Genomic DNA, 144,179 nt, shown 5'->3' with positions numbered 1-144,179 from the left:
GTTTAGCAGTCACGCTGCTAAACTCCCTACCACCTCCTTTCTGCGGCAGCTAGCATAGGTTCTCATAGAAATCTATCCAGTTGCCACCGGCGTGGAAGTGCCCAATTAAGTGCTTTTATGCCTTGGAAATACACCCCTGTGCACTAATGCATTGTAAGTCAATACATCAGAGGGGCAGCGTATGTCGGCCAGGCATGAAAACCCGGCCGACATATGCCCGTATGAATAAGCCCATATAGTGAGGGAACATTTTATGGTTCAAAATGTATTTATTCGTTTTATAGAAAGACCGTTAACATCAGCAACAAAAATGTCAATACTGTTGCAATAGGAAACATAGGAAACGGTTAGTATGGAATTAGGCAGCCTATTGTCCACGGTGTGACAGCTGGAGGACAGGGAGCAAGGTATCTCTTTGCCTACCCCTGCGGTGCCCGCGTCCCCTTCTGGCGCTGTTAAAGGGCTGCTGCCATGTGGTTAGTGTTGCAACATTGTAATAACACAGCTAGTAATTTGTATGTAGGGTAGATGAGGGAGGTGTGGGGGAGGAGACAGGAGGGGGAGGGGAGGGTTAGGCCATGGGGAGTTAACACGGGGAAGGAGAGGAATGGGGGCGGCCGCCAGTGAGAGGGAACATTTTAGATGAATTCAAGTCTCAAGGCCTAGCTGAATTACATCCCAGGGTACTGCAGAAAGCAGCGGAGGTAATTGCTTAACCACTCGCCATATTCTTTGAAAATTCATGGAGAACAAGAGAAGTCGCAGTAGATTTGGAGAAGGACAAACGTTGTCCCGATTTTCAAAAAAGGATGGAGCCAGAAAACTACAGGCCTGTGAGCCTGACTTCGATACCGTGAAAGATCTTTGAACAAATTATTAAACGGCATATATGCAAGTACTTTGATTAAACTGGAGTAATTAGCCAGACCTATCTCCTTGCCTAGACTAAACAGAATGGTTGGTAACTTCAGATGTGGTGAATGTAGAGCCTGCCCCTATATTGTGATATTTTCAAAAGCGCAGGCATCAGAAGAGAATAAGGAATCAGACACCATGTCATCTGCAAGTCAGTTGGCGTTGTCTATTTAGTAACTTGTCCCTGCCCAAAAAACTACATTGGCAAGTCAATCTGGCAATTTAGGAGGAGAATTAGGGAACATGTAGGGGACATCAGAAACAAACAGGAAAGACCACTAGCAAAAGTGAATGAATGCCACTTAGGGAGGTAGATTCTTAGGTTTGAAGCGAATGAATGTATCCTACCACACCGAGGGGGTAATTTGGATAATTTAATACAGAGGATGTTCAGGCTGTAAAGCATGCAACCTAAGGGGATAAGTAAGATGCAATCATATACTTGCTTCATCTCAAAAATTCTGTATAATATACTCCATGAAGCGATTAAAAAGTATAAGCCCTATATATTCGATGAAGTGATCGTTTGTTTGGTGCCAATAGACATATTGGGGAAAGAATAAGGGTAATGATAGTCCTGATACCAAATGTCATCAAAGCAAATTAACTATTAAATAAATTAATAAAAGGTTTTATACAAGTCTTAAATAAAATACAGATCCACATCAAATAGGAAATAAGAACTGAAGCACCGCTCATGCCTTAATCACAGTAATGGTATATTTAGACGGGATGATCTGCACGTCTAAATGACTGAATGAGCGATGATGTCACAGCTAGTTGTTAGCGCTTGTGCAGAGCGTTTACAGACAGGCAGATTAGCGCCGACTTGTCACTCAGCGCTTCACAAGCGGGGACCGTTTACACGCAGCAGTAGGTCAGCAATGCAGTGATGATTTTTATGCAGGTTGAAAGTCAGCGATAACGGGAAGTAAGCTTTTTTTTTCATTTAGACATAACGATTATCATGCATTTTCGTTTGACCGAATTTTGAGGAATAATCGTCCCGTGTAAATGGCCCTTAAGTGTCCATTGTACGGGGATTTGGTAGCATCTTGGTTAACACACAACAGTCTCATAAATCGCATTTAATGATGTGGTATCACAGGATTAGCTAAGTGCCAGACAAGCATCACAATATTGGAGCTTCACCCATTTACCTTGGCGCTCGGGCAGTATACCAAGGCTGACAAATCGCATATGCCGCTATGGGCTGCGTCCTAGATAGTGGCCATAATAGGCTTATTTAGACAGTCTAGTAGGCTTCCTGAACACGCAGTAAGAGGTTATCTTCAAGCGCCGATTGAATATAGTGTCAGAACAAGTTATCCTCAGAATGCAGCACTCTGATATATATGCGCCTATTTTTCAGAGTTAAAGCAGGATAACATTGCCGTGTTCTATACAGTTGATACCCCAGTGTTCATTGCTAATTGGTATGTGTATAACTGCCAAAACACTGCCAGACACCGGTCCTACCGTCCACATTATCTGTAAGGTACCGCTCCTGGAAAGGGAACACTCTGGAGGAGGATGAGGGTAGGATCCCTCCACAGACACACACTTGGATTCACCACTTAGATCACTGCACGACAGCCTCTTCTCTCCACTCAGCTCTCAATCTCAGATGAAAGTTCCTCGGATAAGGACATCAGTATATCTTTCCTCAGCCTCCATTTTCTTCACCACATGAGGGTTGAAGATATGCCCCTGCATGGGGGTAACTAAAGGCTCAGGGGTCCTGATTAGAGATGAGCGAGCACCAAAATGCTCGGGTGCTCGTTACTCAGGACGAAATTATCGCGATGCTCGAGGGTTCGTTTCGAGTAACGAACCCCATTGAAGTCAATGGGCGACCCGAGCATTTTTGTATATCACCGATGCTCGCTAAGGTTTTCATTTGTAAAAATCTGGGCAATTCAAGAAAGTGATGGGAACGACACAGCAACAGATAGGGCAGGCGAGGGGCTACATGTTGGGCTGCATCTCAAGTTCCCAGGTCCCACTATTAAGCCACAATAGCGGCAAGAGTGGGCCCCCCCCCCAACAACTTTTACTTCTGAAAAGCCCTCATTAGCAATGCATACCTTAGCTAAGCACCACACTACCTCCAACAAAGCACAATCACTGCCTGCATGACACTCCGCTGCCACTTCTCCTGGGTTACATGCTGCCCAACCCCCCCCCCCCCCCCCCCCCGCACGACGCAGTGTCCACAGCGCACACCAAAGTGTCCCTGCACAGCCTTCAGCTGCACTCATGCCACGCCACCCTCATGTCTATTTATAAGTGCGTCTGCCATGAGGAACCGCAGGCACACACTGCAGAGGGTTGGCACGGCTAGGCAGCGACCCTCTTTAAAAGGGGCGGGGCGATAGCCCACAATGCTGTACAGAAGCAATGAGAAATATAATCCTGTGCCACCGCCATCAGGAGCTGCACACGTGGGCATAGCAATGGGGAACCTATGTGCCACACACTATTCATTCTGTCAAGGTGTCTGCATGCCCCAGTCAGACCGCGGTTTTTTATAAATAGTCACAGGCAGGTACAACTCCGCAATGGGAATTCCGTGTGCACCCACAGCATGGGTGGCTCCCTGGAACCCACCGGCTGTACATTAATGTATCCCATTGCAGTGCCCATCACAGCTGAGGTAACGTCCGATTAAATGCAGGTGGGCTTCGGCCCACACTGCATTCCCCAACCTGACCGGGCTTTTTAATTCAAAGACACAGGCAGGTACAACTCCCTATTGTGAAGTCCCTGTGGACCGACAGCATGGGTGGGTGCCAGGAAGCCACCAGCGGCACATAAATATATCCCATAGCATTGCCCATCACAGCTGAGGTAATGTCATGTTAAATGCAGGTGGGCTTCGGCCCACACTGCATGCCCCAGTCAGACTGGGTTTCTTTAGAAGCTTACACATGTAGTTACAACTCCGTGTGGACCGACAGCATGGGTGGCTCCCTGGAACCCACCGGCGGTACATAAATATATCCCATTGCAGTGCCCAGCACAGCTGATGTAACGTCAGCTGTAATGCAGGTGGGCAAAAAATTAATTGGATTACACTGTAGGCGAGGGCCCCCAAAAATTGGTGAATTGGTTAATGTGGCTTAATTGGTAACTAGGCCTGGAGGCAGCCCAGTTAAAATAAAAATTGGTTCAGGTGCAAGTTTCAACGCTTTAATGAGCATTGAAACGTATAAAAATTGTTTACAAAAATTATATGACTGAGCCTTGTGGGTCTAAGAAAAATTGCCCGTTCGGCGTGATTACGTCAGGTTTCAGGAGGAGGAGGAGGAATATTATACACAGATTGATGAAGCTAAAAGGTCCACGTTTTTGATGGTGATAGAGAACAATGCTTCCATCCGCGGGTGCAGCCTACGTATTGCTTAGGTATCGCTGCTGTCCGCTGGTGAAGAAGAGAAGTCTGGGGAAATCCAGGCTTTGTTCATCTTGATGAGTGTAAGCCTGTCGGCACTGTCTGTTGACAGGCGGGTACTCTTATCCGTGATGATTCCCCCAGCCGCACTAAACACCCTCTCTGACAAGACGCTAGCCGCAGGACAAGCAAGCACCTCCAGGGCATACAGCGCGAGTTCAGGCCACATGTCCAGCTTCGACACCCAGTAGTTGTAGGGGGCAGAGGCGTCACGGAGGACGGTCGTGCGATCGGCTACGTACTCCCTCACCATCCTTTTACATTGCTCCCGCCAACTCAGCCTTGACTGGGGACCGGTGACACAGTGTTGCTGGGGAGCCATAAAGCTGGCAAAGGCCTTGGAGAATGTTCCCCTGCCTGCGCTGTACATGCTGCCTGATCTCTGCGCCTCCCCTGCTACCTGGCCCTCGGAACTGCGCCTTCTGCCACTAGCGCTGTCGGATGGGAAGTTTACCATCAGTTTGTCCACCAGCGCCCTGTGGTATAGCATCATTCTCGAACCCCTTTCCTCTTCGGGAATGAGAGTGGAAAGGTTCTCCTTATACCGTGGGTCGAGCAGTGTGTACACCCAGTAATCCGTAGTGGCCAGAATGCGTGTAACGCGAGGGTCACGAGAAAGGCATCCTAACATGAAGTCAGCCATGTGTGCCAGGGTACCTGTACGCAACACATGGCTGTCCTCACTAGGAAGATCACTTTCAGGATCTTCCTCCTCCTCCTCCGGCCATACACGCTGAAAGGATGACAGGCAAGCAGCATGGGTACCCTCAGCAGTGGGCCAAGCTGTCTCTTCCCCCTCCTCCTCAACGCGCTGAGATATAGACATGAGGGTGCTCTGACTATCCAGCGACATACTGTCTTCCCACGCCTCCGTTTCCGAGTGCAAAGCGTCTGCCTTTATGCTTTGCAGGGAACTTCTCAAGAGGCATAGCAGAGGAATGGTGACGCTAATGATTGCAGCATCCCCGCTCACCATCTGGGTAGACTCCTCAAAGTTTCCAAGGACCTGGCAGATGTCTGCCAACCAGGCCCACTCTTCTGTAAAGAATTGAGGAGGCTGACTCCCACTACGCTGCCCATGTTGGAGTTGGTATTCCACTATAGCTCTACGCTGCTCATAGAGCCTGGCCAACATGTGGAGCGTAGAGTTCCACCATGTGGGCACGTCGCACAGCAGTCGGTGCACTGGCAGATTAAACCGATGTTGCAGGGTCCGCAGGGTGGCAGCGTCCGTCTTGGAGTTGCGGAAATGTGCGCTGACCCGGCGCACCTTTCCGAGCAGGTATGACAAGTGTGGGTAGCTTTTCAGAAAGCGCTGAACCACCAAATTAAAGACATGGGCCAGGCATGGCACGTGCGTGAGACTGCCGAGCTGCAGAGCCGCCACCAGGTTACGGCCGTTGTCACACACGACCATGCCCGGTTGGAGGCACAGCGGCGCAAGCCAGCGGTCGGTCTGCTCTGTCAGACCCTGCAGCAGTTCGTGGGCCGTGTGCCTCTTCTCTCCTAAGCTGAGTAGTTTCAGCACGGCCTGCTGACGCTTGCCCACCGCTGTGCTGCCACGCCGCGCGACACCAACTGCTGGCGACGTACTGCTGCTGCTGACACATCTTGATTGCGAGACAGAGGTTGCGTTGGAGGAGGAGGAGGGTGGTTTAGTGGAGGAAGCATACACCACCGCAGATACCAGCACCAAGCTGGGGCCCGCAATTCTGGGGGTGGGTAGGATGTGAGCGGTCCCAGGCTCTGACTCTGTCCCAGCCTCCACTAAATTCACCCAATGTGCCGTCAGGGAGATATAGTGGCCCTGCCCGCCTGTTCTTGTCCACGTGTTCGTCGTTAAGTGGACCTTGGCAGTAACCACGTTGGTGAGGGCGCGTACAATGTTGCGGGAGACGTGGTCGTGCAGGGCTGGGACGGCACATCGGGAAAAGTAGTGGCAACTGGGAACCGAGTAGCGCGGGGCCGCCGCCATCATGCTTTTGAAAGCCTCCGTTTCCACAAGCCTATACGGCAGCATCTCCAGGCTGATCAATTTGGTAATGTGCACGTTTAACGCTTGAGCGTGCGGGTGCGTGGCGGCGTACTTGCGTTTGCGCTCAAACAGTGGCACTAGCGACGTCTGGACGCTGTGCTGAGACACATTGCTGGATGGGGCCGAGGACAGCGGAGGTGAGGGTGTGGGTGCAGGCCAGGAGACGGTAGTGCCTGTGTCCTCAGAGGGGGGTTGGATCTCAGTGGCAGGTTGGGGCACAGGGGGAGAGGCAGTGGTGCAAAACGGAGGCGGTGAACGGCCTTCGTCCCACCTTGTGGGGTGCTTGGCCATCATATGCCTGCGCATGCTGGTGGTGGTGGCTCCCCAGCTGATCTTGGCGCGACAAAGGTTGCACACCACTGTTCGTCGGTCGTCAGGTGTCTCTGTGAAAAACTGCCACACCGTAGAGCACCTTGACCTCTGCAGGGTGGCATGGCGCGAGGGGGCGCTTTGGGAAACAGTTGGTGGATTATTCGGTCTGGCCCTGCCTCTACCCCTGGCCACCGCACTGGCTCGGCCTGTGCCCACACCCTGACTTGGGCCTCCGCGTCCTCGCCCACGTCCACGTCCTATAGGCCTACCCCTACCCCTCAGCATGGTGTATTACCAGTAGTGCAGAAACAGAACGCTGTAATTAAATATGCCGCTTATTGGCCTGTGGTTGGAGGCTCACTTCGCTTACAGAACGCACAGCAGAGCCAGGAAATAATTTTGCGCAAGCCTGCTGTAAAACTTAGCTGGCTGCGTATGAATTAGGAGGACAACTACACCCAGCACAGACCCAGTACACTGAGGACAGTCACAGGCAGCCCAAATAGATTTTTTTCCCCAAATGTTTTTGGAAAGGCCCACTGCCTATATTCAATAAATATATGTCTTCTGTCCCTGCCTCACCGCTACTGGCCCTGGAGTATGTAAAATAACTGCAGACTGTTGCACTGTGGACTGGAATACAGCGGTGATGTAACAGCCAACACAGAGCCAGGAAATAATTTTGCGCAAGCCTGCTGTAACACTTAGCTGGCTGCGTATGAATTAGGAGGACAACTACACCCAGCACAGACCCAGTACACTGAGGACAGTCACAGGCAGCCCAAATAGATTTTTTTCCCAAATGTTTTTGGAAAGGCCCACTGCCTATATTCAATAAATATATGTCTTCTGTCCCTGCCTCACCACCACTACTGGCCCTGGAGTATGTATAATTACTGCAAGGCGCAATGCTCTGCACGGCCGATATACAAAAAAAAAAAAAAGGGCAACACTGCAAAAAGCAGCCTCCACACTACTGCACACGGTTAGATGTGGCCCTAAGAAGGACCGTTGGGGTTCTTGAAGCCTAAAATACTCCTAACACTTTCCCTATAGCAGCTCCGGCACCAACAGCACTTTCCCTCCTCTATGTCAGAATGCATCTGTGGCGAGCCGCGGGAGGGGCCGATTTATATACTGGGGTGCAACCTGATCTCGCCAGCCACTCACTGCAGGGGGGTGGTATAGGGCTTGAACATCGCAGGGGGAAGTTGTAATGCCTTCCCTGTCTTTCTATTGGCCAGAAAAGCGCGCTGTCTCAGAAATTAAAGTGAAAGTAACTCGAACATCGCGTGGTGCTCGTCACGAGTAACGAGCATCTCGAACGCGCTAATACTCGAACGAGTATCAAGCTCGGACGAGTACGTTCGCTCATCTCTAGTCCTGATGCAAAAGGTGAGCTGGGCCCCCCCTCTATCTGTATCTGTACCCGTACCCATACCTAAACCATGCTGCACAGAGGCATAACTTGAAGCTTCTGGGCCCCAATGCAAAACCTGTAACAAGGCCCCCAACTATAATGCTTTATTCATAGTACTGGACTCTCTACATGGAGAAGATCGGTCTTATGGGCCCCCTAAGACTCCTGGGCCTGGGTTCAACCGCATCCCCTGCACCCTCTATAGTTACACGCCTGCCCCCCATGTGGCTGACACTCCCACTCCTCTCACTACCATTGAAGATCCTGGACTCGACTCTCGAACCACACCCCAATCACTCATTTATAGGACAGACCTCACGCAACTGGACAGATATTGATACCAGACATATTCCAACTACTTTCAGACATTAACTTCTCATACTGCAGCTGTGCAATACACATGAGAGACTCGACAGCTTACACAGCTTACATTGAAGATATGACATTTATGGAGAAGCCAGAAATAGACTTCAGGCCACTACAACTGGTAGTAATTTATTGGATATTGTGATACTATAATTTCTTAAGCTCTGTTGAATGTTGTAATAGTGGAAACCCATTTGGTCAATCTATAAAGTAACAGAGGGGTAATTGCTAATATGTGCGTGGGCTCGCTAAGCAACTATGATAGTAGATCAGTAACCTTCATATATACTGAAATCAGACCATGCTGGGTTTTCATATACCACCAGCTGGTCACTACTAAGGTCGTTAGAGTTCGTGCAGAGCATTAACCCTTTCCAATCCAATTTGTATCCTGGTTTTCCTAGGGGGCTTACTATTTTTCTGCCGTTATACAACAGCGCTATATGCTGGCTAAAGCCAGTACTGCATGAGGTGACAATCGATAGGCTCCAACAGCAGAGAGGCTGGCAATAGAGAGTAAGAGAACCCCGACAGACGTCTTCCAACATCAGAGCTGTACAGCCTTAAATCATAAGGTCTTCAGCCGTCAGACAGTGGATTGGAAAGGATTAAGACACAGACTCTGCTACTGGATCGCTGGGTTCTCGCTCAGCGCTTCACCTTCTACGTGAAGTGCTAAGCATTTGCATGGAACAAGAAGCCAGAGATCCAGTGATAGTTTTTATGTTGACTGAAAATCAGCGATAACAACTTGCAAACAAATAATGAGATTCTTTTACATTTACACTGCACAATTATTGCTCAAATTAGTTCGTTTGAACCAATTTTGAACGATAATTATGTGTAAATGGGCCATAAGGGTGCTTTTGCATCTGCATTGGGAATTCCTGTTTTCTGCTCCGTTTGGCGAGCAGGAAAGGGTAATCCCTGCAGCTGAATGACTGTCTCTGGACAGAACTGAACAGCGCCAGACAAACCCCATTGATTATCATGGGGTCCGCCCAGGTGCCAGGCTTTGGGAGGGAAGAAAAAACACTGCATGCAGCACTTCTTCCAGTATTTTCAGACACATCTGACAGACCCACTGGCTGGAGGTTCTGACGCACATGTTAAACTGGCCTAATTGTAAGGTTATGATGCCACTGAACTTTTTTTTTTTTTTTCTAGCATGTTAATGAAGAAAGGTTATATAATTTTAATATTCTCAAGTGAAATAACGCAGTCTAGCATACATTGCAAGGATTCCCTCCTCACAACAGAATAGGACATATACGCAGTGTCCCGCACAGGGGCGAAATGTGCCCATATAAAAATATACCCTAATTCAGCGCAGATTAAAGAAGTTTGATTGAATAAAGCTGTGCGCTATAGCAACTAAAGCCCCCAATACCAGTAGGCCATTTACAATTAGATTGCTTTCATCTCTACTGAATTAAGATGCACAGCCTAAGAAATGGCTTAAACTCATACCACAGGGCAGACAGAAAATGTTGACTCTTAATATCTGTCCACAGAGGGAGAGTAAGCCGAAAGGTCTGACCGTATGCCTTGAACTGCAGCAGAGCTAAGCATACAGATCCTGATCTGGACATACAGATGATGAGCTGATCCCATCCAGCGAAGTGCTTCTACTGATAACATTTGCTGCGATCTCATTATCTGTATTGCCATTTTCAGTTTTAAGGCCCATTAAAATGCAATGATTATCGCTCAAAAGTCGTTAAAACGATAGCATATGAGCGATAGTTACGTGTAAATGTTCCCATCGTTTACTCTTTGGCTGAACGATGATTTTAAAAGGTGAGCTAAAGACCCATTCACACGCAAAGATAATCTTTCAAACGATTGAAGGATTGAAAGTTTTAGCTGCTCAGTACAAATCTAAATCTTTATTTGTATAGCGCCAATGTATTCCACACCGCTTTTAGAGCATGGGGGAATACAAACATAACATGTGGTATACACTTATTTGGAGAGAGACGGGGTGGTTCATGAGATGAGGCACGGGGGAGCACAGCATGAAAATGACATGCGGTATTTATACGAAAAGAGAACAGGGGGGTGATAAGGAGGTACAGGGGCAGAAGATGTATACGATAGGCAAAATGGAAGGTGTGGGGAGCCATAGGGAGTGGCAGAGGGCATGTTATGGGGGTGGGGAATTAGAGCAGGGGATTTGGTATGCCTCCCTGAAGAGGTGCATTTTTAGAGCGTGTCTGAAGTTGTGCATCATAGATTGTCCGAATATTTTGGGGTAGTGCGTTCCAGAGGCCCGATGCTGCTCTGGAGAGGTCCTGGAGGCAAGCATGTGAGGATTGAAATCAAGAGGCGTTTAATCTCAATGTTTGGAGGCTGGGAGGTGTACAGACAAGAGGCAATGTACGGTGGTACCACGCCATGGGGAACTTTGTGGGTGAGGCGTTTGAATTTAGTTCTGTAGTGGATGGGTAGCCAGTGCAGTGACTGGCATAATGCAGAGGCAACTGAGAAGCGGCTGAATAAGAAAATTAATCCATTTGGTATGGATTACAGAGGGGAGAGTCTGGTGCGGGGGAAGGCAAATGAGCAAGCAAAGTTATAGTAATAGAATCGGGAATGGATGAGGATGACGAGTGTCTTTAGCGTGTCCATGGTGAGAAATGGACGGATTTTAGCAATATTCCTGAGCGCCACGTGGCATGGTTTGGCCAGGGATTGGATGTGGGAGTCGAAGGAGAGGTCGGAGTCCACTGTGACTCCAAGACAGCAGGCATGCTGTTTGGGGGTTATGATGCCAGACACTGGAATGGAGATGTTGGGGGGAGGTCTTTTAGAACCCAGTGAACCAGCAGCGAAGTCTGTGTCTTAGCGCTTTGTACGAACGCTAACAACTTTAGCGGCGACCAGCTGTTTAGTCTACTTTCGTCCCGTGTAAAAGGGCCATTAGGTTACAATATCCTTTCTTTAATAAAATTCCTCCTAAATAGTATACCCCAGAAAATGTTTCCTTGTTTAGAAATAGGATAGTTACATCATATATGCCTGAGTTTCACTGGTGATATATGAAATACAAGCATGATGTGATTCAGTATATATGAAGGTTACTGATCTGCCATCACAGTTGTTTTGCGAGCCCATGGACAGGTTATCAATTACCCCTTTGATACTATATAGATTGACCCAATGGGTTTCCACTATTACTATAGTTTCTCCAGCTCTGTTGAATGGTGTATCACAATATGCAATAAATTACTACCAATGGCTTCTATTTTCCAAGCCAACACTGTTACACATATTAGATAACCAGAAAGACAAGGTGGTTAGGTTTAGAGAGGTTAAGTTTTAAGAAAAAAAAAGGAGTATTACAGTCAAGTGATGTTTTGGAGGAATGGTTCAGAGATGTCACGGGAAGAGGTGTATAGCTGGGTGTAATCAGCGTAGAGATAGTATTGGAGGCTGAATTTGCAGATGGTTTGTCCCCAACACACAGCAGGACTATAAGATCCCTGGGACATTCACATGTTCCACGTCCGATGTTGTGTACCTGATCCTGTGCAGTAAATGTCCTGTTGGGGGTCTTTATGTCAGCAAAACAGGGCAAAAACTGAAAGCGGGGATGAGATGTCATTGCCATACAATTAATCACAGAAAGACAGAATTACCTGTGGCCGAGCACTTTTCTAACCATAGACATGACATAGGAGCTATGAGAGTTTTGATATTGAAGGATGGTTTCAAGTCAGAAAGCCACAGAAGAATTTGGGAATATACATTTATAACACCTTTTGACTGGCTGAATACTGGGTTAAATTATTCCCCAGGATTTATGTGTGAATGGGAGGTATGAGACATCTATAGCACATATAAGACTGCTGGCCTGATGAAAACCCCCATCAACAGTAATTCAGGGACCATAAACTTATCTAGTAAAAATGTTTGTGTACCTCTTGTAGCATTCCTGGCCTGACACCCCCCCCCCCTCCCCAACAGTAATTTAGGGACCATAAAACTTTCACTCCGCTATCAGTGCCTAGGCAAAAAAAGTTTGTTTCTGTTGCAGAATTCTTTTTAAGTGCAAACCAATCATTCATATCTGTGCCTTGTTATAAGTATGTGTATCATAAGTGTGTATACATATTCATGCCTCTTCAGATCTTTGCAAGCTCGCTATAGAATTATGTATTTGTTAGCCATTGAAAAGGCATTATATCTACAAGATTACATGGTTTCTCTTGCTGGGAACAATCACATTACGTTCCAAACTATAATGCTTATGCTATGCTTGTTTTTCCAAAACCCAATACATGCAAGGATTTTTATTTTTTAACAGTTCTATTACAATGTGGATGTTAATATGAGTGCAAGTACTAATAATGGTGATAGATTGGATTTAGAAACACAAAATGTTCCAAACTCCGTTTTTAAAAAGATAAATGGCATTAATATCAATTCCAGCAAACCAAATTTGATATTTTCAGATCAAGTTACCTATGGATCTAGTAGCCCTTCTTTGATAGGACTTGAACAGCGCTCTTGTCCATGTTGTTTCTGCCTGTATTTTATTAGAGGATGCCAGTATTGCCTCCCACAGCTGCTAGTTTGAGGGAAACTGATGCTCACTTGCATATTTTCCTTTTACGGATACTCAATACATTTTCATTCAGGAGGTGATGGTGGGCAAACCAATTTTTCTCTTTATACCCAACTGTATCTAAAAAGGAGCCAAGGAGTCTATTTTTTTCTTTGACAAATTGCTGCAAAATGGGATGGTCTTGCATGAATTTTTTTTTTATTTCAGAAGGCACGATTCTTCTTTATATACCATGGCAGAAAACGCTTAGTTAGGAATCCACAGAGCGTATCTTGGACCTACCAATGTAAAAGGTAAAGTCTCCAGGTGACTGACGTTACATTGTGATGTTTTCTTGGCAGACATCTTTATACCTTCGGGTGTAAGGATGGAAGGCTGAGTCAACCTTGAGCTGGCTACCTGAACCATGCGGGAATTAAACCCGCAATCTTCAGGTCATGAGCAAGAGTTTAGGACTGCATTCTGCTGCCCTAACACTCTTCGCCACAGGAGGCTCTTCCTTATATTGGCTTTTCACTCTGCCACCTCCTTGCTGACTTCAGTCTTTTAGGAACAGGGTGACCATTCACAAACCATACAGAACTCCATCCATTAGGACCAGTGGAGCATGGCATTTACCAGTGAATTAAATAGTTTGAAAATTAGTCTTCACGTATTTTAAGCCCACTGCAAACGCTACTTTGTGAGCTTTGGTTAGTGGTGGCCAAAATGTGGATTTTGCAAAGCTTCCACCCTCTGGAGGATCCTGTATCGAGGGGTTTGTGGCACTCTGGAGACTTCAGCACCTTCCAATACCAGTTTACTGCTCATCAGTGACATCTTTTATAGCTGCCCTTTAAATCAGATTTGCCTGGCAGAAACTTTCCTTATTGAGCCTTTATCAGATAACATTCACCTGTACTGCGAATCACTCACATCTTTTCACTACTCAAAGATCTCTCCAGTTTCCAATAACTAGTGTGTTTTTTGCAAGACACCGGACTATTTCACGCTTTTCATCTTCAGAAAGGTCCTTCTCTAACACACCCACGAGAACGGACTTGGTTAAAGAGAATGTTCCACATTAAGCAAGATCATGTGGCAATCTACTTACAGTCTGGAATGGATACCAGGTAGCTAAAACCATTTTAAAACCCAAATGCTTATTTTACTGAAATCCTATTTACAGTAATTTGCATAATTTGGAACGTAGCATACATTGCTCATCTATACTTGATTTATTGCGATAAAATGCTGCTGCATGGTCTCCGCTCCGTCATTCTCTATAGCTCGGTCCTGATCTAACACATCCACAACTCCGAGTAACATAGGAAACAAAAACACAAATCCTGGATGTGATATTTAAGATTTTATTTCAATTGGACTGAACAGTCATGAAAACTACAGTTAAAAAGCAATACAAAATGTCACTCTGGAAGAGAGTTTATTCCTAACAGGATACTGTAAAGCAGATTGTTTGCATAGAGCCCACCTTTCCACAATGCAGGGTCTGCAATTATTGAGCAGGTGAAGCACCAGATATAGAAATAAACTTGTGTGATTGATAGTCAATGATAACCAGGAACCAAGAAATTTAAGACTGGGTTTTCCTACTGCATTCGTAACTGCGCCCAACTACGATAGCCAATAGCTACATGATCATGCCAGTATACCTGGCAAGATATTTGGACCACTGCAACCCAATCCACCTCCGGCAACCAAAGGCATGTGGTTACTGTGGAAAACCATTCGTTATGGAAATGTGGGCCAGAATTTACACTGATTAATACTGTAACAGGGTTATCAGTTCTATACCTGTGTGCACCAATTTGATAACTATACAAACTAAAGCAATCTTTTGAGTAATAATTGTTGCGTGTAAATGTGCCCCTCTGTGCCTTTTCTGCCGAACGATGATTTTCAGTTTGGTATGAAATCCATCGTTAGTCAGAACAGCTGATAAGACAGACCGTACGCTGTGTTCTGCCTGGGGAGCGCTGATTACTTTGTTCTACCACAGGTAAAGTTTATTTACAATGTTTAAATGGGATGTTTTGAAATATTAAAGAATTTGAGTCAATGGAAGGGTCCCCTGTTCTCTAGCTCTGTAAGACCCGAAATGTCCTTGCATTACTCAGGCAGCAAAGTGATCTCAGTAGGAACTGTGCAATGCTTCATTTAGCCTGCAATGCTGCTGCATGTAAACCGAACAGTTGTTTCCAGGACTATTCTAGTGCACACATAGGCGCTCTGTAACAAAGCCAAGAATCCACTGAAGTACAGTATTAATCAGCATAAAAGTGAATTTGGTTTCTTGAAAACTAAAGGAAGTGCAGTCATAAACATAATAGATCTTTCAGTCAGTCATTCACCTATCAAGGTGCTACTACACCTTTGGAGCAAATGTACATATTCAACACAATTATCTGCATCACTGCTCACAAACAGCAGCAACTGATATAATAAAGGAGGAGAGCAGCAGTTCAAACGTCCAATCTGTACCCTCCTGAAACCATCGGCACAATACAAACATTATAGCTATAAAAAGGTGGGGGCGTTGTCATTTATGGCCCTGGTTACAAAAAGGCATGTTATTTCCATGTAAACTAGGCAGAATATGGCAGCATATTTAAAGGGATTGTCCAGTTTTATAATATTGGCGGTCTAGTCTTAGAATAGGCCATCAATAGTAAATCGACAAGGCTCTGTTGCTCAGGACCTCCACTGATCAGCTGTGTACCGGGTAATATGCCCATGCACTGAATCTATTTCTACAGGAAGCAGACAGCTCTGTTCTCACTGCAGTGTCCAGGCTTGGTATTGCAGCCAGTCACTTCAGTATCAAGTCTCGCCACTGCGGTGAGAACGGAGCTGTTTCCTGCAGAAGTCAGCTCCGTGTACAAGCACACTAGGCTGGTCAACAGCAGACCCCCACTGATCTATGACCTTATTGCCAAAAGACAAGTCATCAATAGTTTACAAATAAGACAACCTCTTTAAAAAGGCGCAAATGGTAAATAGCAAGGATAGCAAAAAAAAAAAAAAAAAAAAAAAAGTTAAATTAAAATGATTGTCTATTCCTAAAATCTATGGCGATAGTTATATAAAAAGTTCTGTCGTTCCGTGTTCAGTTCCAATAAAGCTGGTATTAAAGTGGTTTTCCAGGCAGCGCCCACTGTCAGTCTCGGGATACACAAGGGTCAGACCAGCAGCACCTGCTCCAACCCCAGTGTATCCCAGCACTGACAGTGGGTGCTGCCTGGAAAACCACTTTAAAGTAATATTGACAAGAAATCCTCACTGCCCACCATCCAGAGAAGAAAGGCTGCACAGCATATGGCTGAGGTATAGTGGTATCAAGTATTTGTCCAGTAGAGTTCATCATTGCACTGACACATCCATCTACACCTTCTACTGTTAGAAAAAAAAAAAGTCACAAAATTGTAAAATAAGTTAAAAAAAAAAAATCTACAAGAGAATATAAAAGATGACAAAAATTCACATATGGGATCAAGTTGTTATTCCAATATGGCCCCTTTCCCCCTCATGTACATCCATTACAATACTACAGTGGTTATCAATCCAAAAATTAGGTGGCAACAGGATGAAAATTATTTTAATTTAGGCTGAAAGCATTTTAACACACGGCTCCTCACAATTAGGGCCACTTCACACTTGCATCTTTGCTTCCAGTCTAGCTGTTCTTTTGTGGGAGCGATAGAACAAAGTCAAGTTTTACTTTTCCTGCCCATACAAATGTATTGATGCTGAAGACCCTCAGTTTCAATCAGCTTTTCAATTTTATGTTTTTGGTTTTTTTTTTAACACAAACAAAAAACGCAGACTGCTGTACTTTTGCTTCCAGTCCAAAAAAACTTGATTTTTTTTACATTAATTAATGGGAGACAAATAAAAAAAAATAGAAGGCAATCCGTTTCGCTTCTGTTTTGTACAGTTTCATTTTTTGTAAAACAGAATCTGCTGAAAAAAAATATCAGTGTGAACTGAGCCTTACTGTTAATAGGACTGCCTAGCTTTTAATTGACATCTGCTATACTGCCCAAAGCCTGTAGGTGGTGCTGCTTCCATATTTCACAATAGAAGCAAGTTTTATATAGAAAACATTGATAGGCGGGTTCAGGATAGATGATATTTTAAAAGGGATAGTATGAAATCAAAAACATGACTGATTTTAGAAACAGCACCACTCACATCCATGGGTTGTGTCTGGTATTGCAGCTAAGCTCCATTTAAGTAAATTGGGCTGATTGAATTCTAGATACTAGACATAGATGTATTCACTTGTAGAACAGCTAGGGCACTAACTAAAAACAAAGAAGTGGGTGAAAACCAGAGAATACCAGCAGGAAACCGTATATATGGATATGCATGTATAACCCTGCGCTAAAAGTATATAACAAGTAGCCGCGACCCGTAAGTAGGCCACTACCCCAGCCTACCAGAATAAATGAAATACAACAGCAATAATATACAAATGGTGCACAAAACTTGATGGATATACCTATATATCAGTACAACCAGGAAAAGGAGGCATATAAAACTGCAGCAGGATGGAGTACAAAAAGGCAATATTAAAAAGGACAGGCAGTAAAGATAAAAAATATATCAATGTTAAAAAAACAAAAAAAAAAAACAAACGCCCAGCAGCAAGTGGAGAATAGGAGCAGAATGCAATAACCAGCAGTAAAGAAAAAGCATAGAACACACGTGAGCAGCAGCCACTCCGAATGGTAACGGCTGCATACACACACAGTGCGGGGTTGCGTGACATCACTTAGCCTCACTACCAAAGCCCAAAAAACTCCCAACACGTATTAAGACCTAAACACTGTTCTTTCCTGAGGCCTTGATGTGTTGAGTTTTTTGGGCTTTTTTTAACTTCAACAGTTAGGCTAGGTGACGTCACCCCCCCAGCCCACAGTATCTTTGTATGCAGCCGCTACCGGCCGGAGTGGTTGCGGCTCACATGTGTGCTCTGTGCTTTATCTATTACTATTATATATTGCCTTCTGCTGCCGTTCTCCGCTTGCTAGGTGAGTTTTTTTACACTGATATATTGTTTTTTTTATCTTTACTGCCACTTTTGTCTTGTACTTTTTAATATTGCTACATTGCCTTTTTGTACTCCATCCTGCTGCATTTTATACACCTTTTATCCTGGTTGTACCAATATAGGCATATTCATCAAGTTTACCAGCAGGAAACCGTTCTACACACATTGAAAGAGAAAGGTGTTAATTGTAAAAAGTAAATTGATTTTCCTGCAGATTTCTTTGGGACATGTACACTGTTGCATTGCTTTTTTAAAATTTCTAATGCATAGGTGTACGCAGCTCCCATGCAAACCTATCGATTTCTGTGGATGCACATGACAAGCACTGCAGCCTAATCTTGCAGTCATACTCCATCCAGTCAGTTCAACACTTCTTGCTAACACGCTTAGGAAAAAGTATAAAATGGATAGAAAGTCGGATTAGCCTACACATGATTTGTTGTTTTGCAGCCCCTTACAAGAGAATAGACCAGCATAGGAGCTGCAGACACAAAACGATAGATGACCACTACTTGCAGAATGTTAAATACATTGGAGCACTTAGTTGCGGCAGCTGAGATCAGAGAGCAGAATTTCGCTGTACTAATTGGATTACACGCTGGTACCATCAATGATTTCTCGTCCAATCACAGAGCAGTTTTCAGTCTACGAAGTAAACAATTAGCTCTTTGATCGAGCCTAGTAAAAAAAACACCAACCAAGGATCCCTTCATGTATCAACACATAGATATTTGGAGGAATGGATCTGAAATAAATTAAATTCCTAATGAAGCCAAATGTAAAATGCTTTCTTACCGCGGGTATGCCACACAGTTGTCAGGACATACATAGGAAAAGCCATTTCTCTTACAACCCAGGTATCAACATCTCAGATTTTGGCCAGTTTCACATTTGTAGACAGCTGTCCCAGAAAGCAGCATTTCAATCTTGTCCACACAGGATCCAACATCCTGACACTACATGGACATGCGATGCTGCCCTGTTCATAACTGAAGCTAGAACCATTTTCCCTTTACTTAAATAACGGAATTAATCTTCCTTAAAAGTGCAAACTCAGCAACTTTTAGATTTAAAACCCATAACTAATTGTCCGCATACAGAACAGGGGACTAGATGCACATTCTCCAACCACCGCCCTGTGGCACATCGTTTTGTCAAATAGGTGCAGAATGGTTAGGGCACAAATTCAAGTATTAAATTAAGAAAGGCTTATTAAAACTGTTTCATATATTAAAAAGGCACATTTTAATGGAAAAAAAAAATATGGGTGGGATGGGGGTAAAAATGATCCCGAAACTGGCACCAGTGCCTATGTAAGTTGTTTTCAAGGAGTGTGGTGGAGTCCCTGATGGAAGCACTTGATTTCAAGTTTTGCTGTTAATGCTGGAGTGATCAGGTCACATTTGTGCTTCCGGATGTAGAGTACAAGCTTATGAAAGCTTTAGGACCGCAAGAGAAGTCTTAAGAATATCTCCAGATGGCAACAGTGGCAGTGAGAACACCAGCTAGGAAGACCCCAACGGTTTGCCAGGTAGGCGTTCCAAAGTAAGATAGAAGTCCCTCCTGTGAAAAGAGGAAAAGAAAAAACGTTTCAGAGCACGGAAGTACATAACAAGTTGCAGTTTCTCAAGGACATAGACTGTGACAAATGCAGAAGGTGTGCAGAATTAAGGCTGGCTGCACACTTTTTTTTTTTAATTGCTGCTCCTCCCAAGTAGTCGCCTACCTGCTACCTTCCCACAGTGTCATGCGCTTCCATTGACCAATGGAAGCAGTCCATACGGAATACGCACTGAAAGTAGAGCATGCTATGATTTGTCCTCCAGGAGCGGAAATCGCAATCGATTTCCACTCATGTAAAAGGAAAAACTGCTTTTCCATAGCATGCTATGGGCGGAATTTGCTGCGGAATCCGGAGTAAGACGCCCGGTCTGTATTCCGCAATGCAACGCCGTCCGTGTGCAGCCGGCCTACAAGAGGTTGTCCAGATGCAACACATACAACAAAGCTTCTGGGACAATACAGTAATGAAAAACAAAAACCTCAAAGATACACTTCAAATCCTCTGTACATGCAGCTACATTGTTGCGCCCAGTGTTTACAAAGTTGACAGCTCAATGTGGGTGGAGCCATTAGTGTGACAGTTCTGCTGGAAGGTCCTGGTAGAACGCACTTTCCTTGGCGATAACTGTGCACAGCACACTGGGCCTCATTTACCAAAACGATCTGTTGCCCACAGCAACCAATGAGAATTCAACTTTCATTTTACCAGAGCAGTTGTAGAAAGGAAAGCTGAGCTTTCATTGGTTGCTACATGGGAGTGTTGATACATCAGGTCCAGTGTGTTTCACGTCATTTAACAGTGCAAAAAGCAGGATAGTAACAGGAAACAAATACAGTTAAGAGGCCAATAGAAAAAAAAATAAGATACACCTTCCCTTTGTTCATGAATAGATGAGGGATCAGACTTCAGAAGATACCCCAGAACATTCATCATGAGGGCTGTCCTCTAAATGTTCTTTATCAGAAACCAAACCAGCCACATGTAGTCCAAGCATCAGGGCCCTCTTACATGGAACGACTGTTGGGCCATCTCCATGATAGTCGCTCCAGTGGCTTCATGCAGGATCAAAGATCGCTCACTGAATAGAGGCGCCCACTTCCATTCATAGTAAACAGGCCGATCGTCATTTGATTTATATGCCTGCTGAAACTGAACCGCTAAGTTATGGTTGGTCGTTCAGTCGCTGCGGACGTTCACATGGACTGATCGTCATTCAGAGTCCTGTGTTCCATCAAGCTTTTTTTTTTTCTTCGAGATAATGGAAATTGTACTTTTAAGAGACCATTCAAGTAGAGACAACCTTACGTGTTGGCATGAAGTCTCACTCATGCCTAGTGATCCCTAAAAAGTGTTCTGTTCATGTCTTTGTAGTAAGTTCACAGAAGAATGAATAATCCTAACTCACCCAGCCTCCTTGATCCCGGATCCACTGGACAACATGGTCTCTGAGGTACTCCATAGTCCAGTCTATGATTGTGCGGATCATTTGTGGAACACGCGAGCACAGCGCCTGCAGGAAACCAACAGCTGTCAGATGAATTACTTCTGAAAAAAATTTATGCTCAGGGCTCATTTACACGAAGCTAAATATGCAATGTATTATGCACCGGCAACACAGTGAGTGGAGTCAAGGAAAGTACATTGATTTTCATTGATCCCTTCACATTTGTGTATATACATTGCGAACAACATGCATGTGCAAACAATGCAGCATGTTCCATTTTGTTGTGTACTATGTGTGTGCAGCCCACTTGTTCTCTATGGGTTGCGTATTAAAAGATGTACATTTTCAGCGTTTAATACGCAACGCTGCTATTAGACATGATGGAGGAATAAAAAGTTTTTGTAGGTTCTCCCTTTGTTTGAGTGGGTTACCTCCGGGTACCCGGACTTCTCCTACACTCCAGAGACATAATGGGCGAGCCCTAATGGGGACATCAAGCCATATACTGTACTGCACTATATAAATATGTAAGGGCACTTTTATACCTGCAGTGGGGATTCTGCATTTCGGTTCCGTTCAGTGTGCAGGAAGAGGAAATCCCTGCAGCCGAACGCTTGTCTTTGGACCCCATGACTATAATGGGGTCTGCACGCTCTTCGCCCAGCTTTGAGATAGAAGAAAAAGCGCTGCATGCATTTTTTCTACTGGTATTTACAACTGCATCTGTGATGGTACAGCTACTCACGTCTCTGACACAGATGTGAGACCACTCTTAAACTGAAGGGGAAGGGGGCTAAAAAATAATTTGCAGTGCATCTGCAAATACAGTGTGCAAGATGCTGCACCACACAACTAAAGGTGCCCCCTACTGGTGATGGTAGTATCACTGTTCTATACAGGGAATGCAGTAAAACTAAGGGCTCAAAATGAGGTGATCCCATGGTCAGCCCATGCGCATTTACAACATTAGATTGAGCCCATCTAGTCGGCAGTCCATATAATGCGCAGATGCGATGAGTCCTCCAGAGGAGCAATGCTTTTTGCAGCAACCATATATGACACCTAATGTGGGTATGGATATAAAAAGTTTACACACCCGTCAAAATACCAGGTTTTTGTATTTTTAGAAGTGACCTTACCAAGAACTGTTATTACACCCTAAAAAAAATAATGTTTCTCAAATAATTTGTTTCTCAATGGCATTGTACAGATAACGGGTCACATTGAAGGTGGAAATAAATCTGAAATGATTTATCTTTGTCAGATTTTTTTCCCTCTTTTTAAACATGACCAAAACGTGGCTTTCTAACTGCTGTAGACTTTTTATATCCACTGTATATGCAGTATAAAGATTAGAATACTACTTTATGAGCAGAAGTAGTACATCAAGGAACTGCTACAGATGCATTTCTCTCATACTAGTAAGTCACATTCTACAGGATAGGAATCTTCAGATACAAGAAGCTTACCTTAAGAACCAGTTTGCAAGCAAAGTAAAACAAGGCTACCACGCGTCCCCAGTTGAAGTTACCGTCGGCAAACATTTCAGTAGCCACTTGTAAAAAGACCTCCTTGGGAGGGTTGCCGTGGACCTGCTCAATCATCCTAGCAGCAGATAGAAGGAGGTCAGATACATAATGCACTTAGTCAGAGGTGCAGAAAACATTGGATCAAGTCAAAGATTTTAAAGTAGGGTATCTGAATGTTCAGCTATTGAGTACGACATGATCCATGAGGGGCGATGCAACATACTTTTTTTTCCATTCTTTTAAACTTTAAATGATCGCCGTTATCCATTGGATAACAGTGATCATGTGACGGGGAACTGTATACAAGGGCTCCCAGGGAGAGCTAGCCAGGAGCAGAGGGATTTTAAATTTCCCAGGGTGCGAGCCTTTTTGGCATCAAGCGCAGAAAACACCATCGGGTCCTGGAAGGACCAGATCGCCGCAGAATATCAGAGGACAGATGAGTATTTTCAACTCACCTCACAGATCCAATCCATGAAGGGAGGTGAAACTAACCATTTAACTTTTTTGAACTTTTCTGTGATTACTGTTATCCATTGGATAGCAGCGATCATGGGCCCGGTCAACGCGGTGTCCGGTGACATCTCCTGCCTCCCGGCTACTTTCAGTAGCCAGGAGATTTCAAATCCCCTGCGCCGATCTGGTCTTCTGCGCATGCGCTGCCATTTCTCCTTAGGCGTGCATGCACAGAAGACAGCCATATGTCCTTTTTACACCAGATAGTTTCAGGACAGTGGTGAGTAGTTTTAGCGCCTCATGGATGCGATCTGTGAGGGGAGCTGAAACGTAACTTTTTTTCACTTATTTACTTTCATGCGATCGAATATCCCAACCCCCCCCCCCCCCCCCCCCCATTGACAGTTCCAGGTTGTCGGCCTACCTCCGTCAGCATGGAGCTGTCGCCTTTACAGTCTGCAGGGCTTTAGTCCTCAGAGGAGGCATGTTTTTACGTCCCTGAGGATTAAAGCTCACTTACCTAGCACGTAAAAAGGCAATGGGGCCGTCACTAAGAGCTTAAGCTAACAGAAGACTGCAAGATACGCAACACCCAACCGGATGCATTCACAATACCATTGCTATGCTGCAAAAAGAACTCCAGCAGTCATTTTCAGCACTCTCCAACTCTACAATAGCCCTTTCTGACAAGGCTCTCCTATGTCTGCCATGTACTAGCTCTGATAACAGGTATTGTGATGCCCCTACACATAGCTATATACAGCCTGCCAGATAGTGGCACTCAAGCATTGTGCCCACAGAGGAGAGCACTGAAGACGCTGCAGACTGCCTGGAACATGCACGCGGCTAAAAACTTGGATCTACTGCAGACAACTTGTTGGCAAAGGCATTTTCTGCAGGAAATTACACAGAAGAGATTCAGCAAGAACAGCACCGCAGGGTGAAGACGACTTGTGCTCGTCACCCACAGCATTTCTGGTATGCAACGGCTCGGGCACATCCAGCTTAACATTTTAATTTCTTGTCCATATCACTGGAGGACACATCTTAAAGACCACGGATATAACTACTGCAACTAGGAGGCGGACACTAAGGAGAAAAAGCCATAGCTAATCCCACTTTGCAAAACCCCCACTGCAGGCAATCAACCTAACCAATTATAGCTTAGTGTCCATAGGAGGCAGACCTATACTTCTCGCCGGTCTTCCAAGCACCAGTCTGGACCAGGACTCTCGCGCACTACCCCACCAAGGCAGACTAAGAGTGGAGTTAGCCATTCAGTTCCACCATTCCTTCCTCCCTAGGTCCCTGGTCGCTCAGGGTGGGGGTTTGCCAATGCTGGAGCTACAGGCAGCAGCCACTGTCCCTTCAAAGGAGAGGGGCATGGGGGCTTGCGAGACTGGCCGCCATATTTTCTATCCGCCTCAGTGCTTCCAGCACACCTCAATCTAGGCACAGAATTCAGGCCTACTAGGCTGTGATGCGCTGGAGGCTTCTCGCCTCCCCTCCTATCAGAGCCAGGCGCACACTGAGTAATCTCTGCCCTGCAGCGGTCTCCTCACCCAGGCCAGCCCCCTCACTTCCTGAAGTGCGCTCTGACCTTTATTCCAGACACAACAGTCGTTTAGAATGCAAACACTGTTAGATATCATTTGGGCATGCGATATTCTCTTACCGGCCGCCTCTCCTATGTATTCAGACTTTCTCCACTTACTCACTGAACAAACAAGGCCGTCCTCAGTCTCAGAAATACTGGTCATGTGACTAACTGGGAAACTAAAGTTCCAAGAAGCACCTGCATCGCCTCCATGCATTTACCACTACTCTGCTCCAACAGGCCGTTTAAGCCTTTATCCTCCCCCCTTGAGACTTATTTACAGAGGGTAAAGAGGGGAGGAGACCGAAACTCTGCAATGAGCATCTCTCAAAGATCTGATAAGATCAACTGATCTGTGCATATGAAATGGTTAACCTTTTCCCTAGGGAAAGGGCAACTGAGCTTACTGAATGCAGGGTAGGGAGAGCAGAGACACAGCCGGCTTTGCACATGCCCACCCCGTATGCTGAAGACAAGGACAGAGCAATTACATAGAAGTAATGGCAGGATGAATGGAGCATGCTGGGCTACAGTTAACTACTCAAGTTAGTTTCCAGGAGCGGTCAAAGCTGAACAGTATAGGGATGAGATGTTTGGAGGGTGAGAAGTAAGGATTGGCGCATTTGCAAATGATTTTAGATATAAGATACAGTGAGCAACCCGCGTGATCCTGACAATACCCTTTAAAGTTGCCCATAAGCCTCATTTACATGGCCAGAATACTGCCATGGCTTTAGGCTACTTTCACAGGGTGACCGCGATTCTGATGCGAGAAAAATCGCATCTGGGCATCAGCGGAGCATTTTTTTTGAGAATATTGCATCGCTGCCGCCCACGATAAAAAAAGTCATGCAATTTTTTTTTTATGCAAAAGTCAATAGGACTTTGATATTCAAAGAAAAAAAAAATTGCACATTACAAAAAGATAGGACATGCCAGGATTTTTTTTTCCTCTCGCAACATCGCATCAGGGATAACATCGTTAATGTGAAGGAGACCATTGAAAATCATTGGTTTCACAATTCAGCCCTTTTAAATCGATCTTGTGTTGCGCAATTGTCTAGCCAGTGCGAAACCTGCTTCAGGGAATGTTTCCATGACAATTCACGAAAAAATACAAAGCAGAGTGTCCGATTTTTGCCGCAGATTTGCCTTTACAGATTGCCACGGATTCACAGGTGGATTAGCCCCATTCAACGAACGCCAATTAGTGTGTTAAGGTTGATGTGGAGTCCTATCAAATTACAAGTCATTTTTTTCACCTGCAACATGGGCATCGACGCCACGCCCCAGGACTCGTTCACATGGAGATGCAGACTTGCCCAAGATCTACGCAAATTTGCAAGCCAAATTTGTACCAGTTTCTGCTGTTTGAACACGGCCTTAGAGAGGCGCAGAAAATAGGGGCCGAGTGAACTGCTAGAGTTTTAGTCCATAGAGTTTTTCAGCAGTATGTGTGGGTGACATAACCCACAAAGTACTTACCTCTGCAGCTCCATGTTCCCGTCCAACTCGTCTCCTATCTTGCGAAGGCATTCACAGAGTTTCTTAGTGGATGGGTTCACCTGCTGCTGCTCCATCGCGCCCAGCTCTGGCACGTCTGTAGTATCTACAGCTGGACTGCGATGCACCCGATCCGTTATGAACCTGACAGGGAAGAGGACATTCCAATTAAAGATAGGACCAAACGTGATTAAGACCCATACATGCAAGAGGAGAGGAACTTCCAAAATAGACGGAGGAGGCAGAAGCCCAAACATGAAAATGGCAGCATACGACCATTCATTACTACTCACCCGCGCAGCAGTATATTGCCAGTCTGCATGATCTGCTCCGTGGATACACCTGCATTACAAGAAGGGCAGTACATCAGGCAAAGTGGTAAAACAAGGGGAAAAATAGGCATAGAAGATACAAATATTAAGTTGCAAATAAGCAGCAAACCAAGTATAGTAGAGTTTTCTATCAGACTGACAGGAGCTTATAGTATCTTATAAAGTAGTCGCGTAGTCTGTTACCAAGACAACAGCTATTGTCAAATATATGGAAATGGTTTCATGGGTAGAAGTGGGGTCAGGAGTCCCAATTATACCACCTATTGCACTGGCTTCACTGGAGAGGTGGCCATGCTTGCACATACATCTTTTCACTGAAGTGTATGAGAGTGACAGAACGGAGCGATCCGCTGACACTCATTTAAAAAGGACACTCCGGCTAAGACATTTTCCATCCCTGCCCCTCAGCTGACTGCCTGTCATACCCTAGACATCTCCTCTGTATATTGCACTCATACAGGCAGGGCTGCTACCTGTTAGATGCTTATCAGACACCATCTTGATATTGCTTTCACATCCATCCCATGATTGTATCAGCATAGCATTACCTGACCAGCTACAGCCTGTAACATCTTGGCAACAATGCCATTACCTTTTGTATTCTACTATATCAATGTGTTAATGGCTACTTGTCTGTCCGTGTGTGCTGTGAGTTACATGCAGAGCCGGACAGCACCTGTGATGTCACCAATATGTAATCAGCTACTGACTCTTAGCTCTGCCCTCCTGATCATATGACAAACGTCATCACAGGTCCTTTATTCTTGTGTACTGAATGAGGAATTATGGGTGGACTACATGCCCCACAAACCCCTGCGGCCTCAGTTACTATGGATGCAGCAGTACTCAGTCTAGAAGTTTGTAGCTGGTTGTGAGACAGCTGCACTCCTGTGTGGAGACTACAAAAAAAAAAAAAAAAAAAAACGACACTTCACAAACGGCAGAGCCTACTGACTAACATTGAAGCATAGTCCTGCACTACTACCTTCACATCTCCTGAACGTCATATCATGCAATCTCAAGTGCTAATGCCGCCAACCGCAGTGGAGCCATCATCTAACAGTCAACTGTTGTCCAGTGCAAACATGTCAGCACAGAGGGTTCAACGCTGGCGTGAAACTAATGCAGCTTACGTGACACAGCGACAAGCCACGATTTCACCAAAGCCTCCAGCTGAAGTTTGTAAATCTCATGCAGCAGATATGCGAAAGCTACGAGTGAACATGTCCCCTCAGCGAGCAGCTGAGGTCCGTAAATCCCATGCAGCTTATATGCTAAAACAATGAGCCACCATGTTTCCTCAGCGAGCAGCAGAAGTTTGTAAATCTCGTGCAGCTCATATGCAAAAGCAACATAGAGCCGACTGTGACGTGCATGTAGCAGAGCTGTGTGGCACATTGCGCCACCACAAACACTCGTACTATAATTTTTTAATAGTTACTAACATTCACCTAAATGAGCTACAGACCGTAATTAGACAAATCAGGAGGATGTTATTATTGTGTTTAGAACTAGAAACTGAACACATAAGCCCAAGTAAATCGGAGCTGGTCAGAATTAGTATCACATGACCATCTAAGAAGGACTCCAGGACTTTCAGATAGAAATGACTAACCGAGGTAACACTAGCAGACATAGGAGGGCTAGCTAAATAATAAGGACGGGGGGGGGGGGGGGGGGGAGGAACTAAAATGGCCCCTTATGCAACAAGCAGCTGCATCAGAGAGGGGCTGTCTGACACCACCCCTTTTCTGATGAGTAGGGGTTTCAGAGGCGAGATCACTACCCATCAGACATATAGTAGTTATGCCAAATAAACACCAAGGTAACCACATGGCAGAATGGCAAATAACCTTCATGACTTTACAGCTCCTCGTCTCCTTTTCTAGACACCTGAACTTCACATTTTAGTGCATTTTTGCTAGTAAATCTTCCGGCCCCGTTCACATGGCCGGATCTGGTCAATGTTCTACATCAGTATTTGTGATCCAATACCAGGAATGGGTACAAAATACAGGAAGGGATGCAGATCTCTCCATTCTATTTCTCTGTAGGTTCCACTCCTGGTTTTGGCTTCCAACTGACAATAGAGGGACCATTTGCACAGAAAGACTTGGCAGAACTTTCAGACTACTCTGCCATTTACAAGAACCAACACCACAAGGCAGATGGTGGTTGTGTTTCCTGGTATGAGTCACCTTCCCTCGTGTGCTGACTACAGACATCTCGTCTCCAAGACCACAGACAGCTACACTACCCAGCAGCCAACCCAAACTCAAGAGGTCTATTAGATCATGAAGGTCAATTGGGAAACTGGGACCCCCAACACCAAAGGGGCCACACTGATAAATAAGGATCTTGGTTCCGCCTTTAACCCCTCAAGGACGTGGCCTATTTTGGGCATAAGGACGCAACAATTTGAAGGGGGGTGGATTTTCATCTCTACTTTTCAAAAGCCATAACTTATTTTTCCGTCAACGCGGCCGTACAAGGGCTTGTTTTTTGTGTGGCGAGCTGTAGTTTTTATTGGTGCCATTTTCGGGTACATTGACTACATTGTAAAACTTAATTTTTTTAAATGATTGTAAGGAGAGAAAACGCATCAATTCTGCCATAGATTTTTGTTTACAGCGTTAATCATGCAGCATAAATAATATAATACATTTTTTCTGAGGGTTGTTATGATTACCATAGCAAAGTTTTTTTCTACTTTTCTGCAATAAAACCCTTTTTGGAAATTATAATTTTTTTCTCAAGATTGCTGCTTTCAACTTATTTTTTGCGTGACAAGATGATGTTTTTATGGGTACCGTTTTGGGGCTTTTTTGATCACTTTTGCTGCGTTTTTTGGGAGGCAAAAAAAAGCATTTTTTCCAGTTTTTTATGCTTTTTGCCATACAGGATAAAAAGTGTGCGCAATTTGTTATTTGAGTCGTTACGGGTGCAACAATGCCAAAAAAGTGGGATTTTTTTTACATTTTTTCATATTTGCACAAAAAAACAAATAAAGGATTTTTAACACTTTTTATGTCCCTGTAGGGGACTTGTACCATAGCAACTATGATCAACCATTGCAGGACTTCTGTCCTGCAATCCCTTATCACCAGTAAAAGCGATCATAGGCATTGGCAAAGCAGGACACCTGTAGCTGGTGTCACGTTGCCACAGCAACCTGTTAGCCCTCCGCGATTACATTGCGGGGGTCCGGTGACATCACAGGACGCACCCTTCCTCTGTGAGCCCTTTACATGCCGTGATCAACATAGATCGTGGCATGTAAGGGGTTAACAGAGGGTGTCGCTGTCCCAATGCACCCCCGCTGTTGCAGCAGGATGCCGGCTCCCGTATAGTGCGAGATCAGAAGAGATCCCGCGCTATCCACAGGGTGTAAGCGTACGTCCTGTGGCGTTAAGTACCCCACATCCAGGACATACAGTTATGCCCTGTGGCGTTAAGGGGTTAAGACTGGCTGCAGGTTTTTATTACCCGCAATCTATACATTGCCTCCTCAGAGACGCTGTACTCCCCATGGTGGTAAGCTTCGTGGAGCAGCGGATCGGAGTAGTCTGCAAAACTACAACTCACAGGCTACTAGGGCAGCTGGGAGTTGTAGTACATTAGCAAGATTGGGGACACATTTGAGTAAACCCAGTTACGTAGTCCGCTACACTACTGTGCCGCACAGAAAGGACATCTTCCGGGTCTGTTTGAGTAATGACCACCTACGGCGACGTCTGACTTATTCTGAGGGATTCAGAGGGAACCCCAGCCCAAAGACCAGAGTGTGCCGGGACGCACCCCAAGCTCCACCGCCTTCAGTTGCTCCCCAGCAGACCAGAAGCTAGCAGATGCTGAGTACTGCGGTTGCCGTTTAGCTGCACTAACAGAGGTCTCTGACAGCCACTAGCGTCACGTTCTCCAGCTTCTGGCGGAGCTTTAGAGCTTCTCCACTTGAGTCACGAGACGCAGCACAGCCTCACAGCCGTGAGTACAGAGAGCAGCTTCCTGGGTAGCTTCTGCCAAGTATGAAACCCAGATTAAGTTTCAATGAAATTCAGTTACATAAGCCTGAACGCTGCAGAGAATATGAGAAACATCCCAAGGACTGCGCCGGTGACATAAGTGAGCCGCGACAACACCCTGGGTGGAAGCAGGAACCAACATTTTGACTCACTCTTAGATGTCCACGGAACGAAAGGACATTTAATGGCCAGAAGACCAAAAAATATACTTCTTAAAAAAGAAGCCGTTACATCAGGATCAGCACTGCTCACACAGTCTTCACTAGGTCACGTATCCGCGGCTTCCCGTCACCTCCGGGAGCAGCACCATAACCCATTTTATGGTGCTGTTCCAAGGGGCAGGTTCCCTTTAACAGGACTCCCTAATAATCTGGCCAGTCCACACGCCAGTAAGTTCAGAGGCTGCCCGACAACCGGCCCCACCACTAGAGACCACCTAACTGGGTCTCCAGGGGTCAGCAAGTATATCTGCTATATACTATGTATAGTGGGGCTGCAGCTATGCAGCCGGCCGTGCTGACCGGGGGACATGACCGCTCTTCTAAGCAAAAGTAATGTCTAACAACCAAGCGTGTGATGTTATATCGCTAGGTTACAGGGAAGACATAGCCATATTATTTACTGCACAGCGTGAATAGATACTTCACGTGCGTAATAAGTGTTGCTAAAAGCCCATTGATTTTTATTGGGTCACTCACATATCTGCTTTTTTATATTACACTCTTGAGAAAAAAACCAAACGTCCTATTTTGGCTCATAATTTGAACCAATGTGGCTACAGGGATTTAACACGCGCATGAAAAATCATCATATAATATGCGGGACGCATCTCCCGTGTGAGTGAGCCCTCCGTTGGTGCATAGACCGCAGACAAGCTCCAAAATCCCACTACTGATCACGGGCGATTTCTACAGCCTAACATGATCAGGAGCCGCCATCTTGCTTCCACCTACGTGGTTATATTACTAAGACTTTACGAGAGGTCCATATCGCACAACACAATATTCAGCGGAAGTGATATTACCCGCTGTTCACCCTATTAACCCCTCCCCCCGATGCATTGAAGTGTTTTAGACTACCGCTGCACTCCACCTGCTTTCTGATTGGCTAGTGAGGCTCACATGAGCAGAGGAAGGTAGTAGTTCCCTTCTTCCCCGGCAGTGATGTCAGAATGAATGGAGTGCTGGCTGAGCGCGCGCTGTCACTGCTCCACCCATATCAATGGGGCTGACAAAAATACCCACGCGCTTGCCGCTTGGATATCTTACAGTCCCACGATGCGCAGATGAGCACTTCCACCTGTTTTAGGGATTGGTGGGGGTCTCCACCTCCCCCCTCCCTCTATCAAAACCTATGACAAGCCAGGAGCTTTCTAAAAGTTTACTTACACTTGTAGATTCGGTGGACATTAGTTGGAGTTTTGCCACTACTGCATGTAATATAACTCCTGCACCCAGGTGCCCAACGCCAGGAGCCCCCTGCCCAGCGCACCCGCAGAGGGTGGGGGTACTACAAGCAGGACAACCCCTTTATAGTGAGGACTCTGTTTACAGTCACTTTGATGAAAAAATACAATTCCAGAACGGCTTTCTTCACAAGCGGGAGCGATTTAGGAACCGCCCCCTGCAGGGAGAATCCCTTTACTACACTACTACATGGGGGAACTCCTAGTTATGCAACCCTGGATGAGGACTACTTCTGGGAGGCTCCACAGTCAGCAGGCTGTGTGGTAGCACACTACTGCCTACAGATACTCTTATAATAACCCCAACGACCCATTTACTTCTACATGGTGTTTAATATGTAACAAATGAATCATAACGGAGCGACCAGACATCCCGTAAAAGACCGCCTTATCTGCAGTTCAAAACAGTCTATTGTTTCCTGTTATCAGCCGGGGAGCCAAAACCATCCGCCTCTTCCTCATGTCATTCTGGTTTCTTGCCTCGATTACTAGCTGCTGTTCCAGGAAATGCCCCGGCCCCACTACATCACACATGCAGCCGCTGATCGCTGCAGTGTCAGTACACTTGTTACCCATTCTCTGACTAGTCCACACACGCCGACTGACTGGTGACCTGCGCCATGTCTCCTGCGCTGCCCCATCCTCCCATCCTATGGGATTCGGACCCCTGTACAGTTGCTCCTAAGGGCTCCCACTGGCATATTGTCACTGCGTATTACATGCAGATTTTTTTTCTCGCTCCATGCAAGGCGGGGAGCGTTTACACGCAGAGAGAACCCCGCGATGGTTTATATGATGATCAAAAGTCAGCAATAGCAAAAAGTGAACAAATACAAGGTTTTTGCATTTACACAGGATGAAGATCGCTTCATTTCATTTGCATGAAGTTTGAGCGATATAAGCGGCCCTTAAAGAGTTGTGATGCTGTGACCTCAGATTGATCCACAGAGGTCATATGCATCCACCCAGCCGGCTCAGGGGTCCGAGCAGAGGCAAGTCTATTCAGCTGCTGGAAAGTCATGATAAGTCTTATAACCCTCGTGGACACAAACTGACCCGCAGGAAATAAATCCCCGGATCAGCGATTATCACATAATATAGCTACACTCAAGAGTCTCCTCAGTTTGCTATCACCACGTCCTCAGGCAGAGAGTTCCATAGTCCCACTGCTCTTACAGTAAAGAACCCCCTTCTACGTCGGTGATGAAACCTTTACTGTAGACAGATGAGTGGCTCACCATGGGCATCCTGTGGTACGACCAGACACTGGTAACTGATCCTGAAGACACGTCCCGAGGACCACCTCCAACAACAGAGTAACTAAGGTCTAGTTTCACACTGAAATATTTACCATAAATGTCTGGAATTCCACCATTTATTGCCCTCTACACGTAGGCTGGGGCTACAGAGCGCACTGCAGCTCCGCTACATCACATCTGAAGGAGGTTTCCACAAGGATGATACTTCTGCCCAATTTCAGGACTGAAGACATCGGTGTGCCATGCAAGCTGCATCTGAGAATATCGGGCACAACTTAAAATCTGTCCGTGCGCAAGTACCCAATATAAGGGAATCAGGAAGAGCTGAACCTGCCAGTCGGTGCGCCGCGTGAAGTCATCAGTCAGTTGTGACAACACAGCCGTGTTCACTGCAGGATGTAGCGGTCCGCACTGCCACTTTTCTGCTGAGCGCCATATCACAAGTAAAGCCGCCAAATCCTCCGAGTGTAAAGTTTCTCTACATGCTTTAGTTAAACATGGCTCACAAGTTAGAGGTTTGTGGCCCGGTGAGGTCGTGGGACCACTGCCATGTATGGAGGTGGCCTCCTGCTAGGATAGGGGCAGATCATCCAGGAACTCATCCACAGCCATCTGCAGAAGATTCAGGTACAGATCCGCGTTGAGTCCATGGAATGAACACGGGTCCAGCATGCATGTGTCGCAGCAGAAGGAGGCCACTGAGTACTCTTTCCTTACTTCAGTCATAGCAGCGGCCCACGGGAAAGTGGATTTTTTTCTTCTACTCTTAAACTTTGTAATTATTTCCCCTGTAAGAAAGTTCGGCCCAACAATCTTGCAGTCCATGTTCCGTGCCATCATGTAGGCATCCATGCCTTCCTAGCCAAGATCCACTACTGTTCTACGAATAGAGGCCAGCAGGGCTGATCTATGGGGCTGGTCAGTCTGATACACGCTGGCCCCCGCTGCGGGGCACATCTGCGCTGGGCACTCCATACCGGTTATGTCAGCAGGAAACCTGCATCTCCTGGACAATCCTCCAGGCTTATGATGAACCGGATGGCGCCTATAAACTATCAGAGGGCCCGTTCGTCCCCCTTGTCCGCTCTGCCCCTGTACCGCACAGATGGCCCAGCACGCCGCACTACTTGGTTCTGCAGCATAGATGCGAGGAGCCTCAGCCAGCTTCCAAGCTACATAACCCCATGCGGAGTTACCCTAGGGGGCAGCCTACTCATCCACCCCACCACTCACCCCATTGGGGCAGAGAGCCATGATAGACGAGCCCCCCAACCTGCCCATCTACAAGGCTGGACGCCCCAGCTGTGTACCACCTGCTCAGTGCAACGCTGCGCTGCCCCCTGGGAAGGGTAGTGCCAGCCACTTCCCTTGGTAACCCATCATTGAGCATTACAGCAGCAGGCGAGCCCAACAACCGGCAGGTGAACCCCCCCCCTAAACTGTACTATGGCCGCTGGCAGATGTCACCACAAATAACACTGCATGGCTGTAGTATTTACATAGGACTGCTAGACAGTCCCAGCACTTTGGAGTATAAGCTCCTCCTCCAGGGGCCACAGGAAGCAGGGGCCACACAAGCCACCACAACATGACCAGGCTAGCCCAATAGCCATAAGCAGCAGTCTGCTGTACAACCGAAGAGGCAAAGAAAGCGCGGCCGGGACTTGTGGTCCGACAGCCGCAGGTAAGATGCCCACAACATGCACTCCCCGGCAGTGGGAGAGGCCCGGGCATGTAGCTGTGCGGGGAGCGCTGCTGGCCTCACCTGAGCCGCTGCTCTGCCCGTTCCTTCCCGGGGCCCGTCCGCTGGCTCCTTCCTCTTCCTGCTGGGGTGCATCCCCGCCGGCTCCCTTCTCCGCCATCCTGCTCCGACTTCTGACTCCCAACTATGTTCCTGCCGCCAAGACACTACAGAGCGGAGCACCAAGCCGCACCTCCCTGACGAGCGAGCCCGTCGTGACGTCATGACGCAGTACGCCACTTGTAGCCGACGCCATCTTGACTACTGGCAATTAATTGTGCTGTGTCATTGCTTTTTGCCGGGCATCTGGGCACATAATGAGCTGGCATGGTGCCTCTGATGGTATTGCTCATCTGACAACAGATTAGGAAATTAAAGAATATCTCAGGGCAGGGCAGATTTTCCCAAACTATGATAGCTAGGGACTGACTAATAGCACATGGAGATGTGCCTATAGTATGGAAGACATAGTGCCTTGGGCTGTCCGCCAACTTGCTTAGAGCCTAGAATTGAAAATCTTGGGCTATGTTCACACTGCAGAATCTGCTTCAGATTGGATCTGGCAGAAAATCCATGGCCATACTTTGTATTTCTGCTGCAGAATTGCATCTGTAGCTGCCACGGGTCCATTTGATGGAGGTGGTCTGTGTGCCGATTTCCCCATCCGGATTACGCTCGGAATCCTCTTCAAGAATTACCATAATTTTTTCTTATTTTTTTTGCGCAACACAGATTTGAAATCTATGCATTGAAAAGTCCTCAGTACATAAAGTTCTGTTCAAAGGAGTGGAAAGCAGAGGTCACATGGCGTGCAGGGAGCATTACTTTCACAATGCTTACTGTCTTATGAGCCTTGGGGGCCAAAGTTCACCCATAAAATGTTTTTTTTTTTTAAATTTGATTATAGGAGTTTCTCCACCACAGCAAGGTACACCCACCCACATGCTAAGGGATAACTTGCTGATTGGTGGGTGTCCGATCGCTGGGACCCCCAACCAACGTAAGAATTCAGGCCTTGTGCATCCCAAAGTGTGGATAATGAAGGATGTGCATGCACCTAGGGTGCCACCCAGCCAGAGTGGCCACCCTCGGCTCGGCCAGTAATTTACTCTAGAGGCTGGTGCCGGTATTTTTTAGCAACCATATCAATGGCGGGTAAAAGATAAATATCCAGTGTGAACACCTTCGGCAGGAAGCGCTATAACTCACCGTGAAGTTCCTGCTGCAGCGCTCACAGATGATCCTCCCTTCTCCCACTGTCTGCTTTCCTGCACTTACTGTATGCCACGCAGATGCCAGGGGGAGGCATGAGGGCCTTCTGTGAGCGCTACAGTGCTGTCCCGACCAGAACTTCATAGTGAGCTATGATGCCACCTGCTGTGGTAGCGATAGGAGGCCCTATTGCTACCGGGCCCACTAAAGGGGGCACTATTACAGCTGAGGCTACTAAATGGAGCCACTATTATCATTGGGGCCCTATTCTAGGACCACTAACGGGGGCACTAATATTACTTAGGTGAGAACATAAATCATGACAAGCCGTGTCCCTAACCGCACCCCTATACAGCATTCCCTTTTAACTTGGCTGGTATTTTTCAGTGACAAAGGTAGCAACCCAAGCACCTCCGCTCCAGTCACTTCAATTCCATCTATGATGCCCATGTGGCCTAATAGGTTATATAGAAAAGAGCTATTGTCACATAGCAACCCCATTTAATATTCCTTATGTCGATAAATCAGTTTTGCGCTTATTTAATATATCTGTGTCACTATGGTACCAGTACCAATATGGCTGCCGGTACGGCACCCATAGGATTGTAATCAGCATCTTCTGCACGGATATTCCTCTCCCCCCCCTTGCATGTCGTTCATGGTACACAGTAAATGCCATTTTTTGTCGCTGGCACGTGCCACTTTTTACTTTTGAATGTCAATTATAATTCTGTGGATGTTTAGAACTATGTTGGCTGAGCAGCACTGAGAGACCGGTCTCACATAGCATTATGAGTGCTGACATTGGGGGTTGTTACCCAGGAAATTAGGGATTTTACCTGGAGGACAACCTAGCTACCCTGGGGTAAATGCCCTGTAAATAACCGTAAAATAATGAAGACAAGTTTCTGACAAATTGTTTCTTTTCCGGTTAGCTGAGTAACTTGCAGATAGACGTGTTTACAGCGTTGTTATCACTGACAGTGCACAGCACTACCGCGTACGAGCATTCCTTGCATTACTCATCCCCGCTGCTCTTGTTTGTGTCAGTTTCAGGTAGGGCCATGTTTATGAGGTAATATTTACATAATAACGTCTGACCCGATGATGAGTTTGTCTGCACCTAATAACATTTGGCATAAGAGTGACTAGCTGGTGTGCCTCTCTAACCCTTTAGCGCCCCCCTATATATAGATACATCCTGGTTGCACGGGGTTTGCATGGAGCAGGATCAAGAGCCGAGCAGGATCAAGAGCCGAGCGCACTCCGTACACAGCCGGGTAAGCTGTTTTAACAGCGGATACTCGGTTACAATAGCCACAATCAGTGTTCACACCGATCAAGGCTGTTAATCCTTTAAATGCTAGCGTCAATTCTGACAGCGACATTTAACCCCTTGAGTGGCAGGTTTCCTACCACCCTGTCATGCCCACCAGGTTTTCTAAAATGGTCTAATCATTGTATTTCAACTAATTTTGCAGTTGCGTCTCAAGAGCCATAACTTTTTCATTTTTCCATTGACATGGCCATATAAGGGCTTGTTTTTTGCGGGACAAGTTGTGATTTTTTAAACAGGGGGGAGAAAAAAAAGAAATGGGGAAAAAAGAAAAAAAGGGGCCATGTCATTAAGGTATTAAATAATGTATTAACTTCCTTCTCTGGTTCATTACGACGCATGGATACCACATGTGTGATTGTATTTTTGATTTTTTACAAAGTAAAGGGAGACAAGTGTTTTTATAATTTTTTAAATAATTTTCTTACTTTTTTTAATTTTTAATTTTTGTCCCTTTAGGGGACTTCCACAGGGACCCATCAGGACCCCCGATTACATTCCGGGAGTCCGATGGTGACAGCCCTTTACATGCTGCAGTCACATAGACTGCCGCATGTAAAGGGTTAACACAGCAGAGATCGGAGGTGTTCTCTGATCTCTGCTGTAAGAGCTGGTACCTAGCTGTCCTCTCACAGCCAAGCACCAAGCTCTCTCTGCCACAGAGACCATCGGCTTGCTTCTGACAAGCCGATGGTCTCTATGGCAACCTGTAAACAAAGCAGGAGATTGCGGGCATATCGGCAATATCTTCTGCTGGTTCTTCAAAGCCCTTGCTTTGTTCTCTGTGGGACTGTGCAGGCAGAGCACACTGTCACAGCTTGTGGCATTGTGCTCTGCAGCTCCCATAGTGATACATAGCCCGGAAATCTTCCGGGCTATGTCGCTATGAGCAGTGGAGCTCGTCCCGGAAGATTTCCAGGCATGCCACTCAAGGGGTTAAATGGACCACTTGGTGTAAGGGGTTCTAAATGCCCCCACCCGATGAAATCACAAGGTGCCATATGGGTTTCTTGGCAGCTTTAAACCTTGTGAAGGCCCCCAGGACTATCATGTATTTTTGCTTCTTAAGACAGGCCAGTAGCCTGTCTTAATAGATTGTCAGCAGAAATACCATATACTGCAATACTGACCCATTTCCTGGATAGATCATCAGCAGGTGATGGTCAGAGAGCCACCGCTCAGGACCCCTCTCCATCAGCTGATCATTATAATCAACAGTTATTTTCAGAGTGTCTAAAGGCTTGTCCCACGGTTCAATACTACATCTCTCTGTTTCTTCAGAAAAGGCCATTTCTAAATCAAAATAATGTGAAAAAGGATCATGTGTCTAGATATTGCTGACAGGTCACTTTCACATCTGTGCTATATTTTCCATTGTTCGGCGCCATCAATGCAGGACCAGAGCAATGCCGAAAGCACCCTGTTAATTATAATACAGCGAGTCCAGCGTCAGTCTAGCTTTCAGGCAATTTCCCAGATAAAATAGGGCAGCAGCCAAATGGAGCCTTTGGTGCAGATGTGGACATGCCCTTACCTTTTTGTTATGATACCCCCTGGTGTATAGTAGATCACCAGCAGCACTGCTGCTCACCACATTAGTGGCTGGACCTCCAGTATGCAATAGCCGCCGGAAACCTGAACACATTCCCAAAACAAGTCCATAGTAAATAATATGGCAGGATCCAGGTTTGTAAAAGAAGTATTCAAGCTTTATTCTCCCATGGCATCAAGGTAAAACAGCAACGTTTCAACCGAACGGTCTTTTTCAAGCCTGACGAGAAGCAAGGAGAAGAGGAGAAGGGAGTAGGAGTCCAGGCGCAGTAGCGCTCTGAAGACCAGGAGAAGGTAAGTATATTGATTTCAGGGGAGGCTCGATTATTACTGGGGCTACTGTGGGCATCATGGTTACTACTGGGGCTGATATAGGGGTCACTATTACTACTGAGACCACTGTAGGGGTTAACTATTACTACCAGAGCCAATATAGGTGTCACTATTACTACTGAGGAAACTGTAGGGGTTACTATTACTAACAGGGCCAATATAGGGTTCACTATTACTACTGAGGCAAATGTTGAGGACACTATTACTACTGGGCCAGTATAGGGTTCACTATTACTACTGAGGCCAATGTGAGGACACTATTACTACTGGCCTAGTATAGGGGACACTATTACTACTGAGGCCAATGTGAGGACACTATTACTACTGGGCTAGTATAGGGGACACTATTACTACTGCGGCCAGTCTGCCTATGGCAGCGTACCTCTAGCTGACTTAGGGTATGTTTAGACGTGGTGGAAATGCTGCGGAATGTCCGGAGCAGAAATTTCCACCGTACATTCTGCAGCATTTCTGCATCCAAAAAACAATCAAAATCAGTCTCATTGGTGCGTATTTAGACTAAAATCAGTCGCGTATCTGCATGACTATGCGGTGTTCCCCTGATCTCCTCCATAGGCTTCCCAGCAGGCTAGCCAGGTGTGGCAGCGTTGGTCAGGTGATGTTGGTCAGGTGAGGCCACTACAGGCTACTGGGAACTAGAAGCCAGGGAGCGCTGACAGCAGGAAGCCTTCGGAGGAGGTGAGGGGGAGCACCACATAGTATAAAATCAGCTACAGATACGTAGCTGAGTTCCAGTCAAAATATGCAACAATGGTACAGATTTTGACTGTTTTTTGGATGCAGAGATACTGCTGAATTTGCTCCCTGTGTTTTTTTAAACGGCCCTGTACTTTTTATGACGGAGGTAAAAATCATACATGGTGATAAGCCCCGCCCCTGACCACACCCCTCTGTCCCGCTTTGACCCTGGGAAAATCTGGTCACCTTGCATTACCGGGTATGCTCTCTCTTATTACATTTTATATATGCGTTAGCCTACACTGTTTTTCAGTAACTATATTCGAAAAGCAGGAAGCCCAGGATGAGCACCAGTATAGCCTCCTCCCAAATAATGTAGTACATGGAATTGTGGGAGGACACAGAAAGGAGTGAATACTCATAGACCGTCTCTCAACAGAAATTATACTTAAAAGATAGAAGATTTAGATATGAAGGTGAACATTTTATTGGAGTCTTTTAATGCAATAAATGTTACACAGAAGTCACTACAGCTAAGTTAATGTACAGCCAAGGGCAGAATCACTAAACGAGGAGCCTGTGGAAGATGTGGGGAGGTCGCTCTGTGTCCTTATAACCTGTATAACAGGTTTATCATTCATAGATATCATGCAGTTTATTGCCAATAAAATATGGTTACTACCGCTTATTATTTCAGGCAACTTGTTCCCCGCAGCATAGCTAAGGGCTGCAATAAATCATACATGGCTGCACGAACGGTACAAGACCGCTAAGGCCAACGATTGGCTGCAGCAGTCGTGTGAGTGATAAACATCCTGTTATCGCTACCTGTATCAGCAGGTACTGGAGCAGAGGGGACCGGGGTCAGTGGTGCTGGAAAGGGACGGATTGTATTGGTGGATTGTCGGGATGGAAGAATTAGTCACCTGTTTGATACAATTTCAGGTATTGTAAAGCAACCTCTTCAAAATTTTCAAATAAAAACGTCGGGTGACTGTTTGAACCGATGTTACAAGTTCTGAGTAAACTAGCCCTCTGACGTCAAAAATACATATGGGTATTATTTTCACTTTTGACTTCACTTGTATAAATCAGCCAATCACAAAAATAGGTAAAAAAGTGAATAATTTGTTGAAAATAAAAATCAATGTAGCCGAACGCAACCTCTCTCAAGGACGTTAGTTGGTATACCACCTCAGAAGGGTTCTGCAAACATTCGTCTTACTTTTGGTTCAAATAAATTTTTATTAAATACAAGTCTGACATGTATTGGTATTATTTCAATCGTTGCACAAAATGAGTGGAGACTTAAAAGAGAACTGTAAGAAAGAAATGAGGAAAGGGGGGGAGGGTTCTGAGGGCAGATCATGTCTACCCTGGTGGTATCAGTCAACTAGTGAATAAAAAACAGTAATTACTCCAACACACGTCATCATCTCCTCTCCTCTGTCTCTATATGGAGTTCGAGTTTGAGTATTCGTCTCAAACTAGTTCGAGATTGTAGAGAGGGGTCCACCTTTCCCTTCAAATAAACTTAACTAAACTATGACACTCACATGGACAAAATGTTGGGGGGGGGGTTGGACACACAATACATTCGGGGAAGGGGATGAGGGAGGGGGGAAGAGACCAGTGTCAAAGAATGATCCTGGGTGGAGTTACCTCTGTGCAGTAGTCCGAGTAGCGTTTTAATCAAGTGTGCCGTGGTCTATCCAGCGTTTGAGGTCATCCGTGTCTCTAAACGCGACCCATGGCTGCCACGTCTTGTAGTAAGCTTCCCAAGATTTAGGGTCATCAGCACCCAGTTCGTCAAATCTCATGAGGGTATGGAGTTCCTCGACCCACATGCCCCTGGTTGGGACGATTGGAGATTGCCAGAACCTTGGAATAAGTATTCTCACTGCCAATATGAAGTGTTTTAAGATACTTGATTTAGCGGCTCTTATGTTGCCCGGGAACAGTGAGAGCAGGGCCAGTTTCGGTGTCATAATTACTTCTGAGTGATTGATGTGGTTATAAAGAGTGGCTACCTTTTCCCAGAGGTCTGCCATTGGGTGACATTCCCACCATATGTGGGTCATTGTGACTCTGCTCCCACTGCATCTCCAGCACAAGGGAGACGGTGGAGGGAAGATCCTCTGAAAGTGGTCGGGGGTCCTATACCACCTTGAGACTATCTTGTAGTTGAGGTCTTGAATTTTGCCTGCTGTGGAGAGCTTGTGCGTTAGGGCCCAACTTTTGCACCAGTCCTCATCAGTAAAGTTTTCCCCTAGTTTCCGTTCCCAGGCCCCTTTGTAATTCAGAGTCTCCTCCTCCATCTCCCGATCCAAAAATTTGTATAGCGTGGAGATCATGTGCCTCTGACTAAGGCCCAACATGCAGAGTTGCTCAAACGCCGTAAGTGGCGGTGTCAGGTTTCCTTTCGGTGTCATCGAGCTCACAAAGCCTCTCAGCTGTAGGTATTGAAGCCAGGACCCTGGCTGGGGTGGGTTCTGGTCTAAGATCTCGGTCATGGGCTTCAGGCCCGTCTGGGTCACTACGTCCCTCACTCTGGGAATTGGGTCTACTGGGATGGACAGCAGTCCCTTCTGGCTTGAGATTACTTCAAAAAAGGGATTTGCTATGAGCGGGGTTAAAGGGCCTGGCACTGTGACCAGTCCGTATCGAGGAGCGAAACTCGCCCATGTTTTAAATAGTTGAAGGCCAAAGGGGGAGATGTTGGGGATGAGTTTGACCCCTTTAAGCGGGATCCAGGGGGCTCCGTATAGACCATCTATATCGCCCGCGTGTTCTATGTCAACCCAAAGCCTGGAACTTCTACTTTTGAGAATGTCAAGGGCGCAGTTTGCGATGCTAGCCTTGTGGTAGAGAGAAAAGTCCGGTAGGCCTAGGCCCCCCCTTTCCTTTCCCCTCGTCAGCAGAGAATAACGCAGGCGTGGTTTTCGTCCCCTCCAGACACAGTCAGTAATCAAGGATCTGATTTTTTTTCAGGAAGGTTCTTGGGAGCCCGATCGGGATTGTTTGGCATAGATATAGGAATTTGGGCAGTACATCCATTTTAATTGCGTTAAGTCGACCATTCCAGGAGAGGTATAAGGGACTCCAGTTGCCCAGGTCCCTCTAAGTTTTCCGCAAAGGGGTGAAATTTAATTTGAAGGAGAGTGGTAGTTCCATTGGAATATTTACTCCCAGGTACTTTAAGTGGGAGCTGACCCAGCGGAAGGGGAGCACTGACTCCAAGTGGGAGACCTCGGCCTGTGGAAGCGTGATGTTGAGGGCCTCCGATTTCTGTGCTTTAATTTTGTAGTTGTTAACCCTACCAAATTTTTCGAATTCTTTTAGCAGTACGGGCATGCCGACTCAGGGGTTGGACAGGTATAGCAATAGATCATCGGCAAATAGTGCCATTTTGTGTTCCGAGAAGTTGACCCTGATGCCCCTAATCGAGTTATTGCTTCGGATGGCGTTAGCTAGGGTCTACATGGTCAGGATATATAGAAAGGAGGAGAGGGGGCACCCCTGTCTCGTCCCATTGCTAACTCTGAGCTGGTCCGACAGGGTCCTGTTCACCCTGATCCTAGCCATGGGGTCTCGGTAAAGAGCCATGATCCGCTGGAGCATCCGTGGGCCTAGTCTAATTTTCCCCAGAGTGGCAGAGAGGAAGTCCCAACTCACCCTATCAAACGCCTTTTCGGCGTCGATTGATAGGAGACATAGGTTTTTTTTAAATTGATTTAGCTCTGGCTATCAGGGACATTGTTTTGATAGTGTTGTCCCTTGCCTCTCTGCCCGGGACGAAACTGACTTGCTCCAAGTGGATCAGTCTGGGGATAAGGTTCTGCAGTCTGTTTGCTATTAGTTTGGTGAACATCTTTATGTCGACGTTTATGAACGATATTTGTCTATAACTTCCGCAGGCCGAGGGGTCCTTACCCGGTTTAAGGATGATTGTGATGTGGGCTTGTAGCGCCTGTTGGGGAAACAGGTGTCCTCTATTTACTGAGTTAAAAGCTTCTAAGGCTATTGGGGGGAGCTCCTCGGCGAAGAGTTTATAGAATCTGGCCGTGTACCCGTTAGGCACCGGGCTCTTATTTACTTTTAGGTTTTGAATTATGTCTAGTAACTCTTGGGAAGAGAAGTCTAGGTCTAGTTCATCCGCCTCCGCTGGTGTAAGGCTCTTGGGCATGTGGTTGGATAGGTAGGAATCTATCTCGCTCTTGAGGGATAGTGTTGGAGATTGGGTGTCTGCCTTTATATTATATAGTTTATCGTAGTAGGATTTTAATTCCTCCAAGATGTCTTTGGTATTGTAGATCATGTGGCCATTGGTGGATTGAATTTTGGGTATGTACGAAAGTGGCGACCTGGGGTGAAGGGTTCTGGCTAGATGGTTCCCACACTTGTCCCCATACTCAAAGGACCCTTTTTTGAGTTTGTCTCTTAGGGCCAGGGAGTGCTGATCCAGTATCTCGAGGATTTGCTGTCTAATAGAGGAGATCTCTGTTCTCAGAACTTCACTCTGTTGGTGTTTATTTACGGTCTCTTTGGCTCTCAGAGAGGCTAGTAGGCCTGAAAGGGTGTTGGATCTTTCTTTTTAATTCTAGAGCCTCTTAATATACATTTAAGTGCCTCCCATTTTATTGTTACTGGTGTTTGGTCTGACTGATGTGACTCTTTAAAAGCTTCTATCTCCTTTCTGATTGCCGCGACACAAATGGGATCTCTTAGGAGATTATTGTTTAGTCTCCAAGATTGGCATCTTGGAGTAGGTCCCCAGCCCGCGAGACCTCCATAGACAGGGGAGTGGTCTGACCACAGTAGATCTCCATGTGAGCAGGACGGGGCACTATCAAGAAGGATATGTGAAATCATGAGATAATCTATCCTGCTGTAGGAATTGTGAGCTGCTGAGTGGAAAGTGTAATCCTGCTTCTCTGGGTGTAGGATTCTCCAGAGGTCTACTAGCTGAAGTGTGTCTTAAGTTTTTCTTGAGTGTCCTAGTTGCCGATCGGGAGACAGAGGACTTACCCGAAGAGGTGTCCAAGGCGGGGTCCATTACCATGTTGAGGTCTCCACCCAGTCTTATTCTTGACCCGTCCGCGAAGTTGGTAAGGGCCTTCAGTATTCTTGTTGCGGCGGGAACTTGATTCTGGTTTGGAAGATACATATTAGCAAAAGTGATTACAATGCCTAGTATTTCTAGCTTTAGAAAGATATACCTGCCTCAAGGGTCAATCAGTGAATCAATTTGTTGGCTCTGAAGGGTTCTATGCAAAGCGATGGAGACTCCTCCTGCCTTTCTCAGGGGGTCAGGTCCATGCACCCAGGAGGGGTAGTAAGAGGAGGAACAGGTTGGCACACACCCCGCTTTGAAGTGGGTGTCTTGTAAAATGGCCATCACCTTTTTTTCTATGGAGATGGTAGATTAGCTGTCTTCTTTTCTGTGGGCTGTTTAGGCCTTTAGTATTGTAACAGCAGAAGGTTAGGCTCGCCCTTCAGGATTTAGTGCAGGGGGGTGGGTGTGTGCCTCCTGTCTCCCTCTGGTTGGGTTGGGTTGGAGGGGGGGGGGGGTGGACAGAAGGGGGACACATGAGGAAAGAAGGGGGGGAGGGGAAAACAAAGGGAACAACATATAACATAAGTTTAAACAATTACAATAACAAGGGGGGGGGGTCACTGTGTAACCCCTAAAACTAGCAGTCTGCCTAGGCTAGGCAGTAGACAACAGCTTTAATAAGCTGTGAACCCTAAGTGGGAGAGTGGGGGCCTGAGAGGGGCCCAGCCTCCCATAGTGTTTATTCCAGGTATTTTACCCGGAGTTATTAGAGATGGAGGAGGACGATTCCAGACCCGGCCAGGTCAGGTCAGGTTTTCCCAACATTGTTTGTCCGGTCTGGTGGTTTGCACCCTACTGGAAGGAAAGCGCAGGGATCAAGGGGGGAGCAAGCAAGTGGGAAGCGGATGCATGGAGTGAAGTGTCAGGGCAGAGGTAATATGCATAATACTATGAATATGAGTCCATCTGTTTCAATCTCCTGCATCGTCTACGGTATTGTTTCTCCTTTCCTTGCGGAGGTCTCTTCGGCGACGTCTGGAACTGTTGGTCTGGGTCTGCCAGGTGTTCCTGGGGGGCAACACTGGTAGGGCGCTTGACGACGGCCAGTCCGGGAGTCGCACCAAGAGGAGTTAAAGGGCGCCCAGAAAATTTGGTACTCCCTTAAGAAACCGTGGGTGCAGTGGCTATGCCACTCTTTTCACACCTCCCTATCTAGAGGAGTTTCACTCCTCATTCACAAATCGGTCAGATGGAACCCCATAAATGTCAAAAAAGACCCTGAGGGCAGATTCGTATTTGTACATGCGGAAATTGACTCCAAACCTTATGTAATCCTATGCATATACAACCCACCCCACAATAACCTTCAAATTATACAAGCTGCCATAGTATACGCCCACCAATTCCCTACAGCAGACGTAACATGCATGGGAGATTTTAATCGCGTTATGAACCCAACCAAGGACAGATTCCACCCACCTCTTAGAGCTAATACCACAGATGGTTCCCCCATGCAACAACTCTTCGAGAGTGTAGGCTGGATAGACCCCTGGCGCCTGAGACATCCAGACATACTCAAATTCACTTGCCACTCGACAGGCCAGAACACACTGTCGAGAATAGACTACATTCTATGCTCCCCAACACTGGCACTTTACATATCTGATATAGTACACTGCCCACGGGGCATCTCGGACCACAGCCCGATACTAATAACTCTAAAATCTCCAAACTCAAAGATCATCCCTGCCTGGAAAATACACCCATTCTGGCTTAAACTCCTGAAGGCAAATGATCAAACACCAACCCATATATCAATGTTCCTGGAAGCCCATGAAGGCAACACTCACTATGCCCTGAAGTGGGATACATTTAAGGCATACCTCAGAGGATGTCTTAAATCCGCCATATCCTATATCAAAAAATCAACTTCCGAAATAGATAAAGAACTCGAATCCCAAACATTGGAGGCGGAAAAAACATACATCTCCAACCCCACTGATACTAATAGAGCAAACTGGCTCGGCCTCACCCGCCTGTATAAACAACAAGTATACGTCAAAACTAAACGCAAACTATTCTTTACGAAACAACATTACTTTGAACTAGGCAATCAATCTAGCCACTTCTTGGCAAATCTTATCAAAAGAGAAAACCAAACCAACACGATCCTGAAAATAAAAAACTCACAGGGCATAGAACTCACCGATGCGCAATCTATAACAACCTGCTTTAAGGAGTAATATGCAAACCTTTACACTTCCTCCACAAATAAAACCTCCTCCGAAGTCCTTAATTACTTACAAGACCTGACATTCCCAACACTCACCACAGAACAAGTGGAATTTCTAGATGCCCCAATTACTCTGGAAGAAATCCAACAAACAGTTCAAGACATGGCACTTAATAAATCCCCGGACCAGACGGCCTCCCAATAGAAATATACCGGAAATACAATGAACTAATAACCCCACTCCTGCACGAAACCCTACATCACGCCTCATTGGAAAAAACCCTACCTCCCTCCCTGTATGAAGCGACCATCATAGTCATCCTAAAACCCGATAAAGACCCAACAGATTGTAACTCTTATCGCCCCATCTCCCTAGTGAATGTAGACTATAAAATCCTAACCAAAATCCTAGCTACCAGATTAAACCAAGTAATCCTATCCATAATACACTCTGATCAGACCGGCTTCATGCCAGGGAAATCTACTACGATCAATATTCGCAGAGTTCAGACAGCCATTCAACTAGGCAGACAGCATAATATGCCCTGGGCCCTCGTATCGCTAGATATGAGAAAGGCTTTCGACTCCCTGGAGTGGAATTTCCTGGAGGCCTGCTTAACCCGCTTCGGATTCGGCCCTAAATTTAAACAATGGATCAACACAATATACAAATCCCCGAAAGCTAACGTAGTAGTAAATGGCGTTCCCTCAGCCGAATTCCCGCTTTCAAAAGGTACTCGCCAAGGATGCCCCTTATCCCCAGCCCTATTTGCTATAGCCATAGAAGCCTTAGCGATCCGTTTGAGATCCTCCACTAATGTCCGGGGCATCAAATGGGGAACGCTTGAAAGTAAGGTAGGGTTGATGACACTATACTCTTCCTGTCAGACCCCGATATCTCTTTCTCCAGAGCTATGAACCATATAGACAATTTCTCCCAGCTCTCCGGACTATACGTAAATTGGACCAAATCCACAATTCTCTACACGGAACTCAACCCCAAAAACGACCCTTGGGTATCTAGATATGATCTGGCCGTAGTCACCAAGTTTAAATATTTAGGAATAATTATGTCTGGGGACTGTCATAATGCCATAGACGATAATATTGTACCCCTACAAGAAAACCTTAGACATAAATTCAGGAAATGGACTAAACTACCGCTATCAGTGGCAGGCCGCATAAATTTGGTTAAAATGGCGATTCAACCTAAATGCCTATATATTCTACAACACATGCCACTCCAGGTCCCAAAACGTTTCTTCCAATCCCTCAATTCACTCATCACATCATTTATATGGAACTCCACCCGATCCAAACTGAGCCTTTTGTCACTACAAAGGCCAAAAGACCAAGCAGGAATGGCCCTACCAGACCTCCGGCTATACTACCTGGCAGGACAGTTACGAAATATCCAGTCGTGGTTCCGAAACCAGGAGATGCCTATTGCAGATCAATACTTAGCAATGCAAACAACAGGCAATAACCTATTAAATTACTTAGAATTCCCAGATTGCACACATTCATCAGGAATTCTACCACTACACAGACTGGCGCTTAGTGTATGGAGAGAGACTAAATCACTTCAGAGATACCGAGACGTGATGCCGGACTTATCTCTTTGGGATAACCCTGGCCTAGCGGCCCTACACTCCGTTCCAGACATTTCATACTGGATTAATCTCCGAGTCCTTTCAGTGGGAGACATATACACTGATGGAACGTTCCCTACGTTCACCCAGCTGCGCGAGAAGCTGCAATCCCCACATCTGCAATTATTTAGGTTCTTCCAGCTGAGACATGCGTTAAACACCCAATTTCCCCCGGCCTCGACCCAAATTTCAAAATACCCTACAATCGGGATTCTCAAGTCACAGGGCCCTAAGGGCTTAATTTCAACATTGTATACACACTTACTCTCAGCCAAAATGGGCCCCAACCCACTCCCAATCTTCAATAAATGGAAGCTCCATATCCCATCCCTGACGAATGGCAGGAAATAGAGGAATCCCATCTGTCAGTCTCCCCTGCCATAAATAATAAACTGATTCAATTATATATTATTCATCAATCATACCTCACCCCCAGCCGTCTATTTAAAATGGGAAACAACCACTCGAATTCCTGCCACAGATGTCGTCAACCAGACGCGAACTTCTGGCACCTGATGTGGGACTGTCCATACATTAAGACCTTTTGGTCCAATGTAGTCTCTCTCACAAACCAACTTCTAATACCCCCTTACAACATAAGCTTAGACCCCAAAATAATTCTATTCGGCCTATTAGAAGAAGAGACATGGTCAAAATACACGTGCATATTTCTTAAAGAGGCATTATTCCTAGCTCGAAAAACAGTAGCCATGCACTGGATGGCCGCAGAACCACCAACAATTACAAAATGGATCCAACTAGTAAACATCATAATCCTCTACGAGAAAATCATATATCAAAATAGGGGGTGCCCAGACAAACATCAAAAAATTTGGGGCCCCTGGCTAGAGACACACTCCACATTACCCACTGGGCCAATATAACCTTAATCGAAATAATAAGACAAGCACAGACCGCTTTAGTTTAATTAGTTTTGTTTTATCCCCAATTTCAGATAATAAGTTTACAGTTGCAATCGCTGAATACAATACCCGAGAATCTTGCATGTTTCTCTCAATAAGAAAACTACCCCCCTACCGTGGTATTCTTCAATGTACAGAACACAAATAATACGCTGAATGTTATATGATTGGCAACTTCCATTGTAGTCTGTACTGTACCATTTTATTTGTGCAAATAAAGCGAGTTTAAAAAAAAAAGAAAATTTGGTAGGTCCCCTAGGCCTCTGAAGGTTGTTGTCCTGCCGTTCTTGGAAGCGTGGAGCTGGAAGGGGAAACCCCAGCGGTATGGGATCTCTCTGTCTTGTAGAAGTGTCAGTAAGGGCCTCAAAGCTCTACGTAGCTGTAGGGTTCGACGTGAGAGATCCGGAAGAATCTGAATGGGGGCGCCTTTGAAGGCAAGGTCTTTGATGGAACGTATTTTTTGTAAGATTAAGTCCTTGTAGAAATGGATTTGGCAGATCACGTCCCTGGTTCTGCCGGGGTCTGAAGATTTCGGCCCTAGAGATCTATGTATTCTATCCATTTCCAGGGTGGAGGTCTCGGGTCTTTTTAGTATGTTATTGAAAAAGGCCTGAGCCCAGGTTTTTAATTGGGACAGTTCAATTTCCTCAGGGAGGCCTCTTATTCGCAAGTTATTTCTTCTGTGTCGATTTTCGAGGGTTTCAGTAACCTTCTCCTGGGCCTCTTCCACTGCCTCTACCCTCTGGCCTATTTGTCGGATCTCGTGTTGTAGGGAAGCCACGTCTTCTTTGCGGGATGCTTCTAGTTGCTGGAATAGGGCATCTATATGATTCTGGGCCAGTAGTTGCCTCTCGCTGTGGCTGGTGTCTTCCTCAGTATTTGGCCATTGGGTTGGCTTGGGTTTGGTTGCAGGCTAGGGGTAGCGCTTCTTTGCAGCTTAGGAGAGCCTTGATTTGGCTGGGGTGTTGCGGCGCCTGGTTTGTTAGGGTGGTGGCTGTCTACAGGGCTCTTAGAGGGGTCTCCCTGTCCTGGGAGATGATCCAGTGGGCTGAGCGAGAGTGGGGAGCTACTCCGTGGCGGGGGCAATGCGGTGGAGGAGAGTGCTCGCTGATTGGGGGTGCATTTTGCTGTGGGGGTTCTCCCCCTTTCTCTGGACCTTGCAAGTGTCCGTGTAGCATTTGGCCTCCCCCGCGTGGTTTGCTGCTCGGGGGGGGGGGGGCTGTTGCCTTCTCCCTCTGTGGCACAGGGGGCCTTTCTGGTGATAGGGGCTGATGTGGGCCTCCTATCTCCTGGGCTGGAGGTTTATGCATTGCAGTTTGAGGGGGGGGGGGGCTGTCTGTGCCTCGAGGGGCCCGAGCTCTGGGCTCCTTGTGTCTCCCCGCTCCCCTGGGACTGACCCTCCGGTTGCACTCACCCCTCCTGCCGCCTCGGGTGCTGAGACTCCGTCCCTGCTCGCCGCTCCACCTCTCGCTCTTGCTGTGCAGCCTCCGGTGAGTTTCGGAGTTTCACTCCGCGCTGCAGGCTGCCCGCTGTCCCTGCTGTAGCAGAGTTTAGTGGCTCCAGGCTCTGCATTCGGGCTGACGCTGCCGCGTTCGCCAGGATTCCCCTGGGTTCTCCCTCCGCTCAGCTGTTCCTGGTCCAAGTCGGAGCCGGATTGCCGCTCCAGAAGTGCTGCGGGCGCCATCTTGGGAGCGGCCGCTCGGGGCTCCGCTCCCGCTGATTTCTTCATAAAGGCTGTGATGTTCCTCCTGGAGTCGTCTGGAGAGGCCTGAGGTATTCCTCTTCTCTTCCCCCTCGCCATACTTGTTAAAAGCCGGGTCTCGGTCATCCACATGTGGGGCAAATTAGGCCTGGAAGCGGGAGCCGAGCTGAGAGGCGTCTCACTGCATTGGCCGGCCACGCCCCCACATTCTTCTTACCTTTTGGATAGTGCAGGTATATGAACATGCTGGGACACCTGACTGGCACTAGCTAATTCTTGGCCTCAGACTCGGAGAGTGTATAGTTTTACCAGCAGAAATAGAGGGCATTATTACTTATGGCAGAAGAAGAGGGGCATTGGAGGTTGAAAAGGGGGATTATTACTGACAGCGCCATTATCACTTATTATTCATGGAGGTATAGAACAGGGCACTTTTACTGTGTGGAGGGCACTAAAAGCAGCACTTACTGTGCCAAGGCTAATTATTACTTTGAGCACTATGGGTAGAGAGATTGTGTCGAGGTGGAAAACATGGGGACGATGCTGGAAAATCAATAAACCAAATCGACTTTTGAGTCAAATTCTGCAGAGGTTAGTTGTGTCCAGAAGAAGTCATTATAGCAGTCTGTGCCCAGATAGTAAAGAAAAGGGACAGGGGACGACACTAATCAGTGAAGACATTACCTGTGATAACAGGAGTAACTGCTCTGTAATCATGGTCACTGTGTAGCGCTCATATCTACAGCCATTGTCAAAATAAATCCTGCTCGAAATGCCTCTTGGAAGCCGCCATGAGAGGAACACATGTGGCTGCAGGATGTCCTGAACATATCGCCGAGCTACTAGGGGTGACCGACTGTTGAATGTGATGGCCACCCAGACCACCATACCAGCAAGGGGCAGTGTGCCGTTGTACTGCAAAGGCAGGATTGAGGCGCTCATCCCGAGGTCTCCAGACACAAGCAGGGCCATCAGTGCACAAAGTAAACCTGAATTTGTTGCTGAATACAACCTGGTTCACTCCGTAGCAGTCCAGTTTCATCGTTCATAACACCACATCCTGAGCCCGGTCACCTTGTGTGCCCTCATGCATCCACTGGTCCCAACACCTCCTAACAGTCTGGTCAGAACGGCCCGGTGGCAGCAATTTATCAATACGACCATCCAGCTTCTCCCATCCTAATAAAGCTTCCCTCTCAAGCTCTGCTAACGGGGTGAAATCTCTTCTCTGCGTCGCAGAGGCGTCTAGTGGTCAACAAGCTCTGCACAAGCGGAAGAAGAAGTCACTACACACAAGGAGCCTCTGGGAGCCTTTTATAAGCCAAGGGTGGAACCACTTCTAGGGCCTCAGGTGGCAAGACCGTTCATCTAAACCACAACTCTAATTATCTGCCTGAGATGTAACTGCATGCTGAGTTTTGCAGTAAAATGACAACTTCTAGGGGCTGGATTTTTTCTTGACAATATTATCTAGAGGTATACTAGTACTGTGAGGGGGTCATTATTACTGTGAAGTGATCGAAAGGTTGTGGCTTAAAAAATGGCTGCTACACATACTGCAAAGTTTTCCACTCTTTCCATTGTTCAAAAGTTGGGAGGCATGATCTGGCTGCTGCTTTTTGGCCAATAAAAGAAGGCATTGCAAAATAAGCCTTGGAAAAAGCTGCAAAAACAGTCTGTTTTGGCACATAGTTTATAATAGGTTGTAGCTTTCAAATATGTAGATGCATTGTCACAGCGGCTACGTACTGTAGACAACCATAAGGTCTCACAAAACGATTATCGTTAAATTGTGTGAATTTGAACAGTAATCATTCAGTGTAAACACGGCCAACGATTGAACAACAAACCATCATTCGTGCGCTTATCTACGCCATTCATTCACGTTGACAATCATCGTTTCGTCGTTTGTAAGTCGTTACATGTAAAAAGTGACCGTTCAGTCGTGCTCATGCACTTGTACAGTCCCTGAACGACCCAACGGTCGCGCAAACAAGCGAATGATGTAAACATTTATCTGCGTGTATAAATTAACTGCATTTTAAAGCAAATAGTTCTGTCATTATTTACTCATTCCAAGGATTTCTTGCTTTGTGTAAGAGGACACTTAATCTGGCCCTGGCACTGCACCAGAGGCAACGTGAGAGGGTGAGTAATGGCTATTCTATTTTTTTCCCTACCCGGGGGCTTTTTTTTTAATGTCAGAAAATTCCTTTAACTTGACCCCTTTTTACTAACTTAACAGCACAAAATAATACGGAGAACATACAAATAGTAGACATTTATTTTATGTAATGCTTCAGGAATCCTGTCTTATGTACTTGTCTTATTCCTATAGATCCTTCAGGAATGCTACATCACAGAAACTGCGGAGTACGTCAGCTGAATAATGCAGAAACAATACATGAGTACATATACATGCAATGAGGGATAGCACTACCCAAAAGCCGGTTTATATGCCGTTACACATACGCATGATTCATAATCTGATGACTAAGGAAATGCAAAAATATATTAGTGTGCATGTTATTGTACTGTAGACACGTCACACGGTGGCTCTAAGTGCAGATAATCTGATCTGTGGTCACTTGGTGCCCGTACCCACCCCTAATCTTACTGATCACAAAACAAGGAGCATCAGAGCTGGTATGTTTGGTGAGGGATGAGCAAAGAAGCACAAGAGTTAATTAATGTGACTTTAAAAGCAGCAGACTTTTTTTTTTAAACTTATTTTAGCACATAATTACATTATTTATTACATTTTAGATAGTAAAACAAGACTGCAGTTCTTAAAGGAGTGGTTCAGGATTAGAAAAACATGGCAACTTTTTTTTTCCAGGAACAGTGTCATGTCTGATGTACTGGTTATGTCTGGTATTGCAACTTATCTCCCGTGAAGTGAATTGGGATACGTTGCAATACCATACACATCCTGTGGACCTGTGTGGCACTGTTTTAGGAAAAAAGTAGACATGTTTTCCTAATCCTGAACAACCCCTTTAAGGCTTCTTCACACTGGCGATTGTGATTCACGGCCCGATATTGCACTTGCCACCATGTGAAAGCACTGTGGATATGAGGCGTTTTCATGTGAAAACAGCCTCGCATCACTGCGGGGATTTCGCCTGTCACAGCTGCAGCAGGGGATCACGGAGTTCTCCCATTGCTTTCAATGGAGCTGGTGCTGCTGCCGCCACCCCCATTAACAGCCATGAGCGATATCGCAGAAAGATAGAACATGCTGCAGTTTTTTTTTTACACAGCATCGCATGAGTGAAAACATTACAAATGGGTATGAAATCAATGGTTTCATAATTATGCGTTTTCACTCACTCTCGCACCGTGCAAAAATCACACGATTTTATCGCTAGTGTGAAGGCACCCTTAATGTGACAAGTAAGAGTGGGGATATATCAATTATGTTTATTGATTATTAAACCAAAATAAAAAGGTTATTAAAAGGATCTACTGATTTATTTATTTTTAATGTAGCTATTTAATTAGTAAAACGTATTTACATTTCATTGGGATGGAATAGCAGGGGGCTTGAACTCATCTCAATATGTTCTTTACAGCAGAAATATAGCAAATGGTCATTACAATCTACACTTACACGTTTCCTCATATTCAAGCAATTTAGCCTAATGAAGCTGAAACTTTGAGGGTCAATTCACATATGGTGTAAAAATTTGCCAGAACTAGATCCACATCAAAATTCATATGTCTTATATGCAGATGAGGATTCGGGTTTGAATTAGAAATAGTGTGAATCCCGCTGCTTGCGATGAAAAATGCAATTAGTTTGTGGCAGATTTTTATGCCAGATTCAACTTCAAGGGCTTTTTCTACCAGCGTAGGGCCCTAAGTGATGGCATATCCTTTTTATACGGGCTAATCGGTCCAGCACCTGAAGGGGCGGACCCGGCAGATCAACTACTGATAACCTATCCTAATGATAGGCGATCAAATAGTATTTGACTTGAAAACCCCTTTAATTGTGCAGTTTTGTACTAAAGACACACAGATTTTACCAAAATTTTACAGAAATTCTAGCCCCATAGGGATAACATTGTGATGCAGAAGTGTCTGCACAGACTATTTCCGTTACAGGTCCCTAAGTGAACTTTCCTAATTAATGTTCTCTACTTGCTTTTGTGCCTCTGGTCTCTTAAAATTCTTATCATGTAGTTATTGGCTTTAAGTGCCGGATTATCTGAGTTTCTAGCTGACTGGATTTCCGGATTAAAGGCATTTGAATATATATTGTACAGTTAGTGATTAGTTGTAGAAGCTCCGTCAACAGCTTGACCTCTGAGATTTCCATCCATGTTATGCCGGTCTACATGCCAACAGCTGCATGGTCGTATAAACATAGCTAGCACTGAATTAGATCCATATGTAACTATATATACGGCCGCTACAGTTTAGGCTTGCTTCCTGATTGACATTTATACAAGAGAACGTAAAAAATGTACCGAAAAATGTATTAAACATCCCCTCCCCACATATATATAGCAAATCAGCTGCTGGCCTGAGGTTTTTCTTGATTATAAAATAAAACCTGTAACATGAGATGAATACTTGTCATTTTTGCTCTACTAACTGACTTGGGGACCTTCCACACGGGCAGAATTTTCCGCATTCTGCGCCTCAAGTCGCGGTAATTTCCATATAAAAATCCGCAAGGCTCCATGCGGATATCAATGCGAAATTAAAATGATTTATATCAGCCCGCAATTCCACATCACAATCCACAATTAGCCCTGCAGATCTTGATGCAGAATTCCACGGCGGCAAATTCTGCTGCATCCGCGGTGGAAGTATTCCACCAGTGTGAAAGGTTCCTTAGGAGGCGATTGACTTTTTGCAATTCCACGGGAAGAATATTCCCTATGCACTGGGAATAATGGCTAGAGCAGTGATGAACGGGGTCAGTAAAATTTGTACCAAGGTACCCCAATAAGAGCCACTGAACCCCTGTACTCTTGTAAAACATGGGCAATGAGATGGAAATGTCAGAACTTGGGGAAAGCAGGGATCTGCTAGGTTGGGTTCATTTAAGGACATTGTGACAAATGCACCAAATTTTTAAGTTGTAGTTTTTTTTTTGTTTTATTTTACAGAAAGTGCTCAGCATTCAGTGAAAATGAAGAGGAATGAGATCCTACCTGTCCATATAACACTTTCAAGGTACTTATTAGGCTGCACTTATACAGGTGAGTGCAATATCAGTATGAGGAACTCAGACCGATATCACACTTGCAAACCCATGATTTTTATCCAAGTTTAATGCGTTTCGCAAGAAAATAGTATGGCACTCGCATCACTGCATATGTGTTTTTCACACACATAAAAACCATGTATGAAAATTGCCCATTACTCCCTATGGGAGCAAAAAACACATCGTACTCACATGAAACTCGCAACTACATGCGAGAGCAATACAATTTTTTTTTCTGCTCCCACAGGGAAGAATGGGCAATTCTTCAACAGAAAAATAGGACATGCTGCAATTTTTCTCTCGCATACATGGTGGATGCCAGTGGTAAAATATAGCCGATACCAGACCACTATGGCTGGGGTAGGATATAACTCTGAACCCGGCTGTTAACCTCTTAGATGCTGTGGTCAGTAGTTACAGCAACCTTTAAATAGCTTGAAAGACTACTAAACCCTGCCAGTAGGGTGCCGTTCAGTTGCCATGTGAGCCTGGGGCATTTTGAAGGTTCCCAGGCCTCCTGCCATGGATTTCAGGCTTAGGCCTCATGTCCACGGGTAGATCTAATTCCGCATGCGCAGGACACTGCGGGACTCTACTTACCCGTCCGGGTCTTCTCTTTTCTTCCCTGCAGATGTGAGCAGAAGTGCCATCCGGCGCGCTGTCGCACATGTGCGCTGGAGTCAGTTTTCTTTTAAACTCCTGCTTTCCTGCAGAATCCGCGGCCCATCCGCAATAAAATAGAAGCCGTCTGTGCGGGATCCGCAGTGAAATGGAGCATGCTACGATTTTTTTTCCGGACTAAAAGGTCTGCAAATCAAGGCTACATGCTTTATTTCACTTGCAAACGCCCATGTATCCCTATGGGCGGCTTGATTCACGGATCTTTCGCATGGGTGACCTGCGCAGATTTCGCAAATCACATGCGCCCATAAACATTGGGCCTTAGGCAGGGCTTAATAGGATGGTGGCACATACCCAAAATACTACAATACAAAAATATTGCAGCATATTGTATTGTATAAGCCCTCAAATGAGCCTTCTAGGAGCTTGAATTTTGGCCGTATGCACATGGGTGGGTTGAATTCCGTATGTGGGAGCCCGCAGGGGAATCCAACCCTGTGCCCAGCCGGCACCCGTGCATACCTGTATTTTCCTCTTTTCTGTACTGCGGATGGTCTGCATGACTCGACTGCTTTGGATTCTACAGTTCAAATCCGCCCGTGTGCATTCACCCTTACTTAGGCATAGCGGTATGGTTCCTGAAAAACTATACAAATAGGGACACATGTAGAACCATTAATTGAACCAATAATTGTAGGAGGTAGAATCTCTGGATAACATTGGTCCGATTTTCTTCTTTGGGTCAGATGGTATATACTTCACAAACCATCTAGTCCTAATATTCTGTCTGCATTAGGTTTAGTAGAGTATCCATAAAGGGACATTATTACACAAAGGGATCTACTTTGTAAGCCTCCTTGGATCCTATTACCAGGAGTGGCCCCAAAGTTTTTTGGAAGTATCGAAGTTTCGAATTCTCGAAGATAGACAAGCTGTATACAATCTATAGGGACACATTTACTTGTTACTGACTTGTCATTCAATAACTAGATTTGCTCCTCACACTATCATTTTGTCATTGTAGGGATCCAGTCTCCAAGTATAATACCGACTTGTACGCTTGTGCATCTAAGAATTATTATCAGGCATTCCCCCATCCTGAAAATAACGGTTTCATTTTTGGGAGCTTTTTGTTACATGTATGTGTGTTAGTCCTAGCCACGTATGTTTTAATAATAGCCAATAAAGTTTAGTTATAGTTGTCTATACTGCGAAGGACAAGTCTCCTTGCGGTACTAGAAAAAAAAAAAAAAAAAGAATTTTTTTTTTTTAATTAAAAAATAAGTAAAAAGTTCAACCCCCTCCTTTTTCCAGTATACACATAAAAAAAATGAACACATCTGCGGCGGAGATTACGCGTTCCTGCTCCAGTCGCACGGCTGGACAGAACCGAACAACGATGGGGTCTGCCCGCTTTTCACCGGAAGAAAAAGCTCTGCATACATGCAGCGCTTTTTCTTCTGGTATTTTCAGCCGGATCTGCGTCAGAAGCTTCGGCCGAAGGTTCTGACACAGATGTGAAACTGGCCTACAGTTAGTATTACTGTGTCCCTAAAATTCTAATTTGTTAAAATATCACATTTATTCTGCGCTGTAAAGGCTGTTAGAAAATAAATACACACTGCTAGAATCGCGCCATTTTGGTCAGACCATCTCTCTCTCTCTAAAAAAAAAAGCGATCAAAAAGTCATATATATCCCAAAATTGTACGAATTGAAACTATAACTTTTCTTGCAAAAAAGAAAAAAAAAAAAAAAACTCATTCTTCACACAGCCCCATTGATGGAAAAATACAAAAAAAAAGGTATGGGTGTCAGAATATGCAAACAATTTTTTTAAATCTAACAAATATATATTTTTTGTAAGTAATAGAACATAGAAAATATCTAATTTTGGAATCATTGTAAATCGTACTCACCCATAGAAGAAAGTTCAAATGTCATCATCACCACACTGTGAATTCTGTAAAAAGAATACCTCCTCAAATGTGGCACATTTGATTTTTTTCTTCATCACTTTGAAATTTTGTAACTTTCTAAATACATGATATGTTATATTAAATGAGATCTTTAAAAAATACAGCTTTGCCCATGCTCTCTCTCTCGATTCTATATAGTCTATCTATAGTGTACTCCACCATAGGAACATGCCCCCCTAACCATTACAAACCCACCTTTGACAGTTGGTATAACACAGTAGGGTATTATCTTTTCTCTTGTTGACGCCATGCATCGTTTGTACTGTCTATTTTTCTTTTGCTCCCAAACGCCTCAAATTTGGTTCTGTCCACAACACTTAAAATCTTCCACAGTTCTTGTGTTTTTGTGCCCACTGCAGTCTATTCTTTTTATTCATTGCCTTAAGAAGTGGTTTCCCTATAGTAACTCTACTGAAGAGGTCAGCTGGTCTAGGTCTTTCACAGATACCTACTTGTCGTGGCCGAAATCTGCTTGAATTCCAGGAGCGGTTTGCCATCTATTTCCTTTGGAGACCAGCATGGACTTATCTTCTACTTTCGTAGTCACCTGTGGCCTCCCACTTTGTGGTTGATCTTTGTCGGTCGCAGTTTCATGAAAACGCTCGAGGAGGTATAGAACTTGGGATCCTCTGTTTAGAGGCAATGCCACGAATGCAAGGACCACGCCAAGTAGAATGTAAACGGATCACTGTTGCCAGCTGTATGCTTACTTTTAGGAGGCCACATTCAGGATATGTAGCTATTTACTAACATACATTATGCTATCTTTTAAGGAGACGATGTTGTTGAGTTTTAGTCATTAGTATTCGCCCTTAAACACCAAATGCCCCCCTGCTGTCCAAAGACTTTGGACCGGCAGTGTACCTGTCGTTTTAGATGAGCTGCTGTGTGTACATGAGGAACAACTTTATTTCTGTTATATCACTTGTATTCTGAATTTTTCACCAGTTTCCCTGTCTGAGCTCATGTATCTAGACTAAATACTATGATGTTTCTCCTATAGTAAAAATGGGAAGATGGTATAATGCCTCCACAGCGCCACCTATTAGAAGGTAGCATTGCTACAAATTAATGTCTGACCTGTTAACAGGCCTCCTAACAATAACTGGGACTATAAGGCATGGCCAGAGTCTTCTCCAGAAGGAAACTATAACCATGAACAGACAGCTGTTTCAGGGCCTTTACTCCTCATCAATGTGTAGTAGGAGACTTAAGGCCCATTTACATTCAAAGATATTTCAAACGATTAAAATTTTAGCGATCTTTTTGCATAAAGTGTTACTGGACACTAATTGCCATTAACACTCTATCATCTACGTTTGCATGTAAAAAAGGTCCTCCAGAAACTGTTTGCAGAGCCCAGCATGGGATTAGTCACACACCCAGCTATGCACACCGCTGCATTGTTCTCCTTGGAGGGTGGCAGCAGAATACAATGTAATCTCCCGACTCCCGCGGAGAACACTGCATGCCGTCTGTTGAGAGATAGTTTATCTCTCATAGGGGCTGACCAATGGATTTTAAGTTTACCTTAAAATCATTGTTCAGATGAAAAGTGCCTGATGCCCGCGTTTACATGTCGCTCATTTTTGACCGTTTGAATGAGTTTCGAGCAATAATTCTTGCATGTAAATGGACCTTTATAAGACCAGTCATTGTTACAAGGCCTGTTAAAAGGTCAGACCTTGACTTGCAGGAATGCTGCCTTCTAATAGGTGGCGCCATAGAGGCATAGTTGCATCTTACATTAGCATATTTCCCAGCGGAACATGCATGATCTTATAAGTCTCCTCACACCTTCTAAGGGCTATCCCTATGGAAAAACTGTACCCCTCCCGATTCATACAGTGCGCACACAGCGAAGAGAAAACCCTGCTCCTCTATCCATACCTCTCATAGGCAGAGAAATAAAAGCAACATGGAAGACATTATAGAGAAATATTAAAGAGTGTAGATGCAATTCCAGTAGTTGTGAGACAGTAGAACATTTACTATTAGGCTTTATTCTGATAGCAGATCAGTATTTCTAATTGTAGCTCCTAGTCAGACTATGCGAGGTGGCTAAAGATACTAACGAGTATAGAAGCAGCCAAAGAGGCTTTGCAACGCAGTTTCCATTATTCCTATAGAAGTCAATGGAAATTACACAAACAGCGTAACACCGTGAGCTGTGCTGTTTCTGTACATCCCAAGTCATGGAAACAGTGTAGCCAACTATGCTAACTCTCATTGACTTCTATGAGAGTTGCACAAACACCACAGCCCAGCAACGCTCAGCTGTTTCCACTCTCTGACCACCTTGTCCAGAGCTCGTACATGTTTGGACAATATGGGAACAACCCTTTCATCTTTTAAGCTTATCTGTATATACAGAGGGTGAATAAAAATATAGAAACACCATACAAAATGCATGCCTTAAAATCGGTCTCTACATGGCTTATTGAAATATGATTTATAATCCCATGTAACTTAAAGGGGTTGTCCCGCGATAGCAAGTGGGGTTAAGCACTTCTGTATGGCCATATTAATGCACTTTGTAATATACATCGTGCATTAAATATTGTCCATACAGAAGTTATACACTTAACCCCTCCGATGCTGGCGTCCCCGTCTCCATGGCGCCGACCAAAGCTGCCTTCTCCCTGGATTAGACGCGCTTGCGCTGAAGGGGCCGCTCCGGCGTGCTCGCTCCGCACAGGGCTTCTGCTAATGCATGATGTATATTACAAAGTGTATTAATATGGCCATACAGAAGTGCTTAACCCCACTTGCTATCGCGGGACAACCCCTTTAAGTAGAGTTAATATGACACAGATGCTGCCGAGCAGAAGTGAACATCTGCCAACAAGTTTCTTTTGGTCAGGGGGTTGAGCCACTCAGCTGCCGTTACCAGCTGCTCCCAAAAGCACCCAGAGCAGGGAAAGAGGTGAAGTAAACACAAATTTGTCGGGAAAGCTCCAAGCAGGAGTAAAAAGGGCAGCTTATGGTTAAAATCCCATGCATTTCGTATGGCATTTCCATATTTTTGTCCACCCCCTGTATTTCTCCAATATGTTCTGTTAAGTGACTCCAAAAAGACTCAAGACATAACTAAGCCACAAAATTAATTTATTTTTAAAAAATGTACATTTATATCCAGTTTACACACTAAACCTCAGTCATATCTGATCCGTTTACAGTATTAGGCCACAGGTTGGACTGGTATTCCGAGGTCACACCTTATTTGCACCTATAGGAATGAACTAGGAGTGGAACAGTATTAAAAGAGCGAACCAGGTGGAGAACACCCTTCCATAACCTGCATCCTCCAGAGTATCTCTATGCAGTGACTCACTTTGTCTCATAGAGGTGGCCCCAAGCAGGAGATCCCTATCCTCTATGACAACCCTATGCCCTAATAAGTTATATGGACAGGGGCTGTCCTGCAACCCCTTCCAAGCAAAAATGGGTTGTGCAAAAGTTGCTGCCGACTTCCTCTATGACAACTGCCTTCCATGAGAACTAAATGGTAAGGGTGATTTCTATGTGCAAAACATTGTGGTGTGTGACCCCCAAATCCACCAGACATTGTATGGCTGAATCCACAGAGCAGCCTGGGCCTTCATGATCAGAGGTGAGCCAATTGCCATACACTTTTTGAGCAGCCAGGCTATGAGAGGAAACACTGACCATAAAGCTTGGCACCGTCAGCAAATTAAGTGCATTTTGGTTCCTTTGCTTAATTGAGGATATTCTCTACAAACCGTCACTTACTCCTAACCTGGACATGGTTGGCACAGAACCGAGAATGCCAGTCATACAATAGAAGCAATGGCACACATAGGACTGATAACACAATAGGAAGCATTGTACATTACAGTAATGACATTATTAGTTCGGTGCTGACAAATAAAATAAGCTTACGCTATAAAATAGACACAATATTTACTCCTAAAGCCAAAGCTTGCACACAGCCATAAATATCATCTTCAGGTCCATCTGATAAGATGAAGGGCGTAGTATCAAAATGCCCCAATTTTCAGTTCCGACAAATACCTGGAAACCGTCCGTTTGTTCTTCAGGATTGTCGTTCAAGCATTTGGAAAGTAATATGACAATACAATCCACCTTTTTCTCCAATTAAAAAAAATAATATATAGATATTACATACTGTGCAATACAAAGAAATGTTGTAACAGGTAGGTAGGTCCCTTCCTCGTAGGATCAGTAACTACGCTCCAGCAGTAACATAGAAAATTGGCTCCGACCACATTACCGTTATCAGCCTGCAACAGGCAAAAGGTTTCGCAGGTCTGTGACTGGCAAGTAAAAAGTGCTCAGTGATGGGTTATTCACTGTTTGCCATTTTGGAGTATTGTAATATCGTGTTCCCCACATACGATTTTATACATTTGTACCATTGAGTGAGAGGTAGGAACTTAAAATACTGGCGGGAAGCAGCTAAGTCCAAGAAGGAATTGGTTAATTGGCACAGTATAAAAATTTTCAACATGGCACTGCCAGGCACCAATTTGCCCCTTCCAGGAAATGAAGACTGTGATTACCAACCCTGGGCAGACCAGGCCTGCTTGTCTGCTTGGTACCACTTGAATGTCTGAAAATCATCTGAAGGTGCTTTAGTGACCTTGATCTAGTTCTACATCCCATAAACAGTTCCCCTGTATTTGCCTTGTGTTTAGCTCGTTACATTGTCATTGTTCTCTTCATCTCCATCGCTCAGCAGTTTGCCCCTCTCAGCAAGATCTTCCATCTCCACATGTAGGTACCCATTCAAGCACCTTGGAATGTCCTCTTCGGTGGGCTCCAGAACCTCGTCAACAGTACAGCCTTGACTGTATTCACATTGCCCATAAGACTTTGTTCGCAGACTTTGTAACCGGTCTTGTAGAATTTGTTTTAGGAATACTACTGGAATGGGCAAGGAAGCTACTACGATCAAACTGATCAGGGTGGCCAGAGCCCATGGTGGATACTCCAACTTCTCTTCAGCTGCCTAAAGGATAGAGCAAACAAAAGAGTAATAAATGCATGGGTAAAGGCTATCCTCAGCATTCATTTCTGGATCCACCAAGCAACAGAAGTCCGATTTCTTGCTAAAAAAGACTTCCATTGCTTGGTGGACCTCACAACGGGTGCTGAGGATAAGTGTGAACACATGATCAAAAGCCAAAATTATCCAGTTGGATTCCATCGGCTCAGTTTTACCTTTTCCATGTTCCAGGCTTGATACGTGGGGTGTGCAATACACATTCTAATCAAGCTGGCAAGTAGGAGACCAATCATGGCCAGGATGCTGATGTACTGCCACATATACTTGTACAGCCTCCAAGGACGATAGCCTAACATTTTTTCAATGTCATCCATAAACCTGAACATAGACAAATAAAAAACGTTGTATAAAATATGGGCAGCAACAAAAAGTAGTTCTATATCAATGAGGAGGTCAACCCTCCAACATCATTTAGTCTGTTTTGAGTTAAAATCTAAATAGGTAAAAAAAAAAGTCTGTTGATTGGTTTCTTAATATTTTTATATAAGCCAGAACCCCATTTTTCTGGTACAGAGTTCCAAATCCGTCAACTTTAAAGGGCCACTCCACTGAAAATTGTTTTTCATTTATTATATAACTAGTCCGCCAGTATGTAGCTCTTTATGGGGGTGAGCTCGCAACAGCTGAGCCCGATCAGTGTGCCAACCTTCAGGGGTGACCTGCAGGAATGGGGAGCTGAGTGATTATAAAAAGTACATCCCCAGACTCCTTGGGACCTGGCCTATGGGTACCATAACTTAGTTAATGGTGTGGATATGTGATGACAGGTTCCCTTTAAATACTGCTATTTAAAAAAATGGATTATAAAATCACAGACGTTTAAAGGGCTTAAAAAAAATAAAACTTGAATACTCCCTTATTCTGGCAGCTCCTCGTCCAGCGCTGCAGCCCCAGTGCCCGTCGTACAGAACCCAGAAGAAGCGGTGGGCAGACAAGTGACGTTCACTGTGCAGATGACCGCTCAGCCACTAACAGACGTCAGCTGTGACTCCTCCTCTGTGGCTGCTAAAGCTTGTGATTGGCTGAGTGGTCACGTGCACAATAGTTCCTGCAGCGGGCACTGGCGTTGCAGCGCTGGACAGGGAGCCACTGGGATAGTGTATTCAATCTTTATTCATTTTTAGGCTATTTACCCTTATTCTTAAATCCCCAAAAATTCCCTTAAGAAGGCACAGATGGGGCTGATGGGTGTGAAACCCAGTTGTTGATTTAGCCCTTGTGTTGATGCTGGAAAGGTTTTTATCAAATTGAATTCACATATTTTTCTCTGTGTTGTTCTTAAAATGACTTTTTGAGTATTAAGACTATAAGATGCATTACTCTGTTCTGGTCCAGAGAAAAGGTTCCCCATGGGTGTATCCAGCTGCTTTGGTATGTCTGCGCAAATTCATCCTCGACTGTAGATTCTGTTTTGTTTCTTCAATGTAAATTCCTTCAGGGCTCCTTGCACCCCGTATCATATTTAAGTCATTGTCTCTTCCCCATCTTATACATAAAGCTTAGCTCTAAGGCTCTGGTTTATATTGATGTAACATTGTTTAAATCGTTGTACATTTGTCATTTCTGATGAAGGAGCCTCTGAGCTCTGAATGCTTACAAGTAGGATTTTTCTGCTTAGCCAATAAAGATATTATGTCTAGAATACTTTTGTCTATTTATTCAAGAGTATCAAATGAATTTAGAAACTGAAGTCACCTCCAGCGCCATCTAGTGGCTAATTTTTAATACAAAAGGCAGCTGCTGTAGTAACTTGAAGGAGTTACTAAATTGCAATATGCCAGTCTATCAGCATGTAGAGTTATAAAAATGTACAGTTAGGCTCTGTAGAAGCTGGAATCATGATTTCTGTTTTTACCGTAACCATGGTACAAATGATGGATCCATAATTAGAATTTTTACCCATTTATAATGGATTAGGTTTTTGTCCCCTATCAGGTTTTTTTCTGCTGGATACAATACTGCAGCATGGCTCGCCATCCTAACCGTCAGAAACTAACTGAAGCCTGATAGTAAAAGCAATAAGGACCCTCTTATGCAGGATGACTGCTAGGCGCTTCATCACCTGACAGCTGTCCCAGTGCTGATCACTACGGTGATGAAAACAGGATGGCTCAGTGAATGGAGGCAGGGCGCCCCGGAGGTCCTTCCAGTAGGCTGCTTCCATTCAAACTAAACAGGCAGTCATTCAAAGATGATTTTTTTACCTGCGGCGAGAGAATTATCATTCGCTGCCGACATTTACACTGAACGATTATTGTCCAGAATTCTATGATCCAGCGAGAATGAACAATGAATCATTATTTTAATATTGGTTAAACTTCAATTATATGACGACATTAAGATAATAATAAAGGAAGTGTACCTGTCCGCCCCGTACACCCAGGCCACAGCCACATTCTCAAATATCACAACAATGATAAGAGGCAAAGTAGCCGAATAGTCATCAAACATGGAGACGAAATAGGACCCGGATCTCTGAACGAAGACGAACCCAATCAGGAGACCAGATATACAGCAGAGAACTAAAACAAAAAAACACAAAGAGAATGACACCTACTCTAAAGAATGTGCAGTGCTACTACCTAGTCCATATAACTAACAGAATCTATATCCATAGCAGTGGCAAGGATAGATTTCGCCACATTTTTTTTAGCAATTTTTATGCAGATTTTCTGCTGTTTGTGAACACACTCTAAGGCCGGCTTCCCACGGCCGTGACGGGCTCCGCCGCGGAATTCCACGGCGGAGCCCGTTACGGCGCCCCCCAGAGACCCCAATACCTAACTCCTGATCCGGCGTCTTCTGTCCCGCATTACGCTTCGGCGTGCATGCGCAATAGAGCACGTGACGCAGCGTCATGTGACGCGCCAGCCAGGTCATATGACACGCCCACAGCGTCACATGACGCGCCGGCCGTGGAAGATAGCATGACGGACGGCTTCCACTGACTGCAATGGAAGCTGTCCACGCGTACACCCGCGGCAAATAGAACATGCCACGGGTGAGGTCGGGTGATTTCATGGTGCGGAATCCCGCGATGGAATTCCGCACCGTGAGCATTGAGCTATTTGGTTCAATAGCTGCGGGCAACGTGGCGGATTTCCACCGCATATTACGCGGCGGAAATCTGTCCGTGAGAAGGAGCCCTAAGAGCTCTTGCTCCATCACAGCGACATTCCTGGCCACACAGTGGGCTGAAAATACGTAGAATGGACCTTGGCCTCCTGATTCTTATGATGGGCAGGGACACATAAGATGGACCCCCATATGTTATGGTTGTATGGCATAACTGTGCGGTATGTCATAACATCATAAGTTGGGAAAACTCTTTTAATGGTTGATATAAAGCGGGTATACCCATCATCAATACTGCCTGCGATATGGAAGAATAACACCCAACCTGCTAGATTATGCATGCAGGGTGGCTGACATGCTTGTATGATCCACACAGACAATCAATCAAGAGTGAAGGTCTAGCGCAGTACCGTGGCTCAGTAGTTACCCGATTGCCTTGATGCAATGTGGTTCTGGCTTTGAATCTGACCAGGGACAACATCTGCATGAGATTGTATTTTCTACATGCGAGTTTTCTTGAGTACTCTTGTTTCCTCCCACAATCCAAACAATTTAAGACCCATTTACACGCAAAGATAATCTTTGAAACGATTTTGTGATCTATTTGCATAAAGTGTTAATGACCATTAATACTTTACCATATTCATTGTATGTAAAAGGGCCTCCAGGAGCTGTTTGCAGAGCCCAGCATGTGATTAATCACATGCTCAGCTGTGCAAACAGCTGCATTGTTCTGCTCATGGTTGCCAGCAAATTACAATGTTATCTGCAGTCTTCTGTGGGATAACAGCATGCGGTCTATTGAGAGACACTTTATCTCTCAGTGTCTGAATGATGGATTTTAAGTTCACCTTAAATCATCGTTCAAACAAAAAGTGAACGATGCCCGCGTTTACATGTAGTGATTCTCGCTTATTTTCAGTCGTTTGAACAAATTTCCAGCAATAATCGTTACTTGTAAATGGGCCTTTATTGACAATTTTATAGGAAGATAATGAACCTATTATGTTTGTTTGAGATGGGGAACAGGGGACAGGGACTGATGGACTGAGCTGGGCAATCTCTTTATAGCACTGTAGGTTACATGAATAAATGTTCTTACTTGTGAATATGGTTTTCCTCTTGCGTAAACACGTGAAGTTGTCAAGCAGTGGAGTGATTATTCCTTGCATGTTTCCAAACATAGTGCTGAGTCCCAAGTTCAGTAACATGAGGAAAAATAGTATAGACCAAAATGGGGAAGCAGGGAAACGAGTCATCGCTTCAGTGAAGGCAATGAAAGCCAATCCCGTCCCTTCCACACCCTGCAAGGTAGATGAATGCAGAGGTTACCCGACCAGGCAAATATGTGTATTGATACTACACTAAGAAAGTGTCAAGAGTCCTCAAACCTTGTTCATCTCATCTTCTACCCGGCAATTTGTAATGCCATACTGTGTCAGGTTGGCTTCAGCATCCACTGTCGTGTACCAATTACTGTACTCCGCCACAGTAATGTTGTCAAAAGGTAAAGTAAGAGCCTGCAAAGTGCTGTCTGCAATCAAACCTCGAATCTTCTCCTGGTTGCTAAAAAAAAAAGAAGAAGAAAAGGGGGGGGTGACATAAGCGTGTGCAAAAAAATTCTGTAGCACTATGGATACATTCACATAATGGAATTGGTGCAGATATCTTTCAGAGGGAAATCTGCACCAAAAGCTGCATCAAACTTTACACTACTGGTAAGGATTTTGACATTGATCCACAGCAGAATCACCCCTTCCTTCAATTGAAAGGGTGAAATCAGCTGCGGACCCTCTCAGAATCTGCACTAAATGCTGTGGATTTAGATGCAATTCAATTCCAGAATATGCTGCAGATTTTGGTGCTGCAGAGGGTGCCAGATGCTGCAAGAAGTACACCGCAATGTTCTGCTTTACCCTGTATGCCCAAACATGCAAGTCGGACACTGGTCTAATAAGCAACGGCCTCTTTAGCAACGTTTCAATTCCTTTAAACCTTTCTTACACCAATCCATGAAACTAAAGGTCGTTGAAGGTGAAATAAAGAGACCTTTGTTTACTGAATGTGCTGTCCCCTTCTACTTTATTGGGTCTGGGTCATCTGGAGGTTTAGATCTAAGAAAAAAAACTAAGTTATTGTATCGAGAAGGCATAAAATTACCACTTACGCCAAAAAACACTGTTTTGTAATGTCGTTTGCACGAAATCCCAGAACGGCAAAAACAACCAGTGTTGCCAGTATAGAGGTCATGAAGTTGATAAATGACACCAAAATGGCATCAAAGTGGCAGTTATTCTCACGATCGTTGTAGCTGGAGTAGGCAATCACACTTCCAAATCCAAGACCTAAAGCAAAAAAGACCTGGGTAGCCGCCTGCCGCCAAACCTGTATGTCTCCCCAGATTTCCAGCTGAAAAGAAAAACAATACATCAAATTTTAGTTAACCAGTAAATGACTGGAGGGATCACCCTTCATTACTAAGCCTAATTTTTCGTATTTGAGGTGCAGAAATTCAGAGACCATAACTTTTTAAATTTTCGCTTAATGTAGCTGTGTGAGGGCTTGTTCTTTGCTGGATGAGTTGCATTTTTCAATAGTACCAAAATTGGGCTGCATATAACTTATTGATTAAAGTCGTTTTGGGGGCTTTTACTATTAGTGACTTATCCTTTAAGATAGGTCATCAATAGTTGGTCACTGGAGCCGCTATCAGTGTAGATGTCATAATTGGAGTCGAAGTTAAAAACCAATTGGAGCAAAGCCTCTTATTGGACTTCCGGCTCTGACCGCAGTGCAAAATCAGAAGTGTAATAGGCAGCAGTCCATTATACTTCCAGCTCCAACCCTGAGGACAACTGATGGGATAAAAAAAGGCAATTCTGCAGCTGTTTTTTTTTACCTTGTTCACTGTGCGGTGTAAATAACATGTTAACCTCTTTATAAAGGGTAGACATGAGTGCGGTCATACATATGCAAATTAATTATTTGAAGACTTTTACAAAATACTTTTATTCATTTTTTTCCATTTTGAAAACTTTATTTTTGGAAGCTTTCCTAAACTCCAATTATTTTTTAGCCCCACTAGGCGATTTCACAATGTGGTCTGCCGATTGCTTGTATAATGCGTATAATGTATATATTAGTTTCTTTGGCATTTTGTAGAAAGAGAGACGCGCTTTGTAAGTGATCTCAGCTCTGGCAATGAGATAAGAATTGTGAACAGCAGACCTCCCTCTGTTAACACAATATTCCGTAGTGTGGTATAGAAAAATGGCTTTTAGAGATGAGCGAGCGTAGTCGCTAAGGTAAACTACTCGAGCGAGTAGTGCCTTATGCGAGTACCTGCCCGCTCGTTTCTAAAGATTCGGGCGGCGGCGGGGGAGAGTGGTGTGTTGCGGCGGTGAGCAGGGAGAAGTGGGGGGGGGGGGGGGGGGGGGGGAGAGAGATATCTCCCCCGTTCCTCCCCACTCTCCCCCGCTGCTTTCCGCCCCCCCCCGGCACCCGAATCTTTAGAGACGAGCGGGCAGATACTCGCATAAGGCACTACTCGCTCGAGTAGTTTGCCTTAGCGAGTACGCTCGCTCATCTCTAATGGCTTTTCAAAACCGGAAGACCTCGTTAATGCTCTGGACTGTACCTTTGGTGTAAACATGATTTGGATTCCATCCAGAGCACCGTCCAGTAGAAGTCCACGGATGAGGAAACTGACCAGTACGATGTAGGGAAAAATGGAGCTAAAATACATGACCTGAAAATACAAATAGGCTTTACTTAAGGCAGGTTGAAATATCCAGTGCAGTTATCATCACACATAATTCATTTAAATGTCTATGTGTAATGGGATCATCAAGCCAAGAGTGCACTAAAAGCTAAAAGAGGAAGGAATAATGCATCTGGCCTTGGACTGCTGATCTGCCTGCTAGTGTAACCTTGTAGGGACAACTTTAAGGTTAAAGCTTTTTCCTAGCATATGCCTCCAGTGTCTGATCACAGGGGGTCTGTCCCACCAATGGCTATAAAATAGCGGACCACAGCGCTAAGTAAAGCACAACAGTCTCTTTGGATTTTTCACAGACTGACATTTCTGACAAATTTTGTGTTACAATCGCAACACATTTTGTACACAGTGTCTGGTAGGGAGTGGCAGTGTGTCAGAAAAGCGGTATGATTTGGGGCTCTAGACCCCCACTGCTGGTATTTATGACATTACCAGTCAATATGCTAGAATGGTCTGCGGTGGCAAAACAGAAGTAGTTTAGCTTCATACACAGGAGTGTTACAGGTCGGAGGAGTATTGTCATGTGAAGTTCCAAAGGCTGGAAGTATTTGCTTCATGAAGGACCAGCTGCACATTTAGGCCTCTTTGTCTGGCCTTTTTCATGCAGGCCAATTAAGACATGATTGCAATCATTCATACAATCATTCGTTCCTCATATCATCACCGTCGACAGCACATCTCATTTACATGAGTAGTTGTGCTTCCAATAACGATAATTTTGGGCTCTGCATGACAGATGGGATAACCCGATGAACAAGCAAGCAGATGATTGGCGGCATATTCACACAGCCCGATGATTGGGTAAAAACTTTTGTTTGGGCCCTTTAGTGTCTTTATTGTAAAGAAACTTTAAAAACATTTAAATACTCAATATTTAATGGAAAATCTGTAACCTTGATAATTACATCTTCGTTACAGAATGTAACCAGATTCATGAACCTACTTTGCCAGAAGACTTGATTCCTTTGATCATTCCTCCACACACAAGAACCCAGGCGAAGATCAGGCAGCCTGTCATTGGCCAGTTCATCTCAGAGGCCCCAATGGAGTCGGTGACATCCAGGGCCTTTCTGTACCAGAAGTACGTCGTGGCTGAACTCTTGGCACACTCTGGCTCTGCAAGGAACACACAATAAGAGTACCTCAGGTGTTATAAGATTAAAAGGAACGTCCACCTTAAACTAAAAGACAAAGCATGCATTGATCTCTGTATACCCACAATAGACTGACTTGGACTCGGAGAATGAAGAGGGTTACTTTTACCCCTCAGGGCTCTTATATGAGTTGTCCCTTACCAGGGAGGGACTGCGGTGATCACAATTAAAGCTGTTGCTATTGATCAAAAGACAGACAAACTCTGTGGGGTCCATCCATATTTGTTGGGCTCTCCTGGATCTCCTGTTTATACAACATCTACGTGATGGATCATGTAGCAGATCCCTCAGTCCTATAATAGATCTGCCACCACACTAGTGGCCCCCAATATGCTAGTGTTCCACACTCCTAAGTAATGAGTTTAATAGAGAGTTGTGTGACTCCTGGTACAAGAAGTGAGATGAACCGTCTATATACTATCCTCTATATGCAACCTACCTTTTTGTGTCTGGTTAGCCAGGGTGGGGCAGTTTTCCCATGGCAGTGGGTACTGGAAGGAACTGAACATGTAGAAAAGACTCCATCCAATGATGACATTATAGTAAAGTGCCACAAAGGAACACACCTAGGGGGAGAAAGACAAGGCATCTACAGTACTTATTGCATTTCATTGAGATTAACAATTAACCCCTTAAGGACCAGGGTGTTGCAGTCCAAAAGAACCAAACACTTTTTTAGGGATTTTACTCATGTGGTGGTTTTACAGCCCAAATTTTGGGCTGCGTTGTTTCCCCCAGTTTCATACAGAACCATTTTTTTTTTTTAATTAAAGTATTTTTTATTAAACTTTTTCACCTTTTGCATATTTTAAAACATTTTTTTTAACAAATCTTTGGTTTCCCCTCCCTCCCTCCCCCATCCCCCCTAAGATCTCTCTCTCAACGTTCTGTTCTTTGGGTAAACTGTCTCTGAATGAACACAGTGTTGTGTTGTAAACAATAATAACAGTTCTTGTAACGTATATTTGTTTTCTTCTTTGGTCTTCGTGTTGCTTATCTTCTTGCTGTTTTCTTTTATTGATTCAGGGTTAGATTTTTTGTTGCATTCGAGGGGGGGTCATATTTCTTTTGCCCGTTGCCCGGTCTCTCTCTCTCCAATCCCTCCTTTCTTAACTTTTCCCTATTACTCCTTACCACTTTATTTTATTGTATATCGAGTCTGTAATTTGTTCTACATTTCCCAATAAACTTTATATATATCCATTACATACGTTGTTATGTCTTAGTAAATCCCCGGTTTACTGGTGCCTCCCCACACGGCTCACCACTCCCTATGTATTTGGTCCAACATTACTGCTCTGGGCGTGTATCCATCTCAGCCATATGTCCTGATATTTTTGACTGGTCTTACGCTTAGTGTAAATACTCCTTTCCCACGGTAAAATTTGGTTGACCTTATTTTTGAATTCTCCCAGCGTGGGTGGTTCTTCGTCCAACCAGCGCTGGGCTATTGTTTTTCTGGCTATATACAATAGTCTGGCTACCGCTAGTTTTTCATGATCATCCAACGCTAGGTCTTGTATGTATCCCAGAATGCACACGTATGGTGTAAAGTCCATACGTATGCCAAATGCCGCGTTAATTGCATTTCTTATTCCCATCCAATATCTGTGCAATTTCGGACATCGCCATAGCATGTGGATTAGGTCCGCCGTGTGGGTTTTGCACCTTACACATATCGGGGAGGTTCTCATTCCTATATTGTGTAAGAAGGCCGGGGTGCGGTACACTCTGTGTATTAGAAATATTTGTGAGACTCTGTGTGATTCGCTCAGAGATAGCTTGGGTGTCATTTGTAGGATTTCCTCCCAGTGCGACTCCTCAATGGGCCCTATGTCTGCCTCCCATTTTGCTCTTGTTGATAACGGGTTGTGTGCATTGACCGTGTCCTGTATATGGGAATATAGTACAGATATTTTCCCCGCTGTGGTGGTGGCTTTTCCTATTATGTCCGCTACTATATTTATTACCATTGTTATTTCCGCCGTGTTTTTTTCCGCTTGTATAGCGTGTCTAAGTTGCAGATATTTGTAAAAGTCACTATTGGGGATGTCGTGGTTTTGCCTTAACTGCTCGAAGGTTTTTAGTTCCCCCCCCTCCAGTATCTGGTCCATTCTCCTAACTCCCCTGTCTTTCCACCCTTGGAATCCTTTTAGCTTGTTGATTTCTGGCAGGTGCGGGTTATTCCATATGGGGGTATGTTGTGTGCAGTTTTTTATATCAAGCATGTTTCTGGTCTTCCACCATATTTTATGTATCAATAATAGCGTGGGGGCACTTTGACCGTTTTTTTTAAACGCTCCACGTTCCAGGGTTTCAAACAAATGTGATCCGTTAAAGAGATTTTTAAGGATTCTGAAACTAGCGTCGTGTGTTTCTTCTGTCTCCCATCCCCTGAGATGTTGCAGCTGGGAGGCCATGAAGTACGAGAACGGATTGGGCAAGGCTAATCCTCCCTTTTCTTTTGAATTGTATAGCAGTTCTAATTTTATCCTAGGTGTCTTCCCTCCCCATATGAGTTCTCTAAACAGTCCCTTGGCCTTGTGGAAAAATTTTTGTGTTATCCAGTGTGGGGAGTTGTGTATTAGATACAGTAATTGGGGCATCCATATCATTTTTATAAGATTCACTCTTCCTATGATTGTCATGGGTAGTTTTTTCCATATGTGAAGTTTTTGTTTCCATTTTTCCATAAGTGGTTCCAGGTTTATTTTCCCGTACTCACTGACCTCTTTCGTAATTTTAACTCCCAGATATTTAATTGTTGGGGTGCATTTCAGGGTTAATTCTCTGTTGGCAACCTGCATGTCTGGGGTGTCTATTGATAGTATTTCGGATTTGGTCCAATTGATAGCGAGTCCTGAGAAGGCTCCAAATTCTTTTATTGTTTGCATCGTGGTTTCTAAAGATTTTTCCCTGTCCCCTAAAAATAATAACATGTCGTCTGCATACAAAGCGATTTTCTCCTCCATGTTTCCTCTTATGAATCTCACTATTTCCTGGTGTGACCGAATTTTGCATGCTAGGGGCTCTATTGCAAGTGCAAACAGGAGTGGCGATAGTGGGCATCCCTGCCTTGTCCCTCTATGTAGTGGGAATGTTTCTGATGACCCCCCGTTGATGGACACATCCGCCTCCGCTCTAGCATATAGGAGTTTTACTCGTCTCACAAATATTGGGCCACAGCCCATTTTTTCTAGTACCTTCCACAGGTATTGCCACTCAACGCTATCAAACGCCTTGGCCGCGTCCAGTGAGCATATGATTCTGTCTCCGGTATTATCTACGGGTATTTGTAGGTTTAGAAATACTCTACGGATGTTCGTTGCCGTTGATCTTGCTGGTATAAACCCACTCTGGTCTGGATGCACCAAGGTGGATGCCACTTGTGATAGCCGCTTGGCTAAAACTTTTGCTATAATTTTGACATCCGCGTTTAACAGCGATATCGGCCTATACGAGTCCATCAACAGGGGGTCCTTTTCTGGTTTTAACAGAATTATTATTTTTGCTTTTCACATTGTTTGTGGTAGTTCCCCTTCCTTTTCCGCCCCCGCCCATGTCTCCAGGAGTTGTGGTAATCAAGTGTCTGCATGTTGTTTGTAAAATTCTATTGGGAAACCATCCTCCCCTGGGGCCTTGTTATTTTGCATATCTTTTACTGCCTCTTGCATCTCCTCCAAGTCTATTGGTGCATCTAGAAACTCTCTCTGTTCCTCCGTCAATTTATGTGTTCTTATATCCGCCAAGTATTCCTCGATTTGTTCTACCGTTTTTTCCAGTTTCGAGGAATACAGAGAGGAGTAAAATTCCCGTGCAATCTCTCTTATGGATGTTGCGTCCCTGACTATCTCGCCTTGTGCGTCTTTTAGTTCAATGATGTATGTGGGGCTAGTTTGTGCTCGGGCTATAACTGCCAGCATATGTCCCGTTTTTTCTCCCTCCTCATAATATGTCTGTTTCCTGAACCCATTTTTAGTGGCTGCCGTTTCTAGGACGTATTTATTAAGGGCCTCTTGGGCCTGTTTCCATAGGTTGAGTGTTGTTATAGTTTTCTCTTTTATGTAATTTTCTTCTGATTCTTTTAGTTTGTCTCGTATTTTTTGCCCTCTTTCTCTATGTCCTTTTTTTGCCTGTGTGATTTGCTGTATGTATACCCCCCTCATATATGCCTTCATGGCCTCCCAGCAAATCGTCATACTTGTGGTATCCTTATTTAATATGAAGTATTCCTCTAGTGTTTTTTTCACTATTTCCTTGTTTAATATGTTTAGCCAGTGCGAGTTCAGATTCCATCTTTTTTGGGAATGACTCACAGTGTTACTGTGCTGTATGTCCAGACGTAGGATGGAGTGGTCAGAAACAACTCTTGGTAGATATTCTATCGAGGTTATATCTCTATATATCTGAATATTCCCTACCGCTAGGTCTATTCTAGATAAGCATTGGTATGTGGATGAGTAGCAGGAGTATTGTTTGTTTGTGGGGTGCCGTGTTCTCCATATGTCTATCAATGATATCTCGTTTATTAGTTTACCTAGTGGTGTCAGGTTCCTTTCTTCATTTGCGTTTCCTGCCCTTAGTCTGTCCTGTGCAGGGTTAATGACCGAATTAAAGTCGCCTATGATAAGGACTGGAATGTCCGGTTTATCTGTTATGAAACCTATAACTTGCCGCATTATCATGTTATTATATGGTGGCGGGATATATACTGAAGCTATAATGCATGTGTAGTTGTAGATTCTGCAGTGTAGGCATATAAAGCGGCCTTCTGGGTCAATTTTTCGTGAGAGACATTTAAACGGTATATTTCTGTGTATCACTATGCTGACCCCCCTGGAATACCTCGTGTGTGTGGAGTGGAAGCTCTGACCCATCCCCCCTATTTTGAACGTGTCCGTATTTTCTTTTGATAAATGTGTTTCCTGCAAGCATATAATAGCCGGGCCTTGTTCCTTGATGACTTGCAGTACTGCTGATCGTTTTGTCTGGTCACTCATACCTCTCACGTTCCACGATACGACCCTTATCCTACTACCCATTTTCCTTGTTTTTTGTTTTCCGCAGGGTTATTATTTTCTGGGCGCCTCCACCCCTTTTTGTTTTTATGAGTGAGACGCACTGGGAGGGTCCCCATCTCTGTATTTGTGTCTCGCCCGTGTCGCCCCGTATATGTGTATGTGTATTACTGTTTGTTCTCCGCATAGGGCTTCTCCAGTAACATTTTGGTTTGGTCCCCCACATCCCCCAGTACAGACATTTATCCACATTTACTATACATATTTTCGTTATTTGCAACACATTTATCATTTGTACATTTACGTTGACATTTCTTCCCCTTATCCCACCCTGAATCATTTTTCTATCGTTTAACCTTATCCCTTTTAACTGTATCTTATCTAATATTCCCCTAATATGCGAGAGAGAGACCAAACAACAGACACCCCCAACATGTAACTCACTGATCCGTTGTCTCATCGGATCGGGGTACCAGTCCTCCATTCTCCTACGCGATGCATCCTGTCGTCCCAGGAGCTCCTTTCAGAAATTTTCGGTTCCCTTTGCATGAACGTTTCTTTAGGTGCAGCCTCTTCATGGTGTCTTGCGCGGCGATCTTCCCCTCCGAATCTGTTCTTCATTTTGATCTATCCAGGCACCTGCATCTTTTGGGTTTTCAAAGAATTGTGTCGTGCCCAGCGCCGCCACTCTCAGTTTAGCCGGGTACAGCATCCCGTAGGGCACTTGTAGGTTTCGCAGTCGTCTTTTTATTTCTAAAAATGTTGCTCGCTTCTTTTGTATTTCCGTGGAGAAATCTGGATAGAAGGAGACTTTCACGCCATTATATTGGATTTCACCCTTTTCGCGGGCCTTTTGGAGTATGGTATCACGGTCTCTGTAATGCAGTACTTTGATGAGTATCGGTCTGGCTGGAGCCCCCAGGGGGAGGGGTCGTGTCGGTACACGGTGGGCTCTTTCGACTGCAAACATTGCAGTTAGAGTGTTTCTTCCGAACAGTTCGGGCAGCCATGTTTCAAAAAATTCTGCAGGGTTTCTTCCTTCCGTCTTTTCTGGGAGGCCCACAATCCGCACGTTGTTCCTTCTTGACCTATTTTCTAGGTCGTCTACCTTGTTCTGTAGATATTGTATGTCATGCAGATTTTTTTCCACGTCTCGCTGCATCGGCTGTATTGCGTCTTCTACGTCGCTTATACGTTGTTCAGTTTCTGTCAGACGCTCTGATATTTTCCTCATATCTTGCCGTAGCAGGTTTACATTACTTTGCATCGCCCCCATCTGCATATTAAGGTTGTTCAGTGATGCGTTGCCTTTAGTGATTTCGCTGAGTATTTCTTTCAACGTAGGCTCCCTGGCGCACCTTTCGTCCTCCTGCCTTTGATCTTTTTTGGCGGCATCTTCTGCACTTTGGGAGGTGTCTCGTATAGTGTTTTCTGAGGTGTCTGCGTGATTTGCGCTGTGCGTGCATATGCCTGGGCTGCTTGCATTATTCATGCTGTCTTCTGTGTAGTGTTCGTCTGGATTGACACTGTTTGCACCTTTATTTTTGTAGTTGGGGTTGTCTGCCTGACTTGTGACTTCCTGCTTATTTCCAGCATGATCTTGTACAGCATGTAGACTATTTTGTTTTTCCTTGTCCTTGCTGTGTTTAGCAGGGTCCGTTGTTGTGTTTGCTTTGTCTGCTCTTTCCTTTTGACTTTCACTTTCTGCATGTACTGTGTCTGCAGCTCCCTCCGTTTGTGTGCTTCTCTGTGGGCTCTCCCGCTCTCCCCTCTGTTGTTTAGGGCTTATGGAGTCCTGTTTTCTGCCCCCCTCCTCCCTGGCATACCTTGCCAGTTTACGTGCTGTGTCTGCACTGTTTGTGCTGGGCCGCGGTATGAGCGTTCTCGGCTCCCTCCCTCCGGCGCCATGTTGTTTCTGCCTGCCACCGGCTTCATCTGCCTTCCCCCGCTCCTTGCCTCGCACCATTAACTCTGCTGCTGTCTGTTCTGTCTCCGGAGCTTGCTACTGTGCCTCCGCTGCTTTTTGATTGCCTTTCGGCGTCTCTGGGTCCCGTTAACAGGATGGGAATGTCGGATCTTGCAGGAGCTACTCTGAGATGCGACTATCTACATCTCCGGCCAGGCTCCGCCCCCCATACAGAACCATTTTTAATATATTTTTTTACTGAACTTTTTCCATTTTTCTTTTAGGGGTAAAAAGTTTTAAAAACAAAAAAAAAACAAAAAAAAAACAACTTTACTTATTCTTGTAACTATATTTTTTACATCTATGTCCCCCAAATTAACTTTTTTTCTTTTAATTTCACACTTTTCCACTGTAACTGGGGCATCCATAGGAACGACACAGTTGATCGAGCTCTTCCATACATTACATGGAGCACCACTAATCTGAATAGCCACCACGTATTGCTATATTTCTCCTACAAAGGCCAATGCAGTGTTTATGAGGATATACATTTTTTATTTTTTTTAAGTGCATTGGGGGGAGTTTGCAGATTTTTTTTTTTAAGCATTTCTATACGGGCCGTAGTATACTGTGTTCTAAGCATGCTGTTACAACAAACATGTCCAAAATGTATGTGATTGTAGGACAGCTTCAACAGCTTTAGTCCTAATGCCCACAGATGGCTTTCTGACACATTTCACGTGGCAAAAATCCGCAGCGTTATCCTGCAGCTATTAGGTTCTGTTGAACCTAATAGCTTTCTGCCTTTCAATGTTCACTCTGCGGAATTCTGCAGCGTAAAAGTCGTCGTGGCATGTTCTAATTGCCGTGGAAAAACCTGCGACCGGCTTCCATTGTAGTCAATAGAAGCTGTCCCTCACACGATACTTTACGTGTCACCACCCACCGCCGGCGTCTCATGAACTGCACTGCGCATGCGCGCCCGACGAGACACCAGTCCGCCACAGCCATGGGCATTTGGCCTTAAATCCTCTTTATTGTTTTAAAAAAGCATAAGCTCACAAACACTGTAGAAGGAGCGTTGAACGCGCCCCCGGCCGGGGGGCCCCTGTCAGCAGTTGGCATGGTCAGCCAGTTATGGAATCTTTCAATGGGTGCAATTAATAGGGGAGGGGGGGGGGGGCCCTCTCTGTTCCACCATTTAAATGCTGTGATAGGCATTGCTTGCATCAAAGGGTTAAAAGGCGGAGATCAGAGGTTCCATTGATTGGAGACTGGATTAAATGTTTAACTATGTGATTCCAGCAGATTGCTGGACACATCGAACAGGTCATGCAAAGCACTTTGTGAAACTTTGCCCTGACTTAACTCCTAAAAAAGTAGAGATATGGCAAAACTGATACTTACAGTGTGCTTCTGAGCCAATTTTAAACAAGACTGCTATATCACATGACTCTATTCCCATTGGAAAAACCTGAACTGAATTCAATAGGGCGGTGTTCAAAGTGTCCACCAAAAAATGCATCCTTATTTCATACATTAAAAATCAACCTTATCATTATTACACTGGTTAAAAGGGTGTGTCCAAACCTTTGCCTCACCCTGTATGCATCATTACATATATAACGGTTATTAGTATTGATCATAAAGTTGTTTGGATGTAATTAGTGATAATCGTTAGGTCTATGTCCAGATTCAGTATCGGATAATTCTGTGGCCAACTTACCACACAACTAGCAAATCCAATCCCAGCTAACCGTGGGCTGATGTGCTTCCAGACCCCAATGCTTCCCTGCCGGATACTCTGCCCAGCAGCCAGTTCCAAGAAGAACAGGGGGATGCCGATGACCAGTAGTAACACAAAGTATAGTAACAAGAAGGCACCTGCAAGACAAGGAATACACCCCAGTCATGATGTAGTAATCACAGCAATTCATTGTCACTACTTCCATTCAGTACAGTCTAGCAATGAGATAGAGGACTCTTAAATGGGTATTCCCACCTTACAATGTGATGGTAAATAACTATATATGCCATCATTTTAGGACTGTCGTTTCATCCAACCTCCATGACCATCACAAATCGTAAGAATACACTTATCATAGCCTATTCGATCCTAGTGACATCCCATCACTTTATAGGTTGGGAATACCATTTGTAAGATTTCCCAATAATTACGGCTGTGGAACCATTCAAATGTTTTTTTAAATTCGTTTTATTTATTGATAGGTAAACATTTTGTGAAATACAGAGTAATAAAAGATTTGTTCGGTACATAGTGGTATGAATATAGTCCTGGTTTGCCTTGTTCCGAATTCTGGTACTGCATTTCTTATGGTATTTAATTACGCATTTGTAACAATAAACTTTTTTAAACGTATAAACAAAAAACAACAATAAACTCGGGTCCTGTTCTTCTTTGTTTCGGATCCTGAAGATGGAAAGTTATAAGTTTCAGGCGCTTATCAGTGGGGGGAAAAGGAAGGGGAGGGGTGTTAGGGATCAGGGGGGGAGGGGAGGGGTTAGTGTAGGGTAGACTTAAATTTTAATCAGTGATCAAAGTAGAGTAAGAGTCTAGCCAGGCTCCCCATACTTTTCGGAATTTAGTCGGGCAGCCTCTGTTTTGGTATATGATTTTTTCATATGAGGTCACAGTATTGACAGATTGGATCCAGTGTGGGATTGAGGGGGGCTCTGTTGCCATCCATTTTATGGCTCTCTCTTTACGGGCCAGGAACAGCGTTCTCTCAAGAAAAACGCGAGTGTAGTGTGGCCACACCTCCTCCTCCAGCAAGCCAAACAGCGCCACCTTGGGGTCCAGGTTGATGGATAATGGGGGCTGTAAAAGTGAGTTCACGAGGTCTGTCACTTTTGACCAGAACTCGTTAACGAAGTGGCACTCCCAGATTAGGTGCCAGAAGTCCGCCTTCGGCTGGTGGCATCTTTGACATGAGTCTGAGGTGGCGCTGCGCATTTTATGCAAACGGGTGGGAGTAAGGTAGGCTTGATGTATAATGTATAGTTGGATTAGCTTGTTATTTACAGCCAGTGACACTGATAGATGGGATTCAGATATGTCCTGCCATTCTTCAGGTGTAAGGGATGTGATGGCGAGTCTCCATTTGTCATATGCTGGGGGTGGGCCGAGGTCTATTTTTGCTGAGAGGAGATGTGTGTATAGGGCTGATATTAGGCCTTTGGGTCCTTGGGATTTGAGGATACCTATTGTGGGGAGCTTGGATATGCGGGTCGTGGTGGGGGGGAATTAAGAGTTCAGGGCATGTCTTAGTTGGAAGAATCTGAATAGTTGGAGGTGCGGGCCTGCAGCTTATCGCGTAGTTGCGTGAATGTGGGGAGTGTTCCGTCTAGGTATATGTCTTTTAGTGTGTGTATTCCTTGGGTTGTCCAGTATTTTGGGTCTGGAACGGACTGTAGCGCGGTAAGACCGGGGTTATTCCAAAGAGGAAGTTCTGGTACCACATCTTGGTATCTCTGCAATGTCTTTGCCTCTTTCCATACACTGAGGTCCAATTTATGAAGCGGGGTTAGTTCAGTGGGTTTAGTGCATTCCGGAAATTCTAAAAAATTCAGAAGATTATGTCCTGTTACTTGTTTAGCTAGTAGTTTGTCCGCTATGGGTAGTTCTTTGTCTAAGACCCAAGCTCTGATATTTCGTAGTTGCCCTGCCAGGTAATAGAGCCGGAGATCCGGAAGGGCCATTCCGGCTTGTTCTTTGGGTCTTTGTAGGGTTGATAGGTTCAGTTTGGAACGGGAGGAGTTCCAGATAAATGTTATAATTAGGGAGTTTAGGGATTTGAAAAGGCGTTTGGGGACACTCACTGGCATGTGCTGTAATATGTATAGACATTTGGGTTGGATGACCATTTTAATGAGGTTTATGCGCCCGGCCACAGAAAGTGGTAGCTTAGCCCATCGTTTCAGTCTTTGTTTTATATCGTCTAGGAGTGGGTTTATGTTATCTGCTATTGCATTGTTGTGGTCATATGACATGAGCATCCCTAGGTATTTAAATGTTGAGACTGGTTTTAGTCCATATCTTGCAACACAGGGATCGTTTTTTGGACCAGTTTCTGTGTAGAGGATTGTTGATTTGGACCAATTGACATTTAGTCCGGAGAAGTGGGAGAATTTATCTATGTGCGCCATAGCTTGGGTAAAGGAGTTTGAAGGGTTCGATAAGAATAGGATTGTATCGTCTGCGTATAGGCCCAGTTTGCTTTCAAGGTCTGCCCATTTAATGCCAGTCACGCTGGGGGTGTTTCTTATTCGAATCGCCAGTGCTTCGATGGCTATGGCAAATAAGGCCGGGGATAGAGGGCATCCCTGTCGGGTGCCTCTTGCCAGTTGGAATTCTGTCGATATGATGCCATTAACGACTACATTTGCACTTGGGGACTTGTATATAATTTTGACCCATTGTTGGACGTTAGGTCCAAATCCAAAGCGGGTTAGACAGGCTTCTAAAAAGGCCCACTCCACAGAGTCAAAAGCTTTTGCCATATCTAGTGAGACCAGGGCCCAGGGCATGTTATATTGCTTGCCTAGTTGTATAGCTGTTTGGACCCTACGGATATTTATGGTCGTGGATTTCCCTGGCATAAAGCCCGTCTGGTCGGGGTGTATGATGGAAAGGATCACTTGATTTAGTCTTGTGGCTAGGATTTTGGTTAGGATCTTGTAGTCTGTATTTACTAACGATATAGGCCGGTAAGAGCCACAGTCTGTAGGGTCCTTCCCGGGCTTCAGGATCACCACTATGGAGGCTTTATAGAATGAAGATGGAAGTATTTTGTCTAATTGTGCTTGGTTTACTGCTTCAAGGAGTTGTGGGGCTAGTTGTTCGTTATATTTGCGGTATGTCTCTATTGGGAGACCATCAGGTCCTGGTGATTTATTGAGAGCCATGTCTTGGATTGTTAGTTGAATCTCTTCCCAAGTAATAGGGGCTTCTAGGAGGTCAACTTGCTCTTCAGAGAGGGTTGGGAAGTTTAAGTCTTTTAGGTAGTCTAAGATGTCTGTCACTGTGTTATGAGAGGAGGAGGTGTATAGGTTGGCGTAAAATTCTTTAAAGCAATTTGTGATAGACGGAGCATCGGTGAATTCAGTTCCCTGTTGATTTTTGATCTTAAGGATCGTGTTTGTTCGATTTTCACGCTTGATAAGATTGGCGAGTAGGTGACTAGATTGGTTTCCTAGCTCAAAGTAGTGTTGTTTGGCGAAAAAGAGTTGGCGTTTGGCTTTAGCATGTATTTGATGTTTATAGAGTCGGGATAAACTGAGCCAGGCTGTTTTATTGGCTTCTGTGGTGGAGGATATATATGTTTTTTCGGCTTCTAGGGTCTGATTTTCTATCTCTTTATCGGCCTGCGATGTTGATTTTTTAATATATGAAATGGCCGATTTGAGGAATCCTCTGATGTAGGCCTTAAGCGTGTCCCACTTCAAGGCGGGATGGGTGTTGTTGCTGTGGGCGTCCAGGAATAACGAAATATGGAAGGGCGTCTGGTCATCCGATCCCATGAGCTTAAGCCAGAATGGGTGTAGTTTCCAATTGGGCCTTATACTGGGTTGAGGGAATTTTAAGGTTAGCAGTATGGGGCTGTGGTCAGAGATGCCTCTCGGGCAGTGTGTTATGTTTGAGAGATATACTGCCAGTTCTATGGAACTGAATATGTAATCGATCCTTGTCAGCGCGTTGTCACCCGGTGAGTGGCAGGTGTATTCTCGTGTTTCGGGGTGATGGAGTCGCCAGAGGTCAACCCATCCGACGCTTTCGACTAGTTGTCTCAGAGGGGGATTTGAAGTGGAGGCGGGGTTAAGGGGTGCATGGAATTTATCTTTGGTGGGGTCCATTACCATGTTGAAGTCACCTAGGCAAATTACTCCTGCCAGCGGGTAATGATGTGCAAACGCTATGGCAGTCTGCAGAAGGTGAAGATTGTTGTGGGGTGGGTTGTAGATGGATAGAATAACATATGGTTTGGAGTCTATTTCGCCGTATACAAATATGAATCTTCCTTCGGGGTCTCTGCGGGTGACAATTGGGTTCCAGCGTAGCGACTTGTGGATTAGTACCGAGACGCCCCTGGAGGAGGAGGTGTGGAAGGAGTGGGCGGTCCACTGGATCCATGGTTTTGAAAGGGTGTCTGCCCTGTCCCTAATGAGATGGGTCTCTTGTAAACTGACGATATGTGGGTTTATTTGTTTAATGTATGAGAATACCGTTCTTCGCTTAAGTGCTGTGCCGAGTCCCCGGACATTCCAGCTAAGGCATTTTAGGGATGTCATTGTTTACGTGGGTGTAAGATTTAACTATCATGCCTGTGCCCTTTGGATGGGGGAGGAGGTAGGGCATTGGTGGGTATGAAGGGAGGGATTGTGTTAGCGCCTGCCTGTAACAAACATTAGTGCAGAACAGAATATAACAGTTTGAACCATCAATCCTTGACATCTCGCTAAAATTACGCTGCGGGTGTCAAAGAACAACAGAGTAAAAAAGAAAAAAAGAAGTAAAAGGGGGGGGGGGGGGGGGGATTTAGAAAATCAAAAGAAATTTCCAAAAGAGGGGGGAAGAGAAAGAAGAAAAAACAATTTAGCTACAATCTAGTTAGAAGTAGCAGATGTTATGCTGTTGGGGGGGGGGGGGGGGTCTCTTGGTGGCCTTTAGAAGTCTAAGGCTGACCGCTGGGTTCCAGAAGTAACTTAGAGGTATCTCGGCTGCGTTGCACGTCGCCTGTGCCTCGGGAGGGCGCCGGGAATTCGGGTAGCATCAACATTTAAAGTCCTGTTGCCAAGTGTGATGAGGTCGTTCATTCTCTTGGTGTTACGGGATACATATCCAGCCACTCCAGGGCTTCTGCAGGGGATTGGAGAAAGACCGTTTTCCCCATGGCTATTATTCGCAGGCGAGCTGGGTATGCCATTGAGTAGGGGATTTGTCTTTCTTTGAATTTCCGCTTCACTTCTGTGAAGGTGGCTCTCTGTTTTTGTAGTTCGGCAGAGAAGTCGGGAAATATGGAGACTGCCATGTTGTTGTACTTTAACGGGCCCTTTAGTCTGGCCTGGCGCAGTGCGGCATCTCGGTCTCTGCAGTTTAGGATCCTTACTAGAAAGGGTCGTGGGGGGGCTCCCGGTTGTGGTGGTTTTGTAGGGACTCGATGGGCTCTTTCTGCTGTAAAATGGGTGGAGAAGGTGTTGTCCCCCAGTAGTGTTTTCAGCCAATTCTCAGCAAATGTTTCCGGGTGAGAGCCCTCTGACTTTTCGGGTAGGCCTATTATACGCAGGTTGTTACGGCGAGAGCGATTTTCTAAGTCATCTGTTTTGGATTGGCAGAATTCTATTGCTCTTGTTGCCTTTTTGACCGCCGTGGTTAATGGGCACAGTGAGTCTTCTGCATTAGAGACACGGTTCTCCATCTCCCGCATTCTGTCACGCATATTATGTAAGTCTTGTCTTAGCAGAGAGACGTCGGATTTGATCTCCTCTATTTTGTTGGTGAGAGAGGATTTGCAAGTGTTGATCGCATCTAGAAGTTGACGCATAGTGGGTTCTGTGTTTTGCCCTATTTCGTTTTCAGGTTGTTTCGTTTGTGTGGGTCGCCCTGCCCGCGGGGTGTGGTCAGGGGATTCGGTGCGGGAGAATTCCTTTAACTTTTCAGCGGCAGCGCCGCCTTTAGCGCGTGTACTCATAATAGAATTCGTTGAATTGGCGCGGCGGGTTATAGAGGTTGTCGTTGTAGTATAGATGGTGTCGGTATTTTCTTGTAGGGGTCTGTGGTTCGTATCTTTATATTGTTATGGGTTGTTGATAGGAAATTGTTTGGTCGCCTGGACCGTGGTGGCGCCTGGTTGTCTTTGGTCTAGGTTAGGTCGCTGTATAAGAGGCGGAGGGCTGCGCCTGTCAGATGCGATGGTACGTCGGCTGCGGGGCACAGCAGGTTGCCCCCGCCGCTATGGATTAGGGTCCGAGGTGGGCCGGTGTCCGCCGCGGGTCTCTTTCTTTTGTCGGTCCGATCCAACCCCGCTCTCTCGCAGGAGAATGTTAGAGTAATCGGCCCCTCAGTTATTTTAGGCGGTAGGGTGGTTTTGTCGTTGGTCGCCTAGCCAAAGTCTGTGGCTGTGGGGGGTCTATATGGTCTGTCCTGGGTGTTGTCCCCCAGCCCCCCGCGAGTGACTTACGGTTTGTTGCCGGCTCCGCAGGGCCGGACCCAAGGAGGAAGTCCTCTCAGGAGTAGGATCCCGGGTGTCGCGGTCCGGTAATGGTCGGGTGGACCGGAGATGAGTTGCTGAGAGCGAGCCGTCGGGGGCGGCCAGGCCAGCCGCAACCTGCGCTGAAGGCTGGAGGAGAGGTCGAATCGGCGTGTAGTTCCGCGGACGGCGCGCCGTAAGGCGCCGGGTGCTGTTGCTGTGTAGCGGCAGGGGCCGTAATGCGGCGGCTCCCGCAGACCGCGATCTCCGTCGGGCCCCGCCGCCGGCGCGCCGGCCCGAAGATGTTCTGCGGCAGCCTCAGGAGGGACAGACGTCCGGCGTCCCCGCAGCGGCTCCAGCCAGGGTGGTGAGGAGCGCTCCGCTTCGTTGTGGGTCCAGCCAGGAGCAGCCACCCACCGGCGGGGAATGAGCAGCCAGCCCCAGCTCATGAGGTCGGCCTCAGATCGGAGCGGCCGCCAGGAAGTCGCAGGTGAGCGGTGTCGGGGCGGCCGGAGCCGGCAGACGACACTCAGCTCCCGCCCAGGTCTCGCGGCGGCGGCCCGGCTTCGGATGTAGGGGAGGCGGAGGTGTCCCTCTCTTCAGAGGTAGGATTTGCGATCCCAGTAGGAGGGGTTGCCCCCATCCGACTCCCGACCAGGTGTAGGTCTCCGCGGCCCAAGGGTAGCGTTAAGGGGTTTCAGCGGGGTGATGCGGTGCAGTCGGCCCCGGGTTTCAAAGGAGTCCTCCCGCAGGGTGGCAGATAAGGGAGAGCAGCCCGCGGGGGTCTAAGCGCGGCCGGGCGGCAAGATATGGTGGCGGATTAGGCCGGGTGCAGAACGCGGGAAAGCGGCAGGGCCTTGGCGCTGTTCCACTCCCGCCACAGTCCGGAGCTCCGTTAAAGGTGTCAGGAGGGTACAATCGGTCCCAGCTGCAGTCAGGTTTGTCCGTTGGGGGTTAGAAACCCCTTGGTATTGTTTGGGTTGTTCTGGTTCTATTCAGGCCAGGATTATAGACGGATTTTGATGTCCCCCCTGGGGAGCTCTGTTTACTTGCGACTCTCCATGTTGGTCGCAGGCCACGCCCCTAACCATTCAAATGTTATTGTATTTTCTGTGCAGACTCCTACGAACTGCAGCCTGCGGTTTACCTAAATCACTCCAGCTAGACAGAGCAATACTGGTGAAATCTATACAATTCCTTAACTCATTCTGTGCGTGAGTTCCAATAAGTGTTACATATGATTAAGACTGCAGTCACTTATATAGACCACTAGGTGGCAGCATTGTACCAGGAATAACCTACTGTGCACAGTTGGACACTTGGATTAAAAAAAGTAAATAAAGATGAAGTTAAAAGCTAGTTCTGGTAACGATTGCTTCTTTGGCTAGAAGGGATGGCAGGAGACATAGCCAGGAGAACAGGTGACCATACAGCTAGTAGTCTATGCGTCTACTAGGGTGTTCTTTTCTAGGAGATCCCTGTGGTTGACCAGGTACATTACATTTCACAATAAATGCCCATGCCGAAAAATGTTTTTTGCAAACAAGGTGCAATCGTGTCCAATCTAAAGACGTTAGGGTGAGATCACACCTGCGCTGGGGATTCCGCACTAGTCGGGGATCACAAAAGGGGAATCTCTGCGGATGGACGGAACTGAACAGCATTGAGCGACCCTATTGACTATTGTGGGGTCCACCCACTTTCTGCCCAGCTGCCTGGCTTTTGAATGGAAGAAAAACTGCTGCATGCAACATTTTTTCTTCCAGTATTGTCAGCCGCATTCGTGATAGTACCTCCAGCCGGAGAGTCCAACACAGATGTGAAGGTACACTTACAGGGTGCAAACAGGACTATTAAGAGTCCTAGTCCTAGAATATTTGAAAGTACCATATGAAGACATGCAGTAATTTTTCGTCGAGCCACAGCATGCCCTTCTCTGAAGTTATTCGGTTTTATTTTGTAGCAATTTGTCTCCCCCATTGAAAACAGTAAGACAGAACTAAGCTGGAATGACATGGCTGCTTGAGATTCAGCATTCGTATAAGGCCGAATGCCCACGGAATGGATTATTGCTGCGGAATCCGCGGTCAGACACTCGCTGCAAATTCCGCAGCAATGTCCGTCCATAGACATGCTGTGATATACTATTCTCTCCTGCACACGAGTGGAAATCAACTGGGAGGAGAAGCGCAGCACGTTCTATTCTGTGCGGAAAAAAATTGCACAGACGGCTTCCATTGAAGTCAATGGGAGCCATCCATCCCACAATACTTCCGCAGTGATCACTGTGGAAGTACAGCGAGAATCCGCGTCACAGCCCAGTGCATCATGCACTGCACGTGCGTCGGCTTGCCGGGCGAGACACTCGCGGTGGATCCGGAGAGGTGAGTATAGGGTCTCTGGGGGGCGCCGGGTCTGATTCCACTGCAATATTTCGCAATCGGAATCTGACCCGGCCGTAGGCCTAAAGCCCAAGCAGAACGCTCACTAGTCTTGTATATCTGCACTGAATATAACATGGTGCGCACACCATTATATGCACTTATCTGGACAGAGACGTCTTGGGAGGGGAATTCAGTGCAAGTCAATAAAGGAGTGTACATGTAGGAAGACATGATGTTCACATGTGACATGATGTTCACAATCTGCCTGTGCTAGCGACGCTCGAGCGACAATGAGCATGTTGGTCAGCACTCATTAGATGGGCAGACTATCTGCTCTGTAGGGACAACCAATCATTAACAGAATCATTCACCCCGATACGGCTGTCTTTGATTGGCTGCACCTCTCCCCGTTTACACAGGGAAACATCCCGCTGGCCAATTAACACTTTAATGCTCATATAATCGTCGAATGAACGTTTGCTCATTCATCAACTGATCATTGGTCCAGTCCTAAAGAATGCTCTGGCCTGATAATAGAATCATTATATACCTTACTAGGTCAGACTACTCTCTCCCAATTAAATACAAAATACATGCTGGGTAAGTCGGAGGTGACAGCCATCAACACATCAGCGATCTCCTGTGTATGGCTGGCATGACAAATACAACTTTCTGCGCGCTTTACTGTGATTTAATAGACAACCTTGGCGTTAATTGCCATCAGGCCCCCAAAAGAGCAGAAGCCTTAACTATCAGCCTAATGGTGCTTTCTAGAGATGAGCGAGCGTACTCGGCCACGCCCCTTTTTCGCCCGAGCGCCGCGATTTTCGAGTACTTCCGTACTTGGGCGAAAAGATTCAGGGGGCGCCGTGGGTGAGTGGGGGGAGAGAGAGAGAGGGGGCTCCCCCCTGTTCCCCGCTGCTACCCCCCACTCCGCCACGCCTACCCCCGCCCCCCCCCCCCCTCGAATCTTTTCACCCGAGTACGGAAGTACTCGAAAATCGCGGTGCTCGATCGAGTAATTACTCGAAACGAGTAGGTTCGCTCATCTCTAGTGCTTTCTGATAACAGGCATGCCTCCAGATTTAGTAAGTCCCTTAGGACCTAGGGATGACCGTTAGGCCTCATTCACACGAGTCTTGCGATTTTACTCCATCATGGCCGAAAATCACATCTATAAAGAATAGCCGCCATCGAGTCCCGCGATTAACATTTTCCCGTCCATTCACACAGACGTATCATGGGGAAAAAATGCTGCAGCGCGGAATTCCGTCTGTCGGCAGAACTCCTCAGAATGACTTCTAATGCTTAAACAGCGGCAGCTGTCCTCTTTCCTGAGCACAGGACGAAGGTAAGCTCTCTCCCCCTCTCTTTTTTTTCCAGCTCCCATAGAAGTCTGTGGGACCCTTCAGTGTTTTTCATCAAAAGATAGGTCAAGACCTAACTTTTGACGTAGCACGAAAAATCGGTGACCGAAAACAGTCGTCGATTTGATGGTGCAATTTTTTCACGCGCCCTAAAATCGCCCATGTGAATGAATGCTTTGGAATCCAATGCTTCACATAGTAACGATTTTCGGCCAAAGTTTTATTGCGGCAAAATAGCTGTGTAAAACCGCTCATGTGAATGAGGCCTTAAAGCCATTGGACAAAGATCTGCACAATCCCTTCATCTGACTTCACTAGAGATGGGCACTTGCACCTTCCTTTATGTAAAATCAGAAGCATTAAGATTAAGTGATGACACAAATTAAAGCGGCACTGCAGGCCTAGATAAATGAAGATGGCCGAACTGCTTCTCCAGCTATATGTTGCACATGGTTCATTAGCATGCATTGGTAGTTTAAGACACTCCTTATTGGTCAGTGCTGATCATGTGGGCAGCACTGGTTAATCAAAGGTGTAGTGTCTTAGAATAAATTATGCATACTGGTGCATCAGGTAGTCAGAGAAGCTGGTGCGGCCATTTTTGTTTATCCATTGCCTGAAGGGTCACTTTAACTATCTCCCTGATCAGGTGACAAGCGAAGGCTCCAATGGACTGGACAGGATGCAGAATGTTTGCAGGGAATGTGAAAAATGAAACCCTAGTTATGTTACTGCCACATATCTTACCTCCTCCATTCTGGTGACATAAGTAAGGAAACCGCCAGACATTTCCAAGACCGACAGAGAAGCCAACCTGAGCAAGGATATACTGTACTTTACTGCCCCAGGTGGGGCGGTGGGCGGTTTCAGGTAGCAGATCACGACTGGACTCCCCTGCGACGCTGCCCTCTAATTCATTAAGGGACTTTTCCATTGGATGATGTCACTATAATAAAGCGTTTGCTAATTTAGGGTTTGACTTGTAGCATTTATCGTTTTCAATCCTGCAAAGAAGGTAAAAGAAAAATTATTAGCAACTCACTGATGCAAAAACAATCTGATATGATGTCACACGAAGAACAAAGTGATCATGGGTTGCATAAAAATGTAGCAAGTTACTTTTTTATAAAGGAATGTTTCATTCTTCAGCCAATATTAGACTTTCACTCCTAGAGATTGACTTGACGAATACATAACTTCCCTAGATCGCCCATCATTTTTTTTTCATAAATTTGTATACAGCTTTTCCATAAATTTTATATACAGCTCCTCTGCAGACATATGCGTCTCCATGGTTACAGACTACAAATAAACCCGGTGTAGTCTGATCCTATAGTCACACAACTCTACTTCTTAGTGACATATATTTAGTAGGTTAGCAAGAAGCAGCAGACAGAAGGGAGAGAGCCTGACTTACTATGCAGGGTTTGCAACTTATTCCACAAGACTTCTGCTCGATTCACAACCTGATTGGTGACTCAGCCAACCCAAACAACCAATCAGGTTGTGAATCAAGCAGGAGTCTTGTGGAATAAGTTAATATGTGTGGGGATGAACTGAATTCAGAAAGAGGTGTGCGCCACTTCATGTTATCAGCGCACTGTGCGCTTGAGGAAACTGTACGAAGCCTGTTGCAGGAAATGCCCGGCTTAGTAAATTTCCCCCAATGTTCCTCATAAATAACTTTCATTTTACTGGTCCCTGAGATCTCAGCTTAGTAACTGAACAGTCATGAAGCACGTGACAAAGTTATAGCATGGTGAATCATTTATTAAAACCAGAAACCGTTGTGAAATGAACACCCGTGGATTAATACTAAAACTCAGAAGGTAAAAAAAAGGAACACAGAAGAGAACTTTTCTTGCTCAATGCAAACAGAAGGATATTGGCCAAGTTTCCTATTTTTCCTCACACTGACATTCACTTATTACAAATGGTCATGATGGTTTCACGTGTCGTTTGTCTAAAACTCACCGCAGACATCAGTTTACTGCATGCTGAACCATCACCCTTTAACCCCTTAATGACATGGCCTATTTTGGCATTGAGGACCAAGCGATTTTTTGGTATTTTTCCATCTCCATCTTTCAAAAGCCATAACTTTTTTATTTTTCCGTGGACGCGGCCGTATAAGGGCTTGTTTTTGCGTGGCGAGCTGTAGTTTTTATCGGTGCCACTTTCGGGTACATAGACTATATCGTAAATTTTTAATTTTTTTTTATGATAACAGGGAGAGAAAACGCATCAATTCTGCCATAGATTTTTTTTCTTTTTTTTACAGCGTTAATCATGCAGCATAAATGACACAAAAATTTTTCTGCGGGTCGGTACGGTAACAACGATACCAAAATTGTTATATTTTTTTTGGTTTTTACACTTTTTTGCAATAAAACCCCCTTTTTTGGGGAATTTTTTTTTTCTCTATAGCTGCATTCAAAGTCCTGTAACTTTTTTATTTTTCTATGTACGGAGCTCTATAAGGGCTTATTTTTTGCGAGATGAGCTGTAGTTTTTTATTGGTACCATTTTTAGGGAATGTACGGCTTTTTTGATCACTTTTTTAGCGGTTTCTTTTACGCTTTTTGTCGTACAAAATAAAAAGCATGTTCAACTATTTGTACACGTCGTTACGGACGTGTCAATACCCAATATGTGGGGTTTTAATATTTTTTCATGCTAATATTAGAAAAAGCATAAAAAAAAGGTTTTTGTTTTTTTTTACACTATTTGAGTCCCTCTGAGGGACTTGCAGCACTGTGCCTATGATCGCTGACATACAGCTTGTACAGCGATTATGGGCACAGGCAATACAGGACGCCAGTGTCTGTTGCCATGGTGACAGGCCGGGCTCTCGCGATGACATCGTGAGAGCCGGCCGGAGACACAGAGGGAGCGCGATCCCTCTGTGAACTCTTGCCCGCGGCAGGGCAGGGGTTAACAGCGGGGGGCGCATCTCCGATGCCCCCCCGCTGTTGCAGCGGGACGCCGGCTGTGACTGACAGCCGGCTCCCGCTGCGGGATAGCGCGGGATCATAGGTGATCTTGCGCTATCCCCAGGACGTACCGGTATGTCCTGTTGCGGGAAGGGGTTTAATGCTCTATTAACATATAGCTCTTCTTTATAAAGCTAAGGGGATAAGCACCTACCAGACACCTCGGGCACCGCTTATCTCTGACCAGTCTGATCCTTACTTTCCACACAGACTGCCAGCCAGGCCCCGATAGACATGATAACATCTCTGAACCTTGGTAAAATAAGTAGGGGTTTCTAATATGAAATACTTGTGTATGACCCTGCCTACAGACTGTAGCAGCTCAGGGTAAAGACGCTTTCAATATGGAGAAATACTGAAGTGACTTCTGCCTAGAGGCAGTATATGTGTAAATTATATCAGTGCTTCCCACCTTCCAATATACGTGTTCCCACACTTCAGAAGGGCAATTGTCTTATACATTGATTTGCACAACATTTGTATTAATGACATAAGTCTATTGAAGGTGATGCAACTGCCGCATTCTATATGGGGAGATCGGGTGGTGAGCATTTTGGCCCAATCCACTGCTCCACCTCCTACCCCATCAGCACCGTTATTCCGACCTAATTTTTATCCTTGCATAAAATGAACGATAAATGAAAAGCGAACTATTCTCCTTCATCGTTCAGTCTTTGGCTCAAGTCTAGACTAAACAATTAGGCTGGGTTCACACAGGGCGGATCTGCCGCGGAATTTCACTGTGGCATATCCGCCTGCGGCCGCTAATCCCGGGATTAGCCAGCCATGTGGACGAGATTTGTCAAAAATTTCATCCACACGAGGCGGCCAATCCGTTGCGGCAAAGCCGGCATTGCGTAGCGGATTCCCAGGACGCAGCATGTCAATTCTTTTTTCATTGCCGCCTTGCTCCTCTGTATGGGAGAGCCATCCGCAATGGAAAAGCACACAGCGAAGCCGCTCCAAAACCCGCGGCCAAGTGCCGCGGGCTTTTTGAAGCTGCGCTTATCCCGCGGTTTTCCACTGCAGCAAAACAGCAAGATTTCTGCGTGAAACCGTCCCGTGGGAACCCAGCATTATCTCTTGGACAGTCGAAAATGGGACCTGGAAGTGGCAGATCAGAGTGATGACAAAAAAGAACACGGGCAGGTAATGTACCCCCTTCCCCCTCCAGTCCCAGGACAGAATTTTGTCTCGAAACTGGAGGGTCACTTTAAGACGCCTTCGGTAAAAGGTGCAAAGCACAGCTGCCAGGCTGGGTGCGTCTTCCAGCTCGCTGTCTTCACCTTGAATTCTGCGTGGGAGACAGGAAGCGACAAGTACACTTTCTCACAACTTTTGACAAACCACATTCAGCAGGTAACAATCCAGGGGGGTAAAATCAACAGTTGTGCGATTTTATGAAACCCACCCATAGATGTTGTGGATTGCAATCCAATACTCCTAGTTGAGGAGCCTGTAGTATTTCTACAGGAAGGTGTGATATAAAGAATAGATATGAGAGCAGATCCACAGTATTCTTCAGCCATGACTCCACGCACATTCTGCTACTAACCCTGGGATGACGCCAGTGCAAGACGTGCTCCACCCAGCATTTACATCTTCCATGAAACCCACATATAAGACGTTATTCATCCACCGCCTTAACTCTACCTTCTCCTTCGTCAGTCACTCAAGACACTGACGCCTCCCCTCCACGTCAGAACCAACCAGCTTCCCGTCTTAGGAGGTGTGTGACTCCACGCCTCCATGGAAAGAGCAGACAGAACATTTCCCACCAATTTAACCCCTTTACCTTTTACATGACATTGAGTTCTGGATACCCCCTGAAAGTCATATACAAAGCTGGAGGTTCAATACATCAATAGTCTTCACCTGTGGTTCTCCAACTGTTGCAGAACTACAACTCCCAGCATGAAGAAAAGCTGCAAATGGGTACAGCGGATATGGGAGAGCTAGAGGGTATGCATGCAGAGAAAACATCACGGCAGGATGAATGAGTCCATAAAGTGCCATGCCACAAAAAAAAAAATCAGCTCATCTAAACGGCCCCTTAATAGTGTGGGGAAGAACCCCCGTTAATACAATGGTTTGTCCCTATACAGATTGCATTCATCTAGTTTACACCAGATGTTCTGCCAATGAGCAAGTATTTGTATGCCTGCATATTAACCCTTTCCAATCCACTATCTGACGTCTTCCTACAATCTGATTGAAGCTTGCACAGCTCCAATGTCAAAAGACTTCCGACAGGGTATTCTTACCGTCCATTGCCAGCCACTCCGCTGTCGGGGCATCCCTGGCGCACACACACTAGCTTTAGCCAGCAAATGGCACCGTTGTATAAACAGCAAAAAAGAGAAAGCCTTTAAGGAGACCCTGAATCCTAAATTGGATTGGAAAGGGTTAATGCTACAAACAGCCATTGTATGAGCATTCGCGCAACTAGGGTATCAGCAGCTGATATTCACACGTACCATTGACTGGACAAGAACACTTTCATGCCCAATCACTGGTCCATATAAAAGAGCCTTAAAGCTATGTTCACACAAATCTGACAAGTACTGAGACTTAGATTTTTCACCACGGAATTAAACAATTTGTTACTCTATTGCTTTTCTGTGCCAAACCTACCCAATAATGAGCATGCCGCAGACTACAGCGTTCACAGGCATCTCCTGCTGCATGTGTATGTACCCCATTCTCTTGCATTCTCTTGAACATTAGTGGGTGTCCCTACCTCCTCCATAGTTACCCTGCACTCCATGCGGGTCCTCTCTACTAGTCATCTGAAGGGTCCTATGTCTCTGTACTGAGAGGACGTACTCATGGTTTATACTTGGAACATTTGGTGACATCGCTATGAGAATCTGAAGGTTCAATAAACATATCTCAGCCCACTGAGAATACTACGTGCCCGGAGGTTTCCGAGAAGCTCTTTAGATGCTGCACGACGGTAACGGTTCAGTCACACATTATGGGTTTTGCCATAATTTTCTGAAATAATTGAAAATGGCTTTCGGAAATGGTGCATTATGGGATATAACAAAAAACAAGGTATTTATATTGGAATTTTTCCAATTTCCATTTGCCATAATCAAAACCCTACTAGCTCAGAACATGATGGTGTTATTAAGGGTTTTAGAAAGGGTATGTTAACATTCCATCAAGTGTATTTGTAATGCTACAAAGTATCTAAAATACAAAATGAAGCAACTTTGCAAATAGTGTTAAATGAAAAATCTCCATCAGTTGTCCTCTCTTACACCCTAACTAACTGACAAACAATAGAAGGGGGGGGGGGGGGCTTCCGTGTTTTGCTTTGATATGTTTTGTTGCTGAGAGGCTGAAGAACCTATAAATATATAATGCTGCCTTGTTATTTTTGGAAAAAGTTCAATAAAAACATTCAAAGAAAAAAGAAAGAAAAGGGGGCAGATGGAAAGTTGTAATCATAACTGCAGGATCAGACTACATAGGGTTTGTTTGTAGTCTGTAACCATGGAGACACAAGCTTGGACACAAAAGATGGGATATTTTTTAATTAGGTGTTTGCAAAGTTGCTTCGTTTTTTTTATTTCACATACATTGGAGCAATTCATATAAAAGTGGCTAACATAACCTTTATGCAAGACTTAACAGAATTAAATAAAGTTGCAGGACTGTGCCCATGTACAAAAAGAGTAACGGGGGCAATTTAAAATATATGCCCCAAAATGCCATCTCCACAGCAGCAAATCAGAAGAGCTCCTGGTAACTATTCTACCCACTTAGCAATGTCCTTTTCCCCACTCACTGTATCATGGAACTCGAACGACTCGGACGCCAAGTTTTAACCCTCTCAGAACCAATTCTCCCGGGAAGTTACTGTGTCTCAGAACAACATGCACCAAAGCTGAATATGCATATATAGTACCTGCCAGGACTGTAACATTGGCTATAGGTGCTCCATTCCTTATATACCTCCACCATGGACCATCCTTCCTGCTGAACAGAGCTGGATCAGTCCATGTGATGAAGAAAGAGACTAAGGATTTCCCATGCGACTGCTTGATGCTTGCAGCATTAAATAGGGGAGGTAGGGTGACCCAGAACACGTCTATGTAGAAGGGAAAGACAGGAACCATGTGAGCAGACCATGCCCAGCCAAAAAAGGTTCATGCATAGCTGGAAGTCTGATTGAGGTTGGTAACACACAGGGAGGGGGATTGTACCAAGTGAATCAGTTCTAATAAAACAAGACAAGCGGTTAATCAGATCCATCATATTTGTATGGAGAAACATGCACATAGCTGGCACATTATTACACCTTCCATAGCTGCTGAAACAACAGCAATGTTCACATGGTTCTGGAGGATTACAAGCGCTGAAGTTTTGTCTGCAGGGTTTTTTTTTGGGAATTTGCAAAATAATAGATAGAAAGTATTAGTTTAAAAGGTCCCCCCAAAAGTTAAAAATAAAATAAAACGGAGGTACAAAAGTTTTTTCTTCTGCACCTGAGATGCTGCCAAGGAAAATGCAAGCTGAGAATGATTTTATGAATGTCCTACAACATCTTGAAGACATGGAGACCTGCAGATTTTCTTTTAAATGAGATTCAGAATAGATTTTGTAACACAGTATCTGAATAAGTGACTGAGATCATTAATGGAGAAATGGTGCCTGCAGATATTTGCAGTTTGAAACTAGACAGCAGGTGACTCAGACGCTACCCCCCCCCCCCCCCCCCCCACCACCACCAAGTGACATCAGAAGATCATGAGAACACCCTGTAAGAACATTCAGTAATAGGTATAACATTCCCCCAGGGTAATGTGTTATTCATCCTCTTCCTAAACTGCCTTGAGCGTGTTAATACATGTTCACAACTAGTGTTTAAGCTGTAATCCCAACACAATGTAAATCAATCTTCAACTCCTGTACCACACACCATAATGCCATGAATGAAAAAGAGGTGAAGACGATATAATAATCAAAGACTCGGGATGCAACATAAACACTTATCTATGCTACACACAAAATACCTACCATCTACCCAATCCTCCTCATAGGGTCCCAAAAGTTGACATCCTACAAATGCATAAAAAGGAAACCTAAACAACCTCGGTCAGTCTAAAGGCCCAAAAGAACTCATCTGCTGGCAAATCATAATATGAAAGGGACAACATGCGGTTCAAGGGGGCCCAGGGTTCTTCCAAACTGTAGAATGGGGCAGATATATCAGCTAATGTTACTTTGCCAGAATTGTCTGTATGATAGATACCATTTCAGCTCCATTCAACTAGTTTTTGGTTGAGGAGACCAGATTTAAAGGGAACTTATTATGAAGTCTGATTTACCAGCAGAATGTTATAAAGCAGGAGATGATCAGAGGGATATATATTTTTGTGGGAAATGATTCAATATAACTTGTAATTCATACAATTAAATTCTTGCTGACTCTGGGTAAGGAGTCCAGTGGGCGGTCCTATTAGTGAGCGTTCCGTGTTTAAATGTACATACATAGATAGTGGTCAATAACTGATAGCACCGCCCACTGGACTCCAACGCCCAGAAAGAGCAGACATTAAAAAGAAGAGAAATTACATGTTGCATTGAATCTTTTCCCACAGAACTACCTATATATCAATCTACTCAGCCCTTCTGTAAGCTCAATATGACAGGTTTCCTTTAAAGGGCCACTCCTAGGAACTTTTTATCCCAGGGTTCAATTACAATAAAGTGGCCCTTCAATAATAAGCATAGTGATACATGATAACACATGGAAGATACAAGCAGTTTTCTGTTTACCATCCCTTACTTTTAAGAAAAGCACAGAACATTATGAAAAGTTATGTAAGATGTTTCAGAACTAACTATCATGATCATTCAGCTACTCATGTGGAATGAGGCTCTGATGAAGTAAAGAAGTAACAGCGTTACAGTAAAATGGCCTGTTGATGCATGCGATGTTCAAGGAACATCAAGTGTGCAAAACTGTCCACTGAACACTTAAATTGCACCCTATGGAGGTCACAATGGTTAAAGAGGTGGTATAGTATCGGTTATGTTGGAGCCGCTGGGAGTAACAGCCCAAATATCCATCCTCAATTTCAATGTAGATGCTCTAAAGCCCAAACTAAGAATGGAAATGCATCTATTGAAATCAATGGGTATCCATGCCATTCACTGTTTGCAATGTGACAAGCTTCTTTTCAGGGATGAGAGCTAGGAGTCCCAATTTCAGTGTATACCCCCCTGATGTGGGCAAGTGGATGGGTATGGCAGCAGTTTATCAGCTCCAGGAAAGCATAGGGGAAAAAAATGGGACCTCTGTCTTCTATTGCACCTCCGGCTCCGACCACAATGTGATAGAGGATCGGAAGGGTTCTCCATCGATTTCAGTGGGAAACCTTGTATGCACATCGTACGACATGCGATACATTAAAGATCCCATTGAAATCAACAGGCGATGCTTTGCGAGGAAAAGATAGGACATGCCGCAATATTATTTCTCACACCACATGGCTCATGTAGGACTCCATTCAAAAGAATAGGGTTCATATTTGCACGGGATTTGTGTGTTTCACAACAGACAAATCACGTGCAAGTTTCTCAACCGTGTGAAAGCGGACGTAAAGAGATACATTAAACAAAAATTAATACTTGTACTTGAAGATCATGCAATTTTCTAAACAGTCTCCTTAGCTTAAAATCACTCTGGTGATTTTTTCCCCATTCATTATATAACTATCCCCCCAGTATGCATTATTTGTATTTAAAAAAACCCTAAAAAAATAAAACAAGCACCTAGAAGACGTTCTCATTGTGCTGCAAAACTCGGCATGCAGTTAACAGTTTGAGAGGGGCGCATAGTTGGAATGTGAGGAGCTGGATGGTCTTATCAATGAATTACCACCACCCGGCCCGTTCTGACCAGACTTCTAGGAGGTGTTGGGACCAATGGATGGGTGAGGGCACACAAGGTGATCGGGCTCAGGGCGCCCTCGACAGACCACTAGTGGAGAGGAGTGTCTGATCATCCGACAAACACAAGCAGCTCCAACGGTTTCATTATCCGCCAGACCACTGGCACCATCATCACAGGCCGCCCGCCTGTCAGAACCATTTTCAGGTGCTTGGCTGACGCACGGTCTACCAACATGAACATGGACTTTTTACAACAGTGACCCTTAGATGAAAGGAACCTTGTAAAGACATGCACATCTTAGAAGTTACGTCATCATCTGCTTATTTACTTATGTATCAATTTGACATGAAAAAGTACTTGACTTGTATTTTCTAGCTGTATTTATCCGGATTAGACGTTAATCTCTGTATTACATGAAATACCAACCCTACATGCCTAGTAACTCACTAATCAGTAGTCCGTCCAACTTGTTCAGCCTGAGACCTTAACCCCTTAAGACGACCTCCCAGCTATCCTGACGGCTCTATTTTAGTAAAGATTTATCATTTCCATACTGGAACAATTCTGGAGCGTGGTACCCTGGAACTCTGCACTGGGCAGGTCCTCTGTTAATGCCTTCTAGAAATGTATGAATACATTGACAAGTGGGTGTTACCAGTTGGTGGTATGCATATGCACCCTGCTGCCATCCAGTCACTGCTGCCAGTGTGAACTCTATAGGGACACACCCCTTGTCAATATATTCAAATATCTGAGAGGACTAACGGGGAAACGGCACAATGTGGAATAGTAGAATAGATGGGAGAAGCGTAGGACACAGATATTCAATGTTCCAACATTTGTGGAATTATGTTTTGTGAGTTTTGACAAAGTCTAAGGTCCATTGTACACAATGCGATGCTGCACAGTATGGCGGGATGCAGACCTCATTTTCTTGTTTTTTGAATGCGAAAAGGATGCTGGTGAGGGTGCAATGGATGTAAAGATGCATGGTAACTAGAGATGAGCGAGCATACTCACTAAGGACAATTACTTGATCGAGCATTGTCCTTAGCGAGTATCTCCCCGCTCGGCAGAGAAGGTTCGGCTGCCGGCGCGGGTGACAGGTGAGCTGCGGCAGTGAGCAGGTGTCTTACCGCAACTGTGTTTTCATTGCAGGGCTTTGGAATGGACTATCACTTTTCACTTATCTGCCGTCACCAACGCATTCTACAATATAAATCTACAAAACTGCAGGTCCTGTTTAAGAATGCAAAAAAAGTGGACTTTGATCATTCTCTCCCCGAGCCCTTTATTTAATTACGTACAGAACATCATGCTTTTTAATACTTCGTATTCCATATCATTATTAGTGTTACAGTGGATTTACACATCACACTTGCTGCGAACCTTTGGTTGCAACATCAAAGTATAATATGTCAGTGAATTGGCTTTTAACAAACCCCATTCATTCAGTGCAAAAAAACCAACCAACCAAACAAAAAAAAAAAAACCACTGTGGATTTTAGGCATGCAGTATGTCCTGTTGCAGAAATGCAGAGCATTTTCACCACAGATTTCATTCATTCATTACAATGCTGCATCTGAAAAAAAAGGGGCCGCACTTTGCAAACACGAGGAAAAAAACTACATTTATCATCATTCCACATGGGTGATTGTAATTTTGCCGCAAGAAAATCATGGCAAAATTGCTTATGTATTCCTGCGATTTTTGAGCATCTCCGCTGCTTTTTCTTGCAAAATCATCAGAGCTGCTCGCGGTTTTAAAACGCGATTTCGATTTGATTTTTTTTTTAGAAAGTCAATAGGGCTTTCTAATGTTAAAAACGCATCGCAACACAGGTTTGTTGCATTGCGATAAAAAGGAGGCTCGGCATAGGGAAACATGGGAGATTAAAAAAAAAAGAAAACGCACATCGCAAAAAGATAGGACATGCCGTGATTTTTTGCTCTCACAACATGGCATGAGTGAAAACATCACTAATGGGAAGGAAACCATTGTTAATTCATTGCTTTCATAATCGGCTTTTTTATTGACTCTCACATGACACAATTTTCTCGCCCGTGTGAAACCAGCCTTAAATTATGCCAAATCTGCACCAAAATTCTGGTGCAAATTCTGAGGTGCATGCAGCCAACGGTAGTATAAAGTTAGACTAAAGCATCTAAAGATGTTCCACATTCACCATCAGCATGAGTCACTGTGATGAATTTGGTGCATTGTCCAAGTGTCCGATTACACCAAAGAGACGGTGATGTCAGAGTTCGCTCATTCCCTCGGCAGCCTGTTTATACAGGCAGATACATCGTTGGCTTGGTCAAATGAGAAATCGTTCAGTCGTTCACCTTCGCTGTGTAAGTGCTGAGAACGACTGAAGGATTAGTGAACGAGCAAACCATGATTTGTATGCCTAAAATGAACGAAAAGTTAACGATGATCATTTGTCGGCCAGTCATTGGCTGTGCTTAGACTAAACCATTCAGTTTAGCTCGTTTGAACGATATTGTTCTGTCTAGAAGGGGCGTTAGTTTGCACTGTCTAATTAGACAGTCTTAGCAAATATGCCCCAATGTGTGGAAGCAGCTTCACACTGACAGGCAATCAGGACGATCCAACCAGATGTCTTTTAGTGAGAAGCAGAGGACTGATGGAGTAACGCAGGAGTGGGTTTATATGTAGTCGGATACCACAGAGACATAGTATCTGTAGACACAAAAACATTTTTAAATGAAAACTACTTGTAAAGCGGCCCTATTTTTCCCTTTTAATGTAGCTTTATTTAGAGGGTGTATGTCCCTTTAATTAGCTCATCTTACCAGAATGACGATCTACAGGCAGATCTCATGATGGATACCACATCTCTCATTGTTCGTTCTGCAATTTTTGTAAAAAAAACATGCAAAATGACCGAGCCGAGAAGCCGAGCCGCCACACAGAAACCACTGAACTCCCCTCTAAATTATTCAGAGTGCTAAAAATGGTGCTGACTCTGTAACTGCCCTTTAAAAATGGATGAACCCTGCGTGGCGGAGAAATGGTCTTTAATGTACCAGCTACACAAGTGAGGTGCATACAGGGACTATGGGCTTTTTCAAGCATACCTGGTAATTAGAGACTAATGAATTGATCTAAGCTGGCACTTCACTTCTGTGTCACCTCCATATTCATGGGTCAAGAGGGGTGTCGTCTCTCCTTAAGGAGAACACCCAAAAAGTGTGTGGAGACACCTAGGGAGTGGGTGCGTCAGGGATGGCATCATCTTTCCCCAAGGAGAGCACCCAGAAGGGGTGAGAGAAGACACCGGAAAAGTGAGTAAAGAGACTTAAGGCCATGCACGCACTTCTGGGTAATTTATGCAAATAAGGAAGATGGAACACTACCTCTGCAGCGCCACCTGTTGGATGGCATGTCATAGGCAGGTTGTGCTAATACTACCATAAGCTTGTACAGGTCATGAATAAGACTGGGGCTACTTGGTAACTTTGTCGCGCAACCACTGATTGCTGTGTAGCCCTGCGCACTCATTGAAGTCAATGACATCACAGTGCGACTCAAATGTTACCATGAGCTGCAAATCCCCCAAAAATATCCACCAAGATCGTGGCAACTTGCGAGTCTCACTGTGACCACTTTAATTTCAATGAAAGGGAGAGATTGCAGGCCTATCCAGTGATCTTTGTTTGTACGACGCCTGTAGCCCTGGCCTAGGCGGAAAACGAAAATCACCCGAAACTTCAGGCATTATAGTTAAACCGTGAGGTGCCTACTTGGTGACTACATGAAAGCCGTTCAGGCCATGAGACTTAGCGACAGAAGACAAGCTTGTCCATTACATAATTGTATGTCTGCAGGATACACCAACTATGTGATGTGGAGGGAGCAGACTGACTGTTTCAGCGCCCCCTAATGGGGTAGACAAGGGTTAGGCATGTTGGACTTCAGAGGCAATTCTAGTAGCCATTTACTACCCATGCCAATAAGAACGCTCGGTCAACCACAGCATATTTATAGTGCATTCAGGGGAAGAATGGTTATCTAAGGTGTAACGCAAGCTTATAGGGTTTGTCCAAGAAAGATATTGGTGGCAAATGTCTAGGATATGCTGGGAATATCCAAGAACAGCCTCCGACACAGATCACAATATGTTGGCTCCATGCATCCACATAGTTGGCCACGGACTATAAAGGGCCAACCATGCAGGCTCTGAAGCAAGCTGGTCAGAGCTCGGATACGGAAAGATCTGTTTAGCTTTGAACATGTTTATAAAGGACCTTCCAGAAGTCTCCAGTGTCCTGTACCCGAGTATGGTAAGATTGCCCCTGCCAGGATATACGCTGCTCTTGATTCCCTCGCCATACCGCATTACCTCTACCAGGCCTGAAATTCCCCCGTACATAGATACTACAGCACAAGTGTCTCATGGTGTTATGTAGGACAGAGCCTATAGATTCCAGTTGGTGGCCATGGCCTACTTAGAGTTCTGTAATAGTAGGATGGTTCAGAGTAAAGTGACAGCATTAGGTAACACATCTACTTCCTCTTTAGGATTTACATAAATTCCATTAAAGCCACATCACCAAGAGATACTATTAAAAGGAAGCAGCAACACGGAGTTGTAGAAAAATAATAAACTGAAATCTGCTCAGAGATGTAGAAGAACAGAAGAAAGAAGTCATCCTCTTCTCACCCGGTCCCCCACAGCCCCGTTCTGATACCGTAGTGCCCGGCCGCCTCACACGGCACTCTTGTCCCAGCTCCAGTAATAACATCTAATTACAGGGAGGTGGGACGGCTCCAGACAGTTACTGGCGGCTCCCAAGCTGGTAATTGGCTGCAGCAGTCATAGGTGACTGGGCATTACCGCTGGAGCCAGAAGAGTGCTGTCGGGACCAAGCACTGTCAAAACTGGGTGGGGGAGGGGCAGACAAGTATTTCCCTTTTTTTTTTTTTTTACAGCAGAGATCTAGACCATAGTGATCAGACACAGACCGGTGCTGGGAACTTGCTAACAACTTCAATGAAGAGTTGTGGTTACTATCAAGAATATCATAATAGATGACGTGGAGTCATACTCTGGATTACAATTAACAATGAAAGACGTTTGCCCACTGAAGACATCCTTCCCCCAGTGATCCTGAGAACGGCGCACGCCTAATGCCCCATATGAATGGGGCGACTGAGCACATGCCAGGCTACTGCTCTATGCACTTCTATGGGGCGGGGGGAGATTGCTGAGCTCCCTAGAAGTGAATGGAGCAGCGGTCCAGCAGATGTACTATTGCTTCATTCATTTGGTGTGCAGTGTTCTCTGAATCGATGGGGGTCCCAGCGTTTGGACCCCCAACGATCAGATACTTGTCCCCTATTCTGTAGATAGGGCATAAATGTCATTAGTGGTAAAATCTGTTTAAAACAGATTATATTTGTTCTGGGGAGAACAAAGAGTAGCATTATGTAGAAGGGAAAATGTCCCTGCGTTACCAGAGTATTCGTTTAGTACTTCCTTGTAGCTTTAAAAATGAATGTTCCTGATACAGAGAATTCCCCGTAGATGTCCTATGGAGCAGAATACAGACTGCCAGTTACTCTATGGGGCAGCTGGTATAACAGGTATGCAATACTCTATAAGTGCCGGTTAACCAAGGCTGGACCTATATTATAAATGAACTATCTGCACAGACATACCCTACAGCGATCATACACTAGCCCCAAACACATGCCGTTACAGCAAGCTTTCAAGCCAATTAGGATGTCTGAGGAAGGACCCTAAGTAGCTTCAAAAGCTTGTTGGAACATCTCTTTTTTGTTAGTCATTAAAAGGCATCATATCTCCAAAATTACATGTTTCCCCAACGGAGAACAATTATATTGTGCTACTGACTGACACGCTAACACGCTAACGAACCTTTCTCTCGTCTGTAATACACATTGACGGCAGCCGAAAAAAAGCCAAACCTGATGGAATGTGAGCAAACAGAAGCCGTTTTGTTTGCTTTTCATTTTTTTCAAAACCCCATTGAAATCAATGGAAAAAAACAAAACATCTGTTTTTAGTTCCGTCTTATTTCAGCTTCTTTTATTCATTTATGCAGCAGAGAGACGGAGACCCAGAACTACCCCCCCCCCCCCCCCCCCCCCCGCGCCCAACGCAGGAGTGGCAGCAGCAGCAAACTGTTCGATATCAGCGGTTAGGATCAGGCAGGAAAAGGTTTTGGAGAAATAAAGAGTTTAAGAAATAACGTTTTTGGTTTTTTTTCACGCATATGTATTGGTCAAATGAAATTAAAAAGTGGTGACAGGTAACAGACAGGTACCAAAAAAAAAAAAATATATATATATATCAACCAGACAGAGCCCCTCATACTGATGTTGGGGCTTTCAGTCACAATTCGGTCTCTCTGGTCCGTTTTGAGAACAGAGAACATAATTAAAGGTTTCCTTTTTTCCTACTAATTTCAACAACAGCGGAGTCTGCAGCGCCACTTGTTCTTGCAAGAAATGGAAGCGGGACAGACCTAGAGCTGACAGCAGCCCGCTATTCTGAAGACCCATTCAAATCAATGGCAAAAACCCCCAAACAAACAAAAACAATACACTAAAACGTTTACTTTTGTATTCCTGCTCCAAAAACGGCCCAGAAAGCCAGAGCTGTGACTGGGAGCCCCGCGGCAGGTCCCAGCGGCCCTAAAGCAAACCGACATTTTAAAAGTCCCATAGAAATCATTGGATCCATTTTTTTCCAGGATGGAACAAGAAAGTGGCGCGCCAATGTGACCGGCCAAGCCGATCCTCTGACTTCTTGCCTCCGCTCCGCTCCTTCATAAACGGCCCGTGTATAATGGTTAGTAGTAGGGCATCTCTGATAGCAAATAGGAATATCAGACCTTTACATGGAAGGTCTTCTTCTTCCTTTAAAGCTGGCGCATTTTTACCGCCCCGATTGCTATACGCCCATCAGACGCTGTGGGACACCTTACGTGACATTGTGGAGGGGGTATTCTGGGGGGTCCGCCGGCACAGACCATGCGGGTTGGCTTCTTACATCTGAGCACTTGTCTTCACGGAGATCAGCGACTTCTAGAATGACTCCCCCCCCCCCCCCCCAAGACATTCATTTACAAATGGGGTTCAAAGACCCATAAAAAGAGAAGGCTGACTTTTTCTCAGATTCCATACATTTTGATGTAATATACGCAGCGCCACTTTATACCAAACTGCTTCCCCGGTTCAATAACCTACAAAACCCCACTAAGGTGACCAATGAAGCATCAGCCCTGTATGCAGGCGCTCCCTGCCAGTGGCACTGTATAAAGCACATGCCAGCCGTAACCTAGGAACAGCGGCAGCAGCCACCTCAGCACTGTATAGCATAGCGCCCGCCCGCAGCCCTGTCACTGCCTCCACATGCTTGCTATGACAGGACAGCAGTGCTGACTGACTGCACCCTCCCGCCCGTCAGCATACATACCTGTCAGTCCGTATAGTATCAGCTGTGTTATCCGCACTGGACCCAGGATAATGTCACTACACCAGAACACGCGTGGAGGTTTTACTACAAACGCTAGAGACCCGGCTCGCACAATCCTGTCTCCGGTATAGGCGCCATTTTGTTGTCTCCATTTCCATTCACCCGCTCTTTGCCGCGGTCTACAGTAAGATGGCGGCCGCTCAGAGACTGCTTATTGCATCAGCCAAATCTTATTGGAGGACGAATCCTAACCCTTAGCATGGCGTGTGTCGCTCTGGAGCTCCGAGGATGGCCGGCCCTGGGGGTAGTTACAGTGGTGGCTGCACCTGAATGGCAGCTGTGTGCAGCACAGGGACACTTTCATCATTAGGAATCTGTATCCTCCTGTGCCAGCCTGCTCCACCTCTATATACAAACGTTGCATCAATGGCAGATACTGATTGGATAATCCTGACTATCTAAGGCAGGGTTCCCCAACTGCAGTCCTCAGGGACCCCTACAGGTCATGTTTTCAGGATTTCCTCAGTGTTACACAGGTGATGTAATTATTGTGGGTGCCTCAGACATTGCCACAGGTGTTCTTACTATAGGAGAAACTGAAAACATGACATGTTGGGGGTCCCTGAGGACTGGAGTTGGGGACCCCTGATCTAAGGGATATCACCGCTGAGCCCACACCAATATGGCGGTTCCCAACATCTAAACACTGTGACATGTAAAATAAAGATGAAGTCTCCACGACCTCCTCGTTCTGTGCACAAGTGACATATTAAAGGGGTTGTCCCGCGCCGAAACGGGTTTTTTTTGTTTTTTTTAACCCCCATCCCCCCCCCCCCCCGTTCGGCGCGAGACAACCCCGATGCAGGGGTTAAAAAAACAAACCGGGTAGTACTTACCCGAATCCCGGCGGTCCGGCGTCTTCATACTCACCTGCTGAAGATGGCCGCCGGGATCCTCTCTCTCTGTGGACCGCAGGGCTTCTGTGCGGTCCATTGCCGATTCCAGCCTCCTGATTGGCTGGAATCGGCACGTAACGGGGCGGAGCTACACGGAGCCGGCATTCTGCACGAGCGGCCCCATTGAAGACAGCAGAAGACCTGGACTGCGCAAGCGCGGCTAATTTGGCCATTAGAGGCCGAAAATTAGTCGGCACCATGGAGACGAGGACGCCAGCAACGGAGCAGGTAAGTATAAAACTTTTGATAACTTCTGTATGGCTCATAATTAATGCACAATGTACATTACAAAGTGCATTAATATGGCCATACAGAAGTGTATAGACCCACTTGCTACCGCGGGACAACCCCTTTAATCAGTATATATCAATGTTTTTAAAAAGTGACAAGGGGTTCCGAAATCTCTTACTTAAAGGGGTTGTACGAAAATCAACTTTTGTTATATTACCTATCCAGTATGATCGTGGGGGTCTCACTGCTGAGAAGCCCACTGATACTGATAACGGCGAGCAGGAGAGAAGCCGCCGTCCCACGCGCAGAGACCTTAGTGAAACTAAGCAGAGTGCAGTGAGCGGGGGATAGGACAGGACCGGGCAGACCGACGGAGAGTGGACAGTACGGGACCACAGCTGAGCTGTCACCCTCTCAGTGATGGCACCTGGGGCGTTCCGCACCTGCCGCACCTGGCTTCCTACGCCACTGAGTACAGTGAGTCCACAGTGAGGAAGAAAGGGCAACAAGGGACCCTCATTCTTCATATCAGTGGGAATCTCAGCATTGATTAGACTTTTATCGTTTATTCTATGGATTGGTTATAAAATTCGATTTTCAGGGTGCGTTCACACATAGCGGATTCTGGCACAAATTTCGATGTTGAATTTGACAGATTTTGGTGCCAATTTTTCTGATTTGGAAATTCCCCCCCCCAATCCACTACATGTGACCCATAAGCCATTTCCGACAGCCAGTTTTGGCATGACCATTTTGTTTACTTATCCTGCCTTCCAAGAGCCGTAACCTTCTCATATTTATCAACAGAAATGAATATGAATGTGTGATAACTATGAATGAATATGAATGTGTGATAACTATGAATGAATCTGAATATGTTTTCTGCTGGACAAGTTGCATTTTTAATGCTTTCTGTGTGTAATAAATGCTGGTTATTTTAAGTGACGTCAACAATTTTCTTGCTGACGCCTGTTCACAGGGCGCGGATATCTGAGAAAGAATGACCTTAGCATTGTCTGGAACGTTTACTTATTGCTCAGCGCAGCAAAGTCTTAATTCTGTTTGCTTTTTAACGACAGAACATCAAATACCAGAATAATACCTCGCTGCAGCCTTACGTACACAGTAGCCATGTCATCACCCGCATTATGACAGTTTCTCTTGCTAATTATGCCAGATTTCACAGAATTGTTCTACTCCATTCCCAATGGTCTGGACAGAATATTGTAGAACTTTACAAAATTCTAAAAAGAAACCGTATAGTACAAGCAAAAAGCATAAATAAACCTAAACAGAAATAATCAGACAAAAAATCACTAAATTAAGAGTAAAGTGAGATACTGTAGTAAATGCGAAGTTATCAGAAGTTCTAAACCAGGAAGAAAGATATATATAGATATAATATAAATACTATAGGAATAGATGCCTAAAAAATGCCTCCCCCTCCCTTCTCTTTCCTGCTTCCATAGGAGTCTATAGGACCCGCCGGCGTATATTGGCCAGAACTATGTTTATGCGTCGGTCGCGTATATGTTCTATTTTTCACATTACCAGTGTATTTACGCGCTGTATATTCGCCCGTGTGAATGGCTGCATTGGAAACCAATGCTTCACATGGGTACCGCATATGCGGCCAGGCATTAAAACGCGGCGTATGCAGATATAATGACTAAATATGGTCTGCGAGGAATATTCAAACTCCTCCACTACCAAGAATGGCTCAGTCAGGTCTGTGCTGCTTTAAGAGTTTCAGTCAGTTTTCATGACAAGTGTAACAGATCCCCTTAAAGGAGCCCTGCTTAAAGTAACAATCGAGGGCATACTCCTCTCTCTTGGGGCCCCGGGAGGCAGATAACAACTGGCTGGGGCATTGGTGGTTGCTGCCAGGTAGACGGGCTAGGCGGAAGCGTGTGTCCCCAAACTTCTGGCATCATGGTAGCCAGGAAATGACCACTGATGCCAGGAGCGCCAACGTTTATGCTGCGGCCGCAGTGGTCACATGCTTCTGCCCGGTTCATCTATACAGAAGCCAACAGCGATTCCAGCGCTAGGTGTCAGTTGTGGCTCGTCGACGCAGGAGAAGTGTGCATGCCATCTTTATTTTTATTAGGCAGGACCCAGCTGGGGTATGGGGTTGTGTTTTAATGACAAAACCCTTTTAACATGTTCACAGGCTGAGCGGTAATGTGTATAACCAGCTTTTAAAGGGTTGTCCTCTCTAACTCTCCATAACAGCCTTTCGTTGAGTATGTTTCCCGGTAAGCGGCTGATCGAGGGGATTTCCAGCAGTGATTGTTGCCAGGGCATGTTTTCCTTTTAGCAATACACATTGCAGAATGAATTAATTAACTTTAATGTTCCTTTGGTTGTGCAACTAAATTGCAGGTGATGTTGAGTGTTTTCATTCTTTGCTCCAAACATTTATCTAGTGGTAGCGGTCTAATTTCTGCTGTGCCGATTCACACAAAATAATTATTTCCACTCCCCTTGGTCGGCTTTTGTTTCTTTTTAATTTTGTTAGGCCACCTGCATATGGGCGGATCGGAACCGGCATGTGGGATTCCCGCAGCCGAGTTCGCCCTGGAGCCAGACCTGCTTACCTGTCCGGTTTCTTTCTTCATCTTCTCCTGTGCTGCCAATGTGCCGGGCGGCACATACGCAGTACAGGGGACGCCACGCCTTCGCTATGGCAATGACGTGGCCTTCTGTGCTGCATATGTGCCGACCGGCGCATGCGCAGTTGAGAGGACGCCTCGCCATAGCAATGACGCGGCTCCTGCCACCATTCCGCATTGATGATTGCAGAATGGTCACGGCACGGACAGCTTCCATTGACTTCAATTGAAGCCAGTCGTGCGCAACCCCCGGCAAATCGCAGCATGCTGTGATTTCTTTCTCGTGAGCGGAAAATCACGATTTCCACTCGTGGGTAGGAAATTGGGTTTTTCAATAGCGTGCTATGGGCTGGATTTGCTGCGAAATCCGGAGGCGGAATCCCGCTCTGTATTGCAATGCAAATCCGCCCGTGGACAGGAGGCCTTAGGCTGGGCTCCCAAAAGCAGGTCGTATTCCCATAAGGGAGATCCGCAGCAGATTTTGGCTGTGAGCCTGGTCAGTGACCCTGCGTACCTCCACTAACTGTACTGCGTATGTCCATGGAGGCATGCAGGCAGTCATGCAGAGTTTTTTCATTGTTTATTTGTATTTCCTGTGCTGTCGCTTAGCGATGATGTGGGTACCCGCAGCCCATACACAGTGTTAATAGCGTATGGACTGCATGTGGGATAGCCTACATTGACATCAATGGAAACCTGTTAATTGCAGAATGGCAGCAGTGGTTGCACAAGAACGGTGCTGCTCCTTTCATGTTAATGGGACCACTGGAGGTAGCCACTTGAACTTTGCTATCTGTGGCAATCACATTGAAATGAATGGAGCGGTAGTATGCAAATATGACTGCTGCTCTGATCATTCTTTGATGCCCCAGGCCCCGTTCTTGTGAAAAGGTTGGGGTTTTCATCAGTCTGACCCCCACAGATCTGCAAGTTATCATCTATCCTGTGGATAGTGCAGCGTCCGAGGAGCCAGGACTAAAACCCAGGACCAAGTGCCGTAAATTTACAGTGCTGGTCCTTAATGGGGTAACAAACTGTGTGTTAACCTGCTGGCAATGTTTAAGGACTTGAGCCTCCAGTCTTTCGGAAGTGTTGTTCATTACTACATGACTGTCTTTGCTTAGAAGGTAAATAAAGTTTGTTTTAACAGCATGTTGGGTCTTCTGTCACAAGCCTATTCCTGCTATAATGACAGACTGTGACAAAGCATATTTTAGCCACCATGGCTCTGATAGCAAAGCTCAAGGCAACAACTCCAAGACTCCTCTTGCAATAGAAGAGAGCCTTAGGCTGCCTGTCCACGGGCATAGCGATATCCCGCGGCGGATCTCCGCCGCGGGAGCTGCCGCCAGGGAGCAGGAGCCAGCTGATGGATCTCCGCGGTGAGCCTATCTGAGAGATAGGCTCACTGCAGAGAATCGCGGCAATTCGCTTATACTGCGATTTGCCGTCTGCCAGCAAAAAATCGCTATGATTCTCCGCTCGTGGACAGGGGGGGTTGTGCTTTCCATTGGAACGCTATGGAAAGCGTTCATTGCTTTCTCCACGGCCGGATTATCGCTGCGGGGAACGCAGTGAAAATTCGCCCGTGTACAAGCTATGCTGACAGCTGAGGTAAGGCGCCTACCTGCCAGACTGGCCAGTATGTTTCCTGGGATGTCAGGCTTATGCTTCAGAGGATGTGGAGGTGAGGGTTCCTTCCTACACATTTGGTGGAATTGCCCCAGGCTTCATAGGTTCTAGATCCAGGTATATACTTTAATATTTTCCATTACAAACCTGTCACTACAAAAATCGCCATCGGAAGCTCTACTGGGTAAACAAATTCCTAACACCCCCAAACACACACAAATGGATATCCTATTGCTTCCTAGCTGCACAGATCGCAATCGTCCGCTCCTGGAGGAAAACCTCAGTTAGGATTGACTTTGTGAAAACTAAATTATCAATGGTCAACGAGAAGCTGGCAGCTATTCTAATGGATCGGGAAGGGTTGTACGAAAAAACTTGGTCGTCCTGGTACCATTATTCGCAGACTGTGCGCCTATGGAACCCAACAGCCAGAGCTTTGACCCTTCCAGGGCAGTCTAGTTTACCTTTAAGTATTTAATCTACTTCCCCAACAGATTTCTGAGGAGCATGGGTCCAGCCAGGTTAATAGAATATGTTTATTTTTATTTTTCCTTAACAGGTTCACCCACATAATAAATCATATTACAACCTCATCCCTCTCTTCCCTTTCATTTTTTCCTTATGTGTTCCTCTTGTGTTCCCCCACTCGTTACTCTCATTTATGGTTCTCTAATGTTTAGACTGATTTATCTGATTAGGAGTTGCAGTAATTGAAGAAGTGAAAATTGGCACTTTACTTTTATTTTACTTTGTATGTTTATTAGAAATGATATCTGGCAATGTAACTCCTGATTTATCTGTTCAATCTACTTGCCGCTGGACTTTACACAGGACTGTAATGTTGTAATTCTTGATTAATATATTTGGAACATGGGATACTGGATGTGGACGACCTTTCAAAGGGGTCTACTATCACGGCTGTGTAGTACACAACACTCCTGGATAAATTGAAGGAGGCAAATGGAGTCTAAAAGGCGTGGAAAGTTGACCCGATGTGTCGCGTTTTTGCATGATGATGCCTTCTCCCACACAGCTGCCATCATCCAGAGCACACTGGCTGACCCAGTGCTGGATCATCCTCTTTATTCAAAGGATCTGGCACCCTTGGACTATCATCTGTTTCCTAACTTGAAGAAACCCCTTAAGAGAACCAAATTTGCCTGCATTTCTAAAGCAACTGCAGCAGCTAAATTGTTTGCCGCCCAACCAAAGAATTTTTTTCCTAGATGGGTTGAAGAATTTGCAATACCGCAGTCAGAAGTGCATTAATTTTCAAGGGGCCTATGCAGAATAACTGCGAAAATTCATTGTTCTATGTCAATTTGTTGTGGTCAAAGCCGAGGACTTATTAGCATCCCCTCGTATAATAGTGTCTATAGTCAGGAGCCGTCAGGAGTGTACTATCCATTGAGAAAAGTGAGCATTTTGTCTCAGATGGTAGCCTTCCCTAGCTGCAGGGGAAAAACAGCATTTTGCCACTACATTTTATGTGCCCCACATATACCTGTCAACCATTTACACCTCTACTTTGGGCAAGGGATAGCATTACAATGTCCACCTCAGGCAGCAGATTAATTCCCCTGCTTCATTATAAAACCTATGTGCTGTTCATTCAGGTTGCCATAACTGTGGTGTTGCAGATATGCTTCTGTCAACTGTGGTCTATTGTCGGTGTCAGGCCAGCCTCCTTTAGCAACTCATATAATGCAGCCCACTGTGAGGCTGCATTCTCACATGACACTTGTATAGTGTTTTTGGTGTTCACATTAATTACACATCGAAACTACTGCTTTTTGTACCCCAAAAGGCCTCAGATTTGCAATGCGGTTTTCAGCTGATCCATTTCTACAGGTGAAGCATGTGCACATCAGAAGCTATTATACAAGTACATGTGGAGACTTAGGTCTCGGTCAGACGAGCAATTTTTTTCCGCGCCTATGTGCACAAAAAAAAAAGCGCTGCATGGATGTGCAAAATGCGCATTACCAAAGCTCCATGCTACTAAAGAAGCAGCAGTGCTTGTAGAAGTCTGTGCTTGTCACAGTGTTCAGTGATGAGGGGACACCAGTGGGGACAAAAGAATCCCCTGCCACAGCTGTCACAGCTGTGGCAGAGGATCGCGGTACTCTGCCATTGCTTTCAATGGGGCCGACGCTGCTGCTGCCCCATTGAAAGCGGTAGAATGCAGGCAACCCCCACAGTGATTTTCAGGAAAGGGCTTTAAATATAAGTTCTTCCTTGAAAATAAGCCCTAGCTGCTTGAAAAAAAAAAATAAATATATATATACATCACCTCTCCAGCACTGTCTCTGATTGGTCATAGTGCTCAGCCAATCAGAGGCAGTGCTCAGCCATTCATTGAATGGACAGCGCCAGGGATGTATATATATAGTTTTTTAATTTTTTTTAAAGCAGCTAGGGCTTATTTTCATGCCCTTCCCCGAAAATCACTGTAGGGGTTGCCCGCATTCCATTGCTTTCAATGGGGCGGCAGCTGTGGCGGCTCCACTGAGAGCAATGGGAGAACATCGCGATCCTCTGTGGCAGGGGATATTTTAATCCCCGCTGCAGTCCCCTCATCACTGAACACTAACTTTGCCGATGCACGCATGTCCTATCTTTTACAGGTGCGAGTATTTTGTGCCTGTAAAAAATGGACATGTGAACACTGCATAGGAAACCAATGGTTCTAATAGACGTGCTTTTTTTTGTGCACATAGGCACGCGCACATAAAAGCTTGTCTGACCTCGAACTTAAAAGCACTGGGTACCATGGGATATATTATCCAATGGCTCCCTAGTACAACCTCATAGTTGAATTGGCAGACTTGAACTCATTTAGCAGGGTGCTCACATGGCTGAGCTTATGGTCACTAGTGATTATCTTTACCTGACCAACAATTTTTTACTTCTTAATCCTGCAGTACATGATTACGTTAATCAAAGAGAAAATTATTAGTGGAAAGCGGCTCTCCTCTGTGAGGAACCAGCCAAACAGCTCCCCGTGTCTCAGCTGCCTTGATCGCATGAGTAGAATATTGGTGATAATTGCAGTCACACCTGAATTTTTAGTCTTTGGACTTTAAAGTTCAAAAAGTTTTGTCAAACATGGACTCAGAAGTCAGGTCAGAAGAAAATAAGCAATTTTATTGCTGGGTGAAGCGAATAAGACACCATTGGCTCAATTAGCGGTCATTTTTAAAAATGATGTTTGTAAACAGACAACCTCTTTAGGGTTGATTCCCAAAAACTATATTCTCGTACGGATTTTATACAATGTGTTTCATAGAAAGCACACACAAATATGAAATACATTCTTTTGAATGAATTCATTTCCACAAGGAAAGAAAGATCGCGGGTTTTCTATCTTTAGGTGTTCCTTCATTGTTTTCAATGGAACCTTGAAAGACATCACATGGCACTCGTATGTCGTGCGATGTGCATGCAAATGCAATGTTTCCCATTGAAGTCAATGGGAAACACTTGTGATCATATTTTGTGTGTGAAACTCATACATGAGGATTGCAATTTCACAGAGGCTATCTGTTTTTAAATTAAAAACGCTTTGTGCCACAGTGAAAATCGCGCGTTGGCAAGCGCGATATTGAGTTTCTCTGCCTGATATCGTGCTTGCCCATATGAATGTTGCCTTAAAAAGGTTTTCTGAGTTTATATTATACCGTTTTGAGCTTTGCTGATGTCCCGTAAACCTGTCATGTGGGCTTCTAATGTAGAAGCCCCGAGGTAGGTTTACGGGACATCACTGATGATGTCCCTGCTGGCCTTCATTGGTTTCAGCACTTATATGGGTAAACAACCCATGTCACCGCTGCAGCCAATATAAACAGAGACCAGAGTGGCAAGCAGCAGCGGCGGGGGCGCAGCGCACAGAAGGTGACAAGTATGTGCGTTTTTTAATTTTACGCACATCCCCCCCCATCCCTACTGCCACCAATGACAAAAAACTCCTTTAAAGTCACTTCAAATGACATATTGCAAAACCCCTGACCGTAGAGAAGAAAGTCCAGTCTTAAGGGTTCTTCACTGCAAGAGCTGTAACAATTAACTCAGGAACTGTTCGGGCAGTTGCCCAAGAGTTGTTACCACCCAGCCCTTCCCAAACAATCCCACTAGCAAACCATAGGACATATGAAAGTATTTGCCATATACCTCCAACAATATAAAAGCATTACAAGAAAATCATGGGGACACAGGACACCATTTTTGAGCATTGGTTTTTCCTATAGTCCCCCCTACATGCTGGTGCTGTAATTCTGTGAACGAAGGTATAATCCACATTTGGTGGAAATATCCATGATGTCTTCTCTCTTTGGGAAGATCATTTTAACCTCCGCTATACTTTATGTTCAACATCATCTCAGAACTGTCCAGAGAGAGCTCTCTTGCCTTTATTGCCTGGCCCTTGGCTAAGAAAGGCCTCTCAAGCATTTCATCATGCTAACTTGACTGATTAAACGAAGACTTTGGAGGGCTTTGGTCAATTAGTCTCGCTTAACATGCTTAATCATAACACGTACATGGAAGACATCATTTGTAACTGCATTTTCAAAAAACTTTGGACATGTCATAGGGATATGTCAAAACTTTTGATCGGTGTGGGGTTTAGGTGCTGAGACCCCACTGATCACTAAAACAAAGCGGCAGGAATACTCAGCCAAGCACTGTCTCTGCAGTCTCTGTAGCTGAAGACAGGTTTATCCCATTTAGGGCTCCCACTCACTTGCGTTTTTTTAACGCTGCGTTTTTTTACGCAAATGTCAATGGGACTTTTTAATGTTAAAATTGCATCGCGCAAGTTTTTGATGCGTTTTTTTATTGTGTGTTAAGTGTGCAATTAAATACAGCGAGATGTAGAACTTATACCAGCCATAGATAGATAGATAGACATGAGATAGATAGACATGAGATAGATAGACGTGAGATAGACAGACATGAGATAGATAGACATGAGATAGACATGAGATAGATAGACATGAGATAGACATGAGATAGACATGAGATAGATATGAGATAGATATGAGAGATACATATATACACACATACACATATATCTACACATATACATACACATATATACACTTAAATAAACACACATGCATACACACACACATACCCCGGGGTCCGGAATACTTTTCTGTGTGAGCAGAACAGTAGGACAAGTAGATGCAGCCGCTGCACAGCAGTAGGCAGGGGCAGCACAATGATGACATCATTGTTGTGCTCCACTCCCTGTCGGGCTGTGTAGCTGCTTCCCTCCTCCTTCCTCCTCCTCTGCACTGTGTCGGCTTTCTCTCCGGCTGGACACGGAATCACTGCAGTGCTGCCCACAGCGTGACCAGCCGGTAATGCACTGCGTGTGCATATGTATATGGCGGAGGGTGGCCTTTGGCCCCCTCAGCACAGGGGCTGGGTTGCCACTGCGACCCCGGACGGTATGCCTATGGTCTGTGTGTAAAAGTGAGAGAGACAAAATGGTTCTTAGAGAAAAGCTGGGGGCATAAGTATCGGTAGGGGCTTTCATTTTAGTGACGATAGGGGATTATGTGGCAAGAAAAGCAAGTCTATTTACTGGGACAGATATAAAATTATGGTAGGGTTAGGAGGTTATGACGGTGAAGACCACTGAGGGCATAGCCAGAATGATTATTGATTTAGCGGTTAACCCTTCCTCAGAACAGGTCAGGGGCTGTATTAGATCAGGTTTGGGTTTGTATCAAGCCATTTACTGTTATCAAATTGCTACTGCATGTAAGGCAGAATTGTAGCGGAGATAGCAAGAGTCGCATCAGCTATCTACATCAGTACCATAAATCTGGAATGGTAGTGTATATGTGTGACTAGCATTCCATTCACATAGAGGACTAAGGACCTTGTGATCTGTGTTGGTCCCAGTGGTTAATCTCTCAGCGATCACTCATTTGGGGGATAGGTAAAAAATATAGTTTGTGAGCCAACCCCTTTAATGAATAATACTTGCTGTAAATACTCTTATAACGCTGTCCCCACACCCACATTTTTATTTAATTAATGCTAATATATATCTATTAATGTTCTTTATTATCAGCCATATCAAGGTAAGGAGAGACTGACTGTAGTATATTAATGCTATTAGTGATGGGGAGTCCAGACAAAAAAGCTGCACCCACTAAGAGACTGAGACTGAAATGAGAATTCACGTTTGAGGCTATATCTGAATTTATAGCCTCTTTTCATATCACATTTGTGAACTACTTTTGCAATTAAGGGAGATGGAATAATACCTCCACAGTGACACCTATTGGAAGGCAGCATTCCTTCAAGCCAAAGTTAGACTCTATACAAGCCTTTATACAAATCTTGTAATAACTTTGACTTGAAGGAATGCTGCCTTCCAATAGGTGGCACTGTGGAGGTATTATTCCATCTCCCTTATTTGCATATTACCCAGAGGAGCATGAATGACCTTTTGAGCCTCCTCACTCACCGTCTAGATGCTCTCCCTAAGGAGAAAAGATAGCGTTTCTGAACTACATTTGGCATATGCACTGGGTAAGCTCTAGATGCATATGTCAAATGTACCCATAGTGCCCTGTTGCACCAGCCTATGCCAAAAAGGTGTCCCTTTGCAATTTGCTGGCCTGTTATCTGTCAACATATCCTCTATTTGCTGTATAGAAACGCATAGTACACTATAGTAAACACTATTCAATAAGGAGGAATACAGTAGAAAAATATACCACACAATACACAATTTTACAATGGGAGCTTATTAGTGACATATGCAACTGTATATTGCAGGGGCATTATAAAAAGTAGATCACCCCCTACGCTATCACGTTATTATGCCCCTTATTAGAAAGGATTACATGGAGATCTTCATAAACTCAATTGCACGCCTTACATTTTTGACAAGCGAAAAAACTTTCATAATCAAATTAGTATAAGGTTCTGATCATAGGGAACTATGTACTTTCTTGTGCCTAGTTTTTCTCGCCCTTTGATGTATTATCCTTGGTTTGTCAGAGAGATGTCGTCCCAATATAGGATCATGCTTAACAATATATTAATTTTATTTGTCATATTTCTCATTAAATACAAATCCAAAGTACAACCCCAATTCAAAAAAGTTGGAACAGCATGTAGAATTGAAATTAATGTAAAAAAAGGAATGAAATGATTTGGAAATCTCATATAACCATATTTTATTCACAATAGAACACATATCAGAAGGTGAAAGTGAGACATTTTTCTATTTAATTTGAATTTTAATTCATTTAGAAATTTATGACAGCAACACATCTCCAAAACGTTGGGACGGGACTGTGTCTACCATTGTGTAGCATTTCCTCTTCTTTTCACAACAGTCTATAAACATCTGGGAAGTGAAGAACCCAATTGCTGGAGTTTTGGAAGAGGAATGTTGTCCAATTCTAATCTGATGTAGGATGCTAGCTGCTGTATTCCTGAGTCCATCCAGTGATTTTCATTACAGAATCATGCCTGTTTTTAATGCAGTGACACCTGAGAGCTCATAGATCTCAAGTCACCCTTGTCCCTTATGCACCTAAATTTATCCAGATTCTCTGAATCTTTATTATGTACTGTAGACGGCTTGACAATTCAAAATCTTGACAATTTTACACTGAGGAACATTTTGCTGACATTATTCCGCAATTTTTAGACGCAGTTTTTCACTAGTGGTCAAACTCTGACCTCTTCAACATGCTCTTTTTAAACACAGTAGACAATTGACCCTTCAGCTGTTTTTTATAAGTACCACTTACTTTTCAGACCTTTTGTTAGCCCTGTCCCAACTTTTTGAGATATGTTGCTGCTATAAATGTCTCACTGTCACTTTCTGATATGTGTTCTATGTTCTATTGTGAATGAAATCTGGCTATGAGATTTCCAAATCATTGTATTCTTTTTTTCTTTACATTTATTTACATTTTACATGCTTTATTTTCTCCACAATGTTTCTCCTGTAAACGCCTATCTACTATCTTATCTCAGGCAGCACTGGCTGTGTGTTGTATAATTTTAATTGTAAGTACACAAAACTACTACACTGATCCTCACAAGGCTGGCTTCACATCTGCATCAGTGGCTCCATTCACAAACCACCATGCGGCACCATTTCATCCATGAAAATGCCAGTTGGAATGCCGGAATCTGGACGGAACCCATTATAGTCAATGGTGTCCATTCAGCGCCGTTCGCATTCAGCATTTTCATAGTTTGGCTCTGAGGATGGAGCTGAACAATTGAGATAGACTAGAGCCACGAACACAGGTATGATTGTGTCCTTAGTGATAGACCATGGAAATCAGTGTGTCTGTCACTACATTGTTGCCCAAGGAACCGGACAGTTTTCATTTAAATCAGTGAGAAGTTCTCTTAGATACAATAATTCAAATGTGTCTGCTTTCAACCAAATTAGAAAAGTTTGAAAGCTTCTAAATTGTGTCTCTGGGATGGTTGCCACCTCTGCCACAAAAAAATACAGGCCAATGTAAAAGTTGGTGTGGTTGGAGGCATGGCTTATCACAACATATGTTTTTCAGGTTTTTCCCAATAGTAAAAGTGCCCTTAACAGTAATGGTGCCCCCCAGTAGTGGCCCCAATAGTAACAATGACCTCAGTAGTATGCTCAATAGTAACAGTGACCTCAGTAGTATACTCAATAGTAACAGTGACCTCAGTAGTATGCTCAATAGTAACAGTGCCCCCAATAATTATAGTGCCCCCCAGTAGTGGCATCATTAGTAATAGTGGCCCCTATAGTAATAGTGCCCCCAGTAGCAGTACTAATAATAATGGTGCCCACCATAGCGGGCCACAACAGTAATGGTGCCTACATTAGTGGCCCGAATAGTAAGATTGCCTCCAGTAGTGACCCCAAAAGTAATAGTGTACACAGTACTGGCCCAAATAGTAATAGTGCCTCTAGCAGTGGCCCCAAAAGTAATAGTGCTCACAGTCATGGTCTTCCTCATCCTAAATCTGCGACCACGCAGCAGCCCCACATTATCAAGTATTCCCCTCACCCTTTCTCGCTCAGTCGACACTGCTGTAATCAGGGGTAGTGATTTCTGACTTCTTCCCCACCCGGCATCTGCCATGCATACAGGACGCATTAATATGGCAGATAAAAAGTAAATACTGGCACTGGCCTTTCGACTTAATTAACAGCAGGGCTGGAGAGTTATCAACTGGGAGGTAACCTTACTGGTAGGGGGAGGGGCATGTGGATAAAGTGTAGGATATTAGGGCGAAGGTATTTAATAAATCACACATTCAGGGATCAAATCTAAAGCTGCCTATATGCATACCACAACTATTAGACAAACTATTTTCCTCAGTTTGCTCATAAAAATACTTTTAGCTTGACCAAGCATGTGAATATAGATTTAATGCCTTTAATGGGCATGATATTGCACTTACTTGTGTGACCTGTACTGTCTCAGCCTCTGTTCTCGCAGGGTTCTGCCTGTTCTTCAGGGTTCTCTCACCTGCACTCTGCACGGTTCAGCCAGCTGTGCAGCACGCCACGTGGAGATGTGTTGGCATTTCTCTGTCCACGCCTTCTCTCCTCCTCAGCACACACTCCTACAAAATAAACAGTTTTTAACTCATTTAGTGCCCCTACATTGCAGCTCACTTGCCAGACCGAATGTATTTCAAGTTCTTAGAATATAGAATTTGTCATTAAATATATTTTAAAAAGTTGAAAGATTTGTCTAAAGTTCCATATTAAACGGCTTTACATGTACTTAAATTAGCTGCAGGACAATGAAATAAATGTAGCAGAACTGAATGTAGCGCAGCTGAATAGATTTTGTAACACTGAATGTGTATTTAACTTTTTGGGATTAAGAAATTATAATTCTACACTACTTAAAATACAAAAAAGTGGATTTAAAAAAAATCATATAAGGAATGGCGCCCCCTTTCTGCTCATATAAAATCTGTTTAAATGAATTGGCTGCCTATTGGATCTGATACTATATGTGTGTTGGGTGGGGAATTGACCTTGTCCACCATGGAAGTTTTAGTTACACTTCCCAAAACAATGACCAAATTGCCAAAAGTGTCAGTAGAATGCTTTCAACAAAATTAATTCCAGGGGAGTATTCCTGATAAATAGTGCTGACTATCGCTATAAACAGGATAAGCCGTCAATAAAGATAAAGTTCCAGAGAGCAGTTGCTGACATAAAAGTGCCTGGGAAAACCACTAATGCCGTAAGAGTCGATAGGATACCATTGTTTGAAAAGGTTTGCCATCTACTAATTGCTTATTTGGGAGATACTAAAGCTGCATTTACACAGGTGATACTCATACATGAGTTTTGTGCGATTGCGAGACGCACAGAACTTGTGTCTGAAAAGAACTCATTGTTTTCAGTGGCTTCATTTACACAAGTGATTTTTCGCTCGCACCGCTGGTGCTATGTCTTATTTTTGGGCTATTCTGCGGCAGGAATCATCCATTAAAAATCGTATCATATTCATATGTAAATGTGATTTCCATTTTAACTACTCAAGAGTCATGCAATTTTTTTTTCATGCACATGAAAAATGCATGTACAGCAAAGCAAATAGTGTGTTGCGCCGGGGCCCATGCCATCTCAACGGGCACACAAATGTTAGATTTGTGCGCCCATTCATGCGCTTTTACGCATCAGATCGTAGCGTACATCTGCCAACCGTGAAAACCGGAATCATAGAAGCAAGAAGTAGACTATATAAGGGCTCTTTCACACGAGCGTATATCGGCCGCCGTTTTTACAGCCACCATTAGGGGTAAGTCAGTGGCTGCAGCCGCACACTGTAAGGCCAGGTTCACACGATTGTATTTGCGCGTGCAATATGCAGTGGATAAAACCCATTGATTTCATTGGATTAGCGTGTATTTTGCGTGAGCAATTTGGTTGTGCAAAAAAAAAAAAAATACTAAGCATGTCCTATTTTCTTGTGCATTTGCACAAGGAAATAGAACATATGAAACTAATGAGACTAATTAGCCATTTCAATGTATGGGACTGTGGCTGCGGGTGTTTCAGTGTACTTCAAAAAGTGTCGCAAAATACGCATTTGTGCGCACAAATATGCCACACCCAATGCACAAATGTGTATGTAAATGCACTTATGCCCCTGTGTATCCAGCCCAACACATTAGCTACAATAGAAAGCAGCTCTAAAGAGGGACCAACACATCCCTGCATTACACAGGCAGCCCATTGTTGTGGTCATGTATATTGGATGTGGATCAAAGAAATCTATTGATTTGGGCGAGACCAGATATGTTTGGGGGCCTCCCGACTCACCTTGATGGCAAATGTTGGCGAAGGTCAAGATCAGGCTGTTGAATTTCAACTAGCCACTCCTTTTGTTCTCAGGACATAAAACACTGCCAGAGGTAGCTGGCAGAAGCTTACTCCCCTCCCTACATTCACAACCATGCCCACTTGGGCAAGCCGAAAAGGCATGTGTGCAGGATCGGTTTAAGACTAGGTGGGACCCCGAAGACTAAAATATATGCTACCAATACTGCAATCACATTCAGTCAGTTCAGGTCGCAATGTGCTGAGCGCTGCAGTGCTGAACTGCCCTGCTTCCAGGGATACTGCTACGGCTAAAAGAAAATCAGGGAAACAAGTCTCAAGGTATACTGCATGTTCCCACCCCAACACACATAAAAACTACATTCATATACATTTAAAGTTACTAATAATAACGCCAAACAAATAATACTGCTATACAAGCTCGGCCCCCATCCCGCCCTGGGCCTCCACCCCACGCTCCCCCATATCCATACCTAGATCGTGCTGCATACATGATCTGCCCCTTGGCGTAATCTTTCCAAACATGACGCATTTCCTGCACATGAAAATTTGTTTGTAGCCCCGCAGGCCACTCTCACACAAACCGCTTTTTACCTCTATTAGAGCGGTGTCCTGAGTGCCGTACTAACCACCGTACAACACTCCCATAGATTTTAATGAGGTTACTCAAACCTGCGCTCAAACGCAGTGTTTCTAACGCTGCGATTTTCGAGAGCTGTCTGTTTTATTTTTGCGTTTTCGTGGTTTTTAACACACCTCCTCACAATGATGGGGTGCATTAAAAAGCGCTGTCAAATGCTGTAACCTGTGTTCAAAGATAGATATAAAATAAATAGATAGCAGAAAGCTAGATAGATATGAGATCTCCTATCTATCTCAAAACTATCTATCTTTCTATCTCTATCCTATCTCATATCTATCTATCTTATATCTAGATAGATAGATATGATAGATATGAGATGGGAGATAAATAGATAGATAGATATGAGGTATCTATCTATCTATCTATCTCCCATCTCATATCTATCTAGATATAAGATATCTATCATCTATCTTTCTATCTATATCCTATCTCATATCTATGTACCTATCAATCACCTATCTATCTTATATCTAGATAGATAGATAGATAGATAGATAGATAGATAGATAGATAGATAGATAGACAGATAGATATGAGATAGGATATAGATAGAAAGATAGATAGATGATAGATAGATATGAGATAGGATGTAGATAGAAAGATAGATAATGATAAATAGATAATAGATAGATGAGATGGGATATAGATAGATAGATATATAGATAGATAGACAGATAAACACACACACACACACATATATATATATATATATATATATATACACATACCCCGGGCCCCAGACCACTTCTCCTCCATGTGACAGCAGCAGCACAGGCAGACGCAGCAGCTTCCGTTCAGCAGGAGGCAGGGGCAGCACATGATCACTTTGCCCTGCCGGCCCATGTGACTGCCTCCCTCCTCCTCCCCCCTGCTCTTCCCCGCTTCCTCTTAGGCTGCCTTTTCTGCCTGCCGCATGATTGGAGCCTTGCTGCAGACAAAACGGACAGCCATTAATGCACTGAATGTGCATATGTGTATGGCGAAGGGCCGCCTCGGGGCCCCCTGAGCGCAGGGGCTGGGTCGCCACAGCGACCCCAGCGACCCCTGACACTACGCCTATGTTACTATGCATAGTGCAACACATAGTAATAATTCTACCCACGGTGTCCCACACAGTAATAGTATACCCTAATTGTGCCCCTTGTAGGCCCCACAGAGTAAGTGCTACTTTTAGTGCCCCTCACACAATAAATGTGCCCTCTTTTATGCCCCCACTCAGTAATAATGCCCTCTTTATGTCCCCAGTCTTTAATAATGCCCCTACTATGTCTCCAATCATTAATAATCCTTGTGCTATCCTTCCAGGCTTTAATAATGCCCTCTTTGTGTCTGCAGTCTTTAACAATGCCCTCTTTATGTCCCAAGTTTTAAAAAATGCTGCCCTTATCATGCCTCCACTCTAGAATGATGCCCCGTTTGTTTTTCATTTCAAAATAATTTTATTGAATTATTCACTTTTTACCAAACTGAGAAGCTTTAGCAAGTTCCCCACGCAGGGGGTATCTTAGAAACTGTGAATTGAGGTAAATAGTCGAAAACCACACATATAATCAGCTGATGCGGTGCAGAACAAACCTTTTTTTCCCTTTTCTTCCTTCACCTCTCCAATCCCCCCGTCCGTAGACAACCCTATAACATCTAATAGCCCTTATTGATTCTCCCTTTACATATATTTTTGTTTATATAAATTCTTATTACTTATTTCTCCACCCCCCCCCCATTTAATATTATAAAATCGATTCTGCTTGGGATCTGACTCTTCATGTGCTGAGAAGTCTGTTTATGCTAGGTATTTCTAGAAAAGATGCCCATGGTGCCCCGTTTGTTTTTAATATGCCCCAGTCTCAATGCCCTCACTCAATATGAACTTAATACTATAAAACTAAAAAAACTGTTTACTCACCACTCGTCTCCTCAGCTGGTCAATTCGCACTGTTCCAGTCTCCCCTCACTTCTGGGTAAGCGCGATCACGTTACTGCTATGGCTAGTCCTTGGAGTCAGCTGTACGATCACTGAGGCTAGAAAAGGAAAGATTTATCAGCAGCACGACCTAATAGCCGATTCCAGCGAGACAATGGTTATGCACAGCCACACGGGAGTCCAAATCACGGATCCACAGTAATGCCAGAAAATAGAGAGCGTAGTAGCGTACGTGGTGAAAAAATATCAAAAGATAAACTTTATTCCTCCATGTTAGACAGCAACATTTCGACTGCACGGAGTCTTTGTCAAGCTAAAATCACATATACCAAACACTCATATACTCGTATATCAGACATACACTTAACAGGTCACAAATCAGACACTGCAACTCCCACTTAGGTTAAAGACTGGTCATGTGACAGGCTACCAGGTAGGTAAGCAGAGAATATGCAAAAGACTTCTGGGAAGACCGTCAAATATCTTTAATGTTTTCCACAAGTGAATAATCTTTCTCATTGTAAAAGGATGAACTCTGGGTGAAGGTGAATGGCTCTTTCCTCTCCTCCTAAAATTAACAATGGAAAGAGACAAGGATGCCCTTTTCACCCTTTCTGTGTCATGGTGATGGAGTCCCTGGCCAATGCCCTTAGCAATAATCCCAATATTCAGGGATTTAAAACAGAAACTTCTGAACATGAACTTGCCCTGTTTGCGGATGACCTTCTAATATACCTCACAAACTCAAGAATTGCCCTCCATGTTGCTCTGACGGAGTTCAAGAGCTTTGGTAGAGTTAGTAATTTTAAAGTTAATGTTCATAAATCAGAGATCCTCAATATAACAATCCCGCCAACCGAGGCCTCGATTCTTGGAGCATCTTTCACTCTGAAGTGGAGGGATGACTACATTAAATACCTAGCGGTTAATCTTATCAGGGATTCTAAAAATGTATTTGACCTGAACTTCAAACCGATGCTCGCCAGCTTTGGGAGGGATCTCAAAAATTGGTTCGGGAGAATCAACGCACTAAAATTGGACTCCCTCCCAAAGTTGCCAAACACTACCACTGACTCCCCAAATCGTATTTTGCTAGGATTCGTCAGCTATCTCTTGACTTCGTGTAGAGAGGTTTTAAGCCCAGGGTGATATTTAAGACGCTTATATGTCAGAAGGGAAATGGGGGTGCCGGGGGGGGGGGAGGGGTTGGCTTACCCAGCTTCTCCTTACATCACAAAGCTGCCCTATGCAATTGCATTTTAGACATCCTCCACAACAGACTCATCAAACCTCGAGTGGAGCTACAGTGCGAAAGTACCCCAGCTCACCTAAATGGCTCATTTTGGCTTTCGCCTGCCGTGTTTCACAAGATTCCAATGATAACTCCCTTCCTGTATCAGCTCTTGGACATTTGGAATAGTTTTGCCATCTGCTTCGGGCTGGTCTCTCAACAAGGTCCCCCTTACCCCTCTGGTTGGAAACCCGGATCTACCCTCACTTTTGGGAGATTCTTCCTTCCTGCCAGGGAAAATCTTTTCCTCCGTGGATCAGAGACGTTGTTTCGGTGATGTCTCTCCTCCTTGGCATTGTGTTAACACACATGCCTGAATGCTCCAGACCAGCAAACTACCCAAACCTTTGCTTTTATAGAGGTGTCCATTTAATTTGCAGCACCTAGCTGCTATTTACCCTCTTAATTCCTATGTAAGCAGTAAGGGGGTACTTAATTTTTCACACATTGTTTTGCATTTTGGCATAGTTTCTGTTAAATAAATAATGACATGGTGTAATCTGTCATATGTTGTTCATCTGAGGTTGTATTTACCTAATTTTAAGATCTTCCAAGGTCAGATTTTTTTATTATGTCCTGATATTTAAAATCATAGATTTCAAAGACAGTGTACTTAGTTTTCTCATGACTGTTTTCTGGAAACTTGCCAACAGCAATAAGTATTAGAAGTCTCTGGAGAGTTTCCTATAGTAGGAAGCTATTTGAAGAACAATAGGCCATATTCCAGCTCTCACTAAGGAAAATGGTAAATGGTATCCCGAAACTTTGTTGCAATTTCCTTGTGCAAAATCATTATCTGTAGCCGCAATGATGTCACACTCTACCCAGAGGATTATTCTTTCTCTTGCTTTCACTTTCTTCTAGGTGGAACACTATCCTCTCACAATATTTATGGGTGTTTGATATTAAACAGGAGTTGTCACTATAAACAATTAGCACTTTGCACTGGATATATTGACATATTATAAGTCTGCAGCGAACAATATCTCTGGATTACAGGTAGCAGTGGAAGACAGTGTAGAATTGGATGCTACTAGTTCAGAACAATGGAAGCCCCGTAGTTTGATGTACATGTGCAGTGTACAGGGTTGTAAATTCCATAATTGAGTGTGGTCTTTGATATAATTACCATAGATGTCACTTTAAAAATGTTAATTTATTGTTGGGCAACCACACTTTGTTTAGACAGACACAGCCTAAGTTAGAGGAATGAGTCAGGTAGCTAGGAGATAGACAGCCTGTAATTGGCAGATAGATCCTCCGCATGGGTTGGTTGGTAGGAGTTAGTATAACGGAGAGGGGAGGAGTCTAACCAAGTCAGAGAGCAGGGAGTTCTGAAAGATGGAGAAGGAGTGCTAGAAGATGGGGCAAGAGCTGAAAGACAGTGCGGTGGGAAGGAGAAGAAAGTGTGAGTACTTAAAGTTGTATGATAGCTACAGAGAAAGTCAAATGAACTAAAGTAAAAGAAGGGTTTCAGCAAGCAAGACAATAGAGACAGAATCCAAAGATTCAGCAATTGTAAGACACTAGAAGAGAAGCTTGATACTTGAGAGAATAGAAGAAACAGAAAAGAGAGAAAAGCAGGAGGGCAAAACATAGAGGACAGAAGTATTCCTGTGCTTATTTACTGTTAAAGATCCCAATAGTGTTCAGATAGAATGTCTGCACTTCATGCCTGCACTTATTCAGACTGTTGTACTAGAATTGCCTAAATTAAAGTCCATCTTAAAATAATGCTAATTGTATGGAAAAAGCTTGAAACACCTTTTCTCTAAAGCAATAAATAGTTTCACGTTTTCATCATTCATCCTGACTCCTGGAGTCCCTTCCATCCCCGCAACATCTGCACTGAGGTACCACAGTTCATTTCAAGGGAAAGGAAAAGTTTTAACTTATTTTCATATTTTTATTATTATTTTGCCCAGCACAGGTCTAGGCCTGTATACAAACTTGTGTCATGAACTGACAAATTACCATCCTGCCTGACTCTGCGAGTAGCTCAAATAGCCAAAAGCTAATTTATTATTTTTCCAACTCTGCACTACCTTCTGTGGGTGAGGGAAAGCAGTGTATCCACTGTGACCACCATCTTTGCTGCTTACCTCATCGTGGTCTGGACCATTGCACATGTATTACTGCATTCCATTATGAAAAAGAACAAACACTGCATTTATGTTTGTTAATCACTATTTCTATTTCATTGTTAGGTTATCAAGGTAATTTTTGCATTTTTAGTGAGGCAGAAAATAAACTCTTGGGTTGTGACCAAGTTGTATCATATGGAAACTCTGCTACTGTAAATATTTTTCATGCAATTCCATTTATCTACTAACATGGGAATATTCTGATAGGGCCAGTAAGAAGTATAGTGCCTTGCAAAAGTATCCACCCCCTTTGTGTTTTTGCTCTTTTGTTTAATTACACCCTGGAATTAACATGGATTTTAATTTAGATTTTATGTAATTGACCTGACAATATAATACAAATCCTTACAATGGAATGAAACAATAAGAGAAGTTGTGACTGCATACTTAATCACCCCCTTTGCTATGAAACGCTTAAATAAGACCTGGTCCAACCAATTAATGTCAGAAGACATATAATTAGTTGAATAAGGTCCTCCTGTATGTAATCAAAGTGTCACATGATCTGTCACATGATGTCAGTATAAATACACCTGATCTGAAAGCCCCTGACTCTGCAACACCACAAAGTAGGTAAGTAATATAAAGGTGAAGGAGCTTTCCAAACAGGTCATATTCCAATTTGTGAAGGAGCATAGATTAAAGGGGTTGTCTCGAGGAAGCAGTGAAATTTTTTTTTGCCCAGTACCCCTTATTAAGCATACATTACTAAGCCCCCCTGTAAATGACTTTTTTAGCCGGTTTCTACTTACAGTTCCAGCGTTTCAGCAACTTATGAAAAGTTTCCCCAAGATGGCCGCCGGCTCTTTTCCCGTCGCTTGCTGTAGCCCGACGTGCGCGCTCCCGAGACGCTACCAGCTGTGTCTCCCTGACAACCAGACGCCCCGCAGCCGCCGACCGGACCCACCGCAGTCGCCGACCGGACCCACCGCAGCCGCCGACCACGGCACACGCTCTTGGGCCACAGTCACCCACCGCCAGGCAGCAGGTAACCGGTGCTAAGCCCCGGCTCCCCCGTGCTAGGCCCTGGCTCCCCCGCGCTAGGCCCCGGCTCCCCCGCGCTAACCCCCGGCTCCCCAGCGGTAGGCCCCGGCTCCCCAGCGCTAGGCCCCGGGGCCCAGCGGTAGGCTCCGGGGCCACAGCGGTAGGCTCCGGGGCCCAGCGGTAGGCTCCGGGGACACAGCGGTAGGCTCCGGGGACACAGCGGTAGGCTCCGGGGCCACAGCGGTAGGCTCCGGGGCCCAGCGGTAGGCTCCGGGGCCACAGCGGTAGGCCCCGGGGCCCAGCGGTAGGCTCCGGGGCCACAGCGGCAGTCTGTCACTCGTCACCCCTGTCAGTCCGTCACCCATCACTTACCTGGGCGGCTTCTAGGCACTGCTGGGCGGCTTCTCGGCTGGGCGGCTGGGCTGCTGGGCTGGGCTTCTCGGCTGGGCGGCTCAAGTTTCTGCACCTTCCTCTAACAGAGGATGGTAGCAGAATGGCCGCTCCAGCGCGCTCCCGAGAAGATACAGCTCGTCTGCGCATGCGCAGAAGAGCTGTAGCGGCGAGCACACTGAAGCGGCTCGTGCTCAGAGCAGAAGACTGGACTGCGCAAGAGCGTCTAAAAAAGCAAGCCGCCAGCGAAATTAGACGGAACCATGGAGACGAGGACGCTAGCAACGGAGCAGGTAAGTGAATAACTTCTGTATGGCTCATAATTAATGCATGATGTATATTACAAAGTGCATTAATATGGCCATACAGAAGTGTATAACCCCACTTGATTTCGCGAGACAACCCCTTTAAGGCTTCTTTCACATGAGCGCATATCAGACGGCCGGCGTATTTCTGAGACATAAAAAAGCCCGGCCAAGCCAATATAGCACCGGGCATTTTTCTGTCGAGCCCAAAAGATAGTCCTGGAACTATCTTTTGGGCTGAAATACGTCGGCCACTGCATGGGCTCCTATTGGAGCTGATGCAGCAGCCGTTGGTGCGAGGGAGTTTAGCAGCGTGGCTGCTAAACTCCCTCCCTCTGCTCTCCACCCCCCCATCCCCCACCCGGGCAGGCTCACCTGTCTTCCTTTCCGCTCGTTCTATGCAATGGGAGAGGGCAGGACGGGGGGGGGTGGTGTTCGTAGCCAAGTGCCGGTCTGCCCCACCTCCTCCCATTCATGCTATGGACAAGGGGCGGGATGGGGGCAGAGCTAAGCACCCACCCTCTCCCCACCCCTTGTCCATAGCCATCAACGGGAGGAGGACGGACGGATGGCGCTTAGCTCCGCCCCTGTATGGCCCCTCCCATTGCACAGAATGATTGGGGAGGAAGAGAGGTGAGCCTAAGATGGGGAGGAAGGGGAAGTGGGAGATGGCCTGGTGAGCTCTGCGCATTTGCGCCAGCCTTACAAGACCATATGAACAGGTGCAAAAACGTTTGATTTGTGTGCCCGTTCACCAGCTTTTTCTCCCCCAGCGCAGCGCATATTGGCCTGGTTGTGAAAACGGCCGGCAGATATGCGCTCATGTGAAAGAAGCTAAGTTTGGGTTATAAAAACGTCCCAAACATTGAACATTGCGGGAGCATCGTTAGATCTATTATAACATAATGGAAAGAATATAGCACAACTACAAACCTGACAAGAGAAGGTCGTCCACTAAAACTCACAGAATGAGCAAGGAGGGCATTAATCAGAGATTCAATAAAGACACGAATGATAATGCTAATAGAGGTGCAAAGATCCACCGTGGAGATAGATGCATCTGTTCTCAGGACCACTATAAGCTGTACTATCCAAAGAGTGGGACTTTATGGAAGACAAACACCAGAAAAAAAGCCATTGCTTAAAGAAAAACATTAAAAAAAAATGTTTGGACTTCAGGATTTTTTCACACTATGTTCTTTAAATCCAGCACTGGTTCCGTCCAGGATTCTGTCCTCCATGAAGAAAAATGCATGGGTTTGGAACCCAGGTTGGAACCTACACGGTGCCATAGGGAATGTATGAGAGATGGAGACTTCTTAAGGGCTCATGCCCATGACCGTTGCAGGATACACCCGCGGATTTATGCCGTGGGAGTACCACGGGGGTAAACAAAATGGGCCCGCTGGTCATCGCAGAAAAACACGCATTCTCAATTAATACTACATTAATTGAGACCTCCTGTGGCGTAAATCCGTGAAAAATAGAACATGCCGCAATTTATTTCCTGCTGCAGAAATCCGCGGTAAAATTCTGCATGTCGGCATTGGATGGAAGAAATTCTATTAGGTTCAATAGAACCTAACAGCTGCGGAACTACGCCACGAATTTACGCTGTGGGAACCGCGGTACAAAACAGTTTGTGAGCATTTGGCCTTAGTCTTTATTTTACAAAGGCCCTGACAGTCTTTTACACGGATCAGCAGAGCTCTGTGCTCTGTGCTATTCTGTCCAGTGTAAAAGATTGACATGGAAAATCGCAACAACGCATGTTGTCTAAATCAAATTGTACAACCCCCCCGCCAAATCCTTTTAAACTTCAGATTGTAAAGCTCCAAAACAGGAACAACAGGAAGGAGGTGAATAGTTTTGCAAGGCACTATAAAGTATGGCATGGTTTTACAAAACACAGTCTGTCTTCATTTTGGTGGTAATATTCAAAGATCTTTTCTGAAACCATGGGAAGAAATTTCCATCTCAATCACTAGATGGCGCTAACTGCATGTTTTGTCTTGCAGATCAATCTGATACACCACTCTGCTGGGTTCAGAGCTATGGGCACACCTGGCTTAGCAGACGGATGGCACCCAGCATTCCAAGTGATGATATTCTTGGAATCCTTCTGAAATATTCCAACAATTCCAGTGCAACATCACAATCTGGTCTTAAGCTTCAGGAAATAGTTAAATGTGGTAACACAGGATAAAATGCTTTAAGAAATGTATTATGAAATAGTCATTATTTCAAATACAAAACAATGCTACAAAGTAAACATAACGTAAACTGGCTGCATTTTAGAGTATACATGTATGTACAGGAAATTGGTCCTTGGAATGTAATGCTTTGCACGGCAGACTAAAGCCTTAAAGAGGCAATCCGCTAAATATATACAGTATATAACCTTTATTGACTCCGCTGTTGGTATGACGATTTTTTTCTGCTAAACTGTAGGGGAATGGGAGTTAAATTCTCATTGTTCACAGGCCATCATATTCTTCAGGACACTTTTAACCCCTTAGTGACATGGCCTTAGGTCCTAAGGACAGAACAATCTTTGGGGGATTTTCATCTCCACTTTTCAAAAGCCATAATGTTTTTATTTTTCCATTGACATGGTCATATAAGGTCTTGGTTCTTGTATGGCGAGTTGTAGTTTTTCTTGGTGCCACTTTTTGGATACATATAATGTATTGTATATAGAGATGAGCAAGCATGCTCGTTCGAGCAGAAGCATACTCGATGGTGCTCGTTACTCGAGCTCAAGAAAATTCTATCTCCCCTCCCTGCGTGTTTAGCACCATTTTTTAGCCACTAAACATGTGCGGAAGGCTTTATCACTTCCTGCTGTGATGTGCCAACCCTCTGCATGTCTACAGCAGTGACTGGCTGGGCTGATCAGGTGACTGCCGAGTATTAAAACTCTGGTCACCTGCGGCTCACCTGAGACGCATGCTGCATGAGCTGAGGGATAGAGCTGCTGCTATAGGGAAAGCGTTAGTGTAAGGAATAGGTTGCGGTTAGGTAGGGATCTTTACTCCAAGAACGCAACAGTTCTTTTTAGGACTATTACTCCTCTCATTGTGTGCATCAGCATTTTGGCTGTCTGGGACCAGTAGTGTGCACAATTTTTTTCTCAAGCATCCCGGCTGTATACTGCACACTGTTACCGGGTTTATGCAGTATACTGCTAGGGGTGTACACAGAGTACATAGGAAGTAACAAAACTCCTATCATTTCTCATTTTTTTGTGTCTGGGTGCTGTAAACCTACGCTATCTAACAACAGTATACACTGTTTAAAATTTTTTGGGGCCTACTGATAGCGTACGCTATATGCCAGTGTCTGGGTGCTGTAAATCTCCGCTATCTAACAACAGTATACACACTTGAAATATTTTTTGGCCCTGCTGAGAGCGTACGCTATATACCAGTGTCTGGGTACTGTGAATCTCTGCTATCTAACAACAGTATACACACTAGAAACGTTTTTGGGGCCTGCTGAAAGCCTACTGTATATATCTGTGTCTCGGTGGTGGGAATCTCCGCTATCTAACAACAGTCTACACTGTTTATTGTGTCTATTTTGGCCTATGAGCGCACGCAAAATAACTTGCATTTTGTGTAGCATTTAGTCCAAGTGCTTTAACCGACATGATGAAGACTAGGGGTAAGGGTTGAGGACGTGGGCGTCCAAATGAGGGTGTGGGCAGAGGCTGAGGTCCTGGGCGGGGTGAGATAGTGCCTGCTGCTGAGGGATTAGTAGAGCACCACATATCTCCGCTCCCCAGCTTCATTTTGCAGGTCCACGTGGTAGACCATTATTAAAAGCACAACAGTGCGATCCGGTGCTGATGTGGATAGTGGATAATGCGTCCAGTAATTTATCCAACACCCAGTCTTCCACGCAGTCCACTCACGCCAGCCAAGGCACTGCACCTCTGAATCCTCAGGCTGCTCCTCCTTCCTCCCAGTCTGGTCACTCCAGGAAAAGGAGAGATTCTGAACAGGCATACTCCCAGGAACTGTTCTCGGGTCCCTGCCCTGAGTCAGAAAAAACGGTTCATCAGCCACCTGAAGAGTTTGTCGTGATTGATGCCCAAAATTTGGAACTTTCATAGAGTCAGGGTGATGACGCTGGGGACTTCCAAGTAGTGTCTCAAGAGCTTTTTGTGGATGATGATGATCATGAGACACAGTTGTCTGTCAGTGAGGTTGTTGTTAGGGCAGTAAGTGTGAGGGAGGAGCAGACAGAGGATTCAGAGGAAGAGCTGGTGGACGAAGAGGTGACTGACCCCACTTGGGTTGCTAAGCCTACTGAAGACAGGGCTTTAGTGGGGGAGGCAAATGCAGTACCAGAACAAATTGGAAGAGGCAGTGGGGTGGCCAGAGGGAGAAGCAGGGCCACAGCAAGTAATCCCCCAACTGTTCCCCACAGCACCTCCTTGCAGCACGCCTCTGTGATGACGACTAGGTGTTCGAAGGTCTGTTTTTTTTAATTTAGAGCGCAGACGACCGACGAACAGTGGTGTGCAACCTGTGCCACACCAAGATCAGCAGGGGAGCCACCACTACCAGCCTGACCACCACCAGCATGCGCAGGCATATGATGGCTAAGCACCCGACGAGGTGGAACGAAGGCCATTCACCGCTTGCGGATCACACCACTGCCTCTTCCCCTGCGTCACATCCTGGCACAGAGATGCAATCCCCCTCCCAGGATGCAGGCACCAGAGTCTTCCGGCCTGCACCCACACCCTCACCTCCACGGTCCTCCACTGCCTCCACCAATGTGTCCCAGTGCAGCGTTCAGCTGTCGCTAACCCAAGCATTAGAACGTAAGTGGAAATACCCGGCCACCCACCCGCATGTACAATCTTTAAACGTGCATATTTCAAAACTACTCAGCCTGGAGATGCTGCCATATAGGCTAGTAGAAAAGGAGGCTTTCCGCAACCTGATGGCGGCGGCCGTCCCCCGGTACTCGGTCCACAGTCGCCACTATTTTTCCCTCTCTGCCGTCCCCGCCCTACACCAGCACGTCTCATGAAACATAAACCATGCCCTCACCAACGTGGTTACTAGGAAGGTCCACTTAACCACTGACACGTGGACAAGTGCTGGCGGGCAGGGACACTACATCTCCCTGATGCACATTGGGTTAACTTGTTGGAGGCTGGAACCGAGTCTGACCCTGGGTCCGCTCACGTGCTACCCACACCGAGGATTGTGGGTCCTACCTCGGTGATGGTTTCTCCGGCTTATTATGCCACCTCCTCCAAACACCCCCCCTCCTCCTTCACCACCTCCACCTCTCAATTACAATGTGTGAGCACGTCGCCTTCAGTCGGTAGCTTGAGGCGCTGCAGCACTGCCGTGGGGAAGCGTCAGCAGGCCGTGCTGAAACTCCTGAGCTTAGGTGACAAGAGGCACACCGCCCAAGAGCTGTTACAGGGTTTGATGGAGCAGACAGATCTGTGGCTTTCGCCGCTGAACCTCCAACCAGGCCTGGTCGTGTGTGACAATTAGCGTAACCTGGTGGCAGCTCTGCAGCTTGGCAGACTAACACACGCACCATGCCTGGCCCACATGTTCAATCTGGTGGTTCAGCGCTTTCTTAAAAACTATCCCCATTTGTCTGACCTGCTCAGCAAGGTGTGTCGCGTGTGTTAACATTTCAGAAAGTCCACTACAGATGCTGCCATCCTTAGGACACTGCAACATCGCTTCCAGCAGCCAGTGTACCGACTGTTGTGTGATGTGCCCACACGCTGGAATTCAACGTTGCACATGTTGGCCAGACTTTATAAGCAGCGTAGAGCCATTGTAGAATACCAGCTGCAACATGGCTGTCGGAGTGGTAGTCAGCCTCCGCAGTTCTTCAAAGTGGAGTGGGCATAGATGTCTGACATCTGTTAGTACTTAGGAAACATTGAGGAATCTACACAAATGGTGAGCGCCGATGCGTCCATTATCAGTGTAACTGTCCCGATGCTTTGAATGCTGAGAAGGTCGCTGCTAAGCATTAAGGTCGATGCTTTGCGGATAGAACAGGAGAAGGGGGATGACAATACGTCGCTAGACCACCCTCACGTCTGTGTCTCAGAGCGTATTGGAGGAGGAGGAAGAGGGGGAAGAGACTGCTGCCCACACTGCAGAGGGTACCCATGCTACTTCCTTCACATCTGTTCAGCGTGTATGGGCTTAAGAGGAGGAGGAGACTGAGAGTCATCCTCCTAGTGAGGACAGCGCTGTGTTGCGTACTGGGACTCTGGCACACATGGCTGACTTCATGTTAAGCTGCCTTTCCTGTGACCCTCACGTTAGATGCATTCTGGCCAACACAGATTACTGGGTGTTCACCCTTCTCGACCCACGGTATAAGGAGAACCTTTCCATTCTCATTCTCGAAGAGGAAAGGAGTACAAGAGTGATGCAATACCATATGTCCCTGGTGGAAAAGCTGATGCTAAAGTTCCCATCTGACAACGCTAGTGGTAGAGGATGTAGTTCAGTGGGACAACTAGCAGGGGAGAGGCGGGGAACAGGTAGCATGTCCAGCGCAGGCAGGGGAACACTCTCCAAGGCCTTTGACAGTTTTATGTCTCCCCAGCCAGACTGTGTCACCACTGCCCTGTCTAGGCTGAGTAGGAGGGAACACTGTAAAAAGATGGTGAGAGGGTACATAGTCGACCATACCAACGTCCTCCGTGATCCCTCTGCTCCATACAACTATTGGGTGTCAAAGCTGGACACGTGGCACAAACTTGAGCTGTAAGCCTTGGAGGTGCTGGCCTGCTCTGCCGCTAACGTGTTATCAGAGAGGGTGTTTAGTGCTGCTGGGGGGATTATCACGAATAAGCGTACACACCTGTCAACTGACAGCGCGGATAGGCTTACACTCATTAAGATGAACAAAGCCTGGATTTCCCCTGACTTCTCTTCTCCACCGGTGGAAAGCAGCGGAACATAAATATTCTTTAAGCTGGAACAGGAGAACCATGCACCCTCTATCACCCCAAAAAAGGGGAGAAGTAGCTTGGTCTATCCATCTCTGATCTTCCTTCTCCTCCTCCTAAACCAGCATGTCAGTACGCTGAACAGCCAATTTTTCAGAGGGTCAAAAGGCTCTGTAAAAACAAATTTTTTCGGAGGGCTGCCTCCAGGCTCTCTTAGCAAATTAAGCAAGTACGAGCTGTATGTTAAAAAAAAATTCACCTGCACTCTGAGTAAACAAATTTTTCAGGGGTACACCTGTACTCTTGGTACACAAATTTTTCCGGGCTTCGCCTATACTCTTAGCAAACAAATTTTTCCGGGCTTTGCCTATACTCTTAGCAAACAAATTTTTCCAGGATTCGCCTATACTCTAAGTTCACAAATTTTTCAGGTGTTCGCCTATACTCTTGGTACACCAATTTTTCAGGCGTTCGCCTATACTCTTGGTACACAAATGTTTCAGGGGGTCACCTATGTTCTTGGTACACAAATGCTTCAGGGGTTTGCCTATACTCTTGGTACACAAAGGTTTCCCAGCGTGGTGTTCAGCTATCTGACACATACACAGAATGAATTGTCCTGCTTTGGCCACTGAAATTTCTTCATGGTTTATGCTGTCCTGGTAGCGATCAAAGGAAGCGTAACTGATTTCATGATATTTTGACCATTTCACTGTAGACCTGTGGTGGCAACTTTTGTGACACCTCCTGCTTAAAAGAAATCTTTTGCTTTAAAATGTTAAATTGTGCAGATGGTTAGAAGTACTAGCATCTGAGTCCACTTTATGGCTCCTGACAATTTTGTGATGGAGATGGCATGGGCATTGGAATTCTGATCAGCACTGTATAGCAAGACAGAACTCATTGTACACTGCGTATTTTTGGATTTAAGCAGACGTAAAATACCCTGAGTGGTAAACAGCCGGTTTGGTTTGGGTCTGATAAAAGCACGCATCCCTGGGGGTCAGCGCTGGTCGCCAAGTATTATCTCTCATTATTCATGTTTTTCGTTGTATTTGGCTGAAATCATTTGCATAATAGGCCCAAGTGTGTGTCCTGTTGATCCTCACCATATAACAAGACTATACACATTTTACACTGTCTATTTTTGGCTTAAAGCGTTAGCAAAATACCTCGCAGTTTGCATAGCATTTTGACGCAGTGCATTATACAGCATGATGAAGACTAGGGGTAAGGGTCGAGGGCGTGGACATGGGCGGCCGAATGAGGGTGTGGGCAGAGGCCGAGGTTCTGGGCGGGGTGCAACTGTGCCAGGTTTGGCCACTCAAATTTCTTCATGGTTTATGCTGTCCCTGGTTTGAAGCAGGAGGTGCCGCAAAAGTAGCCACCACAGGTATACAGTGAACCTGTGAAAGTCTCATTAAATCACTAACGCAAATGTAAAAGTAGTCTAAGGTGAGTACTAGATTCTATAGACAGCAATGTGCTGATATGTCACTACAGAGTCCCATAATCAATAGATACCTGATCATAACTATAAGAAGGAAGGAGAGGATAGCTGTACAAGATCTGGTACACATAGGGGGGATTGAATAGGTACCCAGCATGCATCACTTATGGGTAGCAATAAAAAGACAGTTATTCTCTCAGATGACAGCTACTTTTCATGTTTTTTCTCAGGAAGTACTGTCCTAAAGATTCCCCACCAGCTGGATCTTCACAAAGAGTACATTTTGAGAGTATTCTTTTGATGTACTTGTATGTAAGAGTATGACCACTTATTAAACCAGTTGATCATAAATTCATTCTTATAGAATATATATTCAGGATAAATAATATTTTCTTAAAAGCTACTCTGTTCCTTCATACTTCAGTGGTGTTAGAGATCCAATTCCAATTCTATCCGTTCAGTCATGTGTGACTCTTGGATACTTTCTAGGCCAGTCCTCTCCATGCTTCTCTTTTCTCTACGGCTGCTTTCAATTGCCTGATGGCCATTCCTGTGTCCTTCTTGATGGTGTCCAGCCAACATGTCTTCTTTCTTCCCTGTTTCCTTTTAACACTGACCATTCCAAGTAACATCTTTTTTTCAAGTGATTTTGCCCTCATCACATGTCCAAAGTAAGCCAGTCTCTGTCTCATGATCTCGCCTTCCAAGGACACATCTGGGTGGTGTAGCAAGCGGGTTGCACTCGCCTCGGGATCGCTGACCTCTCTTATATGGAAATGGCGCACCACACATGTAGAAACTCCAGAGACGTGGATTTCCTTATCTCTGGCTCCTGCCAGACTTTATTTTCACAGCATACAACGAAAACATAAAGTTCATATCCACACCCCACCTTGGGGTTGAGGTTAGGGTGGTCAACCCTGTCAACCTCCTGCCTTCATGGTTTGCACTAGACTCTGGGGCTAGCAGCCCTCCCAGCTCCATTGAGCTGTCTCTCTCTCTGGCTCTCTCAGCCAACATCTCCCTGGGTGTAGCAGGAATGTACTCTTATATCCAACTTCCTGACCACACCTATGGGCGTTTTCCCTTTTCTCAGACACCAGAATGCCTGTCTGTTGCCCCCTACAGGCCGTTCTCTGTAGTGCACCTCTACATACCGCCACCCCTTTGATAAAGGCCGTAGGCCATATCACATTTTTCTCTTTTGGCCCTCCAGGGTCAAAACTCCAGGTTTGGGGGTCTCTTTCTATTTTTACTTGTCTGACAAGTTCTCTCATCTTGTCTTCACTTGGCTCATCACATCCTTGCAGATCTTTCTCAGACTGTGTCCTCCCAGCTTGCAGGTTGACTTTCAAGTGCAACTTTGTATCCTCTGTGGCTTGTAACTCATCTTCAAGTTCCTCTAACTGAATCTTGCTTTCTTTTACTTCTTTAGACTTTTCTAGTTCATGTTCACCCTTTTCACCATCATCCTTGGAGCTAACTAAGTCCTCCATTTCAGTGCACAATGGCTTTTTAAGACTGTCAAACTTAGGCTCCATTTTGAAGGTTCCTTCTAGCTTACGAACCTTGTCTTGGTACTCTTCCAGTTCCCCTCGTAGCTTATGCTCCACCATGGCCTTGCTATGGATTACAGTCTCTAATTCATTTTTCAATCCATTCAGCTTTAGAATTATCTTTTCCTCACTTTGTAAAAATTCTATTTCTTCTCTTAGTATAGTGCTATCGGTTAGACTCATTAGCATTCTTCAAAGTTCATTTACCCCTGAATCTAACTTTTGCTTGGTAGTTTTCAGTTCACTTATGAGTTGGTCCTTGGAGCCAGCATCCCTGTGATAGGCTTCTACCGCCTGGACAACCCGTTTATTCACTTTCTGGGTTTGCTTTTTGAGGTCATTACACTCTTGCTGCAGTTCTTCCCGGATTTCGGCTACCACTTCTGAGACCTTCTCTGGTACAGTAGCCTCACTTTCTGCCTTCTCCTTGGCCTCTTGTAGTTCAGAGGTCTGTTCAGTCTGCATCTTTTGCTCAGCTCTCACCTTAATGACTTTTCTTTTGTTTACAGAAGTGATTTCTTTCCTCCACACTGTCCAAGTCTTTACAAACTGTTCACCTGGAGTGCCCAGGTCACCTTCACCTAAGTTGGTATGCTTCACCACTTGTGTCTTATTTTTACAATTCTTCATTCCTGCCACTGGTTGTTGGACCACGCCCTTGCATTTTTTTTGTACCAGAGTTCACTTTCCAGCATTATTATCGGGAATGTTCCACAAGCCCTTCTTCTCTTTTACTTGCTGTCTGAACTGGCTCCTAGACTGCACTAGTCTCTGAACCCTATTTTCTGCAACATGACACTGTGCTGCCCAGCGTTTCATCTTCACGCTTGAATTCTTAGCGAACTTTTGGAACAGCCCCTTTTTCTCTGATATCATTTTCAGGGTGCGTGTCAA

At 45.0% G+C, this 144,179-nt stretch overlaps 2 protein-coding genes and 1 pseudogene across 6 annotated transcripts; all 3 read right to left on the bottom strand.

Annotated features, from left to right (window-relative positions):
* Positions 1–14,407: 14,407 nt before the first annotated feature.
* Positions 14,408–35,238, bottom strand: BAX (BCL2 associated X, apoptosis regulator). The gene is made up of 6 exons (XM_066607932.1): positions 35,062–35,238; positions 26,512–26,560; positions 26,201–26,362; positions 22,603–22,738; positions 21,095–21,199; positions 14,408–19,688 (listed from the first exon to the last, which is right to left on the bottom strand). Exons 1-6 carry the CDS (start codon positions 35,156–35,158, stop codon positions 19,587–19,589), a joined length of 651 nt encoding a protein of 216 aa, XP_066464029.1. The 5' UTR covers positions 35,159–35,238; the 3' UTR covers positions 14,408–19,586.
* A 27,407-nt stretch (positions 35,239–62,645) lies between these two features.
* LOC136632775 (sodium-dependent neutral amino acid transporter B(0)AT2-like) lies at positions 62,646–123,830 on the bottom strand. Of its 5 annotated transcripts, none has more exons than XM_066607928.1 (12): positions 123,744–123,830; positions 92,241–92,497; positions 81,262–81,419; positions 73,051–73,177; positions 72,401–72,573; positions 71,317–71,427; positions 69,847–70,088; positions 69,071–69,245; positions 68,782–68,983; positions 66,967–67,126; positions 64,760–64,922; positions 62,646–64,547 (listed from the first exon to the last, which is right to left on the bottom strand). In XM_066607928.1, the coding sequence occupies exons 2-12, from the start codon at positions 92,425–92,427 to the stop codon at positions 64,230–64,232; spliced, it is 2,016 nt and encodes a 671-aa protein (XP_066464025.1). In that variant the 5' UTR covers positions 92,428–92,497; positions 123,744–123,830; the 3' UTR covers positions 62,646–64,229. The 5 variants fall into 5 exon arrangements, with proteins under 5 accessions (XP_066464025.1, XP_066464024.1, XP_066464026.1 ...); XM_066607927.1 differs by lacking the exon at positions 123,744–123,830 and adding an exon at positions 108,866–108,960; XM_066607929.1 differs by lacking the exon at positions 123,744–123,830 and adding an exon at positions 108,282–108,300.
* A 4,855-nt stretch (positions 123,831–128,685) lies between these two features.
* LOC136571777 (myosin-9-like) overlaps positions 128,686–144,179 on the bottom strand; it is a 17,093-nt pseudogene continuing 1,599 nt past the window's right edge.

Source organism: Eleutherodactylus coqui, chromosome 6, assembly GCF_035609145.1.
Source record: "Eleutherodactylus coqui strain aEleCoq1 chromosome 6, aEleCoq1.hap1, whole genome shotgun sequence".
Lineage (NCBI taxonomy): Eukaryota > Metazoa > Chordata > Amphibia > Anura > Eleutherodactylidae > Eleutherodactylus > Eleutherodactylus coqui.
The sequence above is the reverse complement of the archived record's forward strand: the minus strand, read 5'-3'. Positions and strand labels throughout refer to the sequence as shown.

What these genes read in the sequence shown, in the direction of transcription:
- BAX (XM_066607932.1), bottom strand. Translation starts at nt 35,158, where the DNA reads ATGGCGGAGAAGGGAGCCGGCGGGGATGCACCCCAGCAGGAAGAGGAA. An exon ending in GGCAATATACTGCTGCGCGG is followed by an intron (nt 26,363 to 26,511) that starts GTGAGTAGTAAT and finishes CTTCCCTGTCAG; the next exon opens with GTTCATAACGGATCGGGTGC. An exon ending in TCCGGGATCAAGGAGGCTGG is followed by an intron (nt 19,689 to 21,094) that starts GTGAGTTAGGAT and finishes CTCTTTTCACAG; the next exon opens with GAGGGACTTCTATCTTACTT.
- LOC136632775 (XM_066607928.1), bottom strand. Translation starts at nt 92,427, where the DNA reads ATGGAAAAGTCCCTTAATGAATTAGAGGGCAGCGTCGCAGGGGAGTCC. An exon ending in TTGGATTTGCTAGTTGTGTG is followed by an intron (nt 73,178 to 81,261) that starts GTAAGTTGGCCA and finishes TTCTCCCCCTAG; the next exon opens with GTGTGTTCCTTTGTGGCACT. An exon ending in TGGGTGTACGGGGCGGACAG is followed by an intron (nt 64,923 to 66,966) that starts GTACACTTCCTT and finishes GTCTATGTTCAG; the next exon opens with GTTTATGGATGACATTGAAA.